At 31.2% G+C, this 116,481-nt stretch overlaps 4 protein-coding genes across 4 annotated transcripts; 3 read left to right on the top strand and 1 right to left on the bottom strand.

The window, feature by feature from the left end:
• Positions 1-47,698: 47,698 nt before the first annotated feature.
• LOC136978327 (uncharacterized) lies at positions 47,699-48,313 on the top strand. The gene has a single exon (XM_067274035.1). It carries the CDS (start codon positions 47,699-47,701, stop codon positions 48,311-48,313), a length of 615 nt encoding a protein of 204 aa, XP_067130136.1.
• A 4,651-nt stretch (positions 48,314-52,964) lies between these two features.
• Positions 52,965-54,440, bottom strand: LOC136978328 (uncharacterized). The gene has a single exon (XM_067274036.1). It carries the CDS (start codon positions 54,438-54,440, stop codon positions 52,965-52,967), a length of 1,476 nt encoding a protein of 491 aa, XP_067130137.1.
• A 19,160-nt stretch (positions 54,441-73,600) lies between these two features.
• Positions 73,601-79,211, top strand: LOC136978329 (cytochrome P450 4C1-like). The gene is made up of 7 exons (XM_067274037.1): positions 73,601-73,611; positions 74,021-74,147; positions 74,220-74,384; positions 75,606-75,779; positions 77,712-77,778; positions 78,566-78,745; positions 78,830-79,211. Exons 1-7 carry the CDS (start codon positions 73,601-73,603, stop codon positions 78,985-78,987), a joined length of 882 nt encoding a protein of 293 aa, XP_067130138.1. The 3' UTR covers positions 78,988-79,211.
• Positions 79,212-87,689: 8,478 nt separating this feature from the next.
• On the top strand, positions 87,690-98,774 carry LOC136978330 (cytochrome P450 4c3-like). Its single transcript, XM_067274038.1, has 10 exons — positions 87,690-87,718; positions 87,788-87,879; positions 91,323-91,435; positions 92,711-92,796; positions 94,742-94,923; positions 95,158-95,230; positions 96,071-96,197; positions 96,270-96,431; positions 97,802-97,975; positions 98,688-98,774. The coding sequence occupies exons 1-10, from the start codon at positions 87,690-87,692 to the stop codon at positions 98,772-98,774; spliced, it is 1,125 nt and encodes a 374-aa protein (XP_067130139.1).
• Positions 98,775-116,481: the final 17,707 nt, after the last annotated feature.

Raw genomic sequence — 116,481 nt, forward strand, 5'->3', positions numbered from 1 at the left:
TTCTTTTTTCAAATGTTTCTACTGCTGAAAACATGAAAAGTTGAGTCTTTCTTTTTGAAAGATCGAAATCTCGAATGAGCTAATTCGACTGACAGTGATTGAAGTGATGTGACTCATCAAAGGGACACCATGATTAGGTGTTTATCACAACTTGGCTGTTGTTTTGGTAACGTCTCTTCAGAATCGGATTTTCTTCTGAATCTTTACTGAAATTCAGAGCTGAGACAAGTATTGTCATTGATTTTTCATGAGAAACTAGACAAAGTACAGGTACAATTTGGGATAATATATCTTCCTTTTGATTTTAGTGAAAGTTTTCTGAAGTCAGATAGGCAGAACTAACAATCATAGATATGATTATGAGGTTCTCGCTAGATCACAGTGACAGCAAAACGCATTGATTTGTGTCTGTCCTTTAATTTTTTTAAGTGTTTGCATGCATAAAATTATAAAATTTTACAGGAACCTACATACTGTCCTACAGCCTTACATCCGAAACAACAATAATACGCATTCTTCTCTAAAGAAATCAATGATTTGCGTTGCGCTTTCAAAGAGATCTATACAAGCTCGACAAATCTTGCAGTAACAGACTGGCTGATTTTGCACACGCGTTACATGTTGAGCCTGAGAGAGAGTCTGTCAGAGTACGACACTGAGTTGTTTGAATTTCTGCTGGATTGTATATAGCTGATAGGCCATGCTGACAAACCTGTAGGTGGATAAGTGGAGCATCCTGGCACCTTAATAGCCAACACCCGCAGTCTACTAAAATTTAGCAGCTGACTGAAGAGGTCTCAATAAGCGATGCAGGCGCTCTGGGTTCTCATCTTAATTCTGTCCCCTATTTCATCGCCTTATCTTCACCTCTCTCTCTTCTTTCATTACCTTTAAACCTCCAGGTCATACCTTTTAGTGCTACCTGCAAGTAGCCCATTTTTTCAAGTTTAAATCTGTTAAATCTGACCGAGGAGGTCCTTCTATAACGATTGCTGACATTATGTAAATATAATTTCTTTAGTTTATCTTTTCTTCAGAGAACAGTAATGGAAAGTTTGTCTGAAAAAAAAAACATGTTTCTGCAGAATAGTAGTATTTAAAAAAATTGTGTGTAATAGATTTTCGATTTCAAAATTATATTCAACATAGTAAAATACTATAAATAAAAACTGACATTCTGTTCTATAAAAGAAATTTTATAGAGAACAGTGTAATTTGACCCGTACAGGTACAACTATTCTAACCGAGAAGCTGGTCAAAAATATTATAACGTTTCGTTTTACTACAAGGTATCGAAACGAAAATGTTTTATCTTAAGAGAACTAGCATCATTGAATAAATTTGCGTTTAGGTTTCTTATAATTAAATTGTGAAATTTATGTTTTGTAAATATGAACAAAGTATGTAGGTACATACGTACACGCAGAAAACAACTCAAAAGAAAACTTAAACCTTACAAAAGTTAAAAGTAGTTCACTGAATTGAAATCGTTTCAAAGAAATTTAAGGATTTATTTATTTTTATTTATTTATTTGTTTCAAAAAGACGCTATGGCCAAATTGGCCTTTTACAAGCATCTAAAAACAAAATTAACAAAAGAAAAGGTAAAACAAAAACAAGTCGCGAGCTGAGAAAAGAAAAATAAGTTCTATCTCTTAATTAATAGAAATTAATAGAAAACAAATTATCACCGTGGCTTAAAGTTTTTCCTTTTTTTACATTTTTTTGGAGATTTTATAACTTAATGTGTTTTGAAAATTATTACGCAGACCATTCCAATGAAAGATTAGTTGAAAGATTATAGCAGATCTCCCCACCTCTAGGTTAATAATTGGAAGGCTATATTCACAAACTGTACGAGTGTTTCGTGTTGATATACGACATTCTTCTATACCAATTCCAAGAAAGCTGTTTTTCTTAATGCCTTTTATATATTTATAGCCCTCGAAAAGAACTTGATTATTGTTAATTTCATTGATCCTGTTAATATTGTTGGTAAGATAAAGTTTAGATACTGATTCCATAAAATTTAAATTGTGAGTTGAACGCATGTATCGATTTTGTGCCATCTGGAGTTTATTGACTGGGTATAGAGATGCGGTTTCCCATATAACAATACCATATAAAATTTTAGATTCAATACAAGTACAGTACAACGGTACAACCATTTTAATAATTATGTACTTAAAAAAACTTGAATTTTCTTAATTACACTATGAAATATCAACGTGAAATACACTCAAATAGTAAAAGCATTACATAAATGTTACAAGTCGCTATGTAACGCGAAGAGAAAGTTATTTTTGGCTAAAGTTAACTAATTATTATTGGAGACAAAAATACTACAGATTTTTTGGTTAGCAGTTAATAAATTTTTAATTAAGAAATCGTGTAAAAATACTATATCCCCCTCGGATTGGCTGAATTATTTGCAAGAGCTTTTCGATAGACCAAATACAGTAATTTATATTGATTTAAATTTTGGTAATAATGTTCCTCTTTTGAACGACCATGTTACTTTTTGCGAATTGGAAACTATAACTGAAAAATTAAAATCATCTACATCCCAGGTCTTAGTAATATACGGAACGAAATGATAAAATACCTTTCTACAGAAATATTACTAGGTATATTGGATATGATTCTTTTTTCTTTGTGGTTTTAGGCCTTTTACCGCTCTAAGAGCACATAAAAGCCAATGATTGGATATGATTAACAACTTTTGGTCTAGTTGCTCTTTTCCTTTATCTTTGAAACAAATTGCTTTAGGAATGATTTATAAAAAGGGAAGTAGGCAGCGGCAACTAATTATAGACTAGTTGCTTTAATTAAAGTGCTTAAAAATGATTTTCAACTATTATATCAAATCGTCTCTGAAATTAGATTAATGAGTTTAATATTGTTACACCTCATTCAAGAGCATTTGTAAAAAAATAGAGACGTCGAATACAATTTGTTTATTCTGATTAGTCTTATTCAAATATCACTTTCGAAAAAACGAGGGAAACTATAAACTGCTTTTATTAATCTTAAAAAAGCTCATAATACAGTCGATCATTGTTTGTTTGAATCAACTTAGAAAAATTGGTCTTTGCGTTTTTTGTCAGTTTATTTAAGAGTCTGTTTTCTAGTACTTGATATCTTATAGAAACTTTTTAATTTTATACTGATTATGTTGAGTCCAATAGAGGGCTACCTCAAGGAGAGTAACTAAGTCCTATCCTTTTTATTTTATTTTTGAACGATCTTCCTAACAGTCTGAGAAGTCGAAGTTCTATGATGGCATTGTGTTCTCATGTCGAAATTAATTGTCTTTTTTATGCCGATGATATTCTTCCCTTGGCTAATTCAGCTTCTTCGCTTAGAAAAAAACTTAATCTTACTTGGAGTTATTGTGAACATTATCGATTGACAATTAATTCGGAAAAGACAAAGCTTATGATTTTTCGTAGAGGTGGAAAAGTTAAAATGCCGGATAATTTTACTTAAAAAAAATGATAAACTGTAAATTGTTTCAAATTTTAAATATGTAGGTATTTATTTTTCTTCACACGGCACTTTCTCCTATCATTTAAATAAAGGATTACTTGTTGCAAGATCCAAAATCTCCAATCTCATCAAATTACTTATTAAAATTGAAGCATCTTCTTAAATAACTATTTTAATTTTCTAAATTTTTCGTCGGATGGTAAATTTTTTCGGTAAATTAGAAGACACAGTCGTTTCTAAAAAATCTTTTTAGACAATCACCAATTTCTTTCGTGTTCCAGAACAAACTGTTGACGGCCAGACCTTTCTTTTGAGGCTACTTAGCCGTCCAGTTAAAAAAGTTCCTTAAAAAACAAAAAGAGTCCAATTAAAATTTCTAAAATTTCTAAAATTGGATTAGTGGTAACCTTACGACGTCTTAGTTATTCCATCCTTTCTTCATTCGGGGTTTTCGAGTCTTTTATATCCACTTGTAATTAGCGCTGTCAAATGTAGATGATGCCTCTACTTCCCCTGGTGACGAATTATTACAATATTAGTTTTCTAAATTTTTCGTCGGATGGTAAATTTTTTCGGTAAATTAGAAGACACAGTCGTTTCTAAAAAATCTTTTTAGACAATCACCAATTTCTTTCGTGTTCCAGAACAAACTGTTGACGGCCAGACCTTTCTTTTGAGGCTACTTAGCCGTCCAGTTAAAAAAGTTCCTTAAAAAACAAAAAGAGTCCAATTAAAATTTCTAAAATTTCTAAAATTGGATTAGTGGTAACCTTACGACGTCTTAGTTATTCCATCCTTTCTTCATTCGGGGTTTTCGAGTCTTTTATATCCACTTGTAATTAGCGCTGTCAAATGTAGATGATGCCTCTACTTCCCCTGGTGACGAATTATTACAATATTAGTTTTCTAAATTTTTCGTCGGATGGTAAATTTTTTCGGTAAATTAGAAGACACAGTCGTTTCTAAAAAATCTTTTTAGACAATCACCAATTTCTTTCGTGTTCCAGAACAAACTGTTGACGGCCAGACCTTTCTTTTGAGGCTACTTAGCCGTCCAGTTAAAAAAGTTCCTTAAAAAACAAAAAGAGTCCAATTAAAATTTCTAAAATTTCTAAAATTGGATTAGTGGTAACCTTACGACGTCTTAGTTATTCCATCCTTTCTTCATTCGGGGTTTTCGAGTCTTTTATATCCACTTGTAATTAGCGCTGTCAAATGTAGATGATGCCTCTACTTCCCCTGGTGACGAATTATTACAATATTAGTTTTCTAAATTTTTCGTCGGATGGTAAATTTTTTCGGTAAATTAGAAGACACAGTCGTTTCTAAAAAATCTTTTTAGACAATCACCAATTTCTTTCGTGTTCCAGAACAAACTGTTGACGGCCAGACCTTTCTTTTGAGGCTACTTAGCCGTCCAGTTAAAAAAGTTCCTTAAAAAACAAAAAGAGTCCAATTAAAATTTCTAAAATTTCTAAAATTGGATTAGTGGTAACCTTACGACGTCTTAGTTATTCCATCCTTTCTTCATTCGGGGTTTTCGAGTCTTTTATATCCACTTGTAATTAGCGCTGTCAAATGTAGATGATGCCTCTACTTCCCCTGGTGACGAATTATTACAATACAATGAAGAAAGGATGGAATAACTAAGACGTCGTAAGGTTACCACTAATCCAATTTTAGAAATTTTAGAAATTTTAATTGGACTCTTTTTGTTTTTTAAGGAACTTTTTTAACTGGACGGCTAAGTAGCCTCAAAGGAAAGGTCTGGCCGTCAACAGTTTGTTCTGGAACACGAAAGAAATTGGTGATTGTCTAAAAAGATTTTTTAGAAACGACTGTGTCTTCTAATTTAACTATTTTAAATTATTTGATTCCTTTATTAGACTAAGTATGTTTTATGCTTTTGGGGCAATCTTTTTGTGGACAAATTTGAACTAATACAGTTATTCCACTTTAAGTATGTGTTCCATATTAATAGATCTGTTTCAGGACCTGCAATGGGAATGGAATTCAGAAGACCTTTCCTTGCCATTGTATTGAAGATAAAATTGTTTAGATATTGGAGGAAACTTATTGACCTACCGGAAGATGACTATCGAAAATTAATATATACGAGATTTTCAAAGAGAAATGTTAATTTATTTTTGAAGCCATGGCCTGCTATTGCTAAAGAATTACTTAATAATATTGGATTATTTAATAAGACTAATCAAAAAGATAAGACTAATCAAAATAAACAAATTGTATTCGATTGAATTGCCATAATAGTTGAAAAAACCTTATAAAGTACTTTAATTAAAGCAACTGGTCTATAATTAGTGCTGTACTTCCAAGCGTCACATGTAAATAATACAATGTACCAAACTATCAACGTACACTGAATAAATCTTTACGACAATACTGTTTCTTATATTTACACTTTCTTAATATTTGGACCAATTTTAATTCTTTTTAAATGGCCAATTGGATCCTTTTTACTGCAAAACTTTTGTGCTCTTACATTGTAGCTTCAAACATACATAAAAAATTTAATACTAGGAATTTTGTAAGAAATATATTTTCCATGGATTACATGTCATGATAATTTAGTTATCCTGATGCTCGTCGTTATTTAGCAATATTATTCAGATGTTTTAACGCAATAAAGCTTAACAAATTGTACATCGTAGCAATAATTGTAAAAGTTTTGGTAGTCCATTCGTAAACTATATAGAAAAAACTGAAAAGTTAATTATGGAATTTACTTCAGAAAAAACGACCTGTTTAATGTTAAAGAAAACATTTTTTCATGTAGAATAAAACGTTTATATTTGACCTGGTTTTTACAGAGAATCGAGCTTTTGTTTAGAATCATAAAATTTAGCAGTTCATTGATATTTACTGAGAGAATAGTGCCTGGCCTTCTCAGTCACTACTGTAACAGTAATTAAGTAACCTACCCTGACCTGAAAACATAGCGTGTTACTTTTACATTTCAAACAAAAAAATGTGAACTGGTAAAAATTTTAATAATATTAATTTTCAAACATATGAAAAAAAATTGATATTATCATGCAACTACTAATGAACTTCGTTATTATTTTAATTGCAAATGACATGCAACTGATATCCAATTAAGAACGTTAATTAGAAGTACTCATAAATTTTCACTTGTTAATAAGCTGTAATTGCTTTATCTGTTTTTTCTCTTGACCAAGTTTTGATTTCTGCTCTGATTCATGATAGAAGTTACCAGATTTCAGGTCTGTAAACAATTCTTTAATATTTAATTTTAAAAATAATTCTTAAGTATAAAATTACTGTTTATAATTGTATACATTGAATTGTATAACATACGAGCAATTACTCATTGTAACATCGCCATAATGCCAAGCTCTAATTTTCAGAAATATTATTAATTATTTAATTTAAAAAATGTTCTCCTTCTCAATTCAGTAATGTCCTGTCCCTGAACATAACACTTTTCCGGGTAACAACTGAGTCATGCTGGTCATTTATGCAACAGCATTCAGGGAAAATTTTTAAATTTAAATCATGTGAATTCCTCTGTAGATAGGAGGTTTCTAAATACAAGACTTCTAGCTGTCAGCTTTCCAAATCTAATCTCAACTTTTATTTTTCTAACAGCATTATTAAGATTTAGGATAAACCTACAGCCAGGCAGGCAACCAAATAACGGCTGTTCATTGAGTTTAATGCCAGTCTTGATTTGTTATACAGTAGTATATCATGGGTAAAAATACTGTTTAACTATCATATTTTAATAATAATGCAATATATGTGTAAAGTGTTTTTTTTTTCGTGTCCTTCGATTTTAGTCGCTAAATTTGAGATCTTCTCGTCTTTTTTTCTCGAAGCTTCTATTTGTTTTTTCGTTTGTTCCAAACTTGTTTTATTGTTTCAATCGTCAACTGTTTTTTAGTCACTGACCCATACTTCTGGTTTTCGTGGTTTATCTTACCTTTACATATGTTATAAAACGAAAAATACATTAAAAAAATTACTTCCTTTTAGATTTAGTTAAATCAGTTGTGAAATATTAAAATTACATTTTTCAATAAATGCATTTATATAGTTTTTAAGTGATTTAAGTTACTTCATTTAATATTATCAAATAAAATTATTCATTTAAATATATTATAAGTGAGACTGATAGCATGAAATTGAGTCGTCACATAATGGTAAATGGTGGGAGAGACATAATAAGAAAGGACTCAATTACTTTACTCCACCTATAATGTTTAGGAACATGGGAACTTTTTTCTCTCGATCGCGCAGTCTTAGATAGGCAAGAAAACAAAACAGTTATAGAGAATAACAATCTAAAAGTGATTCACTGATTCGAGAATAATAATTAAATGTATTTATTATAACTAAAAACTAGAATAACAAGCGTAAAAATATAACTAACACATTTCTTGACAAAGATTTGCATTTTGTGTATATATATCTCGGAAATTCACAATATATTTTTTTCTGTTTCTCTCCCTTCAGTAACTGGTGCATACGAATTTTTATAGGTTGTTTCTATGATTTCTCTAGAATATATCGACCTTGTTTTGTTCCTTCTTAAAATTTTTGTCTTTCCTTAACACTTTATTTTTTAATTACTTTGTGTTCAGTACCCTGTTTCATAAACTTTGAGAGAGCTTGTTCTATTATAGCCGATTTACCTGTTTCCAACGGGTGCAAGAATTAGATGCTCCTCTTGCGAGATTGATTACAGAATTTTTAGTTGGGATATATATGTTTCATTTCCCGTAGAAATGCAAAAATCGCATCTAGAACAGTACAGTATAAGACGAGTTATTTATGGTAATCTTTAACTTTCTCTTTTTCCCCCACAGTTAGTTTTTAAAAATTTCTTTTTAGTGTGCATCCTCATGATATACTGTACCCGAACAGTGTACCAAATATCAACTTTTAACTCCTAACAATTTAAGCACTTCGTTTATTATTATCATTATTAATTTATCTCAATTATATGTGCATATTCATATTTATGTTATTTTAATTCGAAAAAGGAAGTGTTTATATGTATAAGAATATTCATTCTGGGTGAATCTACTTTGGAACCGTACGTATTTGTAAATAGAAAATTGTGAATGTCTTAACTACTTAATGGACATACTTTTGGTGTTAGTGGATTTTGTACAGAATACTAGATGTACAATAAACTTATTTATAAAACTTCAGAATAATGTACTGTACATTTTCAATCTGTATATTTATCTGTTTTTTATTTTCATAAAACAAAAATTAATAAAAAAATCGACGTGATTTCCTTCTTTTGAGTACAAGTTAGCGTGTGTGAGAAGCACGAACTCACTCTGGAGGCACAGATGACGGATTAGCTTTCTTTTCCTTTGTGTCAACTGTCCCTATATAGCTGTCTTTCAACTTTGTATTTTAATTTTTATTTTCTATTTTCTTATTTTCTTTATTTTCTTTATTAGTCTAAATTCAGTTAGTTTTAGTTGTAAAATAAATTAGAGACTCTTAGCTTGGTTTCAGTTAGGTTATTATAGGTTATATTAAATTACATTAGAGCTGGTAGATTTATTCATCTGTCTAGGTTTTAATAAGTTAGTTTATTTAGCGACCGATTTAACGTTTAAAAAATAAATAATAAAAATAAAAATAAAAAATAAAGTAAATAAATAAATAATTTTAGGGTCTTGGTCGTTTCTCTCTTCAGTCTGTTCATCTTGTCTAGTTAATCAATGTGTTCGTTTTTTTTCACGCTGTCAGTCTGGCTGCACTTCTGGTTCTGGTCTCTATACCGTTAGGTCGTGAGTACAATCGGCTCCTGTTCAGGATACCTCATCTGCGTTCTACCTATTTACTGTGGGTTGGTTCTGTTCATATTCGGTTTGTTGGTATCAAGTGGATCATTTTTATGTATATTTCGTTAAAATCGGGTATTAATTTACAAAGTTACGGGTGTTTTTGTGCTAGACCACGTGGTCTCTTCCAGTCACTTGTGCCGGTCGGTTACTTCTAATATTTTGTGTTTTATATCGTTTACGTTCTGCTGTGTACAACGGTATATTTATTTTTGTTCTTCACACTCTGTATCGTCGAGTGTGATTTCTTTCGCTATCGCGTTTTATGTCAGAGACAAAAACAAAGTCTTTTGTTCTCTACTCCACTAGACCCTAATACGTGGCCTGCACGCTAGTATTGTACTTTGGGTTTACTCGCTGCTTCTGCGGTTTTTTCTCGGCAACGGTTCTGATCCCTTGGGGTCGTAGCTCTATTAGATCCTCGTTTAACTTCGCGAGCCGATTTTTGCAGGCCTGTTGCTGTCATCTCTCGCTTTTTCCGGGATTATTTTATGGACTTTTCTGTGCATTATAACTCTGTCTGTTCGGCATTTCTCGGTGTTTTTGTTCATTAAGCATAGATCTGCAGAGCAACACGGTCTCCCAGGACACCCTAAACAACAGCTGTGTACAGAAGGACTTACTACAAACCATCAATATTCACCTGGAGATTATCCTTTCTGCAATCGCTCCTAATTGTAATGGGTCGATTAACATAGCTGCTAGGACCTAATGAAGCTACGACCCAGGAAGCTGCGATTAAGATGCAGTCCTAAGCGCACCAGATATTTGGTATTATTCTTGCTCTCGGGGAAAAGGGAAGGCAATCCTTTCTTTCTCCCCTTGCTATTTCTTACTCTGAAACAGTTAAAAAAACTTCGCAAGGTACAAAGCAGAACAACAAAACTCATCAGTGCAAATTCTGCTATCTAGAAAGAGGTAAAGAATCCCAACTATTTAGCTCATAGTGTCATTGTCTCAGCGATCACGCGACCGGATCAGCCAAAGCCTGTCTTTGAGGAACTTATGTCGACTCTACAAGACTTAATCTGCCCCAAGGAAATTGGTCTAGAAGTGGAGAGAGTCAGGCCCTTAGAAGTGGGGACATTTGCATAGACCTGCAAACTGAACATAATGCTGATAAGATAAAAAAGGCAATTACAGAGGTCAACTCCTTAGTGAAGAGTATCAGAGTAGTGGATAAAATTCAACGAAAACCAAAGATAATCCTGGTTAACATACCTAAAAGCATGAAAGATCAGGAAATACTTGACTCTCTATACAGCCAAAACAGATTAATAAAAGATAGCTACTGCAAAGAGTAATTTCACAAGGAAATAAAGCCAATAAGATCCCTACATTCCAAAAAGGGCAGCCAGTTTAGGCACCTGATTATCTCTGTGACACCAGAACTATAAATCATCATGATGAAGATGAGGAGAGTATCAATAGACTGGTGTTCTATCATGGCTGATGACTATATCCCAGTCATAGGGTGCTACAAGTGATGTGGGCTGAGACATATGTCCAGCACCTTCCCAGATCGCCAGACATGTAGCCACTGTGCCTGTAGACACTCCTTCATGAATTGTCACCAGGTAGGCAAGGAACTGAAATGCACAAATTGTCATGCTATGAACAAGGCCCTTCCCGAAGGAAAACAAGTAATGACCAATCGCAATGCTGTCTCAAATCAATGTGCCTGTCTTCTTAAATATAAAATTAGACAATTCTCTGCCACAATGTATGAATAATTAGGTACTTCTTTCAGTCTTTTTCTATTTCCTGTCTTTCCGGCTTTCCATTATGGACCACAAGGATATCAAACTTACAAGCAAGCTGCGGATTTTTCAGATAAATCTGCAATGGTCTAAAGCAGCCAGCACTAAGACCTTACATGTCATGGTGGAGAAGGGAATCATACTTTTTTAAAACTTCATACTTTTTTAAATACAAATTAATACTAAAAGAATTAAAGATAAACTTTTTTTAAAATATAAACATAGAACAAATCAACTTTTTTAAAATACAAATTAATACTAGTAGTATAGGTTTGAGAAGCACTGATCACAAAATTAATTTTCTAATTAAAAATATGACACATACTAATCACAAATTTTAATTAAATTAATTTTCTAATTACAAATATGACACATATTGATCACAAATTTGAATTGAATTTATTTTATTTAAACAATTTTGGGATGCTTTGGTCAAAAAATTAATTTTTAGATATGTTTTAATATAAAATTAAGTTGCAGTGATAATTTAATTAAAGTCTGTTCAGATTAATTAAATTGAGATTACAAATTATTTTAAAATTTTATAAAATAATATTTTATTGAGTTGTACTGATAATTTTAAAAATAAAACTTTGTCGAGTAAATTAAGATTACAAATAATTTCTCGAGTAATAATTTTATTATGAATACTGAAATTAATTTTCATGATTGATGTTTGGGTACACAAAATAATATAACACTGAAGTTATTTTAAAAATATTTTTACGTTACAGTTTATTTAAGTGTTTCCACTGTTCCATCTAAGGTAAGACATATTTCTGCAAATAAGTGCAGGAATAAATTTTCACGATTGCTGACAATAATTCTCGATTTAATTTTTGATATTTTAAAATGTGACAACAAAAAAGTTGATTTTGGAACTAATCAATAAATTGTTGGTAAGGTTTTTGGTAACAAGAAACAAAATTCCACTTTAGGTAATCTTGTAATTTGCATAAAGTGGTTTTTAAATTTTAATATTTTTAAACTTATTTTATATCTAACTTATGTATGAAGAAGATAATAAAATTATCTGAAAGAGATTGGAATTCAGCAACATTATTTCAATCAAGATGTTTTGGAAAATTGGTTAAGAATGACTTGTCAAACACCTGATGCTCACAAATTGAATTTCATTTTGCATATTTAATATGTTTTTCAATAAATGAAGTAGCAAATATGTAGATTTTCCATAAGATTTTTGAATTTAAATTTTCAGCGAATTTAGAAATGAATGTGAGAGATATATTATATGCATATTATATGCATGGCAAGCCATTGTCCTGCATATTATATGCAGGACAATAGCTTGCCATGTCCAATCACAAGGAAAAACTATTTTTTCTGCAGAGATGACTTCTTTGTAGGCAACTACTCTGCACAACTGTTTTACATATTTGTGCAGAGTAGTAACCTACAAAGGAAGGTCATCTCTGCAGTGGAGTATAGTTGTTTCTAGTAATCGAAAATAGTAAGCAAAGAAGATATGTTTAGTATCTGTAATGTAATTTTTACTTTATTAAATTGTAATTTCCACCAGCCCTTTTTTACAAAATATATCAAAAGTTTATGTGACTAATAAGAAAGTATATTAATGCATGTGTTAAATACAACACAAATTAATTTAGAGTACTGGGATGTAGCCTACAAATGTAACATATTTAAACACAAGTAGTAGTGATTCGATTCACTTTGGAGTATATTTTTTTAATTTGTATAAGAATTTAATGTAAAGCTGTGTACTGTTTAAATTATAAAAATATAATGCTCTGATACAGTGTGGATTATAAATTAAAAATTAAATAATTTTCGAAAGGTGAACCTCTACTGTACAGACTGTGCAGTGAGCTAACTTGTGTGAACACCATGTGTGTTCTTTGTTCTTCCTAAAGCATATAGAAATTACTTTTTTGAAGAGAGAATTAGTTTTATATTTAAGCTACAATCATAGCTTAAAGATGTATGGTTTTGTAGTTACTTACTACAAATATAAAGATGACTCTGCTTTCTTCTCGTTTGTACAAATTTCTGGATGCTTGTATTTCTGCAGCAAGTAAGTTTTCATTTGATATTCTGACAATTTTCAATTTATCTTGTGCTATTTTAAAGAGAAAGAAATTTGAAAAAGAAAAGGAAAATACGGTTTTATAATTGTTGATGAGGACAGGGGAATTAACGATGTATATTGTAAAGGTCGCCTTTGGCGGCCTGAGTCAAAGAAATCGCCCGACTGAGATAATTGCTCCCACCTGGAGCCGGGGCCATAAACGGCCGGAAGGATCAAAGGTGGAGCGTCCCCACTTAAGGGTCAATGTGTTGGCCACGTGCCGGCCAGCTTGAGAAAACAAAAATAAATAAAGCACGGACGCAAATGTGAGCTACGTCGGCGGGAGATAGGGCGGACGTCTTGGAAGGCTCTAAGAAGGGGAAGGAAGTGATTGGTCGAGGGAGGCAGTGCCAGAATCCCTTAAATTGGAAGGGTGGCAAAAAAGTGAGGAGAAAGGGCGAGGGACCTGGTACGTGGCGGTCTCTAACAACAGGCAGACCTTTGAGGCGGATAGAGAGAGTGTTCTCCTCTTGGAAAGTCCTCTGAAGAAAGGTTGTTGTAGAGACAGACGGCCAGAGGTTAAGCCATCTCCAGGACAGTGACTCGTGTTCCCAGGCCAGCTAAGTCGACGTGCTGCATCACAGCTTCGATACTGTAGTGTACGTAATGCTATTGCATAGTGTATATCTTTGTAAATATTTGTAAATAAACTGTATATAACTAATCATTGAGTGTGGAGGTGTGACTTTCCGACGGACCTTCTAACGGAACATTTGTAAAGATCACGAGACGAGTAAGAAGGATCTTCACTGGCGCAGTCTTTGACAGGATATTCTTGCAAATCTTCAGGAGATTCTCGCAAGACGACAGGAAAGTACTGAGCCCACATTCGAGATTTGGATACTTACGGAAGGAAGAGTAGCCGGAAATCAAGGTGGAACAGAACTTAACATTGGTAGGTTGTTCTTGATTATTTGTATTCAGAATGCCGGGACGCGGAAGGACTCAATGGTCAAAAAGGGGTATGCCATGTTCTGAGGATCAGGGAGGTCGGGCTGATCTTAGTCAATCCCTGGAAATGGATACGGAGCCAGAAAGGGAAATTTTGGATTCCGAGGTCGAGGTTATGGATAACCGAAACAAAGTAGAGGGGCACGAGTCTGACGAGTTAGAGAAATTACGCTTACAGATCAGACTAGTCGAAATAGACTCTAGAAACAAAGAAAAAAAAATGGAAACGCAAATTAGACTAGCCGAAATAGAGTTAGAGAGAGATCGTCTACGAAGTGATTCTAGAACTAGTAATAACTCTGAGCTGGGAGGTAACCTGGATAGTCTAGCTAGAAAAATCAGATGGGCTTTACCTAAAATGCCAGACAAGGAGGCGGAAGTACCGTCGTGGTTTCGGGCCGTAGAGGTAGTTTTACAAACGTACGATGTGCCGGAAGAACTCCAGGGGCAACTAGTTTTAACGGTGCTATCGGAGAAATGTAAAACGGCGTTAAATAGGCTTACGGCAGTCGAAATTAGGGACTACCAGACTTTGAAACAGTTCATACTAGACGAGCTGAGACTGTCTGCTGCTGAGTACCTCAAAGAGTTCACTTCCGCTGAAAAGGGAAGCGAAGAAACGTGGCCCCAATTTGCAGCTAGAATGGAGGATCTATATCGGTATTATCTGAATAGTAGAGGCGTAGATTCTTTTGAGCAGCTAACAAAATTGGTGGTCTCGGATCACCTTAAGACTTTAGATGCTGACACTAAGCATTACGTTTTATTGCAAGAAGGTAAAGGCTGGTTCCCACCGGAACAGTTAGCCAGATACACAGATAAGCATGCGGAGGCTGTGGGAAAGGGTGACTTTAGAGTTGTATCTGGATTCGAAAGGGATAGAACAGTCACTAGAACTGGGGGCATGAGCGCGAACAATGGAGGATCAAGAATGAGGTGCTATGTCTGTGACCAAATGGGTCATCTCAGAAGGGATTGTCCTCAAAGACATATTAAAGAGGAAGGACCGAAGTCTAAAGCAACGCGATCGGTTAAAATAGACGAAACGGTAGAATCAGATGAGCAACTAGTAGCGAGGGTAAAGGTGAACAGGGAAACGATCAGCGGAAACGTACCCATTAGTGTAAACAAAAATCTTCTGCTCGCTTATAAAGGTAATAAATTTTCTGCAATAGTGGACACGGGGGTAAATATGACGGTAATTAGGAAATCTGTAGTGCCTGTTTACGTGTCGCGGGTAGCAAGAAAGCTTAAGTTAATCAGCGCATTTGGGCAGCAGATATCGGCGGTGTTAGCGACAATACCTATAAGACTAGAAGGGAGGTCGAGTAAAAAGAAAAATGATTACGCTCCAGCCTTGATAACTTGCGCATTAACTGACGAACTTAGCTGCGGTACAGATGCAATACTTTCGGCAGCCGATTATTGCGTCTTGAGGAGAGTCGAACGGACGAAAGCGAATAGGCGACGGAAACCAGTCGCGAAGGTTACGGTTGCGAAAGAAAGCGGGGAAAATAGGACGAGCTTCACGACAAATAAAAAGAGCGATGCTAGAAAACATTGTAAGGCGAGTCATAGTCGGCAGGCAAGCGTTTCCCTTTGGCTAGTTGACCGCACGCCTCTTAAGGAACAATCGGTCCCTAGGGTATTGGTAGCGCGGGATGATAAGGCAAAAATCGCGCACAGAAGAGGGAAAAATCGTAATGAGATCGACGTACTATCCAGACGGGAAATCAGGAGCAATCCGGAACCCCCAGATCATAGAGATAAGGCAGTAATTTTGGTATTAAGTCCTTCGGATAGGTGTAATCAGTATTTACCAGGCGATTCTGAATGCAATGTGACGGGACAATTTGCCGAAGATGTTATTGACTGTGTAAAATATCTTTTTCTGTAAAATATTAAATACTGTATATTGTTAGTATAGTTTATTATTTGTAGTAACTTGATCCTTGTAATAAGAAAGGAGAAAGTGTAGTGTAACAAAATAATTTGTACGGTAAAGATTGCTGTGTGTCGTGGCAGTATTGTTTAGGTCAAACCGGCTTTTGTTGAAGCGCAGTTTGAACCTTGTCGGTGGGAGGTGTAAAGGTCGCCTTTGGCGGCCTGAGTCAAAGAAATCGCCCGACTGAGATAATTGCTCCCACCTGGAGCCGGGGCCATAAACGGCCGGAAGGATCAAAGGTGGAGCGTCCCCACTTAAGGGTCAATGTGTTGGCCACGTGCCGGCCAGCTTCAGAAAACAAAAATAAATAAAGCACGGACGCAAATGTGAGCTACGTCGGCGGGAGATAGGGCGGATGTCTTGGAAGGCTCTAAGAAGGGGAAGGAAGTGATTGGTCGCAGGAGGCAGTGCCAGAATCCCTTAAATTGGAAGGGTGGCAAAAAAGCGAGGAGAAAGGGCGAGGGATCTGGTACGTGGCGGTCTCTAACAACAGGCAGACCTTTGAGGCGGATAGAGAGAGTGTTCTCCTCTTGGAAAGTCCTCTGGAGAAAGGTTGTTGTAGAGACGGACGGCCACGAGGTTAAGCCATCTCCAGGAGAGTGACTCGTGTTCCCAGGCCAGCTAAGTCGACGTGCTGCATCACAGCTTCGATACTGTAGTGTACGTAATGCTATTGCATAGTGTATATCTTTGTAAATATTTGTAAATAAACTGTATATAACTAATCATTGAGTGTGGAGGTGTGACTTTCCGACGGACCTTCTAACGGAACATTTGTAAAGATCACGAGATGAGTAAGAAGGATCTTCACTTATATAATGGATTAAACAGTTCATTCCAGCGATATGCAGGAGACATGAGAGATTTATATATAAAATACGATAAGAAAACTTTATTAATATTCAAAGAGATAAGTCCAGAAAAAAAATATTATAAATTTTCTAAATTTCCTAAGGCTGGCAAGATTGATTAATATGTATTTCAAACATCCTAGTACTGTACTTCTGTACTGTCCTTCCAAATTGAAAAAAACCATATTAATAAAAAAATTATTCACAACAAAAATTATGAAAATCTATTTAAGAAGATTTATTGGTGTTACTCTGTATATCTACAATTTTTTCAATGTTTGGGTTACCAGACTCTACCCTTGGATGGAGTCTGGTAACCCAAACATTTAATAATAATCAATGATCTGATGCATAAAGTGTCTCCTGTCTGCAAAAAAAAATTAAAAGTTTTTATTTTAATGACTTATGGTAGGATGATTTAATTGTATTAAAATACTTTTCTAGATTTAATAATAAAATAAAAAGCTTACTAACTGCTACATTAAAAATTGCCAGGACAAATTCAGATTGAGAAAAAATATATATTTCTTTTCTGGACTATACATACAAATGAGTCTGATTCCTTCTGTCCTTTCACATGCTTTGTAGAGGCAATAACAAATCCACGGCGAAACAAACCTTTTATTTGAGACTACATGCCCGCCATCCATTGTAAATAATATTTATTTACATTGGACGGCTGACATGTAGCCTCAAATAATTATTTACATTGGATGGCAAACATGTAGCCTCAAATAAAAGGTCTGTTTTGCCGTGGATTTGTTATTGCCTCTACAAAGGGTGTGAAAGGACAGAAGGAGTCAGATTCATTTGTATGTATAGTCCAGAAAAGAAATATATTTTTTTTCAACTTACTAACTGTATTTATTGTACTTATTTAATTTTGGATTGTTGAAATTTTTCAGAAAAATAACTTTGTAGCTGATTGTTTAAACAGGAATGTTTTCTATAAAATGAATTTGCCAATCTAAAATACAATGCTTGAATCATTAACAAATTGATAACTATTTCCATCTTGTTCAATTTGCAAATTAAAGGCTTAAAAACTTAAAAAAAATCTTAATATACTTTCCGAGTAAAGGTTTTTTTCAAAATAATAAAATCGTTCTGCTATGTTATAGTTGTGAAATTGTGTTAAATTGTTCGTCAATCTATCATTGAAAGAAAATAATGCAACTGCATCAACGCTAGTGTGAAAATTCGAACCCACCGGAATTTAGCCGGTAATGATACATCCCTTTCCGCGCGAGTAGAAGGAAAAGGGATATGAGTCAAAAGATAGAAAAAATGAATCAGGAGGAACAAGAGTCGAAAAACGCGGGTTGGCGAACCTGGAACTCGTGACCGAGAGAATAAAAGGGCGACGACAGAGAAAAGGGGGGTCGATTACGTTTATCTCTTAGCCTGTGCGCGTGCGGCCAAAAAAGTCGAGGGGAACCCCGGAAATCCACGAAATCGTATCGACTGTGAAGATCGACCCGGATCACGAGGTATGACCCGAAGTTTTGTAAACTCTCCCTCCGCGAATACGAACTCAGGCGACCGACGCTCGCCGTATCTGTAATTGTCAAGTTAGCTTTAATAAATCTTTGTTATTGTTTTATCCGTTGTAATGTCCTTTATTCGAATGTCATCATCCGCCGCTCTACCGTCGAACCCATTCACTTCCTCCACTCGCATCCACTCGCGTTACGCGTAACTCCTCCGAACCGCCATCTTGACGTGGGCAGGTCTCACGGACCTGTTAGCCGACAAAAAGGAGGAACGAGAAATCGGCCGCCTCCCGGCACCCACACTAGACAATAAATGTAATGGTGTATATGAAATTAATTTGAAGTAGTTTACAGACATTATTTAAGAGAAAATGTAACAAATATTGTTATTGTAAAGCTATAAACATTCTACATAGATATTTTATCGAAAAGTTTATATTACACTACACGTGGGAAATAGTTGCAGCGAAGTATAAACAAAGTTCACCATCTACAAATTTTACATTTTAACAATTGGGCATAGATTGAGCAATATTCTTTACATAAGCAAGCAGTGTCTACACAAGTAATGGCCATTGTGGAACGAAAATATGCGACTTTCTTGTGTTTGCAGGAAAATAGATGATCTTATATATTCTTTTAAAGACTCTAATGAAAGATTTTAAAATAACTTTTTTTTTACAATATTGTTTTTTTACTTTTTGCATTGTCTGTACCTTAGATACAGCTACAATGTGCTCCAAAAAGTATATGTAATCTTCTTGATCACAGTTGAGACAGTTATGTTGTAGGATGCCTTAGAGACAAATTCATTTTTTCATTTTGTTCTCACTGTACACCCCTGAGAGAAAATGATACACAGAATAGATTGTTAGTTTGTTCTATATAATTTATTTATAATCATGTATTTATACACTTCTTACTGATATATCTTTAATGTGTACAGGTAATGTATTCATACTATACCTGCCGTTTCTAATATCTTAATTTTATTAAAGTTTGAATAATAATAATAATAAATATTCCAATCAATTTAACTTGTTTTTGACAAACTCGAAAACTTACATTGATTAGTTTACTACTTGATAAACGAAATAAGTAATTAAAATTATATAAAAATTCAATTTCATCAGCAGACATTTTTTAATAATGAATATATTTGTATTGATATTTCTAATAAATGCAATTAAATTTGTTTGTAAACAGAGCAGTTTCCATAGAAAAAAATTTTAATTTAACTTTAGTTAGTCATAAAATATTTAATAAGATACGATTAGTTAATTAATTTTATGCCACAGCACTAAAATGAAAAAGTAGCTAAAAGAAAAATAATAATTTACAGGAAAAATGCAGTCATGGGTTCCTTGTAAAAGAAGAAAGAGTTTTTCATTAAAATGTTACAAAACATTAGCAATTTACACTGAGTCGAAACGCCCACCAATTGCTGAGTGAATTAAACTATTGACAAAATCTTGTCCTCTCCTAAGTAACTATAAACAATATAAAATTTAATGTGGTAAATAAATGTAAATAACATCAGGATTTATATTCAATATTTTATACGATTCTTTCATTATATCACAAAATGGTGTGCATATCCACGCGATAACACTACAAACTCATGCTATTCGTTTAATTTTATTTATTTGGTTAAGTTAAATAAATAAATAAAACAGTGATTTATACTATTACTGGTTGTTTAGATGGCACAGTAAATAAGAATTTCATTTATTTAGTGACCTTAAGCACGAAAATGAACTGAAAACGTTTTTTAACGGAAATGTGGGAAATTCTAAGCTTATTTAATAATAAAGGATAATAATTTAAACATTATTTCTAATTTTCTGTTAGTTGAGTGAAATTTCGATTTCTGTTTATTTTCGTAATGAACAACATTTATTCAAACCGAAAAATGAATAAACATTTCTGTGGATATAAACCTAATTTATTTGTATGTGCCGGTGTCTGTGTGTTGAAATCTATTTCGCTTAATATCTCAAGACAGGATAAATAGAAATAAATGAAATTTAAAATGGTAGCTTCTATATTAAACGGGAAGTGATGCTATTAAATTTTAGTTGTGAGAGATCAAGGGGATAAAAAGATACAGGGTTTTACTTGTTAGCATTTACAGTGTTTTTATAAAACTCATTTCTACTGTATAATGTAAATATCTAAATAACGAATAACAGTATTATGTAAAATCAAATATCACGAAAATATACAAAAATCTATAGTTGAAATAAAACAATTATGATCTTCTAACAAACTTATTTTGTACAATGTATTTCCATGCCATTGCTAGGCTGTCGACAACTTTTGCGTTAATTAATGCACTTATCTTTCAACATGCTTATGTATGCTTCGTTTTGCGATTATTGTCATGATGTTAGTTATGTAAATATTAAATGTGAATTTCCTGGTTACACTAGGTTTGCTAATTTGTCCTAAGTCTTTTATCTTCGAACCTTTTAATCAGACTTTTTATTGTGCTAATTTTATATCCTAATGTTGTGGCCATTTGTTTAATTCTATTTAGCTTCTTTATTCTGTCTGTTACATTTCCGCAATATAAAACATTTTTCTGATTACAGCCCGGAAATTACACTAGCTGAAATTGATAGGGATGATTCGAGTTGCAAGGGATAGTAAGTGGGCTATGTGTTGGCTTGATGTATACACCTCTGTGTATCTTTCCATTTTTAAATTTTATATTTATGTCCAAAAAATGCAGTTGTAGTAAGCTTATTTGTTTTATTTTCAATTTCAACCATACTTGTTATTGTTAACCTTATGAATAAATTCAGTGTTTTTTTGTTATTTTTCCAAATTATTCATATATCATTTACACAACTTTTAAAATATATAAAATTCGCTTTGAAGCCACTTATATTTTTTCTCTCCATTTTTCAAAACACAAATTTACATGACATTCCTGATATGTGGCTCCCAGTGTAGACTTTTTTCTTTTTGATATATACCGTATTTGGTTATTAATGCTAAAAAATTATTCGTAGCAAATCAATCTTGCTAACTCTGTCATGTAATCGCTGTAATTAACTAATTCGAGAGTCTGTAAGTGCAGAAATTTCATTAACGCTGTAAAACATGATTCTACTTTTATTAAAAGATACAAGGTCTATTAGTCAATTACTATCCTCAGTATATGAGGATTAGTCAATTACTATCCTCATTTTTTCATCCATGAACGTGAGGTCAATCATCACTTTTCTTGGGTCTAGTGCAATCAATACACTGTTCTCAAAATCGATGATAATGTATTTTGGTAATCATTTATATATGATGGCTCTGTACACTCTAACTGGCTGTTACTCACGAAGGTAAAATCATCAAAATATGAATTATTCGTTGTTCACGTTTCGGTAAATCACAATATAATTACATTTTGTAAATTTAAATTATCTTAGAATATAATATTTTATAGGAAACAACAATATTCTCTACTTTTAAAAACGTAAATGGAACAAAAAATAAAATCTTAATAAATTCTTTCTTCGTGTTGTTGTGTAGACATTAATTTTTTTCAAACAATATTTCAAAATTTAAGTAATTCATCAAGTCGCAAATATTTCATAAATTTCTTTTAATAATAAAATAAAGTTTACTTTTGAAAGCTGAAACTTAAGATAAGTACATGAACATACCCACTGAACAAGTTTATATTAAATATGTAGTATATTTTTTCCTGTTTTTTGACTTTTTTCTAAGTACACATCAAGTAGACTTATTTTCATATTCCTGGTAGATTCTGCAAGACCCACAATAAAGTTTGCCTAGCTAAATATAAATTTCTCAACATATCTAAAACAAATCTCCAGTGTTTGAATTGGGTTTTTTAATTTTTATATTAATTCAATTTTTTTTGTACAAAAACAAACTGATTATCAATAATGCTAATTATAGAAAAGAGTTTAATTTTAAAAAGTAATACGAATATTAGATTCTCTCTGTGTATAAATTGTTTTGTGAGGTAAACATATTTCATTACTCCAAATGGTGATATACATGAAAATTTAAACTGCCATCTAGCCTACACATAATTAAGTTATGTAAATTACGCTATGTTGATCGACAATTAGAACGTAATTTTCTTTTAGATTTATTAGATGTTATTAAACAAGAAATACACAAGTGTATATTTAACCTTACAACTATTTTATAAAATAAACAAACATTAGTTTTTTTTCAAATTTCCTTAAACTTTTTAAATAAAATATCAATAAAATTGTAAAATTTAATTTGAAACATTTTAGATTAGTTAAAAGTGAACATCAGTGTTTTTTGTATGACAAGACGTACGTGGATTTCATAGAAAAAATCAATTTGTTACATTTTTAAAACAGATCTTTACATATCAGTAGTAGTGGTTTGGGGAGCTTTGATCACAAAATTAATTTTCTAATTACAAATTTGAATTAAATTAATTTTATTTTAATAATAATGCAAAGTTTCTGTATTAATTATTAAATGTTTTAATATCTGAGAAAAATTAAAACCTGGCAATTGTATGAAATAATATAACACCAAAACAAAATTATTTTTGAAATTTTTTTATTATATTTAAGCTTTTCCAGTTTTCTCATTCACTTTATCTAAAACATGACACATTTCTGCAGGTAAGTGGAGTAATAAATTTTGGTGATTGTTGACAACATATTCCCAGTCTATTTTTTGATATTTTAAGATGTAACACGAAGAAAGTTCATTTTGGAAGTTGTCAATAAATTGATGGTCAAGAATTTGGTAACGAGAAACGTAATTCCAGTTTAGATAATATTTTAATACGCATAAAGTCATAGTTTTTAATCTTTCGTATTTTAAAATTTTTTTAATATCAAACATGTGTATGTATTGCCTAATAAAATTTTCTGAAAAAATTTGAAATTCGGCAATTTTATTCCAACTTAGATATTGTGAAAAGCTGGTTAAGAATGATTCGTCTAACACCTGATACTCGCAAATTAAATCTCATTTTGCATATTTAATATGTTTTTCAATAAATGAAGTAGAGGATATATAGATTTTCCATAGGATTTCCCAATTTAACTTATCAGCGAATTCAGAAATGAATGTGAGAGATAAATCGTTTCGTTGACTAATGATATCCCAGTCAATATAATTTCTTAAATGACAAATATTATTTTCTTCTAATAGTGAAAATGAAAACTCCCCTAATCAATTAGCAGTTGAGTATTGTCTATAAAAAAACAAAATTGTTTTTTGTTAGGAAATATATATTTAATTAATTATATAATATGATACATTATTCATATTAATAACATTTTATTATGTGGATATCACAATAGAATACATTATTATTCAAATTGAATACATATTTAAATGGATAACATTATTCAAATTGAGTACATATATTAGCAGATACAAAAAAATTTATTACATTTCATACAGTCACATCTTGTAAAATATTTGTCATATATTGGTAATGTTATTTTATCATTTATTACAAAAAATTCACATTTATATGTTTTATTCTTAGACAGTTTTAATGATGCTGCTTTAAACACAGATAAGTTTTATTACAAACACTACGTATTACATAAGTATGTTTTCGTTTGCTTACTATTAAAAATCCGTATTGCAAAGATGATGATGATGATGATATCCAAAAATCTGTGAGAATCAAAAGTAGAAGCTGTAATGAACAAATGATACCTCATCTATTCCATTATCTAGAATGATTCTTTTATCATAAAATGGAGAAAGCAAAATTTTGTTTTGCAGGTACGTTGTTACTACATGATTTTTGCTTTTAATTCCATATTGCTGATGTCTTAATAGCTCTGTGTTGAATAAAACTTCTTTATATTTATCGTGATTAAATGTTTTTATAACAAATTTTTTAATACCTTTAGCAGTTTTTTTATTTTGTTTATCAAAAATCTTTGGTTTTAAAGAACAAAACTCAATTCTTGGTTTTGATTGAGTTTCGTCTTTAAAATATCCTAATTTATTTTTGTTCATTTCATTATATAATTTGTGAGTTTTAGGATAGTTACTAAAATCAAAAATATCAGGGAACGATTTAAAATCCTCATAAATATCATTTCTATAAATTCGAAGTGTTAATGAATCTGTGTCAGTATATAATAAATGTACGTTTTCATCATATCTATTTTTAAATACTTTATAAAATGTTTCATACATATGTAATTTGCTTAATTCTAATACACAAAAACCTATATAAATACGTTTGTCTAAGCATAAATTAGGTTTCTTCATTTTAAAAATTGTGAGATTATCATTTATAATTCGAATTTGTTCTACACATGGTTTAGATAGATAGCGACGATATATTGATTTAATGTTGTAGCTGTTTTTAAGTTAATACGCTTTCTTACATTTTGACACGTTTTGCCAAAAAAAAAACTATTATTCATTAATTTAAAAAATGATTTGTCAAAATCATTAGTTGATTCTTGTCTTGTTTTATTATTAAAATATATAAATTTTTTAAGTCATGCACTTTGACAAAATGCCAATACTCTATGAATTTTAGTTACTATCAGGCCCTCTTCTAGATAAAATTTTAAATTTTTATAATGAACCACATAGTTTGTTTTATCAAAAAGAGTAGGAATTAATTTTCTACTATTAGTATATTTTAAATTTAATTTATCTAGTACTGTTTTTTGATAATTAGATAATAAATCATACGGAATGGCAGTGTGTTCAACAGCTAGCAGCAAATTATCGTGTCTATCATGAATATATTCGGGATATTTTAAATCAACTTCTAAGATATATCCTATGCTATTTTCATCAGATATATTAGCTATGTCTAAAGCATCTATTTCATCTTTGTGCAGCCATCTAAAATTATTTACAGGTAAGTATGCACTCATTACAAACCCATAAAGATTATTTGCATCTATCGACAGAATATAATTATAAGGTTGATTTTTATCATATGTTCAGGTATTAATAGATTATTAGCTTGCGCAAATTTTTTCCCCGCTAAAATTACTTCTCCCTCATTCCATTTTTAATAAATAAATACATATCAAGATCATTAAATAATTCTAATTGAATTTTTGTCATTTTTAAACCACAATTCCATGTTAAATCAGGTGTTGTTATAAAATATACAGGATCTAAATTATAATATGTTAAACTTAATTTTCTAAAATTTTGGAATATATCTGCTAATAATATGGTATCGACATATTGATATAATTTTAAATAGTCCTTGAAAGTTTCACAGCAAAATTTTTTCCAAACTAATTGTGCATGATTATAATCATCTGTAATATTTTCTCCTGATAATTCGTTATAATAAGATTTTTTGGTGGTAGTTGTATTTCATCTAATATTTGTTCATTTTTAAAATAGGAATATGGAAAAATTCCTTTTCTTTTTAATAATTCTCTATATTTGTAATGACGAAGAAAAATGATTAAAAATTCGAAAATTATAATTCGCATTTTTTAAATTATCAGTTTAAACAGAGAGAGAAGAATTTCAAAACTGATAACTGTCGATAAATTTAAAATAATTTAATGAAAACATTCTAAATTTTTCTGAGTTTATTAGAATAATTTAAATTTTTGAAAATAATTTAGAAGGTATATTTTTAAAAATTAAATGCAAATCATAACTTGAAAAATTGTGCAATATAATTGGAATAAACGTTTTTAGTCTATAATTTAAATTACATTTATTATGAGCCACCCCCAAAAACAACCTGTTTGGTGATCGTGGTCCATTACACGGATATCATCATCATCAAATTTTTCATTACAAATATGACATAAATATCTTGAATTATTAGTAACAGTATTTAAATTAATTTCAACATTATGACTTATTTCACTTAACAAATTATTCAACTGGTTTTGAATATCAATTAAAAAATTATTAACAGCATTATCACCTCAATAAAAATTAGCATATATTATTTTATCTTTGTTTTCAATAATTATAATCAAATAACATATAGGTTTATGAATTTTAACGATTTTAGTATAACTTTCTTTAGGATCTATTTCATTAGAAGAAACCTTTTCCAAAATTAATTCAAAATCTGCAAATATGCAGATTGGGTGAAATAATGATTTTTCATGAGAATGAAATTTGGTGATTGCTTCTTTTTTTTGGAATGGATACTTTTTGATATTTATGATTAGAACAAAATTTGAGATGGTCATTTAAAGTACAGTACATTCTTTTTAAAATCCATTTAAACATTTCTTCCAAACTTTTCTTGGTGAAAATTTGTCTGACATTAGTCTATTAAAATTTCTAATTAAAAAATAATGAAATTTATATAATAACAAATCTATTTCTTTTTCAAAATGAAATTTTCTTATATAAATCGAATAAATTAGTTTGTTTTCGTATATCCATATACATTAATATTTAAAAAATTATTTTTTTCAAATATCAAAATATTTTTAACATTTACAGGAAAATTTTAAACTATTTATATTTAAATATTTTAAATTTTTCCTATACAAATATATAGAATTTTTGTTAATATTAACTGTTGGATACATATTAGCAATTATACAATATAAAAAAACATTGATAGTCTGAACATTTTATAATTAACACACAATGTTTATTAACTATATGTTTTAGAAGAATACTATTACCATATTCTCCAATTTCATTTTTGTATATTCCTATATGAACATCTATAAATATAATTATTTTTAGTATTCACCCTGATCCATATTTTATAAACTCATTAATATAGTTTAAAATTGTATCAAATTCATTCATTAATTTTTCATTAATCATATACAAAGATAAAATATGCTCAACATAGCTAGAAAAATAAACATCTTGATGCTTTATAATATAGTCTTCTTTATATTTTAAAAATTTAGTTTTTAAATTTATTAAAAATTTTCTTTTACAAACAAAATTATCGTTAGCTAAAATATTATAAATACTAAATGTTATTTTTTCAAAAAAGACAGATGGATCAGAATTTTTTTAATAAAAGCACGATAAGTGTTAGCATAACTTCTAAAAGCTTTTTCCTTAATATAAAAGACATATTTTATACATTTACACAGTTGTCTCAATGTTCGTTCATTGCATCAAAGGCTTTTTTATAAAATTTAAAGTTATTAATATTAATATTATGTTTGTTGGACAAATAGTTCCCTTTTATTTTTGTTAACGAAACATATGTGTTAGAATAAAATTCTACCATCTTCGTGAATTGATTTTCACATATTTTGATGTTAAACTGGGCAATTTTCGAAGATTTACCTTTATCTAGAGTTAGATTTAACCCAAACTTTTGGTTAAAGGCAAACTTTTGCTTTTTCAACTCTTGATTTTCTATATTTTTAGGTTTGAGTCCTCTTTTCTTATTAACACTCTGTTTCACATTAAAATCACATTTTAAAATTAACATTATATTTATTGAATTATTTTAAGTAAAAATATTTAAAATCTAAAATAAAATACTTACCTTCTGACGACATTTTTCTTAGATGTATAAGTTCTCAGCGATGTATTAAGCTGGTATCCTGACCGTGTATTGAGCTAGTCTCTTACACACAGTATTTATACTATCGCTAGACACAAAAATAACAGATAACACAAATGTGAATTAATATTTTTAGACATTATTTTTTAACAACAGGATATCCATTAATAATTTTGGAATAACAAATGGATTATTAATAATAGGAACAGAATACCAATCAATAATTTTCCAATAAGATGATGTCTATTAATATTCTTTAACTGTACATAACAAAAAATCTAAAAAAGTATATCGAAAACAGGATAGCAATTAATAATTTCAGAATAACATTATGTCTATTAATATTCTTTAACTGTACATAACAGGAAATCTATAAAAGTATATCGAAAACACATTGTGTCTATTAATATTTTAAGAATGTACTTCGAAATAACATAACCCTGTTGAATTTAAATATAAATACAGCCATTAGAATTAGCACTTAATAACTTTTACCAAGATGAGTTGTAAGTATATTTTTTGTATATATCTATATTAAATAATTTACAAAAATTTATATTTAAATAATTTTATTATTTTTCGTTGAAGTACAATACTGATTATACATTATTGCACTCGAATGTGCTAAGTAAAAATGATTTTTAACAAATTTCTTTACAAATTCATTGTTATAAAGTTTGTCCGTTGTACTTAATTCTTTTAAACATTGATTTCTATTTATTTTATATAGAAAATACAAACAGAAATATCCACAAGTTGTTGAATATAAACTTTGATGAACTATATTATTCCAGCAACAATTTTTAGAATTTTGTTTTATAAATTTTATAATTTTCGTTTTTGTCGGTTTCATTCCATAGCTATCACAGTAAAAACAAGTTTTTTCAGTAAATAACAAAGATAACCAATTATTCATTTCTTATTTTTTTCATCTAAATTAATTATAAATGATTTACGATTAGCAATGCAAATGGGTAAGTCTTCAGATGCAAAAACACCTCCGAAAGTCCTTTTTATTTTCGAATCACTTTAAGCCAGTCTCCATAAAGTAATGGTATTCATTAATAGTCCACAAACACAGTTCTTGAGTGATCAATTTCTAGAGTATTATTATATTCCAGCAAACAAATAACATTCCATTTTTAATATTGCAGTTGAAACTTTTAATTTGATTGAAATATTTCCTTGTTGATTAACACTTATATGTGATTCTGATGCAGAATAATCGAGAGTAAGATCGAAACAATATAAAGTATAGCCATCTTTATAATCGTCGTAAGATATATTTGTAAATTTATGATAATTAATGCATCCTATATCTCCAAATAATGATATAAAATTTCTTGCATATATTTTATTTGTATAATCAAAAGTATATAGTTTTGGGGGAAATCATTTGATTGTCTTATAATAAACATACATAATTTAAATTGTAATTTTTAAAATTAAAAGGATTGTATTTTACATTTCCATTAAATGCCAAATTTGAACGTAAACCAATTGTAATTCTATAAGGTATCTGACCGATAACAGCATTTGATATATTTGTAGACTGAATTCTACTACTTAAAGTAAAAACTTTAATATCTGTTCTGCAGAATGGAATTTTTATAATACTTGTTTGCAATGCTTTTTATATTCCAATTTAAACTGATGAACTATCATCTACTTTGTTAATTTCTAGAGATGCATTTTTAATAATGACTTTATAATTATCATCATTTGCCATTAAAGCAAAATTATCTTTTGATCTTTCTAATTTAATTCGTAAATCAACATTATTAATTAACAGTTTAGATTCATGTGATAAATTAATATGAAGTCGTCAAACTAAATCTATTAGTCTACTTTGTTTACCAATATCAAATCTTTTAGCCATTCCTTCATTATTTTCTTTAATAGAATCCATATGTTTTACAGAAAAAATATTTCTAAACGACTATACACACATAGATGAGTCTAGCTGCTAGACTCATCTATGTGTGTATAGTCGTTTAGAAATATTTTTTCTGTAAAGACTCATCTATGTGTGTATAGTCGTTTAGAAATATTTTTTCTGTAAAGCTAAATTGATCCTGGCAAATTTTTATTAAATCCATATGTTGTGCAGTATCTTTAATAAATAATGTACTCGTTAAGAAGGTTTCTTGTGCTTCTTTTGAGTAAAATAATAAAGCCTCCAACATTGCTCTGTAGGGATAATTAACCTGTCAAATTACTTGTTTGTCATTTAGAAAAACACTGCATTGAAAAAACAAACTATTTAAAAAATAATTGACAGGAGCAACTTTTTCATCTACAGCAGTATTTGTTCCATTTTTCTTTACAATTTTTGCTTGAACATGTAGATAAATTGAATGTAGATCGATATAATTTTCACTAGAACCAGATACATAAAATTCGATTGGTGCTCGACTATCCGAAATTGTGGCTACAGAATGTACTATAATTTCTGATGTATTGTCAATAGCTAGTTGAGTTGAAACTGTACTGAATAAATCCAACTCACATTTGGTGCATGGACAAGAGTGTGGATCCATTTTCTCACTCAGTAAATATATCTTTTAGTTTTCGCCTTTTATTCTGCGACTGAATTAATCTTTTCATTCGTTTTCTTTTTATACCAGATCCATCTTGTACTTTTTTAATTACATCATCTTTTATTTCGAAACCAATATCCTTTAAATGTGATTTTGTAGATTCTTTAAATGATTTCCCACTAATTACATCTGATCCAACATTTGATGCAAAATTTCATGCTTTTCGTCCTAGATATTTTCCTACTTTACTAAGAATAGGAATAGATTTACAAAATAAATCTCCAAAAAATCCATATCCTTGTTGTATTTGCTGTCCCGCAAAATAATTTCCTGTTCCTAATTGTCATGTGAGAGGAAATCGTAACTCAGGTCTGTATATCGTTCCTCCCACTTGATTACAGTAATAATTTATACAATCTTTAGGATTGAGCTTTATTTTGTATTTTCAAACATGAACTAATATTAACAAATAAAACTAAGCACGATTTATAACTGTTTAAAAAATAGAACTAATAATGTTTTTCCTCCAAAAAAGACAATTTCTTTTCCACTGGCAGTTCTCAACTTGATTTCAATAGTATCAATATAATTTTTCTTCAAAAGAAAATATAATGGTGACAGATAAAATTTAACTATTTTATCGGTCTTTTCTCTCATAACTGGTATAACGCTTAGAAGAGGAGCTGTTGTATCCCGCACATGATGAGAAGCAACAATATTTAAATAAATAAAAATTTCTGAAATTCTTGCAGACAATTTAAGTAGATATTCACTTACATTTTCGCCTGCTAAAAATTTGTTTTAAATCGTAATAAATCCTTTAATTTGTTTCCAAATTCAATCGTTATATTTTTAGGAACTTTTAAAATGATTTTGTTATTAGGCAGTAATCCTAATTTAATATATTTAAAAATTCCGAGAAATTTTCTAGCTGATGAATACAATCTAATAGGAATAAAATTTTTTTTTTCTACATCAATTTCCTCAACAACTTTTTTATTTCTTTCTATTAAAATTATAAATTGATCCTTGTAAAATACAGGATTTGATAGATATTTCTTAGACCCTGTCCGCAATATTAAATTTAAAGTGCCTTGTTTAAATATAATTTCTTTCAGTGGAAAATTTAATAAATAAAGTAATTTGTGAGCACTGTCTTTTGTAACATGCAACTCGTATCCCTCTTTCACATTTATTTTTACATCTTTATAATCCTTGTCTAAAACGAATTCTACCGAGTTAGACCCAGTTAAGGAAACTATATTATTGTTTAACCAAACGAACTGTATCTTTCCTTCATTTTTGGGAGTTGTAGTTAGTGGAATCGTATATGTTTTATCTTTTATTTTTTCTCTTTTAATTTTATGCTTAGTTATAGTATAATCATTGTTATAATTAGATATGTTAAACCAGTTTCTAGGAATAATACCTTTGCTCAGACTGACCACCCATTTCCATGTAAATCAATAGCTGGACTCATTTTCACAGTGAAATTAGACCGCTTGTTTTCAGGAAATAAATCCATGCTAGCATTGCTTATCAGAATTACAAAAAAGTCAGACTGCATCATATTGTTACCTTCTGTAATTCTTCTGTATAATATTTTCTTTTTAAAATTTCATTATTTAAATCTTTCAATATGTACGTCAGAGGATGAGATGAAAAACGATCGTGAATAACAAATATTTCTTTTGTCCAAACTGGTAGATATCCTTGACTAAATGTTTTACATATTTTCGAGATTCGAACGACATCACCAATATTAAATTTAAATGTATTCCCTTTTTTTATACCATACAAGTTTTCGAAAATCATGCTATGATGTAGAAGGATAACTTCTGACAGAGACATACCGATACTTCTATGAAAACTATTATTGTAACCTTTAACAATATCGGATAATTTATCGATATATTTAAAAGAATTACGATACGTAAATAATCTATATATTTTATTCTGCAGAGTTTTATTTAATCTTTTGACAACAGCTGCTTTTGTATCAGAATGAGTAGAATAATGATTAATTTTAAATTTTTTAAAAAGATTTTTTACTAATCTATTATAAAATTCTTTTCCTTTATCAGTTTGTAAATTTTTTGGAATGTTTTTCTCTAAAAATGATTTCAAAGGCTTTAAAAACTGACTGAGGTATTTTATCTTTTATTGGTTCCACATAGCAATACTTAGTAAACACATCGATTACAGTTAGTAAGTATTTTACTCCATTACTTAATCTAAAAAATTGTTTTAATACAATTAAATCAGCTTGCCATAAATCATTAGGATAAAAACTTTTGGTTTTTCTTCGCGAATATTTAATTCTTACAGGTTTATGAAGTGTATAAGTCAGTTGGGAAGATAGCCATTTTTTAACAACAGATTGCGGTAAATTAGATTCTTTAACTGATTTACTTACACCACCAAAAAATGCTGGAGATTTAGGATTATAGTATATCGATTTCAAAAGTTTTTCCATTCAGAATTATTTTTCCTCTTCCTCTTAGATTTTTTCCACTAGTAAAATTGTCTTGGAGAGAAAATTTCTTTAGGAGTTTCGACTGATGCTGGTTGATACTCTGTTTTTTCAGTTAATGTTGTCAAACTTTTGTTTCCAATCCACTCTTTAGGAATATTTATTTTCTTTAAACCGTCCCAAAATTCGTTAAAACAAAGAGGAACTAATGCGGTTTTTCTATTTCTTTTTACATACGAAATTAAGTCTACTATATGACTTCCAAAAATAGGTTTCCCATCGGTTGTTAATTCACCTTTAGAATTCCATCCGTAATGACTTCGATTCAACTTATCAATTAAATGTGGTATATATTTTTGATACAATTGTGGTACAGATAAAATTATTTGTTTAATAATTGCATCATCGACACCTTTTTCTTCAGTTTGACATTCCGTTTTTTCGATTTTGTCGGATACAACAGATACTCTAACAGGTTTTTTCGGCACATGAACTGTTCTCTGATATTTCGAAATCAATTGACTTAATAATTTGACTTTACTATCATCAGATAAATCACCAGTCTGAAGTAATTTTTCGATATTATTACCAATTCTTATTTCAGGTTTTCGATATGCTGACAACAATTTAGGAAGGACAAGAGCCATTTGTTTCGCTATTAGATTCTTTTTCCTATTACTTTACCAATTAGTCCACCTGACATAGACAATAACGGAGCCTGTAGAAGAGGAAGGAATCCACCAGATTGATTAACTAAAATTTTTTTCTTACTATTTAAAGGGACATGTTTTTCACTTAATTTCTTGATAATTTTTCTATATTTTTGTAATTTACGAACATCGGCAGGCCTATTTCCTCTCTGCAAATTATCGCATATTTCACACAACACTTTAATTTGATCTGAAGTAGCTTCTTTCAATATCTTTTTTTCGTTGAGACAGACTAGTCTTAGACAAAAGTGCTAACATGTGATAATTTTTTTATGTTCTTCATTTTATTGGTAAGTATATCCAAAAAATACCTTGTTCGTCAGGAAAACACGAGTCTCTCACAGAAAATTTCTTATTGGTTTTATGATGAAAATTTAATAACAAATAACCAAATTCCTTTTCTGTCACTTTTTTATGTGCATCCATAAAAAAATCACATTTACCAGCAAAAGCTTGCTGTCCCAAACAACTTACTTGACTTTCATCGCGATTATTTTTAAATAACATCAAATAATGTGTGTTTAAAGTTATATCTCTCATAATTTTATTTTTTGGAAACAAATTTTGCATTATCATGATCACGCTTACATTATAATGACGAGACTCTGTTGTAAACAAAAATGCAATTTTTGAACTGAGTTCATGCATCAAATCATCAATTATTATTAAATTCCATTCTTGCACGGATTCAGGTAAGCCATACATGAATGTAACATTTTTTTCGTGAGAAAACGGTAAATATACGAAATAACACCATAGAACCTTTTTTAATGTATTTTCATAATTTTTGTTACAAATAATTTTTCTCACTAATGTTGTCTTTCCGCATTGCGAAGGTCCGACAATTATACAGTTACTGGAATGTTTGAAAGACATATTAATCAAACTTATAAGCTTTAGTAAATATTTAATGCTTTAATCCACAAATTATCTCCCTAAATATTAATATATTCTTTTTGTTCCTTTCTATATAAATTTCTCTCATAACTTCTGAACATTCCTCGAACGAATAATATAATTTATTACTAACTTTATAAATTTTTCCATTCTCGTCAACAATTATAAAACCAAATTTTCCATCTCCTTTCCATATTTCGTCGTTAACTTTGGAATAACGTATAACAATAGGGAATTTATCAGGAATATCGAAAAAAAAATTATTTACTGCAGCAACACGTATCTATAGACTTGTACAAACGAGGAGAAACAGAATAATTTCTATCACCGTCGTAAGTAATAATAAAACCATATGTCTCCATGATTACAACTTTTAATCTTGGTATTAAAAATAAATTCTAACTTTCCTTAAAACTTAATTTATATCAAAAACCGACCAATCATATATTATCTATAAAATAATTAATTTATAAAAACATTTAATAATTAATACGAAAACTTTGCCTTATTGTAATTAAAAAATTAATTTAATTCAAATTTGTGATCAGTATGGCCCAAACCGCTACTACTTTCAGGGCCGGATTTACCAATCCAGGGGCCCTGGGCACAAATTCGGTGGGGGTCCCCCCTTTAAGAGTAGGCAAATTTGATGATTTAGAAAGTTTACACAAAATACTGTACTTTCAATTAGATTTAAACTAGGAAGTTGTAAATTTCATTTAAAAATAAGGCTATTGTAAACATACATAAGCCTATATTTTATAGCGTAAAACTAATTATTTTAATTTAACTGAAAAATACCTATGTGAAATTTTTTCCCAAAATTTTCCAATGTTTCATAGGTTTTTTTCCCGGGTTTGGTTTTCTCTGCCTGTTGCCCTCATGATTAGGCCACACTAGGCTGTCGCGGTAATAGAAAAAAAATTATGTTTAAACATAATTTTTTTTTAGTTTCGTGGAGGCCCTATTTTGTGGGGGCCCTGGGCACAGGCCCCAAATGCCCTTATGTAAATCCGGCCCTGACTACTTTGGTCTAATGAAGGAATCAAATAATTTAAAATAGTTATTTAAGAAGAAACAATTAAAATTTAAAACAATTTCCAGTTTATCAGTTTTCTTAAGTAAAAATATTTTTCGCATTATAACTTTTCCACCTCTACGAAAAATCATAAGCTTTGTCTTTTCCGAATTAATTGTCAATCGATTATGTTCACAATATCTCCAAGTAAGATTAAGTCTTTTTCTAAGCGAAGAAGCTGAATTAGCCAAGGGAAGAATATCATCAGCATAAAAAAGACAATTAATTTCGACATGAAAACACAATGCCATCATAGAACTTTGACTTTTCAGAAGATTAGGAAGATCGTTCAAAAACAAAATAAAAAGGATAGGACTTAATGATTCTCTTTGAGGTAGCCCTCTGTTGGACTCAACATAATCAGTACAAAATTAAAAAGTTTCTATAAGATATCTAGTATTAAAAAACAGACTCTTAAGTAAATTGATAAAAAACGCAAAAAAACCAATTCTTCTAAGCTGATTCCAACAAAGAATGATCGACTGTATCAAAAGTTTTTTAAGATTAATAAAAGCAGTTTATAGTTTCCCTCGTTTTTTGAATAAGTGATATTTGAATAAGACTAATTAAAATAAACAAATTGTATTCGACGCTTCTATTTTTTTACAAATGCTCTTGAATGAGGTGTAACAATATTAAACTCATTAATCCAATTCCGGAGACGATTTGCCATTATAGTTGAAAATCCTTTTTAAGTACTTTAATTAAAGCAATTGGTCTATAATTAGTTGCCGCTGCCTACTTCCCTTTTTATAAATCATTTCTAAAGCAATTTGTTTCCAAGATAAAGGAAAATAGCAACTAGACCAAAAGTTGTTAATCATATCCAATATACCTAGTAATATTTCTGTAGATAGGTATTTTATCATTTCGTTCCGTATATTACTAAGACCTGGGATGTAGATGATTTTAATTTTTCAGTTATAGTTTCCAATTCGCAAAAAGTGACATGGTCGTTCAAAAGAGGAACATTATTACTAAAATTTAAATCAATATAAATTACTGTATTTGCTCTATCGAAAAGCTCTTGCAAATAATTCAGCCAATCTGAGGAAGATATAGTATTATCACACGGTTTCTTAATTAAAAATTTATTAACTAGTAACCAAAATATCTGTAGTATTTTTTGTCTCTAATAATAATTAGTCAATTTTAGCCAAAAAATAACTTTTTCTTTGCCTTACATAGCGACTTGTGACATTTATTTAATGTTTTTACTATTCGAGTGTATTTCACGTTGATATTTCATAGTGTAAGTAATGCATATTTATGAATTTAATTAACATTTAAATTAAGTTGCTTTTTAATGCGTATCATTTTTATGTGATTTCATAAGAAAAATTAGTAAAGTTTTATATTTTATATAACTTGTACATTCAGGATTGAAAAAAACATTTCTAGTTATTTCAGGCACGAAAAGCCTAAAAACGACCACATCGAAACAGTGTTATCGAAGATCTTATATAATACCTTGTCGTTTTTAATGCACGAAAAACAGTTTGTTTGTTTAATGTTACTTCTGGTTCCAAAATGGCGGCTTGACTCTGATTCCAGCAAACAGAGGTAAGAAAACAGTGGGGACGCACTTTCTAACCTAACCTAACCTAACCTATTCTAATAAATTGTTATAATTATTATGTTTTTCATATAGAGTTTTTTTAAATAGAAATAAACATATTTTTTATTGTTTCCTAAAAACTTAATCAATTTAAATTTATTATACGTAAATTAAATTTATTTACCAAATGCAAACTCCTTTAATTTTTGCGTGTATATTTAAACAAAGAAATTTAAAATAAAAAGCAAATACATAATAAAATTTTCTTTTATTTACAATGATTACGTGACTTGTACAGAAAATAGAACACCACACGACCTTCATTCACTGTCCAGTCTGCCGTCAGACGTCTTAGTTGTAAACAGAACGACTGTTACGTCATTTATCGTGGTGGAAAAGATTCGTTAACTGTCAATTCCATTTCCTTAAATTGATTTCCAGGATGGAAAAAATCGTTATGACTTAATTACCTAAAACTTTAAAAAATTATTTAAAATTGAAAATCAATTCAAAAATTTTGAAAAAATCGTAACGGATTGAAAATCCAAAAAAAAATTTAATATAAATTTGAAAAATATATATTTTTAGTCAAAAATTACCGGAAGAAAACTTCACAAATAAAGATATTTTCTGACAATACACAGATATTTTATCTTCACTAGCTTAATGCCTCTTTACATTCTTAAATTAATTACTTCTAATTGCAAAAATACTATCGATTAATTTTTCAACTAATTCATTTAGCAATCGCATTAATGTCTTAAATAAAATTTTCTAGTTAAAAAAATTCTTGAACTCAATTATATAAAAATACATTTTCTGTAAAATATTATATATATAACATCTCTAATATTTCAATATAACAAAAATCAGAAATTATAAAAATACAAAATTGTGTTTTATACATAATCTGGAAATTTTATTCAAAAATATTAAATAGAAACGGAAATATCAGTAAAAAACGTAATGCATGTACTGTACACTGAATGAGTAAAGAAAGTACGTCTGACACTGCGATGTACAGTTCCTTAAAATAGTGTTTTCTTCTTTGAAAAATAACGACCATTCAGCAATCATTAAGTGATTCGAATAAACTCTTCGTCAACTAATTAAACGAGTTAATATCAGCAAATGTCTCAATGTCTTAATTGCTTGAATAAATAAACTAAAAAAATAGTTCATTTTTTATATATGCTATACCAAAAATTATATTCCAAAGTTTCATTTGTAATTCAATACAAAGTCAACTTAAATTTGTTAATAAGAAATTTTGATAACATTAATTTCATAAATACAACTAATAATACAAACGTTTAAATATCACATGTTTCTAAAATAGTTTGAAACAATTTACAAAAAATAAATGATTCTTAATGAAAAAAGTAAAGTTTTTTTAAAAAAATAAGTCAAACTGCTCAATAAAATTTAGCTTTATTTATAAAATCTAATCAATTTAATAAATGAATCAATATTTATCAAGCTGCATGGCCATTTAAAAGTTATTCATAATGCCCTATTAATAAATCACTTGGCTCATAATATATATATTATGTTCAATACTCTTCCCGTAGTTGTATGTTAATCAATGATTCATATAATCGATAATTATATCATTGAGTTTTACTTAAAAATTATAAAATAAAATCGAATCAATTATAGCGATGAAAATAGTTTGTACAAAATTACATTATTTTTGATTCATGAATGAAGGAAATTTACACAATTAAAACATTTGTGTACATCCTATCGATCTCTTTCTATTTTAGCACTGTTTGATAAAAATTGATTGAACAGTCAATGCTTTTTCGTCTACAGTGACAATCGATACGAAACACAATAGGAAATAGATAACTAGAACTCGTTGCATTATGCAATTTGTAGAAAATGATCAGGAGCAAATAGTGAACGTACAGAAGATTTTTGTATAATTTAAATATGAATTATTTCGATGAACAATACAGATGTGTGAGTGTCATATTGGATCCAGTTTTAAATTCAGCAAAAGTATTTGGACTCGATTTCGTAATTCAATGTCAATGTGTACGGCAGGACATAATAACAAAAACGAATAAACTATTCAAAGTATATACTGATTTAATTGAAGTATTATTATGGATTGTTGTTATTGTTTACATTTATTGGTTATTTAATATAAACTGTTATTGTTTACGCATTATTCATTATTTAAAAGAGTATGCTTTGGAAAGAGCAATCGTAAATACAATAATAATCACGTAAATACAATAATAAACAGGGATAATCCGAACTATAATTATTTATTTCTAAAATACAACATATTGTATATTTCTAAGACATACAATAATTTTAACATGTTTAATGCTCATTATTAAGGAAATCTGTGATTTTGGTTTGTTTGCAGAAATTTTTTAATAATTTTTTTAATATGAGTTCAGTATTTTAAAAAGAAAAAAAGTATCCTTCCATTGCATCCAAAGTTGTTACAAAGAAGAATATAAAGTGATTCGTAAAATGAAAACTTATCAGCTTTATTTACTTATTGTGTTATTTGCTGTACTTTTAGTTGCTTCCATTTTCTGTGAGTTGGTTGTGTATTCCGAAATAAAATGACAAAATGGATCAGATACAGAAGCACTAGTTTGCAGCGTTAGCATTGCAATCATATATACGTTTTCGTTTGCGCAAATCTTGTCAGTTATCTTTACTCTATTTTTTATATACGTTATCTTATTATACAGATTAATGAAACTTTCTGAAGAGCTAAGAGATATGAACACAAGAAGTAATAACTTGAGAAAAAAATTAGATATATTTATCAACAATCAGATAAAAACGTGGAATATGATAAGCTCGGCGAATGACAAATTGAAAATGCTAATATTTTTAATCTATTCATTTGCCACGAACGTAACCGGTGTATTGATATTTGCTACGGTATTCGCAAATTTCGACTTGAAAATAAAATTGTTGCTTATGATTTGTTCTATGGGATTCGTAACTGGTTGCCTTGTAATAGGCCGACTGTTGTCAAATTTTGTTTCAGTGGTAAGTATTATATTTCTTCAATAATTGAAAAAAGAATTTCTGAACATATGTTTCAATGTTGCTCTTTATTTACAAATGCAAAAATAGTGTAAACTCCCGATTATCCGGGCTATTGGTAAGTAGCGATGGCACGGATAATCCAAAAACACGGATAATCCGAACTATAATTATTTATTTCTAAAATACAACATATTGTATATTTCTAACATATACAATAATTTTAACATGTTTAATGCTCATTATTAAGGAAATCTGTGATTTTGGTTTGTTTGCAGAGATCTTTTAATAATTTTTTTAATATCAGTTCGAATTTTTCTAAGAGCTATTATGTTATTATATTCGAATCCCCATTAGTCGATGTATTCCAACAAAGTGTAAACAGAATTCATAGCCGTATTATGACTAATGCGATTGATAATTTCTTCTTCTCTACTTTCAGCTTAATTCTCTTGCCCTTCTGGTCGAATGAGATTGGAAATAATAATCGTGTTACTCATTATTTGAAAACCTCCATCATATGAATCATGTTCTAATCACTCCCGAAGATTTTTTCTATCAACATTTTCAAAACCATGTAAATTTGCACTTAGCTCACTTATTTCAGATACTGTTTCGCTTGTCTCGGGCTCGATAAAATCCAAAAAAATCACCTTCTACATTTGGTAGAATTTTTCTCCTCGATCGAACGACTGTTATTGGCTGTATTTTGTTCCAAGATTGAGTTACACCATGTAGCGCATCCAGTATTGTCATTTTTATCCAAAATTTAATCAAATCATTATCTTAATTACATTTGTTAAAATTAATTTCATGCACGGATAATCCGCAAACCGGATAATTTACACATGGATAATCGGGAGTTTACTGTATACGAATTATTTCTGCAATGATTTTTTTATTTAAAATTTATTATGATAATGGGATTGTATTTGTCATGATATTCATTCTTATTTTGAATAATCTTAATATTATTGTGTCTTGTATTTTTATTAAGTTTGTTATTGTACTTCTTGTAATAATACTTAACGAATTTTAATCTTTAAATGTATGAGACTTTATATAATACAAAATGTTGTAAAATAAAGAAAAATTTATGCAAATATTATATGTATTACAGTTATATGATGATTTTGTGTCAATTTACAAACTTTCTCCAGCAGATCTACCTTTAGAATTTAAACTGAAGGTAAGCATTATCTGCGATTTTAAAATTATTGTTTTTAGTTAATCCATTGTCTATTGTACAGTAAATATATGAAGAAAACCATAATGTCATAGAATAACTCAATTATTACTGATATCCCTCGAAGTGCCTGGTGGGGTCCGATAAGCCCGACTCATTTTCAAAAGTTCATAACTATTTTAATATTTGCGTTTGCGACTTAAGATTATTAGTAGCTTCAGTTCTCTTCATGCGCTTGCGATCACAACAAAATTTTTAGTTTGTTGCGCGATATCCTGCGAACAAGGCCTGTTTGAATAAGTGCCGGGCCTCACAAACCCCACCAGACGCTCCGCGTTGTAAAAGTGTAAGTAATATTTTTTAGTGTTTGTTTGGTTTTAACACATTCGCATTGTCAGTAGATAAACGTTTAAGCAGCTACTGTGCGTCTGTAAACAATGATCCAGATTTATTTGTATGGGACATGCGAAATTCCTATGGGAAAAATGCCTGAATTCTCAATTTCAAATTTTAACTGAAGAAGCTTAATTTTTATGCTTTATCAGATAATTATATTAAGTGCCATTAAAATGAAGCCAAAATACTTAAATTATAATGAAATTACATCATGATTTCTAGAAAAACAAAGTTAATACTTTTGTTACAACAAAAAAGATGATGTTTTTTATTATGTAATCGTGTGAATAAATATTTCACATAAATCAATGATTGTTTTATTCTAAATATGTCTTAATAAACCTATTGTATATATATATATATATTAACATAACATTGAAATTATCTTTACAAGCCATATAATGTAGTGTTTTATTTTGAGGTCGGTGGGACCCCACCAGGCGCTCGGCGGAAATTTCTTCACTAGGCCCCCCGAGGGTTAATTAATCAGTGTAGTTTCTTTGTCATTATATATACTAGCAAACAAAAATATTCTTTTGTCATCAATTTGAACACTCGATCTTTGTTTATCACTGTACTATTACTGTACACAATAAAGTTCGTAGTACTCGGAAATACACAAACAATACATTTAGAAATGCATTTATTTTTATGAGGAAAGTATTGCAATATGTGAATATACTTGTGTTGCAGCCTGTAGCAAAAATATTTCATGAGAAAATCTATGCATATCAAAAATAACGAGGTCTTTCAAATTATTCTCATAAAGATTTCAGTAATTCGTGAATGTGTGAGTTTAAACATATCATGACATATGCGACATAATGCACAACACAGTAGAAACCACGGATTTTACAAATTAGACAAAACTCTTTAATAAGTTTAAGACAAACTGTTAACGCAGTTTTAATATTATTTCTACTTTTAGTTTCATTTCTTTTGATAAACATTTTAACACTAATATATTTTAAAATATATAACAGAAATTCTTAATGAAGTTATATATCGCAAAAAAATGTTATACATACAATATAACGAAAATATTATCTATTTCTTTACAATAATGCTTTTGTTTTTGAAGTGAAGGAATAATGAATTTGGTAATAAGTAACAAGAAACGAGCCGTTATGTACTTTCTGTATTATTTCCCTTACAAAAAATAAAAGAAACGAATTAAAATTAAAAATAATATTATTGAATACGCGAAAATTGGCGTAAAATTCTAAAAAGATTTTTTAATTGGTGAAATTTGTTGCATTTATTTTGTATAATGTCTCGGGTTTCGTAAAATGTTTTGACTAAATTGCGAAAACTTCTCGTTTATTATTGCATGTCGTTAGGGAATTTCTCAACTCTTTTAATCCTAAATATATGAAATCTTTCTGAGAATAATAAGAATGCCCTTGTTAGTTTTAAAAATATATATATATTTGTTTCGTGAAACCTTTTCGCTGAAGGATACAACGGGGTGTAAACTGCGTGTTAATTTCTGCTGCGAAAAATGTTTATTGAGAGGGGTGTAAAGGAGTCAATGTCCGATCGTTAATTTTTGTTTTCGGGCGTTATTTTTATTTTATTCTTTTCTTTTTCTTGGTTCCTTTTTTTTGTTGTTACGGACAAACTCTCAAGCACCAATGACCAAAAGAACAAAAAACGAAAATTTTTAACTTAGTTTGCATCGGTGCCCGATCCTGGAACATCATCCTATGTAAATTAGACAGTGCGGAGCTACACTGGATGAACAATTAAAAGCGGAACAGCCAGGACCAAGAGGAGAGAGAGCTTCAGGTGACCAGGGTGGTAAACGTTGTGGGTGATAAGCTCGAGGAGATTGTATCGTTTGGCTATACACTATTTATAGTTTGAGTAAGAGATAAAACGTTTTCTGTATTATTAGAAAGACGTACAAGATTCTGCTTATTGATTTGGTTATTACTTTACAATTAGATAACTTTTGTTCGGGTCAATTACCCCATTATTATTTTGGTTGTTAATGGAATTAAAGTTTATTTTTATTGTTCAGGACTGGTTGTGGTTTGTGGAAATTATTGGTTTAAATAAAGTCCAGGCCTGGTACTTACCCCATTATTATGTAACCTCTTTTTGTTTCCGAAAACGGTGGGTTACATAACTGGCGCCCGAACAGGGACCTTTATTGGTCATAAGAAAGTTTTTTTGAGTTTATTTCAGATCGAACCGCTAGTGTAATTGTTTTGGTGTGGACGAGAAAATAATGTCTGAGGAAGATTCCATTACTCGTGAAGAGTTCAGGACTTTACAAAACCAGCTGACAACGTTATCGCAGCAAGTCGCTGCACTGACGCAAAGCATGGCAAGTATCGCTTCTGCCTTATCTTTTAAGCCGGTGGAGCCGCCAGCTGAGAGCCGACCCGATCCCAGGGAAGTGAGCCAAACCAGTCCGGGGGGAAGCATACCCAATAGGCCGCCAACAGATACATCTACTCCCCTCCCACCAGTGACACCAAATACCTCTGTGGTGATTGTCAATGCTCAACCTACGCCATCTAGAACATTTAACGGGACATCTGAGTATCCGGCGGCCGACTTTATCCAAGATATGGAACAATATTTTTTCGTTAATCAAGTCTCAACTAATCGTTGGGTTGATACAGCCACCTTCTTATTAGAGGGTTCTCCAGCTAAATGGTGGAGAAACGATGGACAGAAAAGAGTAGGTAATAGCTGGCCTCTCTTTTCCCCTTTACTTAAAGAATTGTATTCTCCTCTTACAGACAAAGTCGCACTAGCAAAGAAATTATTCAGCCAAACGTATGATGGTATGTCTGGTGTCAAACAGTACATTTGGGACACTGTTCAGCTGTACCGTGCATGGAAACCCTACGCCAGGGACGAAAAAATCGTCCAATGCATAACGACTCAAATGCCTTTAAATTTACGTGAGTATCTAGAAATTAGACATTGTTATTCTATTAATGACTTAGTGCGAACTGCCAAGGAGTACGAATTGCGGAGAAAGCCGACCAGTCGCCGATCTGCGGAACAAACCGATGATTCGAGAGAAAGTTTACCTGAACGCGCACTAACTCAACCTCTTAGTGCGGAAAGAAAGCCTCAGATGACCCATAGAGTTCCGGTACTATGTTATACTTGTGGAATTACTGGGCATTATTCAAGGAACTGCCCCCAAAATAAGCGAGCCGGATACCAAACAGTTCCGAAAACGTCTGACCCTATACGGGACCAAGGTAAGAGGGGAACCCGGAAGTTAAACTAATACCGAGGCCAAGAAGGGGGGCTTGGTCCTCGAGGTGTGAAAAATCCTCTCATCTGGGGCTAATACTAAAAACTAAAACAAACTTACCAGAACTAACATTGATTATTAACGATATAATGACTAATGCTAGAATTGACACTGGTGCAGACCATTCGTTAATAAGTGTGGACATATGGCGCCAAATTATTCGAAAATCCCCGGGGATAATTCTTCGCCCAGGCCCTGACATTAAATTAGCCATAAAGGGCAGGTACTATAAAACAAAGGGTAGATTTGTGGCCAACCTTCGATTAAATGGCACCTTATTGTCCCATGAACTCGTTGTGATTGACGGACTTTTACTTCCATGCCTGCTCGGAAGAGACTTCCTACAAAAATATAAGGTATTGTTGGATTTTGGTGACTTAGAAATGGAAATTGCTATCCCCGAGACAGGGGTAGGTATTAGATGCAACCTAAAGGAATTGCAGACGCCATTGAAAGGAGAAAAGTTAACAAAACTAAAAACTGTTTTGAATAAATTCTTACATATTTTTAGTGACCATCCTGGACTCACCAACTACGTAGAACATGCCATCGAGACGGGGGATGCCCCACCAGTTTCGAGCAGACCGTATAGGTATTCGCCTGTAAAGCAAAAAGAAATGCAAAGGCAAATAGCAGAAATGCTAAAAGAAGGGATAATCAGACCTTCCAATGCCCCATGGGCCTCTCCTGTAGTGATGGTGAAGAAGAAGACGGGAGACTGGAGACTGTGCGTAGATTATCGTAAGTTAAATAGTATAACAGTAACAGATAGATTTCCTTTACCTATCATTTCCGATTTATTGAATTCGCTAAAAAAGGCCAAGTACATTACTACACTGGATTTGTCGTCAGGGTACTGGCAAGTCCCGGTAAAAGAGAGCGATAGAGCCAAGACAAGCTTCATTACTAGCGAAGGACTCTACGAGTTTTTAGTAATGCCATTCGGATTAAAAAATGCACCGGCAACCTTTCAACGCCTGATGAATAGAGTCCTGAATGGAATAAGGTCCCGCTATTGCGAGGTATATTTAGATGACATAATTATCTACTCTTCTAACTTTTCAGATCACCTTCAACACCTTGAGAACGTTTTGCGGCGACTGTCAGAGGCAGGCCTGACCATCAAACTAACCAAAAGTCATTTTTGCCGACCCGATGTACATTACTTAGGGTTCCATGTAACTGAAAAAGGTTTGTCCACCGACCAAGGTAAGGTAGAAGCAGTCAGAAAATTTCCACAACCTAACAACACGAAGCAGCTAAGCACGTTTTTAGGTATGTGTAGTTGGTACAGCCGCTTTATTCCGCATTATGCAACTATAGCCGAACCACTGTACTGTCTGCGACGAAAACGTATCAAATGGAATTGGAGTCCTGACTGTGAGAAATCCTTTCAACTATTAAAAAAGCACCTTATAACTGCTCCTGTTTTGCAGCTACCTGAACCCAACGTCCCATTTGTACTCTACACCGATGCCAGCACCGTAGGACTTGGAGCTGTCCTCTGTCAAGACCGCCCCATAGCCTATGCAAGCCGAACCCTTCAGAAAGCTGAGAGAAATTATACAACGACTGAATTGGAATGCCTCGCCATCGTGTGGGCTGTGGAAAAGTTCCGCGAATACCTTGATGGGACGGACTTCACGGTAGTTACCGATCACGCAGCTCTGCGATGGCTACAGAGTTCGAAAAACCTTTCAGGTAGGCTAATGAGGTGGGCATTACGCCTACAAGAATTTAACTTTTCTATTAGACACAGGGGTGGCAAAGATAACCAGCTTCCGGATGCTTTATCTCGCTTACCACTCGAAGTGGACAACGTAAAGGAAACGGATCTTTCTACGAAGTTACTAACCATCGTAAGTATCACTAATAGAGAGGAAATAATCCAGGCACAGCGAAACGACGCCGAATGGAAGGAGTTGTATAAATACTTACAGGAGGGGGATTTACCCTCAGATCCAAAAATGGCATCCGAATTAATTGGTAAGTCACGACACTATGAAATTATTGATGATTTATTACATTACCATCGTAGGAAAAACGACAGAGGATGCCCGCGACCCGTAATTCCAAAGGCACTCAGGCCAGCAGTATTAAATGAATTACACGATCATCCGACGGCAGGGCACCTCGGATCGAGAAAAACGGTCAAAAAAATCGGGCAAAGATGTTATTGGCCCGGTATGAATAAGGAGATTAAACGATATGTATCCAGCTGCCACACCTGCCAAACTACTAAATGGATACAACAAAAACCTGCAGGGTTCCTGCAAAGTACGAAAACGTCAGAACCAGGGGAGAAAGTAGGTATTGACATAGTAGGACCGTATCCTAGATCTAAAAGAGGTAATGCCTATATGCTCGTAATAGTTGATTACTTTAGCAAATGGGTGGAATTATTCCCACTAAAAGACATTACAGCACCTACTGTTGTAAATTGTTTTGTTAATGAATTTTGTTGCCGATACGGCATGCCGAAAAATCTAGTATCCGACAACGGACCCCAATTCATCTCAAGACTTATGAGTGAGGTATGTGAGAAACTAGCTATAAACCACATATTAACTACCCCTTATCACCCACAGTCGAACTTCACGGAGTGAGTGAATAGAACCTTAGGCAGAATGATCGCAGCATACGTAAAGAAAAACCATAGGGATTGGGATCTACACCTCCAGAAGTTAGCTCTTGCTGTACGTACCAGTGTACAAGATTCTACGAAATTTACACCCTCGAAATTACACCTCGGCAGAGACATAACACTTCCTTGGGATCGTCTCATAAATCTGCCTAACCAACCTCAAAGTGTAGAAGAAAAATATGACGAACTTCAAAAGATTCTAGAACAAGCACAGAGAAACATAAGAAAGGCTCAACGCCAACAAGAAAGAACGTATAATCTAAGACGGCAGCCACTCTCATATAAGGTGGGTACACCTGTATTATTAAAAACTCATCCAATTTCTTGTTCTCCCAAACGTTTTAGTGCAAAATTTGCCCCGAAATGGTCTGGACCTTATGAAATTTCCAAGGTGATATCGCCATTAGTCTACGAACTACAGGACCCCGCTACAGGAGCCAAACATGGACGACATCATATATCAAACCTTAAGAAATACAACTTGTTTCCAACCGTATCACCAGTTCCTCTTGATCAGACGTCACCAGCACCCCGACGACTTCGACCCCGAAAGAAAATAGACTACCGACAGACTGCCAAACAGAGGTCTAAGAAATGAATAAAGAAAACAATAGCACCGATAATAGTTACAATTTATTGTCAATCATCGATGTTAGGAAACTGTAAATCTCTTCCTCATCGACAAATATCTACAACCACAGCTTTATTACCAATATTACGGTACCAGGACGGGCACCCTTACTGGTATATAATATTTTTCAAGCCCTATAAAAGAAATATCCGGTATTTCTTTTTTTTCAGAGGGGAGGGGTGTAAAGGAGTCAATGTCCGATCGTTAATTTTTGTTTTCGGGCGTTATTTTTATTTTATTCTTTTCTTTTTCTTGGTTCCTTTTTTTTGTTGTTACGGACAAACTCTCAAGCACCAATGACCAAAATAACAAAAAACGAAAATTTTTAACTTAGTTTGCATCGGTGCCCGATCCTGGAACATCATCCTATGTAAATTAGACAGTGCGGAGCTACACTGGATGAACAATTAAAAGCGGAACAGCCAGGACCAAGAGGAGAGAGAGCTTCAGGTGACCAGGGTGGTAAACGTTGTGGGTGATAAGCTCGAGGAGATTGTATCGTTTGGCTATACACTATTTATAGTTTGAGTAAGAGATAAAACGTTTTCTGTATTATTAGAAAGACGTACAAGATTCTGCTTATTGATTTGGTTATTACTTTACAATTAGATAACTTTTGTTCGGGTCAATTACCCCATTATTATTTTGGTTGTTAATAGAATTAAAGTTTATTTTTATTGTTCAGGACTGGTTGTGGTTTGTGGAAATTATTGGTTTAAATAAAGTCCAGGCCTGGTACTTACCCCATTATTATGTAACCTCTTTTTGTTTCCGAAAGCGGTGGGTTACAGGAGTAAAGCAGCAACACAGCAATACTGCATTACTTCTTTTAGTAGTAATGTATGAGTGAGTCTACTGTAACGAGACGATGTTATATTATATTCAGAGGGGCATATTACAGTAAATAATGTCGTATCGATTATTAATACTGACCACAGTAGAAAAAAAGCAAAGCAATTACATTTAAAAATTGCATAGGATTGTAATTGCAATTAAATGTAAAATATGAAGAGGTATATTAGTTTTTGCGTGAAGCGACTGACTATATGTAGCCTATATAAATCAGAATTCCCAAGTTTCGGTAGTAATTTTTTTCGTCCCTTCAGTGCTTATACTAATACTCAGTAAGTCGTTCAAAAGATACTTTTCTTCAAAGGTAGCGTTCAATATTTCAGGTTTTTCTATAAACAGGTTCCAAAATATAAACAATCGAATAGTGGAAAAAGTCGGCAAAACAATTATAGTTTGTTCTTTTTTTCAACCGGCATTGAGACACTTGTAGATAAACTATTGGACTTAAATAATTCAAATTTTAAACGTAAGCCTTTCTCGTCATTAACGAGGGTCGATTGGTGAAAGGGCACAGAACTTTTCCGTACTTCTGTTATAGTTTTATCGCTTAATTTTTGGATAAAATTTCATTTTAATCATTACCAACGGTACTTACAAGTTTTTTTTTTATTTTTGTTTGTTTTTGCATTCACTTCCAAGCGCGAACTTATCTTGACCAAAGAGAAACTCTGAAGAAAAAAAAAATTTAAACGTTTTTTTAATTATCATCATTTTTTACATGGTGCAATTTATGAATTATTAGAAAAAATTATTTCAAATACACCTTATATAAAATGTATAAAACGTATCCTCTGATATAGCTAAAATTATATGACTTATACCTATTCGTTTTATAGAGTTTAATTTATATTGATGAATATTTAATAATAAAAATTATCTAAATTATTATAGCAGACAATAAATTTATCACGTTGAGTCATCGAAATCTGGCAAAATCAATAAATATTTTATGATTCTGAACAATAAATGTGAAGTAGAAAATTGTCATAATATCACACGAAATAAAGCACTGTAATTATATATTCAGTATATAATGGGAAAGCTGGATGTCTGTGTAGCTGACGTGGCACCCTGGGACCCTCTTTGTGAAATTCATATACCTTTCTAGGAATCGCGGGATAGAATTCGAAATGGTCAAAAACACGTAGATATTTTCGGGAGTTATCTGTCGGATTGGTCAGCTTATCTACACCTGGCAGACCCATTGTGGGTCTGGACAAATTTATATTGAGTTGTTGGAAGATCTAGAGCACACAAAGCGAAAAAAAATTAAAGAAAATACTTTATTCAATATTTTAAAACAAATGAAGTGATTATTGTTTTAAAATTGAATAATGTGTTATAATTTTATTTATACATTGTGATTTTTATGTGTGACATATACGGTATTGACCTTAAACACAATAGCTTACATGGAAGCATTTGTATAATTACGGCGAAGATATCACACTTTGCTACAAAGCACACTTTTTTTTGTAATAAAGTTTCAGAATTGTTATCAGACATTGAAGCAATGTCTGCAACTCGCTAGTTAAAGAACTTTTCACAAATTAATATGGTGGAAACTGAATTTGATATTATTAAACAGTTGATTTACAAAGCATATTTCGAAGAAAATACATGAAATTCGTTGATTTTAAGGAAGACGTAAAATATCTGCTTGGCAACGCGTTTGCATTTCTTTTAGTACGTCTTTGTTTAGATCGTCATTTATTAAAATATTTTTTATGTCTAAGAGTAACTTGAACAATATAGTCTGGACAGGAATATAAATATTGCGATTCGCTACATGATTTCGATAAATCAAAAAACATTTCCATAAAATTTACTTAATTTAAAGTATTAAAACTGGAATCAGAATAATAGTTTTTCGTAATATTTAAAATTATGATCATTTAAAAGTGATAACAATTCTAAAGATTTTGTATGAAAATCTCTCAATATAATTCCAATTAAATATGGCTTTGTAAAGAAACGTACATAAAAATCGCATAAAACCTTCTTTGCTTTTTAAATCTAGAAACAACCCACTTATTCAAATAGCCTCATGCAAGTGGCTAACGAATGAAATCGTTGTAAGCGTTATACAATAATTTGGTGTGTAGCATTTACCAGCTAAATTCAGTGAAATTGGTGCTATGAAAACCGAATGCACAAATGCTTGTATTCTGGCTTCTTTACACCATTCAAATATTTTCGCCGTGGAAGCTGTCCCGTAATTCACAATACATAACGAATTTTTTAAGTTTTCGGCAAAGAAACATATTTTAATAACAAGTATTAATGTAATTTAAGTGTTTTTGACACTTGTTTAGTCAAGCCTTAAAATTTCATGAGATTCACTGTACGGTGTAAGTGATAGATCCTTCTTACTCGTCTCGTGATCTTTACAAATGTTCCGTTAGAAGGTCCGTCGGAAAGTCACACCTCCACACTCAATGATTAGTTATATACAGTTTATTTACAAATGTTTACAAAGATATACACTATGCAATAGCATTACGTACACTACAGTATCGAAGCTGTGATGCAGCACGTCGACTTAGCTGGCCTGGGAACACGAGTCACTCTTCCGGAGATGGCTTAACCTCGTGGCCGTCCGTCTCTACAACAACCTTTCTCCAGAGGACTTTCCAAGAGGAGAACACTCTCTCTATCCGCCTCAGAGGTCTGCCTGTTGTTAGAGACCGCCACGTACCAGGTCCCTCGCCCTTTCTCCTCGCCTTTTTGCCACCCTTCCAATTTAAGGGATTCTGGCACTGCCTCCTGCGACCAATCACTTCCTTCCCCTTCTTAGAGCCTTCCAAGACGTCCGCCCTATCTCCCGCCGACGTAGCTCACATTTGCGTCCGTGCTTTATTTATTTTTGTTTTTTCAAGCTGGCCGGCACGTGGCCAACACATTGACCCTTAAGTGGGGACGCTCCACCTTTGATCCTTCCGGCTGTTTATGACCCTGGCTCCAGGTGGGAGCAATTATCTCAGTCGGGCGATTTCTTTGACTCAGGCCGCCAAAAGCGACCTTTACACCTCCCACCGACAAGGTTCAAACTGCGCTTCAACAAAAGCCGGTTTGACCTAAACATTACTGCCACGACACACAGCAATCTTTACCGTACAAATTATTTTGTTACACTACACTTCCTCCTTTCTTATTACAAGGATCAAGTTACTACAAATAATAAACTATACTAACAATATACAGTATTTAATATTTTACAGAAAAAGATATTTTACACAGTCAATAACATTTTCGGCAAATTGTCTCGTCACATTGCATTCAGAATCGCCTGGTAGATACTGATTACATCGATCCGAAGGACTTAATACCGAAATTAAACTGCCTTGTCTGCACGATCTGGGGGTTCCGGATTGCTCCTGATTTCCCGTCTGGATAGTACGTCGATCTCATTACGATTTTTCCCTCTTCTGTGCGCGATTTTTGCCTTATTATCCCGCGCTACCAATGCCCTAGGGACCGATTGTTCCTTAAGAGGCGTGCGGTCAACTAGCCGAAGGGGAACGCTTGCCTGCCGACTATGACCTGCCTTACAATATTTTTTAGCATCGCTCCTTTTATTTGTCGTGGGGCTCGTCCTATTTTCCCCGCTTTCTTTCGCAACCGTAACCTTTGCAACTGGTTTCCGTCGCCTATTCGTTTTCGTCCGTTCGACTCTCCTCAAAACGCAATAATCGGCTGCCGAAAGTAATGCATCTGTACCACAGCTAAGTTCGTCAGTTAATGCGCAAGTTATCAAGGCTGGAGCTTAATCATTTTTCTTTTTACTCGACCTCCCTTCTACTCTTACAGGTATTGTCGCTAACACTGCTGATATCTGCTGCCCAAATGCGCTGATTAACTTAACCTTTCTCGCTACCCGCGACACATAAACAGGCACTACAGATTTCTTAATTACCGTCATATCTACCCCCGTGTCCACTATTGCAGAAAATTTATTACCTTTACAAGTGAGCAGGAGATTTTCGTTTCTACTAACGGGTACGTTTCCGCTGATCGTTTCCCTGTTCACCTTTACCCTAGCTACTAGCTGCTCGTCCGATTCTACTGTTTCGTCTATTTTAACCGCTCGCGTTGCTTTAGGCTTTGGTCCTTCCTCTTTAATATTTCTCCGAGGACAATCCCTTCTGAGATGACCCATTTGGTCACAGACATAGCATCTCATTCTTGATCCTCCATTGTTCGCGCTCATGCCTCCAGTTCTAGTGACTGTTCTATCCCTTTCGCGTTCAGGTATAAGTCTAACGTCACCTTTTTCCACAGCCTCCGCATGCTTATCTGTGTATCTGTCTATCTCTTCCGGTAGGAGCCAGCCTTTACCTTCTTGCAATAAAACGTAACGCTTAGTGTCGGCATCTAACTTAGTCTTAAGGTGATCCGAGACCACTAATTTTGTTAGCTGCCCAAAAGAATCTACGCCTCTACTATTCAGATAATACCGATACAGATCCTCCATTCTAGCTGCAAATTGGGGCCACGTTTCTTTGCTTCCCTTTTCAGCGGAAGTGAACTCTTTGAGGTACTCAGCGGCAGACAGTCTCAGCTCGTCTAGCAGGAATTGTTTTAAGGTTTGGTAATCCCTGATCTCGTCTGCCGTAAGCCTATTTAACGCCGTTTTACATTTCTCCGATAGCACCGTTAAAACTAGCTGCCCCTGAAGTTCTTCCGGCACATCGTACGTTTGTAACACTACCTCTACGGCCCGAAACCATGACGGTACTTCCGCCTCCTTGTCTGGCATTTTAGGTAAAGCCCATCTGATTTTTCTAGCTAGACTATCCAAGTTACCTCTCAGCTCAGAGTTATCACTAGTCCTAGAATCACTTCGTAGACGATCTCTCTCTAACTCTATTTCACTCTTCCTAACTTCTATTTCAGCAAGTCTAATTTGCGTTTCCATTTCTTTGGTTTTAGATTCTATCTCTTTGTTTTTAGTTTCTATCTCTTTGTTTTTAGTTTCTATCTCTTTGTTTTTAGTTTCTATCTCTTTGTTTTTAGTTTCTATCTCGGCTTGTCTAATCTGCAAGCGTAATTTCTCTAACTCGTCAGACTCACGTCCCTCTATTTCATTCTGGTTGTCTGTAACCTCGACCTCGGGGTCCAAAATTTCCTTTTCCGGCTTTGTATCTATTTCCTGGGATTGACTAAGATCAGCCCGACCTCCTTGATCCTCAGAACATGGCATATCCCTTTTTGACCCTTGAGTCCTTCCGCGTCCCGGCATTCTGAATACAAATAATCAAGAACAACTTACCAATGTTGAGTTCTGTTCCGCCTTGATTTCCGGCTACTCTTCCTTCCATAAGTATCCAAAGTTCTCAACTATCTCGAATGTGGGCTCAGTACTTTCCTGTCGTTTTGCGAGAATCTCCTGAAGATTTGCAAGAAAATCCTGTCGAAGACTGCGCCAGTGATAGATCCTTCTTACTCGTCTCGTGATCTTTACAAATGTTCCGTTAGAAGGTCCGTCGGAAAGTCACACCTCCACACTCAATGATTAGTTATATACAGTTTATTTACAAATGTTTACAAAGATATACACTATGCAATAGCATTACGTACACTACAGTATCGAAGCTGTGATGCAGCACGTCGACTTAGCTGGCCTGGGAACACGAGTCACTCTTCCGGAGATGGCTTAACCTCGTTGCCGTCCGTCTCTACAACAACCTTTCTTCAGAGGACTTTCCAAGAGGAGAACACTCTCTCTATCCGCCTCAGAGGTCTGCCTGTTGTTAGAGACCGCCACGTACCAGGTCCCTCGCCCTTTCTCCTCGCCTTTTTGCCACCCTTCCAATTTAAGGGATTCTGGCACTGCCTCCTGCGACCAATCACTTTCTTCCCCTTCTTAGAGCCTTCCAAGACGTCCGCCCTATCTCCCGCCGACGTAGCTCACATTTGCGTCCGTGCTTTATTTATTTTTGTTTTTTCAAGCTGGCCGGCACGTGGTTAACACATTGACCCTTAAGTGGGGACGCTCCACCTTTGATCCTTCCGGCCGTTTATGACCCTGGCTCCAGGTGGGAGCAATTATCTCAGTCGGGCGATTTCTTTGACTCAGGCCGCCAAAGGCGACCTTTACAGTGTAGTACATATGCATAACGGAAAAGCGTACCTTTCACTGTGCATATATAATATATATTGTGGCATATTAACAGATAGTCTGTACCTCTAGAACTATATCACAATTTTAATTCTAATAAGAGTTGCCAAAAATTTCATCATCTTGAATAGATCGGAGCAAGTGAACTTTTTTTCCGCAAGTGAACTTCTTTTTAGCAAACAGTAATAATTGAGTGCCGCTACGAACAGCTAAGTGTAGAAGTTAGTGCCAAGTGCCAAATGTATTGTTTGTGTATTTGCAAGTGCAATGAACTTTACTGTGTACAATAACAGTACAGTTATAAACAAAGAGCAAATGTTTAACTTGGTGCCAAAAGAATACTTTTGTTTGCTAGTATATACAATGACAAAAAAACTACACTGATTAATTAAAAATTTTAAACAATTGTTTAGTTATTGATTATAACAGAAGTAACACCCGTAACATAAATTTGTGATATCATCAGAAAAACATCCGATTCTTGTTTTCCAGAAGGAGCATGTAAAATTTTCGAAAAAACTAAGAATTGTCGATTTTAAATAAATCTGGGTATTACTGAAGCTAAAGTAATGATACAAATAGATAGGTATAAAAATATTTAACGATTGTGACAAAAGAGTAATCAGAATACTTCTTACTTTTAATTATAAGATAAATCATTACTTTAATTATTTTTTAAATGAATAAATAAAATTTCAATATGCTCTACTCTACGTTATAAAAGTTATTGCTATTAAAGTAATAAATTAATTTTTTATCGTATTTAAACACTTGAATTTTTAAACAACTATTTTTATCGAAGGATGAAATATTTTTAACATTTACAGGAAATTTTAGAGTTTTGTATTAAAATATTTTCTAAATTTCTTATATGAATAAGTCAAATTTTTCTTGTTAGTATTCGGATACATGGCCGCAATTATACAGTATAAACACAATAATTATCTTACATTTAATATTTAACAATTAATGCTTTCAAATTAAATGTTAAGGAGGTGTAATATTACCACATCCATTCGCTTCGGCTTTATATATTCCTAAATTAACATCTAAAAATATAATTTTTTGGTTAATGTTACCTATGGTAGCCAACATGGCGTCTCGTCTCTGAAACAGTGGGGATGCACGTTCTAACCTAGCCTAACCTATTATAATAAATTATCTACTATTCTAATAATTTGGTTGGCAATAATTATGGTAATTTATTAGAATAGGTTAGATTAGGTTAGAACGTGCATCCCCACTGTTTCAGAGACAAGCTGCCATGTTCGCTACCATAAGTAACATTAACCAATTTTTTTAATTTATCACTCTGATCCGATTTTTCTAATCTGATCAATAAAGTTTAAAATTGTATCGAAAGCATTAGTTAAGCTTTCATCAATCATATACAGAGATAACATATGCTCTACACGAATAAAAGGAAACATTCCCTGAAATTTAATGATTTCATTTTCTCTATATTACATTAATTTTATTTTTAAATTTAATAAAAATGTCATTCTAAAAATAAAATCATCATTACTCAAAATATTATAAATATTACATTCGATATTTTCGAGTAAAATAGCAGGATTGCTATAATTCAAGATAAACACTATAAGTTTTAACATAACCTTTAAATTGCTTTTCCTATTTTCTCATTGACCCAACCACTGGCCGTAGACAATACCTGACCATTACTTTAATTTCATATGGAAAAGTTTTTTCTATATTTTTTTATATTTTTCTGTAGTCAAATACAGTATAAATTAATTCGTTAACTTTCCATTTGGGTTCGATTCTTTTGTTGTAAATTTGGACCTCTGTTACTTAATTAAAATCAGTTCCTTTTTCGATTTTTAATTATCAAAAAGCGTTAAAAGTTGGATTGGTTTTGCTGGACTTTGCTATCATCCTTTTTTCTCATTTATGATAACTGCTACTGTTATGTACTAATGTAATACGTAATCATACTTGAATATTATGATATGTATAATGAGATTTGCCTTTACCAAATGAATGAGTAAAACTTCATGCATACTTAGTTACATGCTTCATTGAAAAAATCAAAGTTGGGGTGGACAAACACCCCACTGCATTATTGGCGAAAAAAAATCCACTGCACTAATGCAGGGTTAATAATGCAAAATTTGTTTCTAAAAAATAAGATTATGAGAGATATATGTATAAATACTCATTATTTGATTTTATTTAAAAATCAAAAGTATCATAGGCTCTCACTTTTAGCATAAACTACTTTTTCTCAACGAAGAACAATATTGGAAGAAGCTACTCGAAATAAGTTTTGTGTGAAATATGTGATAATTTGCAGAGAGGAAATTTCTTTAAATACCAAGAAAAAATTTCGGTTAATCAATCTGGTGAATTTCTTTTTCTTCTACTGGCTCTGTTATTGTCAATGGCAGGAGGATTAACTGGTAAAATAATAGGAAAAAGAATGTAATGGCGAGGCAGATGGTATTATTTCCTCCCAAGTTCCTGATGAGTTATGAAAAACCTGAAATAAGAATTGGTTCTAATATCGAAAAATTATCGTACTTGAGAGTACATATTTACCTGACAATGGTAATGTCAAGTTATTAAGTCAATTGATTTTGAGCTATCAGAGAACTATTCACACTTCTAAAGAACCTGTTAGAGTATCAGTTGTATCTAACCAAAGCGAAAAAACCGAATCTCAATCAAAAGAAAAAGTTGATGACGATGATGGATTTATTAAACAAATAACTTTATCAGTATTTCAATTATATAAAAAATATATACTGCGTTTAATCGCTAAGCTTGATCGAAATCATTACAGATGGAACTTTAAAGCTGAATTAACAATTGATGGGAAACCTATTACAAGAAGTCATATAGTAGACTTAGTTTTGTATGTAATGAGAAATGGGAAAAGAGCATTAGCTCCTGTTGGTTTTAAAAAGACCCCCAGAAGGCATACCCATAGGCAAATCGGACAGGTTTTGCGATGCCTTAACATAACAAAACGAAAAAAAGCTATAAATTAAAGGAAAATTGTGTCCCTGTAAATAGCAGATTTATAGAGAAGTTATTATACAGGATCATTATAATTTAAGTTTCACTTTGAAATGGCCATTAAAGGAAAAATATTGGACACAATGTTATCGAACTTAGTAATACTGTACAGGAAGTTGCAAGATTTGGTTAATGTTACATTAGGTTCCGAGATGGGAACGTAGGGATTTTTTCCCTACGTCGGCGACCGTGCCAGGGGAAAATTTTTTCCCTGCGATTCAAGATGGCCACGCGACCGGCCGCCATCTTGAAATGCTATGCAGAATTGGCGGATTTTAACCGAAATGAAAAAAAATTAAAAAAAAGGGAAAAGTAATTTTTTACTCACTTTTCGATGGAGTTCAACTACTTCTTTTTTTGTTTCTTTCCTTTTCGATCCAATTTATTGCCGTTTTCGCTAAACTCCGGATTTTCGTTCGGTGAAGTTCTTTTATTCGCTGTTGTTTTCGCTTCGGCCGCCCTTTTATTGTTCGGTTGGCGTTTTTCTTCTTTTGAATTAGTATTACTATGCTGCTTTTTGGTATCTTTCCCTTCTTCTTGTTTCTTGTTAGCTTTCTTTTTCGTAATCGTCGCAGGCGCTGCGGGAACGGTTTCTGGCTGGAGCCAAATCGGCACTTTTCTCCAGCAAGATTCTAGGTCTGAATGACGCGGGAGGAGGAGGGCAAACTGTCGACCCCCCTAAGGGAGCAAAAAGGTCAAAGGAACCATACCTGTATATGTGCGCGTTCGCGAGATATAGCCCTCGAAAGTTAGGCTGATGTCACGCAGGTTCGCAAGCAAAAAAGCCGGGTCACGTGACCCAATATTTTTTTTTCGATTTTTCCATTTCTCAGTGTTTGAAAAAAGCGTGCCCTCCCTTCCTAGTCCCCCCGCGCGCCTCCCCCTCCTGTCCGAGCCGCCGCCGTTGTCTCCCCTTCGCACGCAACCTGCAGGCCAAGTCTCCCGCCCGCAGTCGTCCGGAGTCGCCATCTATTGCCTGTAAATACAAGTATCTATTATTATTACACCTCTTACCTGAGCGGGGATTCGAATCCCCGTCCTGGCAGGCGCCGGTCCACTCCCGTACGCACCTGCTTGTCAAGTCGCTCTGCCAGAACCTATTCGGAACTTATATTTCAGGCATGCGAGGCCGAGGAACGCACTGCGCATGACTGACTGTCCACGCGGGCCCCACCTCCGCAAGAGATGCAGCGCGCCCGACCACGCGGCTCAACCTTGGCCGCGAAGTTGAAGCGGGCCGCGGGTCACGTGACCGCAGCACGGCCTACCGAAGTGTTATAAGCCCGTACGCTGCCTTCGGGCATTTTCGGCCGGTGTTTGTCACCTCAATAGTTGGGAGTGCAATTCAGTAAATGTTCAATAGTTGTGACATTCGAGGCTACAAAAGAAAAAGTAATGGTACGTGTTGACAACTTTCAAAATTCGAAACTGAATGATTTACTTTACTTCTCCCAATACTAAAGTCTTTTGATAACGTACAAACTCGAGTGTGGATTAAGTGAACGAATCGGACAATCGTCGCGAAACGATTCCGAATGAGACGAACAGAGGGCTACAGCAAGTTGTGTATCATTTTGGTATTTCCCTAAAGTTTTCTGAATAATATCACAATAATTTGGAGCAAGTTCTGCACCTGTGAGGTAACAACAGCATCATTCAGTGACGGAGCAGACTGTTTTAGATGATGCTGGAAAACTCGGTTAATGTTACCTGAGGTAGCAAACATGGCGGCTCATCTCTGAAACAGTGGGGATGCACGTTCTAACCTATTCTAATAAATTACCCCTATTTAACAATTTGGTTGGCAATAATTGTGGTAATTTATTAGAATAAGCTAGGTTAGAACGTGCGTCTCTCACGGTTTTCAGAGACGAGCCGCCATATTCGCTACCATAGGTAACATTAACCTCTTAACAGTGAGGGACATAAATAGACGTCCAAGGCGATCGAGTGGCAGTGGTGAAGGACGTCAATCGACGTTAAAAAATTCTTATAAAATACCTGGACCATTTCGTGAAGTCGTAGAATTTTCACGAGTAGTTGGGTTCTCCAACTTTGTTTTGGCATATCCTTTAGTTCTCGAGAAATTAAAATAAAAGAAAGAAAATTAAAATAAATATGAAATTTTAGACGGCCATCTATCGACATAAATCGAATTTAAATCTCCCGCCGTCATCTGACTGGTTCAAAAAATTAATATTCCTAATTGGCTCGCGTCAGAAAAAAGTAGGTGTGACTTCTGTAAATGACGCTATCGGGAGTGCACCGATGCGACCGGAAAAAGTAAACAGCCTACGTCATTAGTCTAACGGTCCTTGTCTGACCTACTTTTCGTAGAATCAACATTGGAGTAAGCTGTAGTAAAACGTAGTAGTTTATAGTAAAACGGTCTTCTCTAATATTCATAGTACTTTGTAAAGCTTGGATTTCAATTTAATAAGTATTATTTAGTTCAGAAACATTATAAATACATCATTAAGTAAGAGAATAACGAAAAACTTTATTTTTTAGTATAATACAATTTACAAAATCGAAAGTTCGTATATCGTAATATTATAAAAAACTACATCGAAACATACAAAGTCACCTAATTTACTTAAATTCAGTTCATTATACAACTGTAGATACTCTTGCCTTCCTCAGTTTCCTCAAAACAAAATTCGAAAACTTCAATTAATTCTATAAATATTTAAGCGCCATTACTATTCGCATTAACTGTAATTACAAATATAACTGAAAAATATTTTCGACATAAACCCTAGGCAATAATTATCAAAACAAAATTCTTCAAGTATAAATTTTTCTTATCGAGTAATATGTAATAATAGTTTTATCTATTAGTCTTGCCATATTCTACTTTCTATGTTCACATCCATTTAGTTTCATGTAATTACACTTTAAATGTAAGAAAATCTACCAACAAATTAGTTTGCTAATAAAGGGACTACTTGCTAATTAAAGTTTGTATTCTTCTTTGACGTAGTTCTACGTTTTAGCACTAAATTGGTAGACATGTCTAAATAACACGCTTATAAACACTGAAAACCATAAATGTCTCGAAACTAGAACTACATAATTATATGCAAGAATAAATTAGTAAACCTATAATACATGCCTTCATTTACATCCAAACAAAGATCAGTTCTCGCAAATTGTCAAAAAATAAATTATTTTCAACTTTTCTTTCTGTAAAGTAGCATATTCTGAAAAACAAGTTCTATATTCAGAGTAAAATTTCCACCTTTTATCCGTTAAAAACAACGCAAAATCTATGAATCTACGTAATAAAAATTTATCGCAGTGAACTTCGAAAAAACGAGAAACACAGAAACACCAAACCGCACGCTATTAAATTTTCCCGCCAATTGATTAATATAGTGATGCTCCTGTAAAAATTTTATCACATGACGAAAAGTTTTAGAATAAATGCTAAAAGTTTTAAAAAATTATTTCATGAGATTCGATGAATTTAATTAATACACAATAACTAAATCTGTTTCATAAAGGTTAATAATTTACTACTATAATTATGCAAATTAGATATAAAAAAGATCGCTGCGCAAATTTTCCCGCCAACTATACGTCATGGAAAAACTTACGATGTCAATGCGATTGAAGCTTTTCACTAAACACTGACAATTTTATATAATTATTTAATTAATCCAGTCAAATTTAAATGATATAAAATGTCTAGATCTGTTTAATAAAGATTATCACAAATATTATTACAAATATGCAAATTAGATATGAGATAGTTCACTAGGAAATCTTCTGCCAAGATAAAAACAGCTTTCGGTCACGTGTTCACCAAGAAATATGTTTAAAATTCAATTTTTCAGCTTACATAAACCGTACAATAAATGAGTATTTCTTCGAAAGAAGTCGATATACACGAATAAATAATAATTATTTAATAATGCTTTTATTCATTTTAAGTTGATATTGTAAAAATTAAGCCATTTAATCTGTGTGGCTTTTATAATTTAGAGTTTCCGAATATTTTACTGTGAAATTCAATTTAGTAAACAGAAACAAAGTTAGGCTATTAAGTATAAACAGCACAATACAATAATTTATACGTAAGTTGAGTGTAAATACAGAAAAAAATCGAATTATATCAAAGATGGGAGAAACAAGCTTACATCCCCAGAACAGAGCTTATAATTCGTTGTTATTTTCAGCCTGTTTCTACTTCGATTGTTTTTTGTTGGTAAAAAGTTAATGTTTTAAGATGTTCTTAGTGAAGAAACATAAAAGTATCGAAATATAATATTCACACACACAAAAATATTCATGTATGTCGACATTAGAAATTTGAAATCAATTATAGAATGTTCTGGATAGAGATATTGTGTGATTGTCTGTTTCTTCTGTCTTATTTTGTTTTTCTACGTGTAAATGAGATATCTTTTATAACTATTGATAATATAAACATTTTGGTTCTTTATATATTACCTTCAATTACAGCTGCAAACTTTAACACATGGAGCATGTGAGAAAGTATTATTGTATAGATTATTACATTTTTATGAATACACCTGAAACTCGTGACAATATAGGCCTATATTAACCTACTTTAAGTGCCAATATTTTATTTAGAATCATTTTAAACGTTATTATTACATCAAATTATGAAATGGAATGTTCCAAGTATAGGAGTAAGAGAAAGGGGAAAGAAGCCATGTGTAGGGAAAAAATGAGTTTTTATTTAAATTATAATAAAATTTACTTATATTTACGATAAATATCGATAATTTTCTTTTGGACAAATGTATCTTGATAAAATTAATTATCTATATAAATAAAACTTTCAATAATCCATTAGTTACAATGACTGACGTTCCTTTCTTACCCTTTCTGTAGTATGTCTTATTATTAAACATAGTTTCCTAGATTATAGCATAATAATGTGTAAAAAAAAGGAAAATTCTGTTAATTTGTAAACGCAGATACTATCACATAAGAAGCATACTGTATCCTCTGTATATTTAAAGTCAGTTATTCGCAATAGAATTTTTTTAGATAAGCCTGTTTAATCCGTAATTTATTTGACAGAAAGAAATTGTTTATGGCCGTATTTCATTTATATAATGTTTTTCTCGTGATATTATTTCTAATATCGGAAAAAAATATACATTTCTAATATGGACATACATCAATATTTTTAATTCTGAATATTATATTTCGATACTTTTATCTTTCTTCACTAAGAACAAAGTACTTGTATTTTGAAAAATTAACTTTTTCCCAAGATAAAACAGTCGAAGTGGAAACCAGGCTGAAAATGACAATGAGTATATGAGCTCTGTTCGAGGGATGTCAGCTTATTCGTCCCATCTTTGATATAATTCGTTTTTTTCTGTATTTACACTCAATTCACGTAAAAATTATTCTATTGTCCTGTTTATAATTAATAGCTTGTCCTTGTTTCTGTTTACTGAATGGAATTTCACAGTAAAATATTTGGAAACTAAATTATAAAAGCCAAACAAATTAAATAGATTAATTTTTACAATAGCCACTTAAAATAGATAAAAGCATTATTACATATTTATTATTTATTCGTGCATATCGACTTCTTTCGAAGAAATAATCATTTATTGTAAAGTTTTTATAAGCTGAAAATTATTCTGTTGTCTTTGATAAAATTTGTTACAGTTTACTAATTTTTACAGAAACATTAAATTTTAAACGAGGACATTACTTAAAATTTATTAATTTGTACACAAACATTAAACTTTTTGACATATTTCTTCGTATTTCTTTGCGATCACGTGACCGAAAGCTATTTTTATTTTGGCGGGAGTTTTTCCACATTAATCTTTGTCATATCTAATTTGCATATTAGTGATAGTACATTACTAATCTTTATTAAACAGATCTAGACATTTTATATTATTTAAATTTGACTGGATTAGTAAAATAATTATATAAAATTTTTAGTATTTTTCAGGAAAATTTCAATCCAGGATGACATAAGAGTCATTAATGGTTCGCGGGAGAATTTGTGCAATGATCTTTTTTATATCTAATTTGCATAATTATAATGGAAAATTATTAATCTTTATTAAACAGATTTAGTTATTGTGTATTAATTAAATTCATCGGTTTTTGTGGAAGAATTCTTTAAAACTTTTAGCGTTTATTAGAAACTTTATGTTACCTGATGACATTGGACAAAAGCATTTTCGTTTTGTCTATTGTATATGATCAGTTCGTGAAGTGCGGTTTAATGCTTCTGTGTTTCTCGTTTTTTCGAAGTTCACTCCGATAATGTTTTATTACGTGGATTCATACATTTTTCGTTGATTGCAATGGATATTTAAAGGCGTAAATGTTTACTGTGAATTAGTTCTAAATTCAGAAAGAAAGTTGAAAATAATTTATTTTTTCGACAATTTGCGATAACTGACCTTTGGATATTACATATGGATATAAGTGAAGGTATGTATTATTGGGCTACTAATTTATTTGTGTTTATGTGTATTGTTGTACTGTGACTTAGTTTGTTTTACTATGTTAGAGAAAGTAGGTCACACATTGGATTTCTGACATAAAACTGTCTGCTTTTTCAGAGTGAAGCGGACCCTCTCGGTGTAGTGTGTTTTACGGAAGTTATGCTTTTATTTCTGATGCATGCCAATGATGAAAATTGTTTTTAAAATTAAATATCGGTCAATGACGATAACATATGTTATAAATGTGAAGATGAATATAAAAATATTTCTACATTTTTTGTTGTTTTCTTAAAAATTAATTTATTCAAATTTATTATATGTCAAGTAAGTTTATTTACAAAATGCTAATATTTTAATCCGCTTTAATATTTTGGTGTAAATTTTAACGAATTTTAAAATTTTAAATAAAAGATAAACTGAAATTTTCTTTTATTTACAATGATTACGTCACTTCTACAGAATGCAGAACACGAGACGACCTTCACCCACATTCCAGTCTGGGGGGAAAGGCCGCCAGTCGTCGTAGTTGTAAACGTAACAACATTTACGTCATCTATTGTTGTGGATAAAATTCGTTAACTGTCAATTACATTTTCTTGAATTTGATTCGCAAGTTGGAAAAAATCGTAATTACTTAAATGCCTAAAACTTTAAAAAATTATATAAAATTGAAAATAAATTCAAAACTTTTGGAAAAATCGTAACGGATGGAAAATCAAAAAAGAATTTTTTATAAATTTTTTAAAAAAAAATTTGCAAAAAATTACCGCAAAAAAAATTCATATATAAAAATATTATATGACAATAAAAAACGATTTCTTCTTTACTAGACGTAACTGTTTAAAATTTTTTTTCCTAAACGGAAACGAGAAAAACGCGTGAAAAAATTCTTAAAAAATTTCCCACGCTTTAGCTCCACAACTAAGTGGAAGTGCTATGGCTGACTGTTCCACTGTTAAGAGGTTAACTTGTTTACAGTGTCAAGTTTTACCTTTCTTGCTTAACTGCTGGGGAAGGGTCAATGAATGTAAGACGAGCTAAGTTGTTAAATTTATTGCATCGGAAAGTCTATATTAAATACTGTATTAATTTCTTGTTATGTGAACGCATATTACCATAATCTACGATACTAAGCGAGTGATTAATTTCCCCTGCGATCACCTAATGAACTTAAACAAACGTGTGTCATGTTACAATTTAGGCTGGATGTTTCTGATAAGACACTTTGTAGTCTAAATTAAGTTGTTCGACATAAAAATTAGCAAAACCATAATATAACAAATAGAGAAAAATGCAAATTTTTAACGTTTATTTATGTTTTCGCTCAAAAGGAGTGACTTTAAAGAATGAGGCAGTTGGCCAGAAAAACTCGATTGGACCGTTCCGAAAAAACTGATTTGTTGCTGTAACATATCTTGCGGTAGAAAGTAGTAAAAAGATTTTAAGTGAAAATTAAATACAAAAGCGTGGCCGGCGTTATTCACATTTAATAAATATAAAATATAAATACGACTTTACAAAGTTGAAACTTTATCTTGTCTTTATTTCCGCCGTTCACCATCAGCAATCTTTTAAAATTCACAGTCCCTTGGAGACGACCTTTCTTTTGTGGTTACTGTTTCCGTAAAAGAATATAAAACATGTAAAAAGCGTCCTCTGGTGTTATTGCCACAGTTAAAATATCACATTTAAAGTAAAAACGAAATACAAAAACATAGCTGGCGTTATTCACATTTAATAAATATAAAATGTAAATACGACTTTACAAAGTTAGAACTTTGTCTTGTCCTTATTTCTGCCAATCACACCATCAGCAATCCTTTAGAATTCACAGTCCCTCGGAGACGATATTTATTAAATGTGAATAACGCCGGCCATGTTTTTGTATTTAATTTTTACTTAAAATGTGATATTTTAACTGTGGCAATAAAACCAGAGGACGCTTTTTACCTGTTTTACATTCTTTTACGGAGGCAGTAGCCTCAAAAGAAAAATCGTCTTTGAGGGACTGTGAATTCTAAAGGATTGCTGATGGTGTGAACGGCGGAAGTGAAGACAAGACAAAGTTCCAACTTTGTAAAGTCGTATTTATATTTTATATTTATTAAATAGTAATAGAATGTTAAAAATAATTTAAACAAGAAACTGAAAGAACCAATTAACTTCAAGAAGGTCTTACTTTAAGGTGACTAGACTCTCGGATTGTACAGGACTGTCTTGGATTTGAGTTGTTAGTTCTGCATTGAACGCCGTCCCAGAAAGTGACCCGCATTTGGTCATGTAACATTTTCAACATGTTTGCAAGTTTTCAAGAGCACAAAGTTGTCGTTTTCTTTTACTACTAGTAGCCCAAAACGCCCAGTAGTGGGCGTTCTAGCAGCAACGGTGTCATTCCGTGGTATTAATAATAAATGCTAATGAATAATTTAATAATAAATTCCTACTGCAATAATAATATACCGATTCTATTATTAATTTCAATAATATCTAGGAGCGTTCCTAGTGGCTGTTCTAGGCATACCATGACAGATGTACAGACAGTGCCATCAAGTTGTGAAAATAACAATTTTTTTAATAAAGAATTATTTTTAAGTTTATTTATGCATTTATGTATTTATATAGTTTTCTACTAAATTATTTATTAATCAATTATTATCATTATAATATATCTATGTCCGAGGTCCACCCCAGATTTAGCTTTTACAACACACAAGGGTCCCGCATTTCAACCTAACATATCTGGTCACCATATCTTACTTAGAAAGAAACAGTTTCGCTTAATTGTTTATTGCCTGAAAGATAAAACAGAGACCTCATTTATCGTATTAGAGACAGCCTACTGGATATTGAAAAATCGAAACTTAAATCGCCGCAGAAATTTTATCCACTTGATATCAAGTGCTCTGCAGTTAAATAGAAATTCACAAAAGACAATATAGCGATATGATATTAACCAGTGTTTATAGAATCGTGTATATTAATAATTCTTTATGGTCACAATATTACAATTTATAGAAAACATAATAACAAAGACACTGAAAAACTGTAAAGAAAAATTAGAAATTCAAAAACGTAACCATGTGATCTCGAAAATCTGGGAGTCGGTCATTCGAATTTACTCGCGTGTGACCTCATTCAGTAGGATAAAAATTAATATAGTTATGCAGCATACAATATATTCCTATATGTCCAATGTAAAAATTAGGTTAATGTGCTAATGGATTGAGTTTTCGATGCCGGGCATAAACCTACATAGTGATACGAATTACTGTAATCGGTGGATGTACTGTACGTTAAATGTTTGAAATATGATTGGGTTTATCGCTCTTAAAATCGAAATTCAGCATCTCATTTCATTAATCAGAACTGTCTCTTAATTTATATTTATGTAATTTGCCATTAATTTACTTTAACTTCATATATAAAATCGCGATTAGAATAAAGATCCCATGTAAGCAATCCGTAAAAAAATGTATAATATCCAAAAATATTTTTCAGAAGTGACAAAGCTCATACTGAGAGGAAGAAATTATTGTCACCTGCCTTTCGCCTAAACGTATTGCATTCATTTATTCTAATAATGGAAAAAAATGCCAGAGAATTAGTTGAAGTGTTGACAGAAAAGGAGAAAGTTTTCATAGTACCGGTTGTTAAACAGTGCGGATTTAATGTTTTGTATGGTATGCAAGATGGATTTTACTTCTTATCTGATTGAATTATAGTCATTTATATATTAAGATTTACGATGGATTGTTGATATAAATTATTGACACTAATATTTGTTGAAGTTGTGAAATTTTAAATTTGATAAAGAAATAAATATGAATTATATTATAAATTTAAAAATTTCTTGAATAATACTTTCATGTCTGTTATATTATTTTTGTTATTAATATATAAAATTTATTTCAGATACAATTCTTGGTGTTAAAGGTGGTTCTACTTTTAGAAAACAAAGTTCTTACTATGAAAAATTAATAAACATGTAAGTATTTAATTCGAGATATTGTCTTCTCTGTACAATGATTTTAAATCCGGGAAAAGATACAAATATTTGGAATAGGCTATTTTTGATTTGTTGATTTTCGTTTTCTCTTTTATAAAAGAGATTCTATTGCTTAAAATGACTTGACTGGAATTTCTGCTGCTTAATTTCTAGTTTTGGCGACATAATTCTAATAAGCAATTTATTTTGACTACGAATATGAAAAAATTTTAAAAAGTCGTTTATGAAAATTATATCGCCTGAAAATAATAATGCAATTAATTGATGAAACTGAGTGCTTACTTTTATTTATATAAGCCTAGCAGGAGGTTCCCGTTTCTACTCTAAAACTTTGGTAGCCGAACTATACGCAGTCATCAATATAGACATGCATAAGAAAAATCTCAATAGTATGAATACTTTCATCTGTCTATTCAGTAATGTTAATCAAACACAAAGCTTTCTCAAAACAGTGCCCCATTAACAAACGCATGAAAAGACAAGCAGCTATACACTCATACTGATTAATGACAGAAATGCAAAGCTGCCTGCTCCTTAATCATTTACAATTCCAATGTACATGATAAATACATTATCATTATTCAAGTGCCCTACAATATAAAAACATGATGATCAGGTTCAATGATTAAAATGTTTTCCCAGCTTAGGAACCTGCGTTTCACATCGAGGACAGTATCATCGTTAGAAACAAAGTCATTACTGCCTCATTTCTCTATCAGCACACCATCAAATACATTACCATTGTCTGTGTTACAGACAATAACAGTCATCTTCATGTATGTTTTGTCTACATTTCAGACCCCACATACATTGAGACATCTATAGAAGACATACAACTCATACATCTGAACTCAAACAGAAATAAGCCTATCCAAATTGAAAATGATTTCAATGCCAAGACTGCAACAAGTCATAATTCTACAGATGAGTAGTTAACGAGACTATGGCCCAACACAACCTCACTTATCTTAATACAAGCACCCTTCCCACATATTTCTGTACCAAAAGGAAAAAATGGATCGAGCTAACGTTAGGAAATAGCAAAATCACCCCTAGAATTGACTACTGTTATATCACTGACACATTTTGCCAGTGAAAATAGGTATATCTTCATTCAACTGAACACTCTCAGTAATAATAATAATAATAGTTATTCCTACACTCACAGTAACTGTCATTTATTTTTCAACAATAACATTTGGGCTGGCACCTTTAATACAATCACTGTACTCAGGACATATTAGAACCACTAGTCACTAGTATTTCTATTACCTAACCTAATCTAACCTAACCTAATCACTAATTCTTTTATTATTACCTCTGAGCTGAACATAGTAAACACACAATTTACAAATGAACAAATCCCTATCATTAAAGTTACACTTAAAAATCAGTACAGGCAGAAACAAAACGCTTACAAAACTCTTATAAATAAAACAAGGACAAAAACATGGAATGATTTTTGTACCAACACTAGGAATTGCAATCCCTAGTCCAAACAATACTATTTAGTTTGCAATGAAAATGCTAGCTACAAACTTAATCCACTAATCACCTCCTTGATGATTGCTACATGATCAACACAAAAGAAACTATCACATATATTCTCACTAGCTTAAGCACTGTGGATGAACCACAAGAAGATTACAGCACACAGGCAGTCATCAGAAGTTCTGCTATAACTGCCAAACACGGTAAATAACCAAAACTTCACTGCATCGAGGTATTCTAATGCGGTCCATTTGCTCACCTATAACAAAGAACTGCACCTTGACCACATAACGATTAGGACGGTTATATCCATATTTCAGGCCAATTTTAAAGCGTTTCACTACTCTTTCATAAATGTCGGATCACTGGTCGTTGTCCTACTCAATGAAAAATAATCAGGTTTAAATTGACACGCAAATCATCCAGCAGCTTACAAACAACACAGACTGAGTTGCTTCCTTGAACTCTGGGAAAAGTGTTGGAGACTCTAATTGTTAATAAGATAACATGACATCTATTCAAGCATAGAACATTGCATGAAAATCAGTGTTACTTCTCTAAAACAAAAGCACTCTAGGAATTAAAAATTTGGTTGTTAGTTACATCTAACAAGCTAAACATTATAACTAGTACATTTCTATAATTACTATTCACTTTAGAGGCGCCTTCGATCACGCCTGGTAATCTTTTATTTTCCACACGTTACATGCTCGTCACTGCCATAAAAATCTCTACAAATTTCTTCAGTCTTATCTTAGTCACAGGATTGCAGGTTTTTATACAATATAAAATAACATAATCACTTATATTACTCAGGCTGTTTCTGACCAGACTTGGATGCCAAAGGTCTCTGGAACAGTCTGTAACTATATTGGGGACCTAAACGATACTTTGTCTCCTGGCTGCCTTCTACAGAGCTATTCAGATGACAATTATTTTAGCTTCACACAGGAACAATTAAAGCTTACAAGACATCTGCGATAATATTTTCAATTCACATTCACAAGTGAAGTATTAAGCATAGGCTGCGAATAAACACCAACAAATTCTAAAGCATGATAGTTAGTAAAAATGCACCCTTTGTCAAAGAATTTACTCTTTGTATTTATAGAGGTGCAATTCAACTTACTGTCCTTTCTGCTGTACAGACTCGCAGACACGTGGCCGTCAAACTATAAAACCATCAAAACCTGTTATCCGTTCAAAGGATTGACCCCATTCGACATAGAAATTAAATTCATTGTTTGAAAGGAATATCTTGACACCTTACCCTGGCAAGATTGTAGTGACTCAGATGTCGACAAAATAATAGTGAGTAAGATCTTCCCCTTTTAACCTTGATCGATGATATCAAGAAATTCAGCATAAACAAAAATACTTTTCTAAATTACGATTAATACTCCTCCCACCAACTTGCTCTTGACGTTTTTTTGAAGATCCAGATGATCATCTCATGTTTATGATTTAAACTGACAGTTCCAAAATGGGTAACAAAGTGGGTGCCACTTTTGTAGTTTACTCTCACTTAAACCACGAGCTTCACAACGCTTGCTTTTCTCTAGGTACACACTGCTCAACAGCACATACAGGAACTTTTGCTCTTTATATGAGCTTAATCCACATTAGGCATAGCAAGGACAAAAGACACTACTTACACTATCGAATTTATTTTGACAGAAGGAAAGCTTTATACAAGATTGAAAAAATTGACAGCCACTTAAACTCATCAATCCCATATACCCAGTGGTGATATTCGAAATATTTAACAAGGGGTTCGCTAGCAGAAAATTTTTCCCTGACAATCGCCGACAAATAAAATTGAAGTTTTGAATAGAAATAAATACAATAACTTTTCTTGCAACCGTATATCTAACAATCAGTGGCGTACTTGGAACGTAACGAGCCATGGGTGAAGAGCAAGTAACGATAATATTTTAGAGCTGTCGACCTTTTTTTTTTGGGGCAGGGGTAATCTTCACCGCGAAATGGCGCTTATGGAAATACACACGTGTCATCATCTCTCGAGATACATTATACTTTTTCTTTCGCTGTCCATAGCCCGACACATGTTCGACAGTCATCTTGTATTATCTCGCGCGCGTGGCATTCTGGGATCTCTCTTATGACTGGATCAAGAACTCTCTTGAATCGATCGCGATTAAACCTCGATTGAAACGGTCGAGAGAGATCGCACCATGACATACTCCCTGACCTTGCTCACAATCTAGATTGAAATGCTCGGTACGAACTCTAGTTTAGTAGTATTACAGAGTATAATACGCATATTTTAATATATATTTTTTTTTAAATACAAACCCACTGAGACATGTTCCGTGTGTTTAACAAGGTTCGGGAAACTGAAAATTTTAACAACGGGTTCGGGCGAACCTGTGCGAACCCGCCGAATATCACCACTGCATGTACCACATTCTCTGACATGTAAACAACAACATTAGAATAGATTTTCAATGGGTCCCTGGACATGCAGGGGGTTATCTGCAAAAAGATCGCTGACTGTCTTGTAAGAGAAGCTACAAAGTCTTCGATCACTACTACTTTCAGTTACATTCGTATTTCGTACATCAACAATCATGTCAAGTAGCAAATCTTCATTATCTGGCAAGACAGATGGTACCATGGAACTATTGGTAGGCTCTCCTACACTTTCATCTTTAATGTACTGCGATCTGTCGCCATTTTTACTCTAGTTACACTCTCACTCAGCGTGATTTCTGGTTAGGTTAGGGTTGTCATCTTTAGTCGTTTGGTTAGGTTTGTCCTACGTTATTGTAGAATTGTTAGTAAGTAAGTTAATGTTTAAAAAAATACAAAGAAAAAAATAAGTAATAAAAATTGAAGTCTTGCTCGTTTGTTTTCCTGTCAGTCCGTTCAACTTGTCTAGTTTGGCATTGTGTTCGTTTTCTTTTCGCAAAGCCTGTGTAGCTGTTAAGTAGTATTGTGATTCGATTGCATTCAGTTTTAATAGTGTTAAGTAGATATAAGTTTTCCTACAAACAGCGACTTGGCACTAACTTTACCACTTAGCTATTCGTAACGGCAATCAAATAGTGGTGTTTGCTACAGTCAGATTTTCTTTTAGACCCTTCAGGGGACTAGAGTCTTGCAGCCTAAAAACTGCAGGCCAGAATGAAACGTAAAGAGTGCAATAGCCATACATACGCCGTTTAAAGGAATCTTACCTGTTTTTACTGTCGATCTCATCTCACTTTTTCCTTACCCCTTTTCCCTATTTTCTTTTCTGCTAGCTAAACACTAGTGTATGGCCGATGTTTTTCATGTATGTACGTATATCGTGCTTTTTGTTAGGAATGAAGTTTTGCTTGTTATTTATATAACACTTTTTAGGAGAAAATATTTATATTAAAACAACCTGACTTCTACTTTGTATGTATTTATTATTTAGTTAATCGGAGTTATTCAGAGCATCATGTTCTTCAAAGGAACATATTTTGTGACAGCGTTTATCTACCTATTTCTGTCTTCCAGATTAAGAAATGACATATACAAACGTTTGACAGTCGAAATTTATGTGTACATTTTTATCAAATTACAGCATTAAAATTTTTGAGAATTGCAGCCCAATAAATGTTTATAGTATATTATCGGAATTTTAAAATATTTAAACATTTCATGTTAAAATTTCACATATGAAATGCAACATTTTTTAAAATTATTAATTCTTTTAGAACATTTAAGCCAGTACTTGATAGATCAATCAATTTTCTGCTGTCGTTCGACTTCTTCTTTTATTTAACATCAAAAGGAAGAGAATTTAAATCAAACAAGGAAATTATAAGGAAATTTACAAAAGAGGTTCGTAAAATATTTTCGTTTTTCAACAGTTTATACACACAAATATTTATTAAACCTCAGTTCTGTTTCTAGATAATTTCTGAAAATATCCGACTACGTGAGAATGAACAAAACACGATCGAAATTAATGGAAATCCGAAATCGCTGTTGGACATTCTCTTGGATGCTAGAGATAAAAATCCAAAACAACTAACCATCGAGAGCATCTGCGAAGAAATCGAATTTTTTCTTGGTGCTGTAAGTAGAATATATATTTCTTATTTGACATTTTGGTACGATATTCATTTCTAAGTTGTTGAATGTTCTACTTTTATTTGAATTATGCGAAACAGAATAGAAACTTAACAAAATTCTTCTTAGTTAATTAACATTTGCACATTCTAAGCAAGAGTGAAATCATTAAAACGCTTGGTATAATCCTTAAATAGCTGTTAAAATACCAGCTCATTTTAATATACATAGTTTCTGCTTCTTGACATGATGAAAATAAATTCATTTTTTATTAATTTCGAAAATATGTTTATAAATTTAATTAAAAATTATGGTATGAATGCTTTACAGCAAACTTACAAAACACACATTCCATAAAAACAAATTGTTTGACTATTTTTCGAATTTTATTTTCTGCTTTAAAATGTTCATATTAGTGGAAAACATTTTATTACTAATTTACAAATTAATATGAGGTTTTCACTACAAATAGTATTATACGTATATAGTATTATGAAATATCACGTACAATTCGCTATTTTATTACAACTAAAGTGTTTTTTCCAAATATTGAAGACATGAAAGTAGATGGGCTCATTCTAAAGTCTCAATAATTTATCAGATTTTATCTTAGATATATTTTAACGAAACGTGGTTCCAAACATTTAAATGTGGAGAATATGTGCTGTAGTCAAACTTCTGTAATTTTTTTTATCATATGTATAAATATATGTTAATATTATGGAGACATTTCTGCAAATAATTTCAACCGTAAAAGTGCATACAAACATGTGTTCAGATCGGCATAGTTGGAGTAACTTGAAAATTACTACCGTCAACTGTCATATAGTTTTTTTATGTTCGCTGCATTTATTAGCGGATGCGTTCACAAATAAAGGGAGTGTGTAGACTTATTTCACAAAAATGCCATAACATGATTTCATATTAATCCACACTATGAATGCAGCACCATATTCATCGTTTTATAATTTTACAATTACATCGTTTTATGGCATGTTAATGGGATTTTTTATTATTAAAAATATGCGAAAAATGGCTTTTTCGAATTTTTCTCATACACATACAACGAGAACAAGTAGAAATAACATACTTTTTGTAAATACTTGACTGTTTCTTCGTTCGAAATTGTTGTCTATGTAGTCATTAGCATGATCAATTAACAATATATGATCTGTATTATATGTAAACATTTAAAACATACATTGATAATTTTTCTTCTAATATTAGGCATACGAAACAACTGCACTAACCGTCACCTGGTCGTTGTACATATTAAGTCAACACGAAGATTTTCAAAGAAAAGTTAAGCAAGAGTTGGACACCATATTTGAAAATGATACCGATCGATTTATTTCTAATGAAGATTTATATGAAATGAAGTATATGGATTATGTTATAAAGGTCGGCAAATTTTAATGATTTTTTAATTAATTATAATATATACTTTAATCTTGAATATGTGCTACGAAAGATTAACTGTAATTATTATAAAATTAGCAAAACATGTTATAATTTTAATTTATATATTTTGTTTGGTAAAGTAATGTTTAATTATTTAGCAAATTTTCTATAATCTCATTCATTATATGTTCAATCATAAGAGCTAATTTTGTACATATTATAATATATCCGACACTTTGTAACAGTTATTACTTTCATGTGCAATACGCATTGAATCACTCATCATCAAGGATTCAAGCAAAGAATTTGAGATGACAACTGAGAAATTTTTCCCATTGAAAAGTTTTAAAATTTTTTTTTTCAACTCCATTATTCTAACATAAAATAAATTCGTAAGTCTACATTTTATTAAAAAAGTAACATTTTGCGTAATTCCTTTATTAAAAATTAAATTTACTATTGTGTTTTTTAAATTATCATTAGTTATTAAATTATTGAATTCCTTTGTTGTGTGGTAATTGTCCCGCAATTCCACACATTTTACACAATATCTCATACACTTCTGAGCATAAACTGTGATGATTCAACACATTTAATTATTTTATTGTAGCTTATAGAATAGTTTTTCATGGCGAACAGGAATCCATTTTTTACATTTTCTTTACTTAAATGAATTAGTTAAAATATTTAATTAATGTACACGCAAATTTATTTTTAATGCAAATTAGTAAAGTGGCCCTTCCCACTTAGTTAAGTTTTTCGCTTAACGAAACCTAATTCTTCACGTTTTTTAGAGAAATATTTTAATAAATGCCTGGAACATCAAAAGCATCTTTACAGTTAATCATAAATTACATTCTATGTGGCGTAGAATTGTTCTATAAAAATTTTTGTATTATTAATTATTACAAAAAAATAAAAAGCTTAATTTTGAAAGTAGTAATAAGTTTCATAAAAATTGTAAATGTTTATTACAAAATAACTCTTTTTTTATATAAGACCATAGTCAACATATGACACACCCCAACGTTCTATGGCTGCATCCTGTTGATATTTAACCACAGAGGTTTAATATTATCTATGCATCATCTACGATAGCTATCTTATGCTAACTTTCTTCTCTTAATCACTAGTTTATCCTGAGATATTAAAAGATATGAATACCAAAACACACCCTATACTTGACATAGTGTTTTTTTTTTTTGTTTGTTTATTTATTTATCTGATATTCACGTTATTGAGTTGGTTATATGCAAGAAACTTCGAGGATCAAATCTGACACGATCTCACTACTTTTAATTGTTATAAGCGTAGACAAAAGAGTAAAGATATGTTGGAAAAGTTGCAAAATATTTACTTTTTATTAATTATTATAGATTTCTTGTATTTTCGTTCCTGTTTTCGCACGTTTTCCAAACATCCAGCGTACCACATAAAAAATTATTGAGCTGCAACTTGAATAACATTGCAAAGGTAAAAATAGTTACTGTCATTTAACCATGTCTTTTTTATTTTCGATAAGGTATTTAAATAGATAACAAAAGTAACAACAACTGGAAAGTTTAGTAGCAAGAGATCCCAATTAAGTATAAACAAACATGAAAATCAAAAGTTATGTTATTTCAGTTCAAAATTTTTCCTCAAGAGCATTTGATAACCGGAACAAATCTATCGTTAAAAGAACTTTGATGTACATGAGTAAGTCTCTGCTAATTTGAGATGGAGGGTATATATTTCATATTAAATAAATTAAAAATATTATTAAAAATTGCAGTCAGGCATTGTGACGACACAATAAATAATCGCTGGTTCAACTTATACTATTTTTTAATTAAAATTTTGCTTAATTTAACTCTAATAAAAAATTTATATATTAATATTTTGTGCATAAGTAAAAAAATAAATAGGTTTATTTATATTATCCTGTTGTAGGAAACTATGAGGCTTTATCCACCTGTTCCTATGATTTCAAGAAAAATCAAAAAGTCTTTAAGATTCGGTAAGAGAAATAATTTTTGATTATATATGCGTTTCACTTATTTAAATTATTTTTGATATTTAAACACGTTTCACAAACAAATTAATGACGAACATGTCACGCAAATAAAAAAAATCACAGCCTTTTACTAAAAACCGTTACTATTTAAGTAAACTTTAAAACACGAGCAACATAAAACATGACAACTCCTGCTCCATTGCGCAGATTTATCTTACTTCTGTTTACTGCTAATAAAAGAGGCATATACTTTTATTACGTGTGTGTTTTCGTGTAGATTTCTGTCTGTGTTTTCTCTTCATGTTTGTGTGTTTCGTTTGAAAATTTTTAATATATATTAATATTTCTTTCTGTGTACTCCATAGATACAAAATTAAAAATAAAGTTTTAAAATTGGATACGTACAGATATACGAGAGTAATAATACATATAAATGTACATATATTACTTTTGTGAGAGCAAGACACTCGTCATGGTGCGACATTGAAATGTTTACGAAAATAGCAGTAATTCATGTATAATAGAATTTCGGGCAGTCATGAGTATTCAAACTTTGAACTTCACATCTCTAAAAATGTATTTTGATGATTCATTTTCGGCAAACCGAGCTTCGTTTGTTTTGTGATCGAGTGTCTAAAACGAATTAATAAGGAATTTGCATTAAAAGTGTCACAAAATTTAATTTCTTGTAAAAAGTAAATTTATTTCACGATGGAAAGTATAGTTGTAAAATTTAACGTCTCTAGTTTCTAAGCTATAGTGAATGAAATTTTAATTTTAATTTTTTCAGGAGACAAAGAATTTTCCAAGGACTGGATATACGTTATTTCTATTTTCCATGTTCATCGCATTCCAAATGTTTTTAAAAATCCAAACGTTTTTGATCTCGACAGATTTCTTCCTGAAAATTTTTCCAAACGCTCACCTTACTCTTACATTCCGTTTTCGGCAGGACCCAGGATGTGTCTGGGTGATGAACTTTAGCATAATAAAATATAACTAGCAAATTTAACATGTCTGTAGTGGCATTAACACATTCGGTTATTTTTTACAGGGTATCGTTGGGCCATGACCGAAATTAAACTGATTCTGGCAACAATCCTAAGAAAGTTGAAGGTAAGATACGTAGAAAACACGACTCCACCCAAGTTCAGAATTACTCTTAATCCTAGTCGATCACTCCAACTCGAATTCAAACCAAGAGAACTGTAAATTTTTCCTACATTTAATACTACTGTAAACGCTTTCATCGAATGTTATTGTTTAAAACAATTTAATTTTCGGCATATGGTTCTAAATAAAAATATCTTTGCTTTCTGTAAAGAGTTCTGTAATAAATCGTAACGCTACTAATAAACGAAATTGAGCTTCAGCCACGTGAACAAATCGTTTACGTGTTCCTTAGAAATTAAAATAAAACTAAACATTTTGAATTATTTTCTTTCAAATTATTTTATTAATATATTTGTAAGAAATGCTTCTTAATAATCGTTTTTAATGTTTAGCTTTTGGTTTATTTAAAAACGGTCCTTCTTCAGAAACATTTTAATCTCTTTTAAAATTGTAATGAAGAATGGAAAACAAACGAGCAGTTATTTGGTTGTTACGTCGTCACAATGCCGAACTGCAATTTTTTAGTTTATTTGAATTATAACAATAAAGGTACAGCAACAGGTACGTTTGATAATTCGACTTCCCTCCTGAAAAAATGAGTTTACGCCATACAATAAGCTGTGTGGTGTGAACTCATTTTTCAGGGGGAGAGTCGACTTATCAGAATTCTAAACAGTGTGAAACAAAAAGTATGTTGATTGTGGTGAAGAGTTAAACAATGTCAAGTAAACCAAGTTTCCTGGCATTAACAACATTAATGCGTATGTAAGTCGGCAGGCTTCAGAAAAACTGACTACATAACCAACAAGTGTCGACTTACCCAGGCTTATGCCGACTCGACTGTATTTTTTCTTTCTCCAATTTGTGATGAAAAATTTATGTTGTATAATAGAATAGACATAATATCATTTGATCATTATACATTTTACTTTTAATTCTTACAGATTCTTTGATATGATTATCATCTTTTGAATGTAAATTTTTACAAAAGAAAATAAAAATTCTAAAATTTACTTAATACAAAGTGTTTGCAAAAAATATATCCTTGTCTAAAACAAGTAAGAAATAAAGCGGCATTATAAAAATTACTGCAAAATAAAAGATATGATTTTAAATACTTTATTGTGAGTAACACCAGGGTGTGATAAAAATTTTATAAATATTATTCTATTAATTGTAAGAAAATAGTACGTATTTTCTTAGAAATTGTACTAAATATGTTGTATTTTTGTAAAATTAATAGGTTAACCTGTAATATAATTTTACTTATAAAAAATATAGAAAATAAAAACTATATATCCATATATAGATTGTTTTTACTTATAGAATACGAACACCAAATATCAGTTGATTGGGAAAAATTATTGATTTTACCAATAGACAAAAAATAGTATTCGAAATTTGAAAAAATATTTTTAATCGGATGTTATAACTCAAAGACCGACTTAACTCAGGAGGTCGTATTTCAATTTTCAGATAATTTAAACTTGGAATTGAGATGGAAAAAATATATATTTACCACTACATTAATCGAAAAACATATTAGTATTAGTGGTTTGGAGAGCTTTGATCACAAAATTAATTTTCTAATTACAAATTTGAATTAGATTAATTTTATTTTAACAATAATGCAAAGTTTCTGTATTCGAGAATAGAATTATGAGAGTTATAACTTTAAACATACATTATTTGATATTATTTTAAAATAATCGCGATGAAAGTCAAGTAACTTGTTTGGGGCGGCAAGCTTTTGCTGGTAAACCTGATTGTTTTTATGGATGCATATAAAGAAGCGACAGAAAAGGAATTCGGTTATTTGTTATTAGATTTTCACCCTAAAACGAATAAGAAATTTTCTGTGAGAGATTCGTGTTTTCCTGACGAACAAAGTATTTTTTGGATATATTTACCAATAAAATGAAGAACGTAAAAAAAAATTATCATATGTTAGCACTTTTGTCTAAGACTACTCCTTCTCAATTGAACCGGACACGTGAAATTGAAAGGAAAACTTTTTGACCATGCTGGACGATTTCAGTCATTTTTGTATGATATATCTTCTCAAAAATGAAAGTGAAGTGTTCGAATATATCAGAGAAGAAAATATGTCACTCAAGTAGAAGCGTATATGAATTTGAAAGTATCAAAATTACGTTGTGACAATGGAGACTATGTCATTAATAAAATATAACATTGGTAAAAATCGAAAGGAATTATACCAGACTACAAAATGGCATACGCTCCGCAATTGAACAGACGAGCAGAACGGTGAAACGAAATATTATTAAAACAGGTTAGTGTTCTCATTTTTATTCTAACTTAAAGAAGCAAATGTGAGCAGAAGTAATGTATATGGATGCATAACTTCTAAATAGAAGGTCCACGGAGACTGTACACACAACACTTATCGAAAAATAGACAAACGTTAAACCAGATCTAGCACATCTGCACATGTTTGATTGTTCAACACATGCCAAAGTTTCAGGTCATATGAAGAAACTTGACTATCAAAGTAAGAAATTGACATTTGTAAAATATGACGCTAAAGGATACAGACCATAGATCACAAGAAAAAAACGGCGATAGTGTGAAGAGATGTCGTATTTTATAATATTATAGAGAAAAAAAACAGTCATGAAATAGGAAGAATTTTGTGAAGAACACATAGAAAAGGAAATACAGAGTTTGGATAAAGTAAAAAGGATTAAATGTATGGAAGAAAAAAAAACAATGCTGCTGTAGATGATACAAACACTGGGAATGAAAAATTTAAAGCAGTAGTCTAAACATTAAGAGATAAAAAAACTGCAAAGACCAAAACGTGTTGAAGACTTCCAAATAAATGATCAGGAAATAGCTCTGCTTTCCTACGACGAAGAAGTAAAAAGCCCTATCTGCAGAGAAGCAATTGAAAAGGAAAGACAAGCATTAATTAAAAATAAAACGTTGGAACTGGTCGATGAAACAATACAGTTACTTAACTTGATAAAAATATATTTTGTATGAAAGAAGATGAAATGCGAATCTGGCAAGTAGTCGTAAAGATATATTTTAAAATAAAAATAAAAATAAAAAGAAGACTACAGAAATTTCAAGCTCTTAACAAAAGGAATAATAAGGGTAGGATCTGACTGATGCTGATAAGAAACTGTCTCGACCAGATTTTAAAAATAATTACAGCTAGAAGCTTAAAATAGAAATGTCAGAACGACGGATAGAAATAACTTATTGTCCTCAGCAGAACAACTGACACATATAACATCTAACCTATTTGACCGTATTAAGTTCGAGAAATTTAGAAATATGCTTTTGTTCGAACCTTGTTAAATGAATCTTAAACATGTGCCTAAGGATCACGTGGTTGCTATATAATAAGTGTTGAGGCGCACGTATTCACCCGAAAACGTGAACGGTGGAGGGACGAGCGCCACCATCTGGCAATTCCATACTGTCGATAATGGCGTTCGCTAGAATGGCGAGTAGAAGATCGGTGAAACTTCAATTTTTTGTGTTTGGGGTTAACATTATAACGTATTTTATTAAAATAATGATTATTTAAGCATTACGAATAATGTTATAAAGAAACAGACGATTTTAATCTAGAAATTATTTAATTATTCAATTTGTTAGCAAGTGATGCGAAGTGCCTATAGAATTTACATATATTTATCTTGATAATAGCTTATCTTTAGGTAGGTTTGTTTTTCCACAGCATCATCTACCATCAACAGGGTATCACAGTTGTAAATTTTCAAAAAATTAATATTCTAAGCTGCTTTTGAATTTACATAAGTCACTATTTACCTAGACAAAAGTATGACGTAGTACTATCGTCCCATCGTAGGGTAAGAGACACAACGCTAATTAAAAATAATTATTTAGTGTTATTAAACATCCTACAAATACTTTTAAACAGTTTAATTTGTTAACTAACCTTTGCTGGTAACCCTCGATGTTGAATGTATCAGCCATTTTTTTGAACAAATTTCCCGTGAGTCGATGCGTGACGTTCACAGAGTCACGTGATGTTATGAACGAGCGTCGCAACGTCATTTACTTGGACTTAGAACGTCAAACGTGTACTTCTGCTTTTCAACCTCTCTAATATAGGCAAGTTAGTAAAAAACTTAAAAAATATTGCATGCTGGCTTTTGGATTTATCTATCCATAAGTATAAAAAAGTCAAACTATCCTTACTACCGAAAAGTGTCATATCTGATGATTAAAAGACCCTATTTGCATACACCTAAAATTTATGGTTGAGATTGTATGTTGTATTATGCTTTTGTCCTGTTGGCATCTGTTCTGTTCTTTGTGGCAAACACGGCGTAGGTTCTTTTGCACCACAGCATTAGATTTAAACTCGACAAACTACACGAGAATTTGTGCCTGCTTGTGCTTCGTCGCCAGATTTGCGGGGCAGCTAATAGCGCGCCACGTGGCGAATAAAATGTATTCTAAAACGTACAACAACACTAAATACCTAACTGGCTTGAAAATTTTTCATTTTCCAAATCAGTATCAGCACCAAACTCAAGGTATTCATTATAATAATTATATATTTTAAAGTTCGTTTGAAACTGCTTACGACAAAAATGCCTTTGAATTGAGTTGAAAATTTAAAGACAAAATAAACTTAGATCAAACATCTAAGTCAGAAGGTAATTTTCGCTATTTAAATAAAGAATAACACCAAATATTATTGTAAATTTTTATAGTAAGATTTAAAAAAGCAAAGACGGTCAATACTCCGACCACTCAATTTGATTTTTACGTTACTAAAGAATAGTCCTGCTACCGAAAATGTTCGATTCAGTTGATATGTGTGTAATCGTTTTTCATGCATTTAAGAAAAGATGACTGTTATGCGTTTTTTCACCTGTAGCCTGAAAGATTTCTAGTTCGTTTTCCAGATGCGTTGCAGTATTTATTTTGCTGTTTGGAATTATTTATTTCTTTACCTCGGCTGCTTTAATAGTGGTATCGAGCTTATAGCTTGATAATTCGGCAGTTTAATTGGGCTTAATAATCGTGTTTACGAAAAATCTTAAAACTCGTATATTTCGTACTCGTTTGTATCCTTGCTCAATTTGCACAACCTAGCATAATGCAGTTAACGAAGCTACTGGGCATGGTAGAGAATTAAGACAGCATGAGAACAGTTATTCCAGATATCACAGATTCTGACAAGCAGAGAATTTTCAGAGTCCTGTCACAAATAAGCTACATATTAATCATTGACAATCTGTGACATGCCATAATAAGCAAGCATTATAAAAACTAGTAAGTGGGCATAAAATTAATAAATACAAATGTATTCGGACATTTTATGGGTTTATTATACTTGCTATTTGCAAATTTCCTCAACTTTAACAGAAAATAAGAGAAAAAGTAAATTTTTAAAAATTTGCGAGAGATTTCTGGAAATGAAACAAATTTCCCTGGATATTTCCTGGTTTAAAAAACAGCCGGTATCCCGGATTTCCAGGGGTCTCGTTGAAAAAACCCAAGTGTAGGACTAATATATTGACTAAAAACCACTGATTCGTACAAACCTAAAATCGGAATTTTAGGCGAAGATGGTATATAAGCCGGAAATCTCAAAGACATGGAAAGGTTAGGAACGAGATCTTCGGTCCTTAGAACCTGTATCGAAATCTTGAAAAGAGAAATAAGTCAAGACTTGAGTTTCCGAACAAGGACAAAAACAGAACTCAATTTCTCAACGACAATTTCTGTGCTCACGGACTATCAACACTCTACGACTTTCTCCGAGATTCGATGGAAAGAACTTATAGAACTATATTTTCTATTAGTGCGTGTGTTTATGGGCTATTTTCGATTTACTGGGTTGAAGTCATTTTGGGAAGTAAGACAATGCACTTTTTTAAATCTGCAAACCATTCGAAACGACTCCTATCCACTGATAACACGGAAACAAACATAAGGTCAAATAAGGAATTTTTTACAAATTGATAAAAAATAGACAAAAAATAATTTTGTTTAAAATTAAATACAATGATTACAACTAAACCGATTTTAAAAATTTATGAGGCGCGTTAATGTACATCATAAGCGGAGTATAACGATATATTATTGAATACTTATGATAATCCGCATAACAATAAAACGTTACAAACAAAATATGTGCCTTGCAATTTGATCCCTAAACCAAACGCTTGACAGCCTTTGTTTAAAGCCAAAAAATTTAAAGGCTCGTAACTTCGCGAAAAAGTAACGGATTTTAACAGAATAAATAACTAAAATGCTTAGAATTATACAATTAACAAATTATACATAAAAATAGCTTAACAAATAATGTTGGACAACAAAAACTAGCAGCTCACATAAGTGTCTTCTCCTTCTAAAACCAATTGCCAATTTCTATATTTAATAGTTACTAATTATTTATCAGTGTTAATTATGTAGCAAAAGTAATAACTATATGTAATAATCCCAAAAATTTCGTCACACAGAATAGAAATTGAATTGGTAATTTCCAACGTTTTTGCAATCGTGCTGAGTCAGATACTCAAAACGAAGCCACAAATATAAATTAGAAAGCCATAAATAGGATGTTGATGTATAGTAATTTAATATGATTAATCACTCGTTGCAACAACATAGATTGCATACGTTTTAATGCAACAGTAATTATTCATATAGTTTATTGTTCATGCAGAATTTCGGTTTATATGCAATTATATTTAAAAATAGAATATAATTTTAAAACTGCTAATATAGATTAGGTGACGATACTTCAAAGATTTGTTTTCCGAACAAAGTAATGCTGTATAGAACTAAGTTTTTTGTCAAATTGGATGTGTGTAGAAGTTAATTTCAGTCGTAGTCTGAGTTGAGTAAATTTAAGTAGTGTACTTGTTTTAAGATAAAAATCTAGTTCTTGAGTTTACATTTTCTTGTATTTGTATAAAAATAATGTTATTAATTTTCTGTTATAAAAATGTACGATTTGTCTGAAAATTTCAGTCTATTTCCCTGTTAGTGTCGTTGTTTTACCTTGTTTACGGAATTCTCACGTTATTTTACTATTACGTAAAATAATAATATAAAATATTTACATTTATTTTAAATAATGTAATGACAAAATATTATTTACAATTTATAATGTTTTTTTTTATAAATAAAAATAAGTGCTAATAAAGTAAATTAAATTTACAATATTATGTCATTGAATATATTGAATTTCCTCGTATATATTTCAGCAAGAAAACATCTGTAAACACAAAACTTATTTTATTTTTGAACGTTTCGAAAAAAATAACGGAGGGTGAAAGTTAGAATTTTCCCTTTTCGGGCTGTTATGTAATACAGAGGAATGACATGACAATCGCTAAAAAAAGTGACTCCTCATCATTTTTTATACTTTCGGACTCAAACTCATAAACCACAAAAACATTTAAATATGTCTTGCGTTTTTTCTTTATATATAAATTGTTAGTTTGTGTTTTGGAAAGTAAACGAACTTCTCTACAAAATGTTAAGCATTTTCGAGAGAAAGAACAGGAATTATTGAACTTCAAACTGTGTGAATTGATGGTCACCTGAATACAAATATGTAAAAATCGTGAACTGCCATACGTTCTTTCTATTACTTATAAAACTCCTGAAATAAGGTTCTCTCGAAAAGAGAATGAACAAATGCAAAACTTTACAGTTTCTATTAAAAAAATCATTGAAAACTCAGTTTATTTAATAATATTTTAATTTTAAAGTTTTTTCTTAATACTGAATATATCGCTGTGCTCATTACAGTTAAGATTACGTCACGTAACTTGAAACTACGCAATTCTTATAGAAAAATAAAGTTGACCTTTGTCAAACATGAGGAATTTTTTGAGCAATGAGCACGACGCACAATTTCTTTGGTCAAGTAGACACCAATTGAAAATGTGGCATCTGAAATTTTTCAGACACAATTTATTCTCTACCTCTAAAAATGTTACTTTTGAGAGATTGTTCCATTTACAGCCCAGTATTAAATGGTCATTTAAGAAGAGATCAAATTTCGCGAAAAACGGCCAGAATATTTAAACTTGACACCCTCGAAAACAATATAAATCATATTTTGAGCATGCCGGTAACCTCGTGTTTTAAATTTTCCAATCCCAATGCCACCGTACCGGTGGACCGATAGAAAGAAGAGACCCCGCGAAAGTGGGTTGGTGTAAATCGAACGATAGTATTCATTGAAATCCTCCTGGAAGAGAGGATGTTCAACTACTGGTAAAATATACTGCCTTACTATTAATATTTGAAGTGATCCATGTTGGCTCTCGTGTTATCGATGTTGTTAACCTTAAAGTTTGAAAGACTTCGTATGACTTGTTTAAATAAAAATTATTCTGTAGAAGAGTAAGAATAGTTGCTTTAATGTTATACCTACGCAATAAGATATTATTTTACTGAAAATTATTTATTAACCGTAAAGAACGTTTTCAACCTTTCACCAACGATTTTTACGTATTTTATTGTTTTGTTATTTTAAATTGTATATATATTACAGTAATTTATTGTTTGTATTTAAATAGTTCGACATTGCAAATAATTTTGTATTTTCTATGTGTCAAATAAAAACTGACATAAAGGATATTGTATATGTTCTGATATATGTTATTTCGTGTTTACGTTGAGGATATTAAATATATAAAGAAAGAACTGTGTTCGTCTGTTATTATTATGTAGTTTCGTTGCCATTTAAGCATATCTGAGTAACGAATCCGAACTACAAATTAGAATAAAACTAATTTTTATAGTATTTGGACAACGTAATAATAAGCATGGAAGCTCTTACCGAAATTCTTGCTAGGTACTACAAGTGGAAGATTCTTGCTATTATTTGTATAATATATATTGTGTATAAATTTTTGGTAAATAGAAAGAAAATTCTTACCGGTTTTAAAGACACAGAATTTTATTACTCTATTCTCGGGTGGAAACTCGCAGTTCAGATTCTCATACCCAGAATCGGTAAGTTGTTGTGTTTTGTCTATTCTCGTATCATCGGTCGTGCCTAAAGATTTTTCTTACGTATAAAAACTATTCACGTAACGTGTGAACGTTCTATTTTTTTTATTTAGTTGAAAACAATGGCACAGAAAATACGTAATTTTAGTCTGGCTACCTGACGGGTACTAATTATATAGTACTAGTTCTAAGCACTACTTTAATATTTAGCGTTAAACTTTAATCTATTTATGCTACTTTTAGCTTTATAAGTTATTGGTGTGTGCTAAAATTCACGTTTACTTTAAGCCCCATGTCGTTGGAGCTACGACCAGACGACCATCCTGAAAGGGGCACGTCTGGGACAGCTGCCGTCAGAGTCGGTTCAACATAAGGACTAATAGGGCTTAAGCCCTGGGCCCGCAAGTGTCAAAAGCTCACAAAAATTGAATTATTATCATACATTTTTCATACTTTTTCATTAGCAATGTGTACTTATCGTAGAGTAAAAATAGTTAATATTAACAATATTATAATTATTCTATATAAAAGAATTTTAAACACCAATGTAAAGTTTTTTATTGTAACAGAAAATGAGGTCATATTGGACTTTAATAAGCTCTAGGCTCCGAAAAACCTAGATCCTCCCTTGGCTGCCGTTCTATTTTAGAAGACTCCTTCGCATTTACTGCTTTGAACTAGGTTAGGTGACCGCAAAATTTACTCGGCTGTCGCGATCTACGACCAAGAATGTGACAATTAAATCGTATCGTACTTTACTTTTGCGCGGCCATAGTTTTCTTTACGAAAATAAGTCATCGGTTTATTCACTCTAGATCAAATGCTGGTTTCCCGTCATAAGATGGGATCCCTACCACAAAGAGCCATTCAAATGCTTTTAGTGTATAACGTTTTCTTCCGAGATATTTTGGATACGTGATCATATATATCAATTTATTTCTGTACATTTATTTCTGTATAATAACTATATTTTAATTCAAAACAACAATTTTCTTATATTAATAAGAAAAAGCTGAGTATATATTTTTATATTATACGATTCATAAATTAAATACATGTGGTCATTCAAGCTAATATCTGATTCGATACTATACTGAACGTTATCTAAAAGAATTGTTCATAAATTTAAAAACATTTATAATATTTAAATTAATTTTAAAAAATTATAATATTTAAAAATTGTAATTTTTCTCTAATTTAAAAAAAATTGTAGAAAACCTATAACTTCTCACTGTAATTTATGCGTCTGTCAATCCTTAATCTCGAGAAATGACGTGTATAGTCAGGAGACCCTGATTAACAAACGTCTCTAGACTTTAACTTTCTATCGCGTATAGAAGTCAGTTGATTTCAATTTAAACCGTTTTGCTGAACACTGTTACATAGAAGGCCGGTATTGCTCCGTTGTTTTCAGGAAAACAATGTTCAGTAGCAACACACTACTAATTTTAGATAGAAAATATAGAAAATATATGTTTTAAATTAAAAAATATAAACTTTTTTCTGTTTTTTCTTCTTACTGGTAATATAAATGTGTCTACGCGAAATATTTAACACAAACATAAAAAAACAAAATTTATTCTGACATCTTCCCAATGCTGGGATCTAATTGTTAACATTTTCAATTTATAAATTTAAAATAAATGCTCTTTGTCATAAATCAGTCTATGGTTATCTGCTTTTTTATGTTCAACCACAGTTGTACGTAATTCCCTTGCTATATGCATTACCCTGTATATCGGTACATTATGTATAGACATCTATTTGCTCTTACTGTACGTACCTTACCACCTTTTTCTGGAATCCTGTTGTTATGGTAGTACCTGTAGATCGCCCTTACCAATTGGTTATTGTCACGTCTAACCCACTTGTATATTATCCCCATGCGATCCCTTTTGTATCGTTTGCATCTCACCATTGGTTCTTGGCAGACGCTCTGTGGCCGTCCTTTCCTTCCTCTTTTCCTCCTCCTTTCCACCCCACCTCACTTTTCACTTAACCATACTTATCCCCCTTTCTTTTCCAAGGCGATACCGTTCAGTCAGGCCTTTTCATCAACACCCTGTTTTGTCATAAATCAGTAATTTTTTTTCCTGTTCGTTATAGTTTTTCTGATAACAATGAAGTCATGCCGTTAATCTATGTAATTTCGTTCTGGGGATAACTTCCGTATTTGATTTGATTTGATGTTAAAGATAAAAAGGGCTATCCGTTATAACACAGATTTAACCCTGTAAGAAACGGAAAAAAAAATTAGGAAAGTAAGAAGTTAGGTAGAAGAGGAAACACAAAGAAATAGGAAAGTGTGAAAAGAAGCAACCGGGGGTCCCCCACGGGACAAATGAGAACATTATGTACAGTGTTGCCGAGCACGCTATGTGGACAGGAAAGTGCCCCGTCCACATATCGGTTTTGCAGTCTTAACTCTTAACGAATACAATGAGTAAGTGCGAATACAATGACAAAAGGGTATATCAATATACAGGAGGACTTATCCTGTTCATAAAGCTTTTCTGATTAATACCAGTATTAAATAAACACATGGAAATTAATGGTCGGGAAGCAGGATACAGTTTACATTATATGGTAGTCGGGAGAGCTTATTTCGATCGCAATGTAAAGCGTTAACAATGAATATGTACGAATTGACAGTTGCAAAGCAAATAACAGCAGTATCAGTTTTCATACAAAGCAGAGTAAAAGCACCCTTGCACCAGGGGACTAGGCTGCAGGATACATGGACATAAACAATGTAGAAGTGTTGACGGTCAGATCACCGCTTTCAAAGTCAATTTCATTTTCAATGTGGAGGGAGAAGAGGGACAGAGTTGTACCCCAACTGCTAGGCTCCTCCTCCTACCCATTGGGTTAACCTACAACCTCTCCAGAAAACGATGTCGTAAAAGCTGTACTTTCCCAGCCGAAGAATAACAACAGGGGTGTTCGACGATTAATTGTGGAAAACACTGGTAAAACAGTTTAAATAGTCTAAGTATAGGAGGACTTGTCTTTTCACACTTCTGTATTAAATTCACTTAATTTCCGGTTTGTGCCTATAGTAAATAAGAGCCTCTACACTTTTCGTATCTCGTTTCGAATATATTCAATCAAACATCATTCTCGAAATTAAGGATGGAAAAACAGACAAACAGACAGAAGACAGTCAGAATTTATAGGTCTATAATTTTTTCAAATTGCAGGACAAAACTTATCTGAACGTAAATATTAATATGCATTATATTTTGAAAGCAATTGGATTTATTCAGTTTGTTTACTATTACATTTATACTATAGATTCTTACTATATCGATTATATAGAATAACATGAGGTGGCATATATTTTTTAAAAATACTGAAACATGACTAGCCAGAAGTCTGTTAAGATATGTTTCTTGTATTCAAATTCGATACAAAGAGTTTTTGTATAAAAATTTTTCTGTTTCCAGGTTCCTCAATACCGTTTGCAGAAATGTTGAATCATACGAACAACAAAGGATATTTTCCCTTGAATTTTCTAATTGTGAAATCGTTGTTCTTGTACCGTCCGGATCATATTCAAGTAAGTTCCTAGAAAAATAGTTAAAATCAGTAAGTGATGTAATATGACAGAAATAAATGTTATGTCACAGTACAACAATAACAAAAGGCTGAATTTCATAACAATTGTTTGGTGACAATTAGAAAAAAAAATCGTTCAATGGCATAAAATTATATTTGCAGTGTGAAAATGTTAAACAGGCGTATCAGTTGTGTTATAGTGATATACTCATTAATAGCTTGTTGGTACAGTAATTGGTAAAGAATGGTATTAATTGTTAAAAAACGAATTGAATTATATAAATATAATAATAAATACCTCTGATTTTAAATGCTGGAAACAATTTTGCAAATCAAAAATTGTCAGACCAATGAGGTATTTAATGTTTTTCAGGAGTTTAAATTAACGCTACATGTTTTAGAATAAGCTTAAGTCACCAGGAGGCGCGCTGTTAGCTGTTTCTAAAAAAATGGCGTCACCCACCAGTGGCCAAGCAGTTTCGTTCCCTGAACAGTGAGAGTTAGGTCGTGTGTTCGCGTGTCGCTCGCACAGGATGGCCACGTGAAGTATTTTGGGTTTTCTCGACGTCTCTAACGCCTGAATAGGTGCCAATTTTTTTAAAAAGACATCTTAGAAAAGATTCTCTGACTCATTGCATCTATTCTAACAAACATAAGCATCTATTAAATCCAGACAATGAAATTACACATTCCACAGAGCAAAAATAGCCAAAGAATGTAATGCCGAACTTGCTTAGTCACAAAAAATAGCGTTAAAGCCCAACCAGGCATAGGCTCTCCTATAGATTGCCGAGTTTAAATCCGAATTCTGCCGCAAGACAACTTATGCCGTGTTTACCACAAAAAAAGCAACAGATGCCAAAAGGAGAAAAGCATGGTACAAAACGTTTCTGGGTAACGCAAGCTACATAAAAAAGCATGGGGATACTTTCTTTACAAAATTGACAAGGAATTAAACTTTGTAAAACATTCTGCTCTTAGATCATGCAACTTTTCGTTTTTTCATAACATGATCAGAGTTTCCTCTTTGCATCAGAAAGTATGTGATAACAGTCCAAAATTGAACATTTTTTGTGCGAGTTTCACACGGTTAGATATAAAAAATATTTGTCCTGAATAAAAAATTTCAACGTTTAATTTTAAGTGTTTGCAAATGATCATTCAATCATTAAATATGATACTTTTCAGAATTAAAATTTGATTAACTTTCTTATAAGTGATTTTATTAATTTTATTATTTACTGATCAAAATTGACCTTTATTTATTCATTTTTAGACACTGTTAAGTGATTCAGAATGCATTAACAAATCCTCCGTGTATAATGGATTTAAAGATTGGATTGGAGATTCTGTTTTCATGAGGTAATCATTACTAAAAATTTACTTTGCATTCTTTTAAGTTATGTTTTTTTTATTTTACGTTTGTTATAAAAATATAAAATTGTAATAAATAACGGTAAAAGTTTCAAAAGTATAATAAGTAAGAGGATAGAGCATAACAATAAATTATATTATTACAAAACATATGATAAATAACTAAATAATAAATATTAGTGTTTAACATTATAAAATTGTGATTTAGACTTTTAATTAAGTTAAATCGCAAGCAAAAGTAACATTAGATACAGAGTGGTTACAATATCTGAGAAAGGAAAAAAGGTTTAAGTGAGAATTAATAACGTAACAAGATTACATTAGATCTTCTTTTTTTCAGACCAGTAGTATGGTGGCCTTCAGATATAAATTTACATAATACTATGTTACCGATGGGCAGAAAATGTTATAAGTGGTTTTCGATAGTGCAACTTTGAATATTTAGTCTGTTTTTTTAAGGGAATGTGAATCGTCAGCAGATTTACTATTTAATGTTTGGATGTGGTTAATGTAGTTTCTTAGAGTTATAAGAAATATAATCTTAGAAAAAATTTCAGATACCACATGTTCAATTAGTGTCTACTTGACCAATGAAGTAGTGCCGTTTCGTATTTTCCGAGTATTGCAATAAACGTGACAACGGTAGGCTAAAATAATCTAACTTTTTATATACTTTTTGTTTTAATGCGTTGTTTTAGTGTAGTATTTGATTTATAAGTACAAAACTTACCTTACTTAACCCCTTATTATATAAACGAATAATACTATAATGCACAATAATAAGCAAGTATTAATTCCTTCCTGAGATTACATAATTAACAGGAAGTGATGTGTTCTTGTCAAAACTTACAGGTGGACATTTTTAATCAGACACTTTTTAGCGTAAATACATTCGTTCTACATGAAAATTACCAAAACATTAATATAAAAAATAAAGAAAATTGGAAATTTTTAATGTTTGTGTTCTAACGCGAAACGCATGACCTTAGAGGTGGGCAGTTGGCAGGGAAAACTCGATCAGACTCTTCTCAAAAAATTTTGACTTGTTGCTGTAATAAGTCTTGTTATAGAAAGTTGGAATAAGAGCTTAAAAAGAGTTTAAACAAGAACAGTAAAAAATAATTAATGTCATCAAGGTCTCTTGTAGACTTTCTATAAGAAGGCAAGAATTCGCTGGATTATTTATTGCCGAGACAGCGAACACTGATCTCATTTGTTAGACATTTGTTAGAGTAGAAGCAGTCTATTAGACAATAGCGAAGCCAAGCATAAACACATAACAACTCTTTTTTGATGTTTTTAATTAATTAATGAATTTCTAATCACTTAATATCATGTTCTCTGCAGTTAAATGAAAATACAAAATGACAACATGTCATTATTTTACTAAACAGTGTTGCAAAAATCATATATTTAAACAATTATTTAGAATCACAGAATTACAGTTTATAGTAAATATAATACTTTGAAAACATGTAAATTATGATTTAGAAATTGAAAAACGTAACCATGGAATCTCGAACATCTGGAAGTCGGTCATTCCAACTTACTCACATGTGACCTCATTCACTAGCCTACAAATTACTATTGCTCAGCAGCATACAATGTATTCCGGTATATCCAATGTAAAAACTACGTTAATAGCGCTAAAGGGTTACAGTTTTCAATGTGGTGCAAGCCTACACAATAATACGCATTAATATAATCGGTGGATATACTGTACATTAAATATTTTGAATATGTTCGAGTGTATCGCTCTTAAAACCGACATTTAGCATTTCATTTTAGTAGATAGGAGTTTTTCTTAATTTATATTTATTTAATTTTCCATTATTTCACTTAATTAAACTTTATATATAAAATCGCAATTAGAATAAAGATCCCGTGTAAGCAATCTTCAAAAAGATGTGTAATATCCAGAAATATTTTTCAGAAGTGACGATGCTCATAGAGAAAGGAAGAAACTATTGTTGCCCGCCTTTCGCCTAAAAGCGTTGCTTTCATTTATCCCAATAATCGAGAAGAATGCCAGAGAATTAGTTGAAGTGTTGATGGAAAACGAGAAAGTTTTCGTAGTACCTGCAGTTAAACTGTGCGGATTTAATATTTTATATGGTATGCAAAATGTATTTCATTCTCTATCTGATTGATTTATACAATATTTCATAAATTAAGGTTTACGATGGATTTTTAATATAATTTATTGCCACTAAAATTTATAGAAGCTCTCAAATTTTATAATTATTAAAAAAATAAATATAAATTACATTTTAAATTTTAAAATTTGTTGAATAATAATTAAATATCTGTTATACTGTTTATGTTATTAATATGCAAAATTTATTTCAGATACAATTCTTGGAGTTAAAGATGGTTCTACTTTTAGAGAAAGAACTTTTTACTATGAGAAATTAATAAACGCGTAAGTATTTAATTCGAGATAATTTTTTTTCTACAAACGATATTAACACTGAGAAAAAATACAAACTTCTGAAATAGATTATTTTTGACCGCAGATTTTTTACTTTCACTTTTATAGAAGAGATTTTATTTCATAAATTAACTCGACTCAAATTTCTGCTATTTTATTTATACATTTTGATACATAATTCTAGTAAGTAATTGTATCTTAACTACTTATATGAAGTCATACTATGAAATTCTTTATGCAAGTAATATTGTCACTAAATAATAATGCAAGCAATTTATTAAATTGATTATTAGCTTTTATTTACATAATGTATTTTTTCGTACATAATCAGTTATCTAAAAATCGATTATTTTTCCTAACAACCCCAGTTCCCAATCTATTCGGATAATCGATGCTCTACTGTATATAGTCTCCACCTAAAACTAGTAGTCTTTTGCTTCTGTACCTCATACATTTTTCGTTATCAGTTGTTCAGGTATTTTATCTAACACTTTTCATAAGAATATTATAATTAAAACAACATGACTTACTGTTAGCCTATGTAATTGTTATTTAATTAATCGAGGCATCCTGTTCTCAAAAGGATGCATATTTTGTGTCAGCTTTTATTTACTTATCGCTTTTCGAAATTCAGAAAAAGACAAACAAAGGAATATACAACATTAGAAATTAATAGGTCCTAATTTTTTTCGAATTGCAGCAAAACAATGTTAGAGAATTACTGCCCAATAAATGTTTATATTATATTATTTAAATTTTAAAAAGTTTAAACATTTCCTATTACAACGTTACATTTAAAATGCGACATTTTATGAATTTTTATTTTTTTAGAACATTTAAGCCAGTACTTGATAGATCAATTAATTTTCTGATGTCGTTCGACTTCTTCTTTTATTTGACATTAAAAGTAAAAGAGTTTAAATCAAACAAGGAAACTTTAAGGAGATTAACAAAACAGGTTTGTAAAAAATTCTCGTTCTCCAACAAAAATTACACACAAACATTTTTTAATTTTTAGTTCTGTTTCTAGATAATTGCTGAAAAAATCCGACAACGTGAAGACGAACATAACACAATCGAAAATAATAAAAATCCAAAATCTCTCTTGGACTTCCTCTTGGATGCTAGAGATAAAAATCCAGAATTGACCATCGAGAGCATCTGTGAAGAGATGGAATTTTTTCTTGGTGCTGTAAGTGGAATATATTTCTTAATTTGACATTTTTAATCCACATATACAACCATCTGGTACGATATTCATTTGTAAATTGAAGAACATTTTGCCTTTATTTAAATTATGTGACAACTGGTTTCTTCTTAGTATATTACATTTTGCACGTTCTGAGCATAATGGTGAAATAATTAAAATGCCGGGTATAATTCAAAAATATCTATTAATGTACCGGCTCCTCTAATATAGTTCTCTGATATTGACAGGATAGAAAAGAAATTCAGTGTTTAGTAATTTGAAAAATATGTCCGTAGATTTCATAGAAAATGATTGTGTGAAATCTTAACAAAAGACAGTTACAGAGCACACATTTAGTTAAAGGAATATTTTTGATTAAATTTCTAATGTTATTTCTTTGTTGAAAATTTGCAAATTAGTGAAAGCCATTCTATTAGTTATTCATAAATAAAAAAGAAACTTTAAACTACAAATAATATTAAATATAGTATCAAATTTGTTATTTTATTACAACTGAAGACGTTTTTCAAATATTAAAAATTAAAAAGTAGATAAACGAGTTGCACCTATCCTAAAGTCTGGGTAATTAAACAGACGTTATCCTTGATATATTTAAATGACAAGTTGTCTCAAAGATTCAAATTTAGAAAGTATGCGCCTCAGTCTACCTTATTTTATCATTTTTCTACCATATCGATGTGTATGGCAGTTATGTTCGTCATCATAATACAAGACATGCTGAACTGTCATTAAACCCAGGAGATATAATTTTCACAATGCTTATACTAGGTTTATTCTGAATATATACCGAAATTAAACAAGACATCTATTCAAATAATTTTATTTATAATTGTGCACACCAAAGTGTTTAGAATGGCATTGATGGTATAACTTGAAAGTTACTACCGTCAACGGTACTCTGTCTTTGCCGCACTTATTAGCACATGGTGGTGATAAAATAAAGGTGGTGTGTTGACTTATTTTACAGGTTTTGTCAATACGATTTTGTAACTATAATATGGTGGTCCACTCATAATGTCGACAGATACAATTCAGTGTCTGTCGTCATTACAATTGGACCACTTTATTAATTGTTTTATAATTTTAAAATATGCCGTTTTAACACATGTTTATAAAACTTTTTATTGTTTAAATTATGCAAAGAATCGTCTCTCAAAATTTTTCATTTATATTAACAATAAGACCATATACATATAATGCTAACAATTGGAAGTAACATACTTTGTGTAAATATTTCACTATTTCCATGTATTCATTAGCACGATCAATAAGTGCGATTAATCTGTATGCATTAATTTGTGTTTCACATAAAAATTCAAAAAATGTATTGATAATTTTTTTTTGAATGTTAGGCATACGAAACATCTGCACTAACCATCTGCTGGACGTTGTACCTATTAAGTCGACACGAAGATATTCAGAGAAAAGTACAGGAAGAGTTGGACGCCATATTTGAAAATGACATCGATCGATTTATTACAAATGAAGATTTACACGAAATGAAATATTTGGAATGTGTGATAAAGGTTGGCAATTTTTAGCAATATTTATGATATATTTTATATGATATACGTGTAACTATTATAAGATTTATAATGCCTTTACAATTTTCATACTTTTACTGGTAAATTACTTTTTATATACTGGCAAATGTCGGACAATCTCACACGTTATATATGCCTTGAAAACGACTAATTTTGCAGAAATTATTATATTTCCAGCATTTTGTAACTGTGACCACTTCGATATGGTTGTAAGATTAAATCATACTGCATGAAGGCTATAAACAGGATAGTCGAGAGAAAAAGCCTGGGGAATTTTACTTGTATCGATAAATCATAGAGTCCAGAATGCTTCTAACTCCTAAAAGCTAGTTTTATTTTTGCTAATAGAATTATTAAATCCATTTTTCTACTAATAAAGAAACATCGTATGTATTTCATTTGTTTAAGAGTTAAATATATTATTGCGTTTTACCCCACATTTCACTCAAAATCTGGACAGCCCTGATCACGTATTTTAAAGATGTTGCGAATTATTTAATTTTTATTACTAATTATGAATGTCTTGTATTTTCGTTACTGTTTTCGAATGCCTTCCAAAAATCTACACTATTTTATTAATATTTATTAAAATTAACTCATAATTTTATAATTTTATTTCGCTTAATTCAATTTTATATGAGAAATGTGTATTATAATAAGCTGGTAAAAATAAATTTATATTATATTTTTGTAGGAGACTATGAGGCTTTACCCGCCAGCTCCTGCGTTTTCTAGGAAAATCAACAAATCTATAAGATTGGGTAAGGGAAAATATTTTTGATTATATGCGTATTTCTTTTATTCAAATTCTTCCCCATACCAAAACTTCGAAACTCACGAGCACAGGAGAGAGAAACACAATATATATATAATGAAATAATGGTGTTTTGCTAATAAATATAAAAATAAGCGAAATATCATACGGGCGAGTAAATTAGTTTATTCGGGACAAAAACCTTTTATGCACTCTCTATTTCTTCTTGTTACCTGATTATTTTTGGAGTATTCGAGTCGCGGTTATGTGTCTGTTTTGTTTCTATTATCTGTGTGATTTGTTTCGAATTGTTGAATATGTTTAAATTTTATGTTTGGGTATTTTTCAGATTTGAAGCTTTAAATTAAATTTTGAAGTTAATAAAGCGTAGGACATACGGAAATAACAATATACGAGTATATTTATTACCTTGTCAAGTCAACGTTACATTTGTCACGGCCAGAAATAAAAATACCACAAAGTAGGCTCAAATATCTGAAGTAGAACATTGAGTAGATGTGAAAAATCAATCCTCGCACTTCTAAAATTATATTTTCACCACATATTTTGAATTAACCGACTATTCTTGTATACTCTGGTTGAATAACGAAAATAAACTAATAATAAAGCATTGGCATTCTTGAATAAATGTTTCGCAAAATTTAGGAACTAGAATACGATAAATTCATTTTTACATGAAAAGAAGAAACTTAAAATGTAGCATTGTATGATTTCACTGTAACGAATATAAATATTTCGATTTTCATTTTTTCAGGGGATAAAGAATTTTCCAAGGACTGGATATACATTGTTTCTATTTTCAATCTTCATCGAAATCCAGATGTCTTCGAAAATCCAAATGTTTTCGATCCTAATAGATTTTACCCCGAGAATTTTTCCAAACGCCCACCTTACTCTTACATTCCATTTTCGGCAGGACCGAGGATGTGTCTGGGTAAGGAACTTTAGCATAATAGAAGATAAATAGTAAGTTTAATAGGTATTTTGATTAACGTACACGATTATTTTTTACAGGGAATCGCTCGGCCATGATTACAATTAAACTGATTCTAGCAACTATCTTAAGAAAGATGAAGATAGGATACGTGGAAAAAATGACCCCACTCAAGTTTAGAATTAGTCTCAATCCTAGTCAATCTCTCCAACTCGAATTTAAACCAAGAAAACTGTAAATTTCCCCACATTTATTAATGATGTAAACGTTATCATTGATTGTTATCGTTTAAAACGGTGTTTCTCAACTTCTAACGAATCGTCGCCCTCTTCGATAAAACCTGTTACGTAGTATCGCCACTTTAATAAAACCGTTACGTAGTAGCGCTACTTCAATAAAACCGTTACGTAGTATCGCCACTTCAATAAAACCGTTACGTAGTAGCGCTACTTCAATAAAACCGTTACGTTGTATCGCCCCCTTTAATAAAACCGTTACGACAATGTAATCGAGGATGTATTCGTAGTCAAGCATATAGTATATAAGCATGACTACGATTACATCCTCGATTTCTACGTTTTCTCTACTATCTAACAGTATATAATACTTGCTGGTGTAATAAAAAAATAAATTGTTATTTATATTTTCCGTAATTTGGTTTGAAAATGCAAAAACTAAATTTATAAAGTATCAACTGACTATGAATAATTTCAGCTTTCATTTATAAATTTATTTATTTAATTTTCATTCTTTAACTTTCATTTATTTATTTAATTTTAACTCGAACCGAGTTCGAGCAAGTTCCATAGCGTTACGAACGAACGGATATTTAAACTCATAAAAAAATTATTTTTTGGTAATTTTCAGATGTTTTTTAAGTCTTAAAAAATTTTTTTACCTGCTGGAAAAAATTTTATTGCGATTTTAATTAATACACTCGAAGAACTCGAAATATTTATACTTTTCCGGCTGGTATAACAAAACGGAAGTATGGCGAACCAACAAAAATGACTTTATTGAAATTTTAACATTTTTGTACTCAAAACAATTTGAAACGTCGAGAAATCGAAGAATGCAATAACACAGGGGTTTTCCCCATATTTCTTGATGTTAGTTAGTGTTTGAAGATTTTTAGTTTGAAGCTTAATATTCATTCCATTTTATTTAATTTCATTCCAATTAATTTCCATTATTATTGACGAAAATTTCTAACATTTAGCAACGAACTTTGGTTATTAAAAAGATTGACAGGATTAAATTTTCGTAAATAAATATCAAAAGAGTAAAAAAATAAAGAAAATCGTATGTCTAATCTTTACTCTGGTTAAAATTAATGATAACTTTCAGCGTTATTAAAATTAAAAATTTTTCATAAACTCCATGGTTACCCTCGCCAATATACGTGATCCAATTTTATAATAATTCGTAATATAAAACTTTCTAAAATAAAATATAACCGATAGCATTACACACTGTTTTAAACGATACCGGAAAACATAACCAAATTGTTGTTAGATTTTTTTTTATTTTTAGTTGGGAGTATTAAAACTTCAAAAATATAACAGAAATATAATTATTTTATTCACTTAATATCTAGAGTACATGCAAGAAATTTATGATATGTACTTTTAAAATCTATATTTGAAGCATATGCAGCCCAACCTTCGAATAATGGATATTTCAGACAAGCAACCCTTAATTAAATTTTCTTCTTCAAAAAAATTAACGACTTAACTGCAATGAACAGCCATGTTGTACGTCTTTTTTTCTTGGTGTTGCAGCCACTAAACTATGATACTCCGTGATAAGTTGTAACGTGCAATGTGAAATAGTCAGTAATTATATATATTTGTTTATAGAAGGAAAATAATGCCTTCCGGGAGGTCTTTTAAGAGTAACTGGCCCCTATTCAGGCGTTACAGTCGTGGAGAAAATCCGGAAAACTCCACGTGGCCAGCCTGTCGCGGCGAGACACGAACCCACGACGAAAACTCACAGGAGTCACGAAGAAAACTGACTGGCCACTGGTCGGCTATGTTGTTCGTTTTATTTATTAACCATTATTTAAAGATTTGACAGTATTTTTAAGTAAATATTTAGTATATTAGGTACACATTAATAAATAACAAATAGAACATCATTTCGGTTTAGAGTTACAACATTCGAAACTTGAAATGGTTCATTCATATGTGAATAAATGGTACATAAAATCTTCGATCTCATTAAAACTAGCAAAGACTAAATTCAAAAAGATGCATAATATGCTGCAGTGAATACTACTGTAAAACATGACAAAGAAATGAATATTTTCTGTACATTTAAATGGGCGTTTAAATCAGTATAAAGAAGATACAATGCATTATTTCTGGACTATAAACCCAAAGTTGAGTTTTAATTAAACACTTGGCTGTATTTCCATTTTTATTTAGTTGATACGTGCCATTTGCACGTTCCAGGCATAAATCCCCTCATTAGTAAACTAAACAATACAACAATTAGAATATTACACTAAGTATTTGACCAACAAAATTAACACGAGGTATGGTTCTTACCATTATTATATTCGATCTGCCATGCATACAAAGTTTAAACACAATCGACACATGTATGTTATTTTTTCTCTAAACGGAGTAGTCCATTTTACACACAGTATTTATATCTGGTATAAAAACAATGTACAAGAATATAAGCCGTATACAATAAAGTATTTTTAAAAACGTATAAATTCTTTAAAAACGCTAACAGGAAGTAGATTAACCGATTACCTGTTCTACTGTAAACAATTTTTTGTTTATTTTACGATATCTAGTTATCACAATTTCTAGAAGATGTAGACCGTGTTGTGTTCATATTACAAAATATAATAAGTGATTTTTCACAAAAACATAGAATTCTTTTTTATTAATGTCTTATCGCTGTTTCTGCCTTATTTTCTGCGCTGCGGCGTAGTACAAATTTGCATATTTTCAGGGTTATTATAGATGGTAACGACAATATAATTTCTTGCAACAATCACAACCTATATTAATATATACAGTGTGTTTTACAATATTTTTAGAAGTTTTCATTTATTTTTACGCTTAGATTTTTATTAATGCAATTTTTAGCGGTTAGAAATGAAACACTTTTTTTAAATTTTTTGTTATACATATTCTTTTCTTTGTATAGGATTCGAACGTTATTTTTGTCTATGTTGCAGTCGTTAAGTAAACAGAGATCGCGGAAAACGGAGTTTAGTCTATGGTATTTAAGGTCTGCAATGTGTTCTTTTAATCTTATGCCTAGTTTTCGTTTTGTCTCTCCTATATAGAGATTAGTTATGTTGCACGTGCACGGTATCTTATACACTACATTTCTTGTTTCTTTTTTTTTCTCTGGTTCACTGTTGGGTTTTGTGGGTATTAGTATATTTTGTAATTTTACGTATGAAGACATCAACAAAGATCTACAAAAAATGAACATAAACCTGCTCCAAAATACGTACAATTACAAAATAGACTAAGACCGACGAAACCCAACAGAGTACCAGAGAAAAAAGAAAAAACAAGAAATGTAGTGTATAAGATACCGTGTACAGTACCTACAACACAACTAATTTCTATATAGGAAAGACCGAACGAAAACTAGGCATAAGATTAAAAGATATAAGTTGTGATTGTTGCAAAAAATTATATTGTCGTTACCATCTATAATAACCCTGAAAATATGCAAATTTGTGCTACGCCGCAGCGCAGAAAATGAGGCAGAAACAGCCATAAGACATTAATGAAAAAGAATTTTATGTCTTTGTAAAAAGTCACTTATTATATTCTGTAATATGAACACAACCACGGTCTACATCCTCTAGATATTGTGATAACTGGAAATCGTAAAATAAGCAAAAGATTATTTACAGTATAACAGGTAATCGGTTAATCTACTTCTTGTTAGTGTTTTTAAAGAATTTTTACGGTTTCAAAGAAGAGCATTATTTCTATTACAATCAACTTTGTTTATTAGAGTTTATAAAAACAGAATCTCATGAAACATGACATTTTATTCGAATTCTCCTGACATGTCGTTTTAGACAAGTGTGCCTTAAGTTTGCCACTTCTGATAAAAACCTGGACTCCTAGTGCATCACACTAATCACGTACCATATATTAAATTTTTTTTGAATGTTTAATAAAACAGTTTGTATGTTTTTTTACAAGTGTTATAAAGTATTTTACGTTTAGCATCTGGCAGAAGCTTTCATGTGTTTTGATTTATAATTTACATGCAAACAAATCAAGGACTTAACTATAAATCGTTGTAAATCTATATTATCACATTTTATGTGTATTGTTGTTCAAGTCGCTGAGATATGATTAAAAGTTTAACGAAAACGGAAAACTACTTTGACAAATACAGTACTATTACCTAGATTTTTAAATATGATTACATATTAATTAACAATATTCGATGGGCTCTCTTTGCTTTTCTTTCTTGTAAACATTTTAATCTTGTTTACTAATATTTCTGTAAGAAATACTACAGAAGAGATCAAATATCCTATAACTAATAAATACAGTAGAGCCATAACATCATCTATTTCCAGAGGTGTTTCTTCATTAGTATGAATTGCATCATCATTGTAGAAGAGGTCACTTCTTTGTTTTTCATTACGCATGTCTCCATGAATTTTATCAGTTAATCCACTTTGTGCAATGAAATTTACCCTATTATATATAAATATATACGATTAAACTTATGAATATGTTGAATAAATTACTTGACTTACATAATATATGGTAAATTTTTTAATTAAAATATTCAAATTCTATTTTAAACATAAAATTTTTAAATTTATTTTACTTTGCAGTTACATTATTTATTAAACGAAAGCTTTAAATAGAGGAAATATTTATTGGCACACCTTGATAATTAAAATAATCAAAACAATTAGGAATATAAAGAATTGCATTTTAAAGTAGTAATTTTCATCTCTAAAAACTTAAATTTTTTATTGAGTGTCGTCAAGAAATTACGACAAAAACTAAAGTAGTTATTTTATAAATTAAATACATTTCATGCAAAACGTAAAAAAATGGAACTTCAAAATCAGCTTCACACCCAACCAACGGAATGCTTAGATAAAATTCAACGAGGTAATTTAAGGTTTCTGGCAGTTGTGCGTAAATACTGATAAAATCGAACATAAACTTTTAATATTGCTGGTTTCATTATTATATTATAATCCCGTGATTTTATGTGTTCAACATGATATAATTTTTTCAGAGTATAAAAAACTCCTTATTAATTTTTACTTTCACAAAAATAACTTATGAAGTTTGCGAAGAAATGTGATATTAAGTTTTCTCTTGATCTATTACGTACAGTATAAAACATCAATTGTTATTTTTACATTGTAAGGTAAGGCATAGTTACATAGTAAATGAAACTTCTGCAAACTAACAGTTTGAAAATAAATTTGAATGATGTAAGATTTCAATATTCCTGCATTTTAAATACCCTACAGCTTTACAGAAAAATTATAAGATATAATGTAGATTTTATGTAAGCCACTATGTATTTTATTTTTGTACAGTACATCTGCAGAGTTGATGTACAAGAGTAGTATATGATGATTGCATCGGATTTAACTCCAACGCAAACATCATAGTTTATGTTCTGTTTTGGATTTTTCTTACACATTTGCGTATCATCGGTGTTTATTTTTAAAATCGACTTTGCTTTTTTAAATATGCAATCTGTCGCATCATAGAAACATGCTGATTCGGCCTAAACATAATAAAACTCGTTTTCAAGATGAATCACACTTACGAATCGCGTTACAAAATTAATGCGAGGCTCAGCGCCATAGTTTTCGAAAGTTTATATTTCAATAAAAAAATGATTGATAAGGAATATTTTGAATTAAATTGACAGAAAAACTTAATGTAATTCAAAAACATCTTTATGAAGAAAACACTACTTGGAAAAACTTTCAATGAAAAACTATTTTTGTGGTTTAGGCCTTTTTATCCCTGAGAAACTAGTGTCTATTTTTATGGTAAACATGGGACGTCTTTCCTCGGTGTAATCTGCTTAATGACGAAAGACGGATTTGAAACTACAGCCTATCTATAGAAAGAATTAACTTGTATATTAACCAGTGAGCATCAATCATTGATCGCAAGTAACTTCCGATTTGTTAAACATATCACCGCCATTCTGAGCAGTGTTACGAAAGTTTATGTATGGTACAATTTTAAAAAATTCGCTATAGTTGTTGTTAAATTCGCAATTATATGCAGTTGTTAAACGACACTGACAATTGACAATACGAAAAGGTTTTGTCACTAGTGAAAGAAAATGAAATAAATACCACATATTTTCAGCTACATTAAGCTAACGCGCTAATATCATAAAGGTGTGTGTTAGATTATTTAGGTGAAATTACGTCATGTCTAACATTGATCACTAGTCGATTCTATTACAGCAGTCCGTAAATTCCAACGTTTAGTGCCATTATCCCCTAATAAATTGTGTGATAAGAAATACATTTTTCACACTCACGTTTTAGTGATTTCGACAGCATAATTCACTTTGACTAAATTTATTTGTATGAATTTGAATTTCGTAAAAAGTATGTCTTCTGAAACGAAAACGTTTTGTTTTTCCTCTTCCGGTCATGCTCAATTCAATTTGCTGTCTTGATGCTAGTACGGCGTGAGTTCCACTAAGTACTTTTTGAATTGGTTCTTCACCTGGCTCGTTATACTTCTTAACATTTTCATTAAAAATTTCGATCGTATCATTTTTAGTTGTACTTCGCTGGAAAAAACCCTGCAAATGATGAGTGAAAAAAAATCATGTAAGTAAAAATACACGCACAGCTTTAATATTCTTATGAAGCAACTTACTGTTGCAACTTTAGATTGCTTTAAAAGTTATGTAATATCATATTTAACTATAACAATTGTTCAGTTGTTACTTTTATAATCATTTCAAATGTAAAATAATTGTATCGGGTATTCAAAGCAACAAAGTTTTTCTAGACACAGCTAGTATATTAATGATAATAATTTGATAAATAGAAAACTAAACAGAAAAATTAAGTGTTTTAAATTAATTTAAGGGATACGTGTTTAAATGTGGATGGCCATTCACTTACGATGTATATTGACACAATGCAGAAATATCTGAATAATTTTTCTAGAATAACACACATGACATATTTTTTAGAATTACGATTAATTTTCTATCGTTGATCTGGCTAAATCCTTTCTCAATACATTAAAATATCTGATAAATTATTAATTGACACCTGATTTTATAAATTATAACATATTGCTAATAAAGTAGAGATTACTCTCATTATGACAACATTGTTTTTATTTACATTGAGAAATGCCATCGTTTACCATGCGTATATTAAGATATATCTCTGTTTTATAGATTTCGCTTTATTAATATAATATGAATAACAATTCTGAATAAAACGAATATTTGAAAATATTTTTATAATTTCAGCAAGCAATGTTATGTTTCAAGCTCTGCAATATTTACAATTCATAGTAATATAGATAAACAACAGTTTTTCTTTTCTCATTGTCTAATATTAATATTAACATTACCCCTAATACCGGTATAATATTAAATATTTATTTCGAATTACTTTGTATTATAAAGTTACAGCTACAACTATTACAACTATTTTTAATAAAATGATACGTACTTCGGCTACACATTTATCAAAATAACGACATTCATCGCGCTCAAAAAAGAAAGTTATGTTATATCGTCCCGATTTCACTGAGTGAACCAATTCTTGAAATGTCCGAGGAATGGCTTCGAATCCAGGATTTACCATGAACGATGGCAAAGTGCCGACGTATGCTGATGTCAGGACAAATGCAATGAGCATCCAACAGCCAATTACGATACGAAACGTTATGAGTAAATAGCGATCTACGTCTGTATCTGGAAAATAAATATAATAAGAGACGGAATTAATAGGTAAATACTTTAAAAGAAATAAAAATTGTTCTAGTGTAAGCAATTGTCTATTTGTGATTTAATAAAATACAGTATTTTTGTACCCGTGTTATGTAAAAAGGCACAGGAATTGCTCATTTAAAACTGAAAAAATGTCAAATGTACTCAAATAATATTTTGCTTCGTGAATACAACTTAAAGATGTCGTAAATTCTTCTTAAAAGTCATCGTAATTCATTACTCACAAAATTATTTCATTTTTCTATTTGTACACATTATATTCGTAGAATATTCGGGTATGAAAATTGACGTCATGCACAGTATTATAATACCAACCTTGTCGAAGAAAGATTCTGAATACAATCCAAAATAAAGTAGAGAATTTAGGGATTTCTTTGCTGCTGTAGTCAGTCTGTTTCTTCATTATTCCATAAGAAGTTAACAAAATGATACAGAAAGAAACAGGAATACAAATCCAAATCTGCAATACAAAATTTTTTTAATTAATTAGTATATTTTTTAAATATAACTGTTTTTTAATACAGTAAATGCTGCAATAATGACCATTCAGAATTTGCAGCCTTTTGTTCAAAATTGTTTTTCTGTATATAAAATTATTTAAAAATCAAGACGACTTCATAGAATGCTTTTCTGTATTTTTTAAATTTTACACTTTATTGTTTTAAAAAGTTTTACAATAACGAAAAGATAAATCGTTGCATATTTGCAGTGGTAACAAATTAAAATTTCTTATTTTTTTATTACACATAACATTAGAAATACGTTTCGTTTCGAAACATTTAACATGCGATGTGTTATAGACAGCAGTGTCTAAATAGATTAAACCATTGAACTCTTGTACATGGATTCCGGTTTGTAACTCCCATATGTTCCGGCAGCGTAGTTTTCTTGCTTTTATTCTAATACCTGATACGTTAATAGGAATGATTTCCATATTTATCTGTTAAATAAAACATAACTGTCTTAACTGGAGGCATATAAATTTAACGATGGCTCGTGTTGCATAGCCTTATATTAACAATTAGTAAATCTGTTATGTTGTAAAATATTTAATATTTTTTTTTTTTTAGTATTTTGGTTCGTATAGCAAAAAATATGCTGTTCAGTAGAGAGAAAAAATAATAATTTTTAAACGTTACCGTTGTATCGAAGGGTTTTACCAAGGAAACCGCTTTATCTAAAGGTCTTGCAGCATGTATCGCAAATATAGTTGGATTATGAGTTACGGAAGAAGTATAGGATTTGTAATTCTTTCTGATATTTCCAGGGTGAATAGCGATGTCTGCCTAATAAATAAATTATTGAATTATTAAAATTATTGAAATACTGAATAAACTGCAAAATTGCTGGGTATATATTTACTACCTTTTCCGCATGATGTATGATATCCAACCTAAATCGAAACAAGTAAAATAAAGTTATCACATTTAATAGGATATACGTATCCCGTATGAAAATACATACTTAAAATGAAAAACATCTGTTAATAGATCAAGGTATCTTCGAATATATGATGTCATTTTTTGATCTTCCTGAAAAGAGATGTGATCATTATATGATTTCAACAAAAGGCCACTCCAATATTTAAGATTTCTTAATACCAAATGGTCTATAGAAGGTTCTTTGTTATTTAATATGTGTGAGATTACTTTCGTTATTAATATTAATTTTTATTATGTCTGTTAATGAATTATTCAATAAAGTTTGTTACTGTGAAAAAATTAGCTATATGCAACTAATTTTATGTGAAAAACATTAATTTAATAAGAAAAATTTATGTTACACCAATTATTATATTATACATATATTACGAGCAGCCAACTACTTAAGTTTACTCGCAACAATATTCGAAACTCTAGTATTGTTTCATCTGTTATGATATTTTATGAAAGAACATTTTTAGGAGGCGTTTATTACAAAACATGGGAAAGCTCATTTTTTGTTATTTCAAGATATTTAATGGTTTGCATTTAAATGGATCTAAATATACTGGTAAGAAGTAATAGATTTATTTTCTACTTTTGTGGTCTTATTTAATGTAAGCTAATTATGCAATAATGGTTATCTGTGTTAAATGAAAAAGTCATTGTTTTGGTCAGCACAAATGGAGCTGCTTCAATTTCTAAAAAAAAATTCGTTAGAAACGTTTAGTTTTTTAATAGAATATTATTATAATGACAAAAACTTTAATATTTTATTTGTTTACTTATTTATTTCATGTTAGCATTTCATACTTTTTTCGAGAAGCTACAATGTGAGAAAAAATCAATTTAATTTTATAGGAAAAAGTGGATAACATAAGAAAAATATTTATATAGAAGTCGCATGCATATAATTATATTTCTTAGTTCACGTGATTTTTAAAGAATCCGTGTTAAATGGGTGAAAAATCTATATATCTGTCCCTTTCTTCAGTAATAAGCGTAGTTTTCACATTTAAAATGATAATACTATTTTACCGAAACACTTGGTGTACCCGTTCTGGTGATAAATGAAGAGTTTAAATTGCTGCGAATCTTTTTTCCATCGATGTTTTGTAAAACAATTTATATGGCGCATTTTTTGAAAAACTTATCCTAAAAATATTGAACTAATTCACAATCTTTCCATTAGTATTTTTGTTGTTGTTGTTTTTAATCGCCTCATTTTCATTCACCTCTCCCAATTTTGGGAGAGGTGAATGAATATAAATTTACATTTCTTTGCCTTTATTACATATTAGAATGACAAAGATTCAACTACTTTTGGGAAAATTGCTAAAGTTATCTGAAGCTACGAAATACATTTACATTATTTCTTTAACTGTTATGCTTTACATTATACAGTGTAAAAATAAAATTAAGACCAAATGGCCGACATTGGATATGCATCATACTATTGCTCTGAGGAATCTGAAATCAAATTCAAGCAAGTGTCGTAAGAATTTTTCATACGCGACTACTACGAATTTTCGTAGACAATATAGCTTTTAATTTGCCTTCTCTCAATGTGTCGCTGGCTAAATTAATAACTGCCACAATAAAAAGAGGCTTTTGTAATGGCCACAATTTAATTAAAAGAAAAACCAAAAGTTAAAACGTATAAAAATAAAACTATAAAAATCAATTTATTCAGATGTCTTTCCTGATACACCAGCCAAAATTGATGTCAAGTACCACTACAAAATAATTGTCAGATTATAATGTAAAAATGCCGAACTTTGGCATATACAAATAAAATTCAGAGTATGAAAGTTTTATGTACGAAAGTCAAAGATGCGTGCAATATGATTTGAATTATCGTGTACAGTAAATTAAGATCCATATATTTGCAAACTGAATTACACTGAATTTTAAACATATTCATATTGAATTTCAACTACTAAATCATACAGAGGCAGTGTTACGTTATTTTAAACGGTGAAAAAAACCAATTAGACGTTACACTTATTTATACTTACGTAATCTAAACCAACTTTTATTCTCTCTGGTATAAACGTTCTATTTTCAATTATTTTAGTCCTATTGTACATTTTACAGGCAGCAATCTCGCACTGAAATATTTAATAGTAATGAAAAGTTAAGCTGATAAATAAATAAATGTGTTCATAATATATTATTAAAGTGATAATAACTAGAAGTGAGCGTCATAATGCTATACTCCATATTATTGACAAAAGTGAGCTGATTTTCTTATAACGCAAGTTACTTTTAATTAAAGCAATAGTCTACAATTATGAAAATTCCATAATTCGATCTGAGAAAACTGAAAAAATGGCCGAAACTCTAATGAAGTGGTAAAAGTTCACTATAATCGTTCTGAGATTTTCATCTCTGATTATGCATGTAGTTTTGAAGTTTATATTCACCGGAGCTAAACATTTGGAAGATGAATCTACTTCTCTATAGCAGGAGTCACCAAACTACGCCGCGCGGTTTTTTTCCGGCCCGAAAGGACATTTAATCTGGCCAGTTCCCACACTATACCAGAAACGAGCTAAATTGTAATTATTAGTATTTATACCGAAGTATAATAAGTTGTAGATAAAATTATGATGTAAAAAAAATTAAAGTATTTTTATGTGAAAGTATCAAAATTGGTCCAATTCAGCTTTTCCATCTGACACTAATATAGTTTTTACTTAAACCAGCGAAATAAAAAACTTCGTTAAAATTTCGCGATTTTGGATATCAGAGCGCTTTATGTGCAAGTTTCTGCAATAAAGTTTCTAAGGGAAGCCATTTCGCGCTTGCTGCAGCGATTGTGTTTGTGTATTAAAAAATAAATATGCTGATTGTTTTTATTTATCGTGTATTCAGTGTGCTGTACTGAACAAATTGGTTATACGGCTTGCGCTCGACATTCTCTCACTTATCTGGCGCTCTATGTAAAAAGTTTGATGACCCGTGCTCTATAATATAAAACTTTGAAAATAGATGAATTATAGTTTTCGGATCGCAGATGATCTATATATAAAGAGTTATAACTAAAAATTTATCTAAAAACTCTTATTTTGAAAAGAAAAAATGTTTTCAGTTTACAGGTTTTTATAATGAAAAGAAACAATTCGGATATGTGTGAAAAAACAGAGGAAAAATCTAATAAAACAGCAGAGTGATTACATTAGAAACTTGAAACCCAATTTAAGAAGTAGCAAAATTGAGAAGTTCATTGCTACAAGTTAGAAGTAATATCATACAGTTAATCAAATATCACGTCGATTACTCAATTTATAACTTGCAGTAATCATGAAAAGTGATACGATTCAATAAATACTGTAAAAATAAATAAATATTTATTGTGGAAATTTCAGCATGTTGAAAAACATTGTTCATTTAAACTATTTTCGGTTACAAGATTCTTGTAAAATTTCAGACAGTTGTGAATGACCATACGACTAAACAATACTTTATTAGATATTTAAGTATAGATGATATAAGTATCGTAAATTACAGTTTCGAAATAAATTATTGAAATAGTTTATTTAAATATAAAAATACTTTTTTTATTCTGACAAAAATTTGAATTACCAGTGATCAAGTGGAAAAAGCCCATTGAAGGCGAATAGATAAAACCATTAAACAAAGTAATTTAAGCAAGTTTTATATTTGTTTAATAAGCGGATTGTATGGTGTTTCTCAAAATTCGTACACGAAACGTACATGTATTTAAAAAGCAGTTAATTATGGAAAGTTCCTTTGAAAATTTTTTTTTTGGCATATCGCATTGCGTAAATTCAATTAATTCTACAAAGCGATTAAGGTAAGAGATAAGCTTATGGTTATCAAGAAATCAGAAAGTAATTCTATAAGCCGTCACAAAAAAGTATGTTTTAAAATGCATTTAGAAAGTACTAATTAGATGTAATCCCTGCTTTCACCGCATGATATTTTTGAATCCTGAAAAATTCTCAAAGTGAAAAAGTGGAAAAATGCTCTTTTGGTCGCCACAGTGTGTAATTAAATTCAAGTTCTTTATAAAATACTTTCTACAATATTTTATATTATATTATAAATAAAATTTAAGTTTTTATTAATACACTGAAACAAAAAAAAAAATAAAAATGGATTGTTTTAATTTTATAAGACATTGCATCTCGAAGTATTAGCAATCTGCATGAAAGGGATACTCAAAGAAAGCTCTTCAATGAAAATTTGTCTGTGTCTAAGTGGGAGATACTTAATTAAAATTTGGAAATATCCACGTGGCCAGTCAGTAAGTGAGGTTCGGTGACTTTATCACTGGCCGTACATCGACAAGTTAAAAATATAATAAATCAACTACGCGATTTTGAAAATATGTAAAATTTTGGTAATATAACTGAAAACAATTAAAAACTATGCAGTAAATATTTAAACTATAAAATTGTCAAACAGTATAAATAAAAAAATGACATTAATAACTTACAATTTTAATGTAATTTGTTTCTACTTCTAGGATAGTCGAATGTTTGATAAATTCAGTAAATGCGAAACGCCGATTACCAGATTTATAAAAGAAAGTCACTTCATTTTTAAAATAATGTGTACTCTGATACATCACATGCAAAATGTATTCTTTCTGAATGAATTTGCTTGGAAGAAATTCTGAAAGTACACAAATTTTAGTTATTTGTAAAATTACATTAATTATAAGATTTAGAATATATACGTTACCGGCCAAACGGGATTTCAAGCCAAAGTAGTTTGTCCTAGGTTAAACGGGTTTATTCTACGCGTGTCAAGATATACTAATTTAGCCTAGGACAATGGTGTCTGAAGTGACATTTCGAATTACACAAAATCATTTTTTTTTTTACACCGGCACCAACTCGTAAAACATACATCAGTTCGGCTTAGGTCAAACTAGTTAAATCTAAAGTATTTAGGACAAACTAGACTGTCCTGGGCTAAACTAGTATATCCTGACACGCGTAGGACAAACTAGTTTAGCCTGTAACCGGGTTTGGCCGGAAACATATGTATCTATACAAATCTCGTTTGTCTATCTTTTATAAAAATATATTTTGTTGAACTGATCAGCTATTGAGTTTGTATAGATATTTCTCAGGGCTTGGATCGACACTAAGGCATACTCTACCCGCTAACATTCATTCAATTTCTATATATAAATTAATTTTTGTTTCCTAAGAACGATAGAGCTCATTTAAACGAGCACTAGCAATTTTTTCATCGGTTTATTTGTTCTTTTTAGTTGACCAATTTTTAGTCAACTGAAAAGAACAAACAAACGGATAAAAAAATTCTTGTTGTTCGTTTAACCGCATACTATTGTGCTTACGAAACGAAAACGTAAAACGACTTTGTTGCAAACTGGTATAAATTAAATGCTGTTTTTGTTATTGAACTCAAATCGTAACATCTAAACATCTTATATTTCTTAAACAATATATACTAAAATTATTAATTTTATATCTTTAAAATCTTTTCTTATAAACACGGATAATGCCGTGTACATAAGATACTCATAAATAAAAAAAATTAAAATTAGCACAAAAAATAAACTTTCGTCATAAAACATTTGCAGAAATGTTTCATGCCCTTATCAATTTTTGCCCCCGGAAATTTTTTGCAGATATAATCGAAAATTTTATCTTTACGTAAAAACAAAATTTTGCTGGTAGAAAATCCCAATCTTAACATATGTCAAAATGAAAACTTTATACATGCTTACATGACGCAGTTTTTCTATAAACAAGTTCTAAAAAATATGTACTGATAATAACAAAAAAAATTCATTTTTATTTCGCAGTAATATTTATTATCCATATATATACAATCGAGACGAGTTGATAATAATGATGATTTTCGTTTTCGTTTTCGTCTAATGAATAAAATATTTTTTTAAAATGAACAACAAAAGTAGCCTACAAAGAAAGGTCTGGCTGTCTGATTTTTGGTTCTGGAACACTAAAGAAAAATAGAAATGGTAATCGTCTGATTTTTGAAACGACTGTCTTTTAATTGATTTTTAAAAAAACATGTTTTGTTTATCGGACGATAAAGAAAACGAAAACATTGTTAAAATTCGTCACTAGAGTGACATTCCGACGTAATCTGCATTTAATCAGCGCTATTTCTACGCAGATAAAAAAAAATCGAAATCCCGAATAGATACGGATGAATCATCACAAAATGTTGTAAGATCTACCATTTCAATTTTAAGAAATTTACTTGATTTTAATTGGTTTTCTTTGTATTTTTAAAGAACTCTTTTTAGAAAGAGCAGCTACGTAGCCTACAAAGAAAGGTCTGGCTGTCTGATTCTTGGTTCTAGAACACTAAAAAGGAAAAAAATGGTGATCGTCTAATTTTTGAAACGACTGTCTTTTAATTGTTTTAAAAAAATAATAATGATAATGGTAATAATAATAATAATCAGTGCAGAGCCCAAACTGTAAGGAGTTGAAAGATAAAATTTGGTACACAGTTAGGGTACGTCACGAGGACGCACACTAAAAAAGGATTTTTCGAAATTTTTTCCCATGGGGGAGGGACAGGATTAAGTCTTAACACTTCCATCAACAATGGAAGTGTCAACAATGGAAGTGTTACGTAACAATGAAATTGATGAGAGAAAGCGACGTGCAAGACGCAGATGCAGTTTTTTTCGTTTTTGCGAGAAATCGAACACATTTTTAAACCCATCTAAAATTTTCTAATTAGTCTGGAAACAGGGGGACCCAATTTTTGCTTTCTCTGAAAAAGGGTAAGGTTGACTATAATGTAATAATCTTAATCTTCGCTACCATTAATTTTGCCCGAGCAACACCAAGCCTACCCGCTAGTTATGAAATACTTTCCAATCAGCAATTGGAACACGTGTTTTAATTTTTTTTTTTTAAATGCATAATTACTGTAAGTTATTACATTCTGAATTAATTGTAATAAGTTCCTATCAAGATTGAGTTTGCGCATAGATTTACGATACTCGATCAGATTATAAAGATAAAAATTTCGGATATATCATGCAAGAACTGGATTTTTTTAAAATCTATTGCTTACAGTTTTTGTAACACAGGCAATATTAACTAGCATATTGTGTAGTTTTTTCAAATTGCTTTAAGCCTCATGTCTGAAATACTGTAGTCTATTTTGTATAAAAATTGTTATTTATATTGAAATTTTTAAAAAAATATTTTTCGCTCTGTTGTCGCTAATCATTCGCCAGGCCGAATAATCACGAATGGTTCCCGACATATTCGGACGGATAAAAATCCGGAAATTTTTATCCGTTCGAAACGAAAAATTAATAAAATAACATATAAAGAACTCATAAATAAATTCTAAGTTTAATAATAAAGACGCATTGCTAACA

This window comes from Centruroides vittatus, unplaced genomic scaffold (assembly GCF_030686945.1).
Source record: "Centruroides vittatus isolate TY-2023 unplaced genomic scaffold, ASM3068694v2 contig_505, whole genome shotgun sequence".
Taxonomy (NCBI): Eukaryota; Metazoa; Arthropoda; class Arachnida; order Scorpiones; family Buthidae; genus Centruroides; species Centruroides vittatus.

Excerpts from the sequence above, each read along its gene's own strand:
- LOC136978327 (XM_067274035.1), top strand. The coding sequence starts at position 47,699 with ATGATCGCAGCATACGTAAAGAAAAACCATAGGGATTGGGATCTACAC.
- LOC136978330 (XM_067274038.1), top strand. The coding sequence starts at position 87,690 with ATGGAAGCTCTTACCGAAATTCTTGCTAG. Across the intron at positions 91,436-92,710 it reads ACCGTCCGGATCATATTCAA|ACACTGTTAAGTGATTCAGA; the intron begins GTAAGTTCCTAG and ends ATTCATTTTTAG. Across the intron at positions 94,924-95,157 it reads CGGATTTAATATTTTATATG|ATACAATTCTTGGAGTTAAA; the intron begins GTATGCAAAATG and ends AATTTATTTCAG.
- LOC136978328 (XM_067274036.1), bottom strand. The coding sequence starts at position 54,440 with ATGCCGGGACGCGGAAGGACTCAAGGGTCAAAAAGGGATATGCCATGT.
- LOC136978329 (XM_067274037.1), top strand. Across the intron at positions 74,148-74,219 it reads TAAGGAAATTTACAAAAGAG|ATAATTTCTGAAAATATCCG; the intron begins GTTCGTAAAATA and ends TTCTGTTTCTAG. Across the intron at positions 78,746-78,829 it reads AGGACCCAGGATGTGTCTGG|GGTATCGTTGGGCCATGACC; the intron begins GTGATGAACTTT and ends TATTTTTTACAG.